The sequence below is a fragment of the Magallana gigas genome, chromosome 8 (assembly GCF_963853765.1).
Source record: "Magallana gigas chromosome 8, xbMagGiga1.1, whole genome shotgun sequence".
In the NCBI taxonomy this organism is placed as follows: domain Eukaryota; kingdom Metazoa; phylum Mollusca; class Bivalvia; order Ostreida; family Ostreidae; genus Magallana; species Magallana gigas.
Window position 1 is genome coordinate 39,166,554 of NC_088860.1, and position 126,318 is coordinate 39,292,871.

The following is a 126,318-nucleotide window of genomic DNA, read 5'->3' on the forward strand; positions in this document are numbered from 1 at the left end:
TTTCATTGATCATTAGAAATGCATTCATAAAGCATTGTAAATAATAAAAACAGAAAAATAAAATTTGACCAAAATCGTCACCATGCCCCTTTAAAAAGTCAACAAGAATACATAAAAAACAATCCTTATTGGTTCTCTGAAATTGTATATAATAATACAAAAAATATAACAAGATTAACCACGTTAACTATTTACAAACTTAACTAAGGTTGCTGAAGGAAAGATCATGTCCTTCCTCTTTCTTAACTTGTATCACACTGATGTTGCACACACACACACTAATATTTTACATATATCCGGAAGCGTTTATAACAAAAAGAAATCGCGTAGCTACTTCCATTCTTAAATCAGAATATAAATTATGTAAGTCTACTTAGTAAAAACTATAATCAAAACAATTTTACTTGTGGTAGAAAATCAAATGAGTTACGTTGTAACACATCTCTAAAAGTCCTATTAAGTAATGTTGGACCTCTCTACCTTTTGTGGTCTCGCTCTAATGCTGTTAAAGACTTCGTTAACCCTCTTATAATACGTACATTATCGTGGGTATTAAATGCAGAGCCATTCTGGTTGCATGTTATACTCATTGTATGTTCTGTATCCTTTTGTATTGTAAAAAATGAAATAGATAAAACATAGTCATGATCATATTTGTTATACAAAATATACAAGCACAGTTAAATGTACTTTATAAGATGTTTACTTGTCACACATATATACTTACAGATTGTCCTTACAGATAAACTAACTAACACATAGTTCAAAATAAAATTTAAGTTTTATTTCCGAAAATGTCTTGGAAAAAATATTTTCTTCGAACATGTACCCTGAGTGCACACTCAATATACAATTCTAGTTTTGCTTTTTAAAATATTTTCTAAGTACACACGATCTGCCGACTCCAATTTTGCCATGTATTATTTGTTTACTGTCCGTCTTGCCGAAATGTGTCCTTTTCTAAGGTCTTCACAGAATTTAATCAGTTGCCGCTGCGCTGCTTTAAACGCCGACGTCGTCAATTTATTGTGTGTTAGCTCTTCAACGTGCCACAAAAAGCCCTATAAAATCTTTAAAAGTGTTCTTATACCCAAAACATTTTCTGTCAGAATAAAAGAATTATTAACAATTTTAAATGCGTTTTTACGTAAGTTTGCGAAGTTCTTTTTATTGAAAAGGTACTTTTCATCTCAATATTCATTTCAGTATGTTGATTTTAATTTTTCGTTTTTGACATTGCACCGCGTGTCGAATTTATGATATAGCATGCTTTTCGCTCATTTAATCTTACATGTAAACAATATTTACAAAATTTGTTTGCAAGTTATTTGAACCCTTTGTTGCACAGGTTTCATCACTTTGTGTCTTCGATTAACTGAATGACGCCGCTTGTCTACGCAAGTTTGGGGCAACCTTCGTATACTGCAGTTTGTCTACATGTTGTATTCTATTTTCTTTATTCTACCTGTTCTACACTCAGCCACAAACAGGTTGTCTCTTGAGTCTACGCATAAACCCCATGGATATCGTAAATCGCAATTGTCAATGTAGCGGAGGAACTGTCCGTCCTGATTCAGAATGTGGATATACTTGTTGTTGGAGTCGGCTATCAGGATCCGACCCTGGCTGTCTGTTGTGATGCCACGTGGATCAAATTGCTTCTTAGTAGTAGAAGGAGGACCAGTGTAGGAAAACCGAAGTTTCCCGGCTTTACTGACTATCACAACAGCCCGGGCCCCATTGTCAGATACACATACATCTAGATTACAGTTTTCACTGATGTATTTAATGACATCATATGAATAAAGAGGTTGTCCTTTGTCATTGTATTGAATAGTTTGCTTCTGTAAGGAGCCAGAGTAACGCACAACTTTTGTTTCTTTATTATCATCAGCGACCGTGACAATCAAAAGTTCACCAGAGGAAGTACTACATACACCCAGAGGTCTCCACCCTTGTAGTCTGATCACTGTTTGTATCTGTGTATTCTTCACTACGTTCACAGTGCTATCAATGTAGTCAGTATAAACTAGATCCCCACTCTTTGTCACTGCTATGTCATCTGCTATGTTTCCTGACTCGGTCTGGAATAACTTCACTTGTTCTCCCTGATGGTTGTATAGTTTTATCATGCTGTTATTACCACACGTCCAAATCTCTGCATCATTGAAACAATTTACGCCGTATAATCTTGTATAATCTGTTTTTATATCTGTAATGACTTGGGGTACATCCATCAATGACCGGTCTGGGGGAGAGGACTCGGGTCCCTGGGCCAGTATGCTGTAGTCTTGTTCCTCTGTTTTGCAAGATAGTTCTGACAGAGAACCAAACTGTTCAATTAACTGTTCTCTGTGAATTTCTTTAGGCATGAAGTTTGGGAACAACACTTTAAGTTTGGGAGGCAATCTTCTGAATTCAGCATTCCTGGATTTGTACTCGGAGACAAGGTAGACATCTTTGGAGTTCATTAACTTCTTTAGTTCATCAATGCTCTGTGTGATTTCAGCAATGGTGCGTGTGACTTCATCTTCCTGTTTATTAAGGACATCCAGGTGTCTAGATTCCATTGTCTCCACATTAGATATCAGATTTTTGATAATGATGTCTATTTCCATGTGCCAGATATCTCCTTGTTTGTGAAGAGAAGTTGCCAATTCGTCGGAGTTTTTATTTAGATCGGCTTTCTGAACTGGGATACAAGATATTATCTCTTGATATTTAGGATAAGTAATTTTTTCTAATTCTTGCAAATCTCTCTGTAAATCTTGCTTTTTGTTTTCAAATGTTTCTGAAATGTCAATTTGTTTATGTCCTAAATGTTGACCAGACGAAATACATTGTACACAAATGGGGATGTCACATTGTTCACAGTGGAGTTCACATTGTTTGGTGGGGTGTTTCCTACACTTGGGATAGTTCAAAGTATTTAAGTATTGTTTAAGTGACACAACCTTATGAACGTTAGAAGAATCAGATAAATGTTTCTCTACGCAGTCTTTACACAGATGTATATGACAAATTTCACAGCACATTGGGGCTATAGAAGTATGACACAGGGTGCAGCATACAACATCTTGGAGACTGTGCCTAGGGTCCATGGTCAGGGAAACCTTTCTCTAGTAACTTTAGAAAATTAATTAAAAAGGGGGAAAACATAAATGTATATACAGTAAAATTCGTTTGCTAGAACACGGATATAGCGAAATCTCGGATATAGCGAAGTTTTTTTTTGAGTCCCCGGTGAAATTCTTTATAACGAATTAACGGATATAATGAACTGATTTTGAGTCCAGTAGAGGTGAATGATAACGAAATTTGACACCTTTATAACGAAATTCTTCACAGTTTAAAAAAGTTCGCACTATCATTTAACTATCATTTAACAAGGCAGTTTGAATCAATTTATTTTCATTAATTTTTTTTTAATTCACAATCCGATAATTAAAGCTATCTTTATTTTAAGCCTTAATAAGCAAAAATTATTTTCTAATTAAAGAAAACATGTATATGGTGAATGCGCTATAAATGTTATTACAAATATACGGGTATAACGAATTACGAATATAACGAAGTAATTCCATTGGTCCCTTGGACTTCGCTGTAACCGAGTTTTACTGTAAACAATAAATAGATAGCTTAAATAATTCTGTAACATATAATTAATAAATTTAGTTGATTGAATTATTTAATTTAAAGTATGAATATTTAATGTTTCAAGGCTATAATAAATACATTTTAAAATCTCAAGTTCGTTTAATGGTAGTTTAACTTACTAAGTGTCCATCTATTGATGAATAACATCGCTTCACAATTCAACATGGCGGGTTCCACGTATTAATTGTTCCTGGTTAAATATATCACATGACTGATTTAAATTTCCGGTGTTCCCTTGAATGAATACAGTTATGTGTACCTGCAGTATGTAATATTTAAATCATTCAGATACACAGTAGGTCTGACATTTGTTGAACTGGTACGATCTTAATTTATCCAATATTTCGCAATGTTTAGGTGAAAGGTGAATACTCTTTATGTATGATGTATGTATGATGTAGTATACTTGAACGAAAACACTGTTTAAGTGTTCCATACATCTTCAGTTCTTTTTTTTTACCCCAGATAACTCGATTATTTACTTACTCAATGCAGTAATGCACAGTAACGATTCCCTATCTAGCCTACAATGTTATATCCAAAGACAAAATCGTCCTGGTATGTTGCTTTTGTGCGTAATACTATGCGTTAAACCTAAATGCCAGTAGTCTACAGCAAAAAGAAGTAGTAGATTAAAGCATGAAATGCATATTGGCTTAATGTATACGTTTACTCAGAATGAAAAAAAATTCCACTGATGATAATGAAAAACCATCTATTGTGTGTTGCAGACCTTTCATGGTAGTGTTATTTTTCACTTTCCAAAAAATAGGTCATTACCTACTTTTTGAGTTAATGGCCACTGAATATTTTTTGAAAATTCAAGAAAAATCCCATTTCATTATCTTAATTAGGGACATGCATAAATGTATGCGAATAATAATATGGCATAATTCATATGTATTAAAATGTATTCTCAATTTGAAAGTTAATATTCCAGTATTCTATTCTTCCTGGAATCTAAGAGAGGATGAAGAATATTTGGGGATATAGGCTATCCTCTGAAGTATAAACTAATGACCTTATTCTTCAACCTATCAACACCTGCTAAGGAATGCTATATAAAATGTGGATTAGGAATGTAGTGTGCCAAGCATATGGTGTTTAAAAAAAAGTAAATTATTTGCACGTATGATCTTAATTGTACAACTGCATGACAGTAGTAATGAATACTAAATGTTCATATTAATCTTTATATAGGTGTTTTCACAGCAGTTGATGGTACTATTTTTGAAGCAGAGAAATGTCCCATAGTCACAGAGACATGCTTTAAGTTGCATAAGAAGACCATTTACAAGGGGGTGCCTTTTCGACACGGTAGTTCTGTAGCCGTCATGCATAATAATAGCGTCTACTAAGAAGCAGCTCCACGTAGAGCAAGCTGAGACAGCACTTGGTATCTGGGTTCAAGGACTAATAATGCTGCCACCAATATGAAAGAAATATCAATTATCTTATACGAATCCATTAATTTGGGTTTATTTTAAACCTTGTTATGTAGCATTTATTATTGATAACATCTTATTCTCATATGTTTTAACCATGCATCAAATTAATGTATTACATGTATGCCCTAAATGGATCATAACTCTATATTAATTCAATAAAACAAATAATCAAACAACAATTCTCTATTGTTGATTTATAAATTATTTTACCTATAAGTTAGAAACTCAAATTCAACCTCTGGGAAATAAATGTAAAAAGCTCTGTTTTGCCCCTTTGTACACATATCCTTATTATAACCCAATTTGAAAAATGTACTAGGATTAACAGAGAAATGTGGCACATACACAAAACAGTAAATCAAAGTTTCAAAATTATGTATAATTTTGTTTTAATGTTTAAGTATATATGTAATTAACAGGATTTCTAGTATGTTTCGCACGAGCTTTTTCTCTTTTTTTCGCGTCTGATGCAACAACTAGAATTAGTTTTCCCCTCTGATTACGTTACACGATGATAAGTACGCATCAGCTATTACTTCCATCTCTGACTTGTCCAATTTGGCTTTCGGGGCTTTTTCTCATCCATTTAAGTATGCAGTTCACTATCGCAGACGACAAACAGAAAAACCGAAAGTACTTGCATGTAACACGCATGTGTAGCTTCAATAAGTACGGTTACTTTACTTCTTCGTTTTGAAGAGGTATATTAGTAAACTACGAAAAATGTTTTCGTGTAAATTCACGTTTAGTTAGGACCTTTAGTTAAACACAATCTACGCACATGTAAATTCGAACGTAAAGTGTACGTTTACGTCTTAGTCTTATACAAAATTTACGAACTTTAGTTAAACTTGACCAAGATTCGAGCTGGTTATTGTAAAAATACTATGACTACTCTATACAGGTCACCCATTATCATTTTAAATGACACTGTTATCGTGCATATTTGCACTGTAAACATGGATAAACATATACTTAAATCATATATCATAGTGTTTGGATTAAATAGTATTGTAGTTATATATGACATTTTGCAAAAATACTAGAACTAAAGATACTAATTCATCAAAACAATTCCACAAAGAGAGAAATGGTGGGTAAATTTTCCTTCTTCGATGTAGAATAAAGGGGGTGTGCGGCATTCTTGTACAATTAAGAATAAACATTTTTTTAAATTGGCTTGTTCTACCCCAAACTGGCCAATCTGTTGTCTAATGATGCAAAAGAAATAAATATGGGAGTCTCTAGCTGCGCAGTTCTTAGTGATTAAAAAGTCATTATTCTGCTCTTGTATGCGTAATTTGCATACAAAACAGCATGTAGAACCACATGTTTATTGTTTTTTTTTCTCTTATCAGTATTGGCCGCACATACCCCTAAAGAAATGTTGCATGTCAATTTTAAATAGTTTGCTCCAGAATTCAAATATCTAAGTTTGATCGAAATTAATCCCAAAAACACGCAAACTTGATATTTATACACTACTTGCATATCATTTATAAACATGTGTAAAATAACAGTCTTAAGGTGGTATGGGACATCTGTCGATATTAATGTGGATTAAAGTACATTATAATTGAAATACTTTGACCGGTTTAAAATTTTCAAATTTTACAATATCTAAGCAAAAAATAGCTTTTAAAAATATTTTGAAAGGTAAAAATTGTAAAACCCACAGTGGGATTCGAACTCATGAGTTACAGATTCGTAGTAAACCCTCTAACTCACTGCGCTACGCTGTTAGATGACAATATTGGGAAAGAAACTACTTATATAACTGCACTTAATTTTATTGTTTATTTCGATAAACAATACGTCACAACATGAAAGTGTCCCATACCACCTTAAGGAAGGAGTCTTTTTGTTCTCAGAACTACTTCTTATTTTAAGAAGTTCATGAAATTTTGACACAATGAAACCAATTATATAACCAAATGATTCTTTCAGTTTAATTAAATTTGACTACCTTATTTTTGCATCAAGGTCAAGTCAAGGTCACTACCTTTTTCCTCAACTTAAAGGATGATAAAAATAAATATAGTTATCTGCAGTTATGTAGACATCTGTTTAAGATATGAAGCTTCTTTTCTTCAACAAAATGGTAGAATATGAGAATGTCTATCAGGTTATACTACTAAATTGGTTAAATATTTAAACTAAAAATTAATTATGGTTAGCCCACATTTCCTCTATTTTGTTTTAAATTTTGCAGATATTTTGATTATTTTTCATTCTTCCAATATTAAGACATTTTTTGTTTTACATATAATGAAGACCTGATATAAAGATATACATTGACATAAACGCTTATATATGATGAGAGAAAAAACTCAATCCTAGTGATTTTCCCCTACAAATCTATTTAAAAAGTGACTAAAATTACAATTTAATATGCAAATCATATTTTAAAAAAATATTCTGAAACCGAAGTATCATTAGTTCACATTAGTTGAAAAAAAATCCAACATTAATGTACTTGTTTGAAAACTGCTAAATAGTCTCATGAATCTACAGCAATTCTGATTTGCAAAAACGTGATATTTTCCTATGCCAATTTAACGCCAAAAATATAGTCCTTGTAAGATTCTAAAATTTGAATACTAATTCGATGCCAAGTTTTATGTAAAAAAGATAGACAAAACTGATATTCTGATTTCCATTTATCTTGATTTAATGAACATTTAAACAAATTTACTTTTGACGAGTCAAAAACTAGAAAAGACTCCTTCCTTGATAAAATTTCAGAAAACTTAATCTAGTTCCGTAAACATTAACAGTGGATAAATAAATTCAAAGGTCTAAGAAATCAATTGAGTAATTCTTTATGTTATCTATATTAACGCATTTAGGTTATTAAGATATTTTCTAAGATTATGCTAATAGCCACTTACTGATTTTAGCTAATAATATTGTCATTTCATGTAAAAGATATGACTAGAAAAAATGGAAATAGGCGTTTGATGGCTGCCACAAATAGCCCTAGAGTAACATCTAGGATTATTCAAAATGTTTTAATTAAGAACACAGAGAAAACAACTCGTTGATGGTTGTCAATTTATTTTGAGAATGTCCAGTTTTTGCAATTCAAAAATTGTTTTTGTACCTACATGTAATTTTTTTATTTTTCCAGAAAAAATATTTCCTTTCCTTTCAATACCTGTTAATTATTAATTTTCGTCTGATCATCAATATCAATAAGCATTGGCCAGTTTTCTTCTTAATATTTGTAAAAATTACCCCGCGATATTCATTTCTAGTAAGTATCTTATTTATTAAGTGAGACTCAGGGGTAAGTGCGCTGTAATCTTCATTAAAGGCAAGAGTAACTGTATAGATAGAGGAAATGTAGGTCCAGAAATCACATGCCTATTTAAAAATACTTACCAATATTTTATCAGGTGACTGAATATATGTTAAGCAACTAGTGTTGTTTTTCCAAACATTGATGATTAAAATTATATTACACATTAATGTTATCAAAACATTTAATTTCCTAATTATATGAAACTAAATGAATTTGTTTTTTTTCATTATCCTTGATTTCAATGATCACTAATTTTACTGTATTCTTAAAATGATAAGAATTGAATGGCGCTCATATCTACATTTTAAGAACATACATGTACCATATTTTACAAATAAAAAATTAAATATACAAAATGTCAAAGTTAAGAAATAGACTTGATAAGTACTGATCTTCGTATATTTATATTCCTGCACGAGATATAATTTGATTGAGGTCTTCAATGTGTAATGAAGAGACATTGAACAATTTTTGAATCTTTTTGAATTAGTTAAATATGTACATGTATTGCTAGATAAAAATGAAAATGAAATAAACCAAATTCACATGTCATTTTGCATCTTTTTTTGAAGAAATTGATGAAAGGAAGAAAATCTTAATTTTGTCAAAATATCTGCGAAGTTTGATTAATTTCATATTTTGATAAAGAAAAATTTATGCATATATTTTTACCAAAGAATCAGCATGCATTTCAAGTTTTTTTTTCAAAATCTGGAGAATAATATCACGCTTTGTCCGTAGAATTCAATGTAAAATCCATGGTGCATGCGCAATTCATTGGACAATGGTCAACTTTTTTTAAAATTCCTTTAGTTTATTATTGTTTTTGATAACACCTTTAGAATGATATCATGATTAAGAATATTGAACCATGTATTCATTAGGTACAAAATGTGATCGTTGCACATTTATTATCTTAATAATCTCTTTGAAGTAAGTTCTCAAAATCATGGATTTCACTGGTAAATTGATTTTTATAATTGAATCGTTATTTATCGTAGTTTGTAATTTTAAGAAAAATAGTTAAACAGTTGATAGTTAAAGGTTATCTGCTATATAATGATTCTTTTTAGTAGTGCATCTATTTTTCCAATTGCACTCTCGCTTTACAAACTTTAAAAGTCGCTTTCCATTTGCCTTTTGTGGATATTAATATTTTTTTACAAATGTGCACTGGACATGAAAACATGCCTGTTAGTAATTTGAACGTTTATCTTGTACAAAAGCTTTGTATAGACCCTCGTTTATCAAACTTATGCTTACCTAACGAGTCGATGACAGTCGTGTTTGTTGAACAAACAAACGACCAAGGTTGGTCACCTTTAATTTGTATAATACAAAAAAGGAAAACCTTAACGGATGAAATTCAGAAGTTTCCAGATGTTTACTTTGTGTTTGTTAAGAAAGAAACTTTAACATGCCGTTTTGATTGTTTAGATTTGTAACGGGATGAGCGGAGGCTACTCCAAACAACAACAAGACATCTTAAATTTAACAAAATTTAATAACAAAAAAAATAAGAGAAAGAAAGAAAAGATAGAAATATAAACACTAAACCACACAAACACTCACACAACTTTCACTCAACAAGAAAAAATATGATGTTTATACAAATGACCAAAAATAAATTAGAAGAGTGTCCGAATCTCCGGGGCTGTAGTCCTGGACCAACTACGGACAACCACAACTAGAGTAGTTTCGTCACTACAATCATCATCATCACCACTATCGTCAACATCATCAACTACAACACCATAATCATCACCGACGTCACCATGAACGACATCATCTACATCATCTTCATCGACATGACCATCATCATCGTCGTCGTCATCATAACATCATCGTCGTCATCAACATCACCATCACATCGTCATCGACTTCACCATGAACGACATCATCTACACCATCATCATCATAATCGACATGACCATCATCATCGTCGTCGTCATCATCACCAACATCACATCGTCTTCGACATCACCATCACACCGTCATCTTCTCAACATCAACAATATGACACACGGTCAGCTATCCGTGTCCGCGTCAAATGCTGAACTTGTGAAACTAAAACATGCCACACAGGCTTCTAACACGATACCCCCTTCACACACTAAGCACGTCTTTATTGCTGGACAGCTCGGCCGGGTATAACTTAGCGCCTATTGTTAGCGTCGGCCAAGCACGTTGCAAAGAATTATGGGAAAAATAAAATCGGGTGTGTTCGATATGAACAGTGATTGTCACAAGATTTCATAAGATAGCATTACTCTTGACACGTGCAACCGTAAACAAAATATTTTGGAATTTTACGAAAAAAATCGACATAAAGGTTTAAGAAGGACAGGTTACATGTACATACATTAAAAGCAATGCAGTTTAAAAACACCGAGTATATACTGATTTAGAAATTTGAAATATATACTTAAAATACAAGAGACCTTAGATTATGGCTGAAAAATAAATGTATAACAATAATGGGTACTATTCCGTACTAATATAAGATCACATAAATGGAGAATCAAATAACAAGTGATGAAACCAATTAGTGCTTAGTCCATTTCGGCCTTCCCTACACCAGCAAAATAATGTGTACACCGTTTTAACTACTCGGCTTTTGCTTGGTTATATTACTCTTTTAAATAGGTAAATCAACTTAAACAATAAGTGTATCGACTATACAAAATTGTGATAACAGCAATTTTATTAAGTTTATGTAATTTGCTGATTGAAAGTCTATTTCAACAATTTCAAATGGTACATAGATATCACTATTTGAACACCAACGGATAGAACAATATCTCCAAATTAAATAAATTTGAGGTAATATATTCCATTCAATTCAAGTACTGGTGTTTATGATAAAACAAAATAGCATTGGGCTGAAATACAACGGAAGAGAGTCTTCAATTAATCTGGTAAGGAGTGTCGGCACAAACGAAAATACTTCTAAGATTATGAAGAAAATATGTTCGGTGTGGAGCTATTTCAGAAACACATATCCTTTCATAATTGTCCTTAAAAATAGCTTATTTATTTATTTCTTTTATAATTATTATTTTGTGGTATATTTGATACTTTTAAGTGTATACCCTTGACTTTCAACTTTATTTAAGATAAGACCGCAGTACTTTAGTCAGAGGAGTATGTCATGTATCATGAAAGCTGACGGGACTTTTTATCCATTCCATGCATTTTTACTTCAATAATTTCTTATTCAGCTTACCATCTGCCTTTTTAGTGTCATTTTTTGACATTTGAAATTGTTCAAGGTCAAATACGATTTTTAAACAATTACTTATAAGTATTGTTTACAAGCGAAAAAATTAAATAACAAGTCTTTGCTTAGAGTTACAGTTCTTACTGATAGGACAATGATAAAGTGATAACATGCACCAGTACTAAATCATTTCTAATTTAACGAATCAATAAGGTGACCTAGATTTTTGGTTATTTAAATGCCGCCGTATGTTTGCTTTTTTACAAGGACAAGTTTGTTCCTGACATTTAAATCAAACAAATTATCTTGAATAGGTAGGACATTTACCAAACTTTGTATCAATAAAGCCCGTTCCATATATGTCCCTGAATCGTGAGAAGTTTTGGAGTTAATGGACGAATATTCAAGAAGTGAGATCTGTTTCAAATTCCTTTTCACTTATTGTGTATAGATTATCTCGATTTAACTTTTCATATTGTGAAATCTTACAAGTATAACTACATGACATAAATTGAATCTCATCTTAGGTTCTTATCTATTTTTCCACAAAGTAAGGCTAATTAATAAGTGTATATTAACTTTTATTTAGGAAAAAACCTACAGCAAGCTAATGTGGAGGTTTCCTAACCATGAATCGTCCATGCAGCGCCCCAGATGTTGTACAATGTTCCATGTGTCAAACGTCCGTCGCCCCAATGTACTGTGAAGTTTGTATTACACATCTGTGTAAAGAATGCGAAGAAGCACATTTATCTGATTCGTCCAAGGTTCATAAAGTTGTGTCCTTTAAACAACACTGGCGCTCTCTGGACTACCCTAATTGTAGAAAACATTTAACAAAACAATGTGATCTCCTCTGTGAACAGTGTGGCATTCATATCTGCATAAAGTGTATTTCCACCGGAAAACATTTAGGACATAAACTAGTTGATATTTACCAAGTTTTTGAAAGCAAAAAACAGTTGTTACAAAAAGATTTGCAAGAAATCGAAAATTCTCTTTATCCTACACACAAACAAATTGCATCCAACATTCCAGTTCAGAAAACTGATCTAAAGAACAACTCTCAGAAACTTACAACAACCATCAACAAACAAGGAGAAATCTGGCACAGAGAAATAGACACAATTGTCAGAAACCTAAAATTTGATGTGGGAGAAATAGAATTCAAACATCTGGTCATCCTAAGTAAGCTGGAAGATGAAAATAGACGCACCATTTCTAAAATCACACAGACCATTGATAAACTAAAGAAGTTACTGAACTCCAAAGATGTATGTCTTGTCTCTGAGTACAAATCCACGAATGCTGAATTCAGAAGATTGCCTCCTAAACTCAAAGTGTCCTTACCAAACTTTAGGCCTCAAGAAATCCACAAAGATCAGCTGATTGAACAATTTGGTTATCTGTCAGCATCATCTTTAACAACTGAGGAACAAGACTACAGCGTGACGAACAAGGGAGTGGAATCTCCTTCACAAGACCGGTCACTGATGGATGTACCCCAGGTCATCACAGCTATAGACACAGGATATGAATATATATACGGTGTGACCTGTCTGAACGATACAGAAGTATGGACGCGTGGTAATAACAACATAATGAAACTTTACAACCTGAAGGGAAAACTTATGAAGTCAATCCAAACCAAGTCAGGAAACATGCCAGAGGACATTAAAGTAACTAAACATGGGGATCTAGTATATACTGATTTCGGTTATAGAACTGTAAATGTAGTGAAAAATTCACAGATACAGACAGTGATCACACTACAGGAGTGGGGACCTCTCAGTGTCTGTAGTACTTCTTCAGGTGACCTCCTGATTGTTATGGACAGTGATAATCATAAACAAACAAAAGTTGTACGTTACTCTGGTTCCACAGAGAAACAAAGTATTCAGTTCAGTGACGAAGGACAACCTCTCTATTCATCTGATGGATTTAAATACATCACAGAGAACAGGAACCTAGATATCTGTGTGTCAGACAATAGTGCCCATGCAGTAGTGGTGGTCAATCAGGCCGGGAAACTCCGGTTTACCTACACTGGTCCTTGTTATACTACCGAAGAACCATTTGATCCACGCGGCATCACAACAGACAGCCAGAGTCGGATTTTGATAGCAGATTATTACAACCACTGTATCCACATCCTGGATCTGGACGGTCAGTTCCTCCGCTACATTAAAAATTGTGATACACAGCTTCCGTGGGGTTTATGTGTTGACACCAGAGGCAATCTCTCTGTGTGTGTATGTTGCAAAGGTGAAGTTAAGAAAATTCAATATCACTTGTAAATCACGTAGCTGTAAAAATTATAAGCAAAGTGAAATAAATGCAAATCACAAACTGCATGTAAAACCAAACTGTTTACATGGCCTCTCAGTATTATCTGTTTCATGGTTTGTATACTTTTCCTATAATGGTTATACGTGGTCAGTGAAATTCCATATAGGGGGAGAATGAAGAAGTAATAATGAAAAATAATAAATGATAATAAAACGTTCTATATAAAAAAGTAACAAGTTTCAATTTCGGCACAATTATTATGATACTCAACGATTGATACCATAATGTTAAAAAGGGGAAGTTTTGTGTACTGAATGTGTATACATGTATATTACAAATGTACATAGTCTCCGCATGACTGCTGTTAGGTTAAAATTTCCTTACAAACCAGCAGGAGACAAGATGTATAATTAATAGGGAAGTATGTGCCCCTGTTTTATTTTCTACCCTTTTGTCTTCGTTGTTCGTTGTCAGCGGGTGACTTTAATATTAGGCAATTTCCGATTACTCATATCATCTTTTTTTTTTGCACAAAAATATAACGGCGAATTCTAGGCAGGGCAAAAGTGTTTGCATTTTAGAAGAGCGAAAAAAATTATACTGGTTGAAAATTACCGCGAATACAGTATATGTATGTATTAGATGAAAATGACATCTTGGGAGTTTTATTTCATTTAAGCATGCATATTGCATATAAACAAATTGTCAGGAAGTAAAAATTTGCTTATGTATTTAGACATGGCATGTTAAAAGTGCATGCATGTTTTAATAGTATTTACATGCAATTAAAAATTAAGATGCACGTTAAAATATTCGACAGTATTTACATGTATGTATTTAAAGATATATAAAACAATATGACTGTATGTAATGGGTTTTTTAATTCTTTCATACATTATAGAAAAAATATTTTATTTATATAAAATCAAGCTACATACGACTGGGTTTTTCGTAAGATGAATAAAAGATTAAACAAATTAATGATAAATATACCGGGCATACGCAGTTCAGGTTAATGCACAGGTGCTTGAAGAGAGGGCCGACCCCCCCCCCCCCCCCTTCATCCCCAATCCCCAGGTATCTAGACCCCGAGACTTTACTCATTTTTTTTCTTTAAATTATCCTTTTATGACATATTTATCATCTAATGTATACATTCATTGCAAAAAATTACTTAAAACAATTATTTTGAAAAACCAATCATACCCCCTCTATATATAATACAACAAGGCTGTTAAAATCGTCTGCCAGCCGACAGGTACTGTCGATGATGTGCTTTCAAACTACATCTACCGGTAAAAACGCTGACCTCATGTCGTAGCCCGATAATTCCCATTACTGAATATCTGCATGTCATGTCCATGTAAATAAATTTATTGGGTAAATTGGGTCACTTTTCACCGACAAGTTGCAAGTTTTTGAACCGATCCATCCAATTAAGTATTTTAATTTTGATAAAACAGTAACTAATAAGTAAGTAAGTAACCATAGTAACTCGAAACTTTTCAATTGTTGTGATATAATTTGTTACTAAAAGTCAATTTCATCAAATTCATATTGAAGAGAGTAATCGCATTTAATAAAAACAAAAACAAAATGTGTTATTATACTTTCATGTTAAATACTGAAATCTGGTTAGTTTAGACGCAGTTGATAATCCGTTCTATTACCCTCAGCGTTAGCAACGCACTTAGCAACGGGTATCACAACGAATTGTTACATGCGCGTAAAGTATGCGCATACGGTTTGCCGTAGAATTCACGTCATTTCTATATAAAAGCAATATAAAAATTCTCTAAAATTAAGACATTCAGTATAATAAAATAAATATTGCCTGTTTTGGAGGATAAAAGTTGAAATTGACAACCCTCCGGGTGTCAATTTCAACTGTTACCCTCCCAAACAGGCACTATTTATATAATATCACCTATCCAAAGAAATAAATTTGAGACAAATAAATCTGAAATAATGCCGTATCCCCAAATAGTACAGGGGTGAATTGTACATGCCATCACACTATTGGATAGCACCTAGAGACGATTCCTCTATGGTGTCTAAATCATCAGCTTAGGACACCTACATCTGAACAATGGAGCTTCACTATGGGAATGATTTCCTTGGAGGAGGAGTGTTGGAAGGAAGAAAAAAGTCTGCATCCATCATCAATTCAATGTCTAAAGGTTGATACTGCTTTGCATATAACAGCTTTCCTTTCATGAAATAAAGTATACCTGCGTCTTTAAACTTTAGTAATTGAATCGGTTGTATCTTCTAATTTATAAGTGGAAGCAATTGTCGTGCGCAAGAATTTTTACCGATAGGATAATATCATATGATATGATATGTAATTGGATAATTAGATAACATATTATGTATGAACTCTTCGTACAGCAGATAGTCTTAATTTGCTTCTCGCTCCTGACTTCGTAAGCCCAACCCCATGCTTATAGTTCGGTACAGTCCGGTGTAACGAAGAATATTGACCCGGGTTGAAAATTGACCCGGGGGTCATTTTTCAACGTTGAATATTGACCCGGGGGGTCATTTTTCAACGTTGAAAATTGAGACCAAAATCGTGAAATTTATACCCGGGGTCATTTTTCAACGGTATGAGAAAGATTTTTCTAAACTCTGATGACCTCGACCCGTTGAAAATTGATCCTGTTGAGAATTGACCCAAACCTCAGAGTTTTGATCTAAACTGGAATTAACTCTACACGGTTTAAATGTACAATAATGCACATATTTGAAAGTTTCAGTTTTAAAATGTACATACTGTCCGATACATATGCGGACGTGGCTAATTTCTTTTAGGCTGGTATGTCCAATTAATCATTTAGTTTTTAGATTGAAAATATGATATCCATTTATTATTACAATACTATGTATAAAAGCTAAGAAAATGACCGTTTGTTTCGGAATGGAGTAGGCGAGTAGGGCTAGAATACTTTTTGACATAGATGACATGGTTTTCATTCCCTCATGTGACAGAGTTTAAAGTTTAAACTTGTCACAATCTCTGATAAATATATCTAACAAACATATTCCCCGTTATCGTCACCTTTAAGGCAGTTCAACAGAGCTCTATTCGACAGTCACCTGACGTTGTATATTTTTTTAATAATTGAAAATATAACCTTTATACTGCTTCATTGGGTAAAGGGTATCTATATTTATATCAAGACAAAGGATATAATGTCAGATACATATGCTTAATTTGAAGAAGTCGGAATATTTTACTGACAAAATAATAAATGATTGGTTGTCATATTTTTATCCTTTTTCATCTATACTGTTTTTTTATACGTATAAATACAGCATATACATATTTACACATGTTTTTAATTTTTTACGACTTAAAAATAATTTTTCATAAACTTGTCTGATTAACTTTATTGAAACACCATCCAATTTTCTGCATATACAGTCATGGTTCTTCTTAAAAATGCAATTTATTTCTATTATTTTGAGTTTTCAATTCTATTATTTACCTGTAAATTAGAAACACAGGCAACTGACGTAATATATTTTCTCAAAATTAAAAACATATACCCTCTACAGCAAAAATGTTATCAATTTAAAAAAAGTAGGTTTGCATCTAAATATACAGTCGGAGGATGGTTGATCTAATTATATTAATGATATATACATGAAAAGGTATGCGAAAAGTACACAACTGATAGATATGTTGTTTGGAGCAGCTGTATCAAGGAAAAATCCGAATTGCTTAAACATGTACAAATTGAAGCAACCAGGACAGTGACAGGAATCAGAGTTAATTCTTCTAAAATAATTTTATATAGTGAGCTTAATATGGAAACCTTGCAATCTCGAAGGGATAAACATAAACTAATTATATTCTACAAGAATATAAATGGTTTAGCACCACAAGATATGTTAGATTGAATTCAATCATATTTTCTTACTGAACATGCATATAATCATAGATCGAATTAGCTTTTTTACTATCTACCACTATATACTTATTACAATAGCTTTGCTCCGTCTACATGTAAATTATGGAATAATCTTCATGCAGAAAAGAAAATTTCATCAACTTCATCTTTCTTTTAAGTCAAAACTTAAAAAACAAAATATACCTAGAGCTTACAAACCTTTCAGTTAAGACAATAGGATATATTATTTTACGTCAATTACGGAATAAAGCTAAAGTAAAGCTTACTTATTTAAGGATTTTTTTATTTGATGTGAGTCGATGTTTATACTGTGGGTCTGAATCTGAAGGAAATGTGATTTTTTTTTTCCTGGATATCCAAGATACAGTCAACAAAAAGACGGACTTTTTAAACAACTTATTGACGTTAGTGTACCATTTTATATGAACTATATACTTTATGGTAGTTCTGATTTTTCATATAGATAAAATTGTAAAATTGTTTCCCATGTTTATACTTATATTAGATCTCCAAAACGTTTTTGATTCTCTTAAGGTACACTGTTTAAACCTATTTAAGTATTATACCTGTATATTTACTTAATATACAGTTCCCTTTTATTTACTGTTCTTTTCAAATGGGCTGGATCATGAAAATCTCATTCTTATGTTTGTATCTCTGCAGGTATAAATGAAGGTGATATGTTTGTTAATATAGGTGTGAGTCAACATGTCTACCAACAATATGTCACACAATCATATATGATAAATATTCAGATAATTATTTAATATTCAAGTACCTCATGTCTTATATACACATAATATAACACATTTAACACGTTTAAATTAAATTAATAATGTAGGTGGCTGTGATAGGAAGGTTAATCATCTACTCCAACGCTGCTGTATGATCTTCTACTACTTATTACTAATCAAAAAATGCAATTTACCAATTTACTGACGAAAACAATTACTGTTAGTATTTATGATAAATGTTTGTGATCAAAGCAATTTAGAAACTTTAAAGCAAAATTCTATTGTCATCCTGTACAAAAATTAGGTTGCTAACTTGCTACAGATTCCATGAAGCAGAATTGTTAATGCCTATATAGAAAAATTAGCGATTTGATAATATTTAGTTACATCAAAAGTTATTCTAACGCAACAAATAAAACACCAAAAATCGGCTTTCAAGATATAGTTACTACAGCATTGTTCATGAAAGAGTACAATCATGTTAGCATATCATCATTTTGTAAACTGTTATTGGCTGGATGGGCGTGAATACAAAATTCAGTGACTGAGTGGGTGCAAACACAAAAATCTCAATATGACATACTGTTACTTTTTTTTATTTACACCCACTCAGAAAATTTACAATGAACAATATCAAAGTTTCAATTTACTGGGTGAACGTAAAACCAAAATTAAATAATATGACGTATTGTAGTTTTTTAAAATTATTTGTATGTGTACACTTCTCCAGCAAATTAAAAAAAAGAGATTTACTGAATTGAATATTTTAACGTGTAACCATGTATACTAATATTATTAGAAAACAAATATTTCTTTAAAAATATATAGATATCAGACACAGCAATTATACGACAAAAGTTTATTGTGAATAAAATAGTTATTACATGTACATATTTAAAGGGATACTATGTAAATTCAAAAAATAATTATTTAAGTCTCATTTTAATCCCCCCCCCCCCCCCCCGTTGAAACATGTGACCATGTTAATCTAAAGAATAAATATATAAAAACTGATAATTTTTAATTAAATAAACTCAAGTTATAATATTGATTCGTTATTTTGTGCTTCTTTGCTGTTGAATTTTGAACCGGTTTCATGATCAAAATTCCACGATGCGGGTCAATTTTCAACGGATTAGGGTCTTTATTCAACACCTTTGGTCTCAATATTCAACGTGGAAAAATGACCCCCGGGTCAATTTTCAACCCGGGTCAAAATTCTTCGTTACACCGGCACAGCAATATTCAGTTATATAGATTCTGATCCTAGAAAATTTACCGCTTATATTAGGTGAAACTTATCCAGCTTCCAAGGCTCCGTTTTCAGTTTCCAATGCTACCAGTTCGGTAAAGTCCTTTCTCTTCTGTCGTTTTATTCCAAAGCTTTGTTGTTTTTTCCACAGGGGAAGAAGTTTATATGAAGGATTTTTGTTTTGCAGTTATTTATTTCGTTGAGTCATTTCCTTTAGACCACTACTTATTTTTACACTCGTGTAGAATTTTTTTAAGGATTTAAAATGATGTATTTCTAACTTTAATGACTTTTTCATCTGGTTTTTGTCATGATTCACGGAAATGTCTTTTAACTGCATGTTTCACATCTAACATAGCATGTACTTTACAAAACATTTTATTTACAACAATTCTTTTACATAAAACCTAGTATAATACTACATTTGTAGAGTGTAAATTTTAATAAAAATGTGACTTACCTCCCGATTTGTTCTCAATTACATGCACGGTTAACTCTGTTCTCCATCTGCATAGGATCAGAAGACAGTGGTATTTATAAAGCTGCACAAGCTTAATTTATTCTCTTTCAAAAGCTGACGAAAAGACCTCAACCATGTGATGCATGTCCTTGTTGAATTAAGTAAAATCCACATTTTACTTGCTAGTCACTCCCTCATTGTTTTGTACATTTTTGTCTTTGGGTCCCTCTTAAACGTAGGCATTTTCTTGATTTTTTTTTCCTTCTCTGTGCCTAAATATTTCAAGAGGTCGATCAATGTTGTTAAAGGCTGAAAGGACTGTTAGAACTCTGATACTATTATCCTAATAAATGATTATTCGAAACCTACATGTATTGCATAATTATTTTGTTTTTGCTTTGTTTTGGTTTAGTTTTTTTTTCATTTTTTTTTTATTTTGAGACTGTTCTCAAATTATGTAGTAGATTTCAACATAAAGATAATTGTGCATTTCATTTGTATTATACAATAGGTTTTATTAAAAACTTTTAATATTTTTAAATTTTTATTCATTTAAAAGTTATTGTTCTTTGTGATTATAGACTAATTAAAAATGCGGTATGATTTATATTCAATATAGGTATGAATTAAAATTCACCCATTAATATCAACGTCGATTTCAATATCGTAAATATACAGAGAAATCATTTAGTTACATATAAATCAATATAGGATTATGATCACCCATTTTAACAGGCATATAGCTGTCCATTTAAAGAAGAAAAAACGGTCTAAAATTGACTACGACTATTGAGTCCTCTTAAGGTTATTATCTATACCTCAATATTAATTGATACGTGGTTTTGTATGTCCTTAATTAATTAAAATGAAGTTACATGTTAATGTACAATTATGATTTTTTCTACACTGGAATAAAACATACTAGTATACTATATACAGGTAAATATTCGCCCCCATTTTATTTTTGCCCCTTTCGCCCTCGTCATCGGGCGAATTCATCCAATGTCTAAAATTATCTCTCCGTAATAAAAAAAACGTATCTGAAGAATTTAAGTAGGGGCAATTTAATCCACTCTTCTTTTTCAAAGGAACGTGTGCGCCATTACACCTTTTCAAAGAGAATTAGTTCATGGTTATGAAATGATAAAATATTTACTGTTTTAATTATATATTTAAAGCTACAAGTCATGCTATGAAAAATAATAAAGTTTATAGCTAACGTAACATTATATATATATATATATATATATATATATATATATATATATATATATATATATATATATATATATATATATATATATATATATATACACACACACACACACACTGACTTCCATTGATAAAATATGTCATTTCAATGATGCTAGCTAGGTGACCTACTTTTTTCACTGATTAGTCCTACAGTTTATCTGACTATGTCAAAGTACAAGTTTTTACCCGACATTTAAATCAATCACGTGATCTCTTGCACAGGTAGCCGGTCCAGGAACAATAAACACCTGGAGCCCGCCATGTTGTAGGATGGTAAATTTTTGGAATTTATTGAGGGATAAAATGTGTAAGTTCTGCTTCACTTTACACTTTTTTCATTGGAAAGCTGTAATTTACTTTTTGTAATCAGTTGACATAAAATAAACTTGTTTAAGTAAATGGTCCATTAAAAAATATAATTATTTGTGATAATATTTGAATTTATCTCATTTTAGGCTAATATTTATCTATTTTGATAATACAATTTAAAGAATACATGTAATTTACTTTTTAGATTAATACCCCCCCCCCCCCAGGATTAGGTGAAGAGGTTCCCTAACCATGGACCCCTGGAACAGTGCCCAGGATGTTGTACGCTGCACCCTGTGTCAGGACTCTGTGGCCCCCATGTACTGTGAAGTTTGTCATATACATCTGTGTAAAGACTGTGTAGAGAACCATTTATTTGATTCCTCGAAAGTTCATAAAGTGGTGTCGCTAAAACAATATTCATCCACTCTGAGTTATCCCATATGTAGAAAACACCCCACCAAACAATGTGAACTTCACTGTGAACAATGTGACATTCCTATTTGTGTACAATGTATTTCTGGAGAACATTTAGGACATAAACCAGTTGACATTTCTAAAATCTTTGAAAACAAAAAAGCAGTTTTACAGAGAGAGTTACAAGAATTAGAGAAATCCATTTATGCTAAATACAAAGAGATTGCATCCAACATCCCAGTGCAAAAAGCTGATCTGGGTAATAACTCCCGGAAATTGACAACAGCAATTGACAAACAAGGAGAAGTCTGGCACAGAGAAATAGACACCATTATCACAAACCTGAAATCTAACGTGGAGGAAATGGAATCCAAACACCTGGTCATCATAAATAAACAGGAAGATGAAATCACACACACCATTTCTGAAATCACACAGACCGTTGCTGAACTGAAGAAATTACAGAACTCCAAAGATGTCTGCCTTGTCTCTGGGTACAAATCCAAGAATGCTGAATTCAGAAGATTGCCTCCTAAACTGAAAGTGTCCTTACCAAAGTTTAGGCCTCAGGAAATCCACACAGATCAGCTGATGGAACAGTTTGGTTCTCTGTCAGCATTATCTTTTACAACAGAGAAACAAGACTACAACATGCCACCCCAGGGAGCAGAGTCCTCTCCCCCAGACCGGTCACTGATGGATGAACCCCGGGTCATCACAGCTATAGACACAGGGTATAAATATCTATACAGTGTGACGTGTCTGAATGATACAGAAGTATGGACACAAGGTAGTGACAACATGATGAAACTCTTCAACCTGCAGGGAGAACTAGTGGGGTCCATCCAACCTAAGTCAGGGAACATTCCACAGGATATAGCAGTGACAAGGAGTGGGGATCTAGTTTATACTGATTCCAAAGATAGCTCTGTGAACATAGTGAAGAATTCACAGATACAGACAGTGATCAGACTTCAGGGGTGGAGACCTCGCGGTGTCTGTAGTACCTCCTCTGGTGACCTCCTGGTTGTCATGGACAGTGATGATGAACAAACAAAAGTTGTGCGTTACTCTGGCTCCACAGAGAAACAAAGTTTTCAGTTCAATGACAAAGGACAACCTCTCTATTCATCTGGAGGAGATATCAGTGAGAACAGGAACCTAGATATATGTGTGTCAGACTATAAAGCCCGTGCAGTAGTGGTGGTCAATCAGGCCGGGAAACTCCGGTTTACCTACACTGGTCCTCCCTCTACTACCAAGAGACCATTTAATCCATTCAGCATCACAACAGACAGCCAGGGTCGGATCCTGACAGCAGACTGGAACAACAACTGTGTCCACATCCTGGATCAGGACGGACAGTTCCTCCGCAACATTGACAACTGTCATTTACAGTATCCATGGGGTTTATGTGTGGACTCCAGAGACAACCTCTTTGTGGCCGAGTATGTTACGGGTAAAGTGAAGAAAATACAATATTACATGTAAATCACATAGAACTGTATGAGTTACATGTAAACAAATATTACAAAGTATATATATTAAATACTGTGTGTATAAAATATAATCTGTTCATATTACACCTCTTCATTGGGATTATAAGAGAAGAAAACACATTGTGTTATTGAATTATGTTTTCCTTAAAACTGACTGACCAATTATATATATGTTAAATGAAAACAGACTGTCAAACAAATAAAGACAATTGATCGCATGTCATTCAAGTATCCATGTTTGAATAATTTATAATGTAAATACAAATTGTTAATTAAAACTGGCTGTGTTTATATATTTCAAATAATGTAATTAAAGATATTGTGAACAGTATTTATCATTACTTGCTTGGAAAGCAAATATGTTTATGTTATGAAAACAATGCACGTGGGAGCTTTTTTATTGTTTTAAATATCAAATAAAGATGAATAAACATGTAAGGCCAAACGCAATGATATGTAATTTCTCAGGCATCGCTGCATCAGCTCAAAATGCTGCTGCAATTTTGATAATGGAAATGACTTATTTTTCAATCTACAAATGCAGTTAAAATATAAAGTTTAGAGTTAATTCCCCTTACAGATTATACCATACCATGAGCTCATACCATCTATAAATGTGTATATCTTTCATCAAGACTGACTCAAATGCCAATTGGAAGCCTCCGGAAACCATTTACTAGAATTGCTTTTTGTTCATTTGGCATTGGAAATAAACTTATTTGTGCAAGCTCGGATCCAGAGGGAGTCGGAAAATTTCATTGGAAAATTCGGAATCTTAAATTCACATTAGCCCCCCTCCCTTCCCCAGGCAAACGAAATCCCCCTGGGACCCCCCCCCCCCCCCCCCCCCCCCCGAAAAAAGAAGCCGGTGCTGACAGAGAGGAGTACGAATTCCAATCCACGTCATTATTTCTAAATAAATTGTCTCTCTAATTTTTGTCATATCTGATGCTGCAAACCTTTTTTACACCTGAAGCAATCTTTAGTTGTTCAAGCAATTATATTGATTCATAACTTTTATTCATTTTGAAGCGGGTTTATACTGGAAATAGTTTTCATGCAATTTATCTTTTTCATCCGTACTTTTCTTTCTTTTTTATTTTTTTTAACAGAAATGGGAAGCAGTAACCAAAAATACATATTGTTGCAAAGATAACCATGTATATTTAAAATGTTCCAGTTAACTGAACAACATATTAACATTACAGTTCATATAGTTATAAGAAAACGGAAATAGACGTAAAGCTACGAAAAACATGGCTGTTCACATTTAAGGCTGCATGTGTAACGAAATTCAATTGCAATGCCCCTGTCTCCACTGAAAGCCCCCCCCCCCCTCCCTATTTGAGAAGAATAATTTATTAATTAAGATGAATAAAAATTGGCCAAATTTGTATATGTCGAACGGTTGTCAAATATTGCTGAAGTGTACATGTATTTCAAATCAAGATAGAAAACGCCTAACAGATAGTCAGATGACTACTGTGTTCCGTCCAACATTTATATATATACATGTAGCACTAGCTGTATCTCAATTGCTGTAGCAAAGATAATAATTTTAAAATTTCCTCGCATTTGAAGGCCGCGTTTCGAAATCCGTAACTAACCCCCCCCCCCTCCGCACCCCCTCCGTGTTTACTGGTTATAGGTCACGTTGTGACCCGGATATGTTTTGGTGGATCTTTATATAATTTCTATGATTTCATTGAGGAAAAAGGGTAAAAGACATTCATGTATGCTTTCCCAATTCAGAATATGAAAAAGCCGAAAACAGTCCATACATTAAAGTTTTGGGGGTCTATGCATTTATACATTGTATTTTATGTAATTCCATGAGTGTTTTCACTTTATCTCGAGCGATTTGAATGGCATATCAGTTTTTTAAAGCAATCATTACTATACCTTCAGTGTAAATATTACCTCAACAGACATCTGACATAAATGTATTAAATTTAAACGCATATACGTAGTTGCTCACTCTTAAAAACAATATGCTTTTCTTAAATTGAATTTAGAAAAACTATGAGGCAGATACATGTAGATGTACAAGTAACTGAAAATCAGATTAGGGAGTGTGTATGCGCATACAAATGCTAATTGGTTATGTTGAGATCTGCCTTTTAAAAAAAACAGCAACAAAAATGGAGAGAAAGTGAGAGTAAACCAATACATGTATATGTGTACTGTGCGTTACGCAGCGTGATTAAGGTTGTGGTGATCACAGCTAGAAATCCAATTTTCTCCCCATGAAATATCAACATTTGTCGCCTAAAACAACACACGCATTGACATTCTGACATGTAATCTCTCTCTCTCTCTCTCTCTCTCTCTCTCTCTCTCTCTCTCCTTTAAAACGATCGGGCTCGGAATGATGAAAATACATACTAACACAAGTGGATTCACCGATTGTGGGTATTTTACAGAAATTTACTAACTGTCATTTCTTGAGAAAAGAAATGGCCGGTAAAATGGAAGTGGACGGCCCTGGTGGGGGTGTGATGGCGTCAACATCTTGTCCAGGCAGTGTGTCTGTTTCACTTCATCCCCTGGTCATTATGAACATTTCTGAGCACTGGACGCGAGTGAGGGCTCAGGAAGGCAAACCAACCCAAGGTACTTGTATATCTTCTTAATGCAATGTGACAGTTAATTTGTTGAAACAGGGAAATATATATGTCCCTGGTTAAAGGTTATTTCTAATTTGCGTCATGTGTCTTATTTTAACTCTGAAGTCTGTATATACCTTCATATTCACTGCTATGTTCTTCTCCAGGTATGAACCGATCGACCAATTCACTCGTTTTTAAAACAATGTCAAAATATGAGCAAAAATAGGGGAGATAGATAGTGTAATAGCAAAGAAGGGATCTAAAAAGATGCCATTGATTCCATCTTAGGGTGGCAATTTAAATTATATCTGTTAAATGTTGAAGTACCCATGGCATGATGGGAAGACTGAGAGGGTCGCAACTAATTTTTATCGATGAGTTTCAAGCAAAAATTCCAGCTGCTCTGACAGTTTTTAATATATAATCAAATTAAGATGGCAGCGATGTGTACCTTGTGTATTATTAGGTAAAGGGTAACTATATTTTGTGAGAAAAATATATAACGTCAGGTGTCTGTGTAAAAACATTTTACTGGGTGAACACTTGGAATATTAAATCAGTTTAGTAATTATCAGTGTGTTGAGAAATTTATTTAATTTTCACCAACCATAGACCCCGATAACCAGGCTCTGCTCTCTTGTAGGGCAAATTGATATGCTTTGCCATAGTTTTAGAAGGTAGACAATTTTAACACGAGCTTGGACTTTGGAAAGTTATGTTCAACAACAATTTGACATAGGCCTGTCTTCTTTTATTGTAGGCCATTCAGCCATGGCTCTTTGAAATCAACAAGAATTGCCTGGCTTATGAGCTAAAAATACGCATCTGTGTATATTTCACCAGTGTCATTTTTAACTTGTTTCGATGCAAAAAATTAGTTACTAGTTACATCTTACTGAAAGTCCAAGGTTTGGTTAAAATGGTTCTAAATGAGGTAAATGAACAGTTTCCTTTACATCATATTTTACCAAATAATGTCATTTGCCCTTCAAAAGAGTAGTACCACACCATGAAGAAGTCTTTTACACTCTGAGTTTAATCTGGTCATCAATTCATATTAATTATCATTATCCCAGATTTTCAAATGGCTTTTCCTGAAGCAGAGCAGAGATTGTTTTACTAAATCATTGTCATTTATACCAGAGTTTTGAGAGTTTGAAGTGAGGTTCCCAGGAATCAATGACAGATTGACAGAACCCTTTTCCCCCATTATACTTTATACGATAATATACCCCCTTTAGCTCATTTTGTTTCAAACATGTAATGCACATGTAATAGTAACACTAAAGTACTTATACTTTTATTGCAGTTTTGGGAGCAGTGATTGGTAAACAGAAAGGCAGAAAAATTGAGGTGATGAACTCATTCGAACTGCTGTTTGATCTCATTGAAGGGGAGATAATTGTCAACATGGAGTATTATAATACAAAGGAAGAGCAGTGTAGGTTACAAGTTTATTAAATATTAGTAAATCAGTTCATCCAGGGCCATACATTAATCAGTATACATGTACAAGTCAATAATGTTAATATTAATTGAGTAAATATTTAATAGAAATAAGTACACCATATATGAAATTGTACCATTAAGCTACTGAACATCCTTTCATCAGTATATATCAACAAGTAGAAATAATTGAGTACAGTAGGTCAAATCTACCTACAAGTATATCATATGTGACGCTTATAAGATCTTTAATTAGCAGAGTATGGTATGTTTTGAAAGTGAAAGATCTTTGTTTTACAGTTAAACAGGTGTTTAGTGACCTGGATTTCCTGGGATGGTACTCTACAGGGGACACGCCCACTTCCTCTGACATAAAAATCCACAAACAGGTGAGAGGTCACTAGAAACAGCAACTATATAAAAATTATTACTGTTATGAATGAAGTTATTTGATGTAAATTGCTAGTTATATCTGACATGTAATCTCTCTCTCTCTCTCTCTCTCTCTCTCTCTCTCTCTCTCTCTCTCTCTCTCTCTTGTAGTTCTCTACCTTATGTCTGATTTCTCATTTTCCTAATTTTCAGATCTGTCAAATTAACGAGAGTCCAATTTTTGTGAGATTGAATCCTTTGGCCAGACAATCTGATGTAAGTAGAACTTTCTGTCTATTCAATAAATGATTTTAAAACATAAATTACTCAAGAACAAATTACAATAACACATTTTACAGTGACTAAACCATTCAGAGTTGAAACGATTTAGGGTCACCTTATTTGGATTTTGACAGGGTTATATGTGTACACCTATCATTTCATCTTTTAGAGTTTTACCCTAGCAGTCAGACATAATGAATGTACCAGCATCGCTCTTGATTACTTTTAACTTTGTCCGGCTGGTTCCAAGTGGCCAAGGAATGTTATATACTTTAAGACAGTTATTTTACTATTGACTTATTTTTTTTACAGCTCCCTGTTACAATTTTTGAGTCGGTGATTGACCTGGTCAACAACGAGGTGAGTCCTCCATTCATTGTATAATGTACACAGGGTTGTTTTTGCCCCGTCTTGAATTCTCCTAGACACATTTTTGTTTAAAAAGAGATAGTTTGAGACATTGGTATTCGCTCACACCCATCCTAAATTTGCCTTCTCACGGGACTGGTAATGATGATGAACATGGCGAACATAAAACAGGGCAGATCTTTCCCTGTATACAGTGACTCTCCTCAGAAAATGATTTTAATGAAACATCTTGATTGTGGGTACCCAAAATGTGTTATTTTCCATTTTACTGGAGTCTTGTTTTTTTTTTGTCAGGCCACCATGTTGTTTGTGGAGTTACAGTACACACTGGCTACAGAGGAAGCTGAGAGGATAGGAGTGGATCACGTGGCACGTATGTCCACCTCGGACGCAGGAGAGGGCTCCTCAGGTAACCTTCATTTCATATATCGTTACAGTCAATGTTTTACAACAGGGGCTTTCAGTAAATTTTGGGCACAAGTTTTTCCTGTTTCAAATGCCATGTTTACCAGTAAATGTACCAGTTTTGTATTAAATCAAACACCATAGTAATGAAGAAATAGGTTTAAAAATTTCATGAGTGCGACACCTGAAGCACTCGTATGGAGGACAAACAAAATTATAGAAAAACACAACCAAAGGCACAGATTTTATTCCCCATTTATAGACCAGACACATAATCATGAAACAGTTTAGATTTCTATAATTACATAGAGATACTACATTGGTTAGCTATGTACTGTAATCTTATTTTCTCACAGTTGCTGAGCACTTGATAGCACAGCACAGTTCAATCAAAATGTTACACAGTCGGGTGAAGTTAATTCTGGAGTACATTAAAGCAGTGCAGTCTGGTAAGTAAGAACAATAACTCTATTTTTTAAACAGCAACCATTGATAAATGATTTTATTTTATTTGTCTTATCAAAGAAATTTTGTACATTTCACTTTCTTTTTATTCATGTTCTTGTATTTTTAACATTTTTAATTATTTGATGAAACAATGAGATTGACTGAAAGACCTTACAATGTTTGTGGCACCTTTCAGGTGAGGTTCCCAAGAACCATGACATTCTGCGCGAGGCCTACAGTCTCTGTTACAGATTACCTGTCCTCAACACACCAAAGTTTAAAGAGGATTTCTATAATGTAAGTCACACACATGGATCTCACATGTGGATAAAACAAACTAATGTTTGTTTTTGAGGAGCCCCTCTCCCCAAATAGTTCTGCTATATAGATTTATTTTATTGCCAAATTTAAAAGAAAAACAATTGTCTTTTTTAATTCTGAATCAAAACGTGGTACATGTTATTTAGGTCTTCCCCTTTGGCAGAAAAATTCAAGAATTATATTCATTTTCACAAATTTTTTCTAATTTGATAATTTTTTCCTTGAATTAAAAAAACAGCAAAAAATTCATATAGAATAATTAAGAGCGTTAGCAAGTCTTTTAGCTGGGAAATAAATTTTTAAAAGAGAAACTCAATTTATCCTATTGTGTATTGAGTCTGCTTGTAAATTGAAGATTAAAACAAGAACAGTAACTCTGTCATTCTTGTAGCCTCTTTTTGATTTAATGATAGACAAACCTGTTTATTTTCTAGCAATGTAATGATGTCTGTCTGATGGCGTACCTGGGGACAATAACCAAGGGATGTAACACAATCAATCAGGTCTGTGCACAAATCTTCTGTAATTAAATTTTTCAAAGGATCACTTTATAACATATGAAACTGACTCAGTCTCATTGGATTCTTCTTCAAATTGAGTGACGGTTCTCAGATTTGTATTACCAGTAAAAAAATGAAGATGAGAAGGTGATTTTACTTACCGGTATATCTTGCTTCATGCAAATACATTTGAAGCATTTTGGCTATTGGCCAAATAGACAAAAATGGTTAAAATGTATTTGCATTAAGCATAGAAAATATGTAGTAAATGTAACAAAAACTTTCTGAAGTGTCTAATATCATTTTTCTTCCTAAAAGAGATGGCTGGAAATGTTTGTTAGTTTAGATTGATGTTTTCAACATGACGAAGTATATATTCGTTGGGTTTAATTTGTACAATCAATCAGCTCTTACATGTGCATAATTTCCTTTCTCACATACGTATTTCCTCTGTTTCAGTTTGTGAACAAATTCAATGTGATGTACGACAGACAGGGAATGGGACGGAGAATGAGGGGGCTGTTTTTCTGAGGACTGGATACCAGTTTTAAGGCTGATGAACCAGTTTAATTAACGGCTTCAATTATAATTAACTCATAAAGAGGCTGTGTACAATGTACATTGTATGTGAAGTGCTATGGAGAGAAAGAGAGAGAGAAAGTGTGAGTGGGTGTGGCATGTGCCAGTGAGACTTTTATTAAATATATTAACATTACATGTTATTTAATGTTTTTATTAAGTGATAGATGAATTTAGCATTGATATAAATTATATACACCTGTCAGATGGTTGAAGTTTAATTGCACAAAAGTTCTACCGATGGGATTTAGTACATTTGAACAATAAAATGCTCTTTTTGGTGATTCATGTGGGATACGAAGGTAGCGACATTGCTGAAAAATACATCACCCACGTTAACCTTGCGTTGGCAACCTATGTAACAAGTTTCATCATCCATCCTTAAATAGTATATAGCCAATATCTTGCCTACAATAGTATATAGCCAATATCTTGCCTACAATAGTATATAGCCAATATCTTGCCTACAAGATGTGATAACTTTAACCTTAAACTTGAGTGTTCGTTAATGTTTGATGGAAGTTTTTCTCTTGTCATTTGTTCGTAGAATGAGAACTTTTTGCGATCTTGAAGTCAATTATATTATCGGATACTTATTTTCGTGGATTGCTGATTTTGATTTATTTGGGGTTTTTTTCAGGGGGGGGGGGAGAAGGAGGGGTCAGACCCCGAGTCCCCCCCCCCCCCCAGATCCGGAGGGGGGGTACATGAATGCGAGTACTCACAGACTTGAAGCCAGTACAATTTTAATTACACTTTTTTTGCTTTCCCATCCAAGACCCTTCTACCAAGTTGACAAATTAGAATACTAGTATAAGCCGATTTAGGGAATCCCCCTGCCAAAACAGGAGTTAAAAAAAGGAATGATAATTACATAACAGCACCGTACAAGTTGATAAGAGTCCTTGAGTTGCCATTAATCTGGTATCAACCAAAGTTTCGTCCGATCCCAAGCCCGTCAAGGGCTCCTGCCTATAATTGAATAAGATAGGCCCGTTTGCGCGTTTACCTGTCAACTGGTTAATGGAGGGCCGTTAGAAATTCATTGGTAGTTCGTTTGTTGAATTATGGACTCGTATTTCAAGCTGTCGACTAGATTTACACAGGAATTAAGAACGCTCTTCACTTCTCAGTAGGAAAATTAAATCGTCAAAAGGTGTTTTTTTTAATGATATTTTCACTTCAAGCCCTCTGCAAATAAACTGTTGGAAATGGAATTTTTAGGGTTGAAAAAAAAAAAGGTTTTCAAAAAAGATACGTTTTTTCACCCACTTTATGAACGTGTGTGGTTTCAATGAAATATGAACTTCTAAAAAAGTGATACAAAGTCAGTTTGATTATAATGACATTGCCAAGATAAATATATGTGCTGAGAAATTCAAAATTGTATAGTCCATCATTCAACTAGCTGTGCAAACCAGTCTCTCTCTCTCTCTCTCTCTCTCTCTCTCTCTCTCTCTCTCTCTCTCTCTCTCTCTCTCTCTCTCTCTCATAACCAACTATGCCCTGATTGACAAGTTTTATGCCTGTATCCAGACTACACACAAATGTTTCACACTACATGTTCAAGTTGTAAAGTGGTTCCCTTCAAGATTCTCGACTCCTTTCTAACACACCTGATCCTTCTATTCGACACCTGTTCTAAAACCCGGGCATCTGAAAACATAAAAGTTGAAGTGGTCCGCTCGGTGGTAAAGATACTTCAGTCTCCTGACGCGAATCATTACCACCGGCAAAAAACGGATTTTATATCTTCTCTACAGCGAAGATAACACAAAAAACGAATAAAAAATTAATATATCCAAGGGAAAAAATCAACGACCCCACGGCGGTTGGGCCGCGGGGTTAGATGTTCGGGGCTCAAGTTTGCGGGTTTAAAGATTTCTCGGAACATTAATAACATCAAGTCATGCATTTTTTGTTTTCATACGCGTCCGATCCGAATCGTTAAAGTTTTTTGTTGCCATGAAAGTGTGAAATAGTGAAATTCAAGTAATATTCGAGATGTGTAATTTTTTTTTAAAATTAAGTCCAAGTATGCAAAGATTATCTCGTTAACCGAAGTTTATCTATCTCCCGAGGTGCAGAGGTATATCTTCTATCTGTAGGAATTAAAGAATCAAAGTATAATTTTACTTCAAAACGTTCATTTCTCCATATTAAACTCGTGGTTTAGGAAAAACAAACTTATATACTACTGATTCACGTCATGGGAGAATTTTTCATTTACAATTACCAACATCATATATCATGTCGTTTTTAACAAAGAATTGTATCGCCGTGTGATTAGCATGTATATATATACCCACCTGATAATTCGCGTCATCAATGTCGGGTTTAGCGCCTCCTATATTCTTACTGTGTGAACTCATTAGGCCTACTGAGTCCTCAATCAGTAAAGACCCCCTTTGTCCAGTCCTATTCTACAAACTTCCAAATCATTACTATTTCAGAACGTTTTTACATGAATTAATGCGCTTTAAGGCATTAAAGTCATCTAAAATGCTCAACTTTGCACCGTCAAATATTTGGTATATATTTTGATTTCTATCAGTCGTAAATCTCATGAACTTGTTAGTTCATCGCTCGCATCTCTAATATTTGTACACATTATCATCTTCATCTTAATTATCATCATCGCCATCGTAACCATGACCTGTTAGTTCATCAAACAGTTTTCAAAAAATTAATAAAATGTTATGGCAAAATGTCTTATCTACAAATTCGAAGATTCACAGTGTATGCATATATCCTACAAAAAATCAAAATTCAGTCTACATGGATCATTACAAATTATGTCGGACTCAAAACGCCAGGAGAGATTAACTCTAACTTTTTTTCATCGCAATCTTATTATTATCCATTGATGCTTTGTTATGAGTAGTCTCGATATATAACCCTTTATATTTCTGATTACGTAGTCACGTATATAGTAGATATGGGCATCTCTTTGATAAGTGGCTGATTGGGTAATTAATTACTGTTTCAGGCAGTAGTTGCGATCGTTCAATCATGTTACGCAATTGTATGATTTAAGAAATGAATGTGATCATTTTTCTTTAATCGACGTATCACAGGGAAAATGATCAAAAAACTCCATCATTAATAACAGATATTATCACAAAGTTGATGTTTAAAAGTAACGGTTTGATATTGAATTTAGGGTCCTTGGAATAAGGGGGGGGGGGGGGGGTTCTGTCCCACCGTCATTTGGTTTGCATGTAAAGCCAAATAATCTTAAGAATTTTAAGAAAATTAATTGATGGCCATTTTAACCCCTCACCCCAAAAATGTCTTCTCTAGGCAGTCGTGTAACTTAATTTATATTAGGACAAAATTGATTTGGTTTCTGACGGTGTTCAAACGGTATAGCTGACATGTACATGTATATATTCAAAGTGCATGAAAAAAGATTTCAACAAGGAAGTACGAATTGAAGAGTTTTTGAAATAAATAAAAAGGGGGGGGGTCTATGACAATTCATCAAAAGACACTCGTCGAAAAAAAAATCTGTTGACTTTCGGTGAGTTAACGCATTCGATAACTTGACGCACTCGATGAGTTGACGCATTCGATGAGTTGACTCATTCAATGAATTATCTTTCGACGTGGTGTCCGGTACCGGAAAAACGGTACTTCTTTTTTCTTCTTCAAAGGAACGTTCGCTTATCGCAGACTACTTATATATTTAAACATCCGCTATCAAAATGAAGCCCAAAGAATTTGCTTTTACCCATATAAAATAATGTAAGTATCATTTGTAACAAATATCATCTTATTAAATCAATCATTTTTGGTCAGGGTTTGGCGTATGTAATTTGAAAATACCATGTCCGAGGCATGTTATGTCAGCATTAACTTTGACAAGTCGTTACTTCAGGCCCATACTTAGCCTAAACTGGTACAATGTATACCCAATTTCATATGGATGGAGTAAGACAACGAATAATAATCACAGTATATGTAATCCAAGTGCTATGTTCACCCAACAACCATCTATTTGCAGCAGGATTTGAACCAGAGTTCTCTCGGTGAATGGCCGAACGCCTATGACTAAGCAAACTATACATATTTTACTACGATTTGTAGACAGGTTCAACAACTTACATGTATACATATTAATATTTTATATATTAGGAATATCATATCTTGTTGGCATCTGTACGATGCGTTCAATAATGTATAAAGCTGAAGTACCCTGTGAAAAGCCAAGTGGTTTTTTTTCATTAAAAAAAATTACTGATAAACATTTTAATTTTTCTTAAAAATACCCACCCACCCCACCTCATGCGCATATCTTTTATATCAAATCCAAATTCCTTTAAGGACATAGATCCTCCAGATTGTAATGTCACTTTAAATTCTTTTGCAAACCAGCTGCAGTCGAGAAATATAAAATTCAATAAAAGTTTATTTTCTTTAAACTTTCTTAATAGAAAGTGCTAGTCCCACTCAAACCAAATCCACCTCCATAACTAACATCAATCATAATGATATCACTTTCACCAAATTCAATTACTAGCATTAAAAAAAATAGTATATTTTGGGGGTTTTAACACACTCTTATACCCCAACTATACCCCTAATTTTTCTAACCTCAATTTGATTCCAGCAAGGTCATGCAGGTAATGTGCCTAATTATGTAGACTACCTACTTTACACGTTTCGAAATTATAAGCCTATTCCCGTTCTGATTTTTTGTTGAGGAGGGAGAAAGGTTGGTACAATTGACCATTCCTTGATGAAAGCTCTCTTACCACCCCTACTGCGTTCAATATACCCTAATTCCCATTCGGCGCACCTCGGCCGATTCCGGTATCCTACATCATTAGATGAGGTACGAATCTGCCGAGGTGTGCCGAATGCCCTAATTCCGACTGCTTATAAACGTGCCAATTTGATGCATGCGCGGATCGAGAATTTTTTTTCCAGAAGGGGGGGGGGGGGGGGCGAAGGATAATTAATTGATTAATTGTGTTTGCCAGTGGGGAGGGGGGTCCGAGGCATATTTGCGATAAATTTACTATGTAATTTTAATAGATATTAACTTTCCCGGGGGGGGGGGGGGGGGCTTAGGTCGGGACCCCTCCGACCCTCCCTCCGGATCCGCGCATGTGATGTATTCCTCCTGCATTTGATATCAGCCTTCCCGGAAATTCTAAAATATGCCGGGCCTACTAAAAAGCATCTAGAAATTTTCCCCACTTGAGGGTCTCTTTGGTTAATTTACTAGCTTTCAAGAGAGTCCCCTAACCGATCCCCCTCCCCCCTCTGCTCATGTTAAATCCCCCTCATTCAGTTTATGCACCTTTACATTTCCCATCGGCACCGCCTTGGTCTTCACCCACTGCCATTGTTGTACGGTAACCCCGAATGATAACCCTCACTTACGGGGAAAGCATAAAGAGCTAAACACGGCCATCAAAACTCTGATAATTCTACCTGATTAATTGACACCTACATCCGAAAGTTATTCCTTCGTGAATGCGTGATTTTTTCATAGCGCCTCAGTATCTGGCGCAACGCACTATATTCTACCTAAACAACCATTAATTCGAGATAGATATACCTTAACAAAAATTGGAAATGCGGAATCTATAGGAGATGCCGTGAGAGAAAGAAGACAACAAAAAAAAAGAGAAGATTTTGGATAAAGATAGAGAGAAGTGAGATATTTGATGGTGAAAAAGATAAATTCATACTTGTTCAATCCGAAGGATGAAATTTTGGAAGAGATTGCATCAAGAATGAAGTGGTTAAAACGCAGTAAAGCGTCAAGTGGCTAGAGGAAATCTTTCTTTTCTTTTTTTCTTGAAGGAACTGGCTGTTATTAGTTCCCGGATTTTAAATGAGTAAAGGGATGTCAAGTAAAAGAAATGGCTAGAATGCAAAAAGGGAATTTCAAAACGACTGGAATTTTTCCGACAGAAAATGGAACAAAACCCAAAGTGCGCAATTGGATTTAAAGCCTTAGAGTGATTTTTGTTATGTGTAGTCTAATTTCTAAACTAATATTATTGTTTCCTTCTCAATCAAGAAACGGAACAGAAATAGAACTATTTCAGACTTTCTCTTTTTTTATTCTCTCTTCAACACAATCCTATACCCGAAGAACTTGACCCGAACACCTTTGAAGAAATTTGGACTAGAATATCAGAAATGAGCCCGTCAGTTGCTACTAATCCATTCTCGGGTACGAAGAGACTGTGTTTGGGAGAGAATTCCATTGTTTAGAGAAATGAAACTTATCGCGAGTGGGACCAGTGGTGTTCCAGTGAATGACATCTGAAAACCTTTCGAGCGCGTTCAGTGCAAGTTTGTAAAATTTATCTACGAAACGGGATTAACAGGTTTAGCGCGTTGACGGTCGTTGATTAATCAATCAATTTTGTTTAGATGCTGCATTGACAGTTGACGTGAAGGATGTATAACAACCAAAGATAAACGCCATTTTGGTTTCTGCTGTTTTTTGGTTGTCGTAGCATTATTCCTTTTTTTACACAGACTTTTTTTTCTGAAAAAAAAAATTCATAGATAACACTTGTTTGTGAGCATTTCAAACAGTGCAAGACATGCATATAAGTAAAATGTAAATATAGAGGGCTTTTTTTACTGGTTTTTTCAATGTCCTTCAACCAATCCTGCAGATGACTTAATATGATAAAAAGTCCGCTTGGTTGGAGAGCCTGTTGCGCGTGGACTAGCTGTGTTGCGCTTGTGTTGCTGTTGCTCTGTGGTGCTCAAATGGTGGACTCTAAGCGGAGAGAGAATAGGTGTATGAAACACTACTTCGTCCATACAATCGAACACCCGACAAAGAACTGTGAGAAGAAGGTAAGAAACAAAACATTGCCATGTAGCATGTGGTATAGTCATCTGGATGAAAATGTTTTCTTGTTTGTTTGCTTGTTTTTTTTTTTTGGGGGGGGGGGGGGCTTTATTTTTTTTAAGGAAAATGGGTGGGGAAGGTGTTAGACGTTTTCTTTTTTTCAGAAAAGATGGGTTTAGCGTAAAGCCTTTGCACTTTTCTTTTTGGTTGTGGTAAAATACATCAATGTGTACGTGTTTAGTTATACGCTCATGTAGATAAGAACTTTTTAGAAAATACATAAATATTAAAATGAAAACACCAAATATTTGTACAGGTGCATGGGAAGTGCATGGATTTTTATATAGCAAATCATTTCTGTCAGCCGCGTCCTTTTTCTTATATTGATTTATGAGAATCAAACTTTTTTCAGACTGATAAAAAAAATTCATATTCGAAAGCTAATATAGATAAAATTAATTAATAGATACGAAGCACTCACCAAACCCACCTTAACCAAAGAATATTTTTTTAGTGTCGTCGGGAAAATAATCTGAATTTTATTTATACATAACCCTTCCTGTAAGGTGCCTTGCTGGTTGTAAAACCCTTCGTAAGCTAACCCCCGTTGCTGTAGCAACTTCACAGCATCTCTTCGGTACTCCTTTTGATCTACCGCTATATATACATTCAATGGCGCTCCGTATCATCATTCAATACGCCCGTGTTATAGAGACTGTGAAATGTCGTGTCCTCTGTGGCCAAACAACGATGTTTTGGCGGACCCTTAAACAAACTATAACCACGTTGTTCGTGATGTAGCAAAGTAAATATTTTTAGACAAATGATTAAATTTTGGCCAAGTGGAATTACATCGTTATGTGGTTTTTATAAGTGCAAGCTATGGGTGATGCTAGCATTAAATTTAAAAAAAAAATGATCTATATAACATCAGTTGTGTGCTATAAAGGTTCTTGTCGTATATCCATTGGGAGGGTGGGGGGTGGGTGATGAGGGAAGGTTGCAGTCATTTTGCTGGGCAGTGGCGAGTGGGAAACTTATAGGCCTATTACTGTTGCTTTGAAAAAGCAGCCTACGATTTAGGGCTTGGTGCTAATTTGAAGTTTTACAAATAATTGACGCATTTAAGCAATGCATTGTGAATATCTATTTCATACTCAATGTGCTGTTTGAATGGCAGTCATAGAAGTACACTTATATCTATTGATTAAGATTCTGCAGATTGTTGTTTGTTAACTGTTAAACAAAGTTTATTGATTGAGAAATTCACGAACCAAAACGTTTTCATAAAAAAAGTCCATCAAAATATACATATACCGGTACACACAAAAGTGGACCATGCATTGTCCAACCAATCCTTTTCCTAAAAAGACACGAAGATATATGTACATCAAATACCAATAAAATACTTAGAAGTGTTGGATTGATTTAGAATAATTTTCTTTCCGTTTACAGCATCTTCCCAAGTCAAGGCCAAGGATTTGTGATCAGTAGCGAAGCGGATCAGTAACTCGATGAGATTACTGTATCATAGGCCCATTTTTATTTTTACAGCTCCCTATATTATTTAATACACAAGTACTAAAAAGCACCTTGGACATAAAGTTTTGATATAATATTTTTTGTTTCTCGTCTAGCACATTCTCCTGGCACGGTGTAAGGGATTCTGCTCCAAGTCCAAGACCGAGCCGCGGGTCACATTCAGCCCCGTACTGTACCGACCCTTTAACTACCACTGTAAGTGTTGCCGGGACTCACTGTCCATCATGAAGGCCGTCAGTTTGAACTGTGAGGGGGACAAGCCGGTGTTCGCCACCTACCGGTATATTCTCAAATGCAAGTGCAGGAACTGTAATTTTCGAAGGTGGTAATTTTGTTTTTAACATTTGAATTATTATGAAATGTGTTGAGACTTTCCCTCGTTGTGCACTTAGAATGTATATATATATATATAATGTGCTGGGGAAAAAATGGGTAGACTATATATCGAGTGCGCATATACAACGTTCTATGACGTCAGAAAATGACATTCCAGTGCATTGTGATGTCATAATAAGACAAGTGCGAGAATGGATCTATAATTTATGTTCTTTTGGAATTTGGAACATTTATAATTGTGAGCGAGAACGTAAGAAAAATTATTGTGCAATCTCATTCAAGGAAACGCTAGTTACTGAATGACGAAAAGACTTAGTTCTACTATTCAGCTGTTCATGTAGCATTCATCTATGAACAAAAAATAATATAGTACTTCTTTATGCATATTTATACACCAGATACATCACTGTGTGGTGCTTTTTTTTTTTACTTTGTCAATATTTAACTGGTTATTGATTAAAACAAAACAATTTTACTCTTGATGCATTTCTTTCTCATATTAATTAAATGATTCATCGAATTCAAGTTCACATTTGAATTGAAAAAGTAGCTACATTCGTTAAAATAATCATTTAGATCAACATATTTAAAGAATGCATACTGTGTGATTCCATGTACCGCTAACTAAAATTATCGAATGCGATGTATAGTATGATCTTATGTAAACTGATGGAAAAAAAACCGGTTTATAAAATTGCGTTACACTAATCTAATTGTGTGTTTTTTATAGTCTGATATATATTAGATACTCTTCATGGGTCAACTTATATCGACATTAATATATTAACACGTGATGATGAAGATGGTGAAGAAGATGATGATGATGATGAGACAACAAATATCCAAGCTTTTTAGAGAAAAGATGTATCTGCATAAAAACATCGCTTAACACTCCATGACATCTTCTAGGGTCACCTTATTATAATAGTTATAACGATATTTATTTTAATATATGAACACGTGATGATGATGATGATGATGATGATGAGACAACATATATCCAAGCTTTTTCAGACTAATATACGCATCAATCATTGACTGAAACCAAATTAAAAACTGCTCCAGTAACAAAAAAAAGATATCTGCATAAAAACATCCCCTAAAATTCCATGGCATCTACAAGGACACTTTGCTGCCAGTCAGGTATAATTGCACGAGTCGTCTGGCAACAGGTAGCACTAATCACCCACTATGCCAGGATAGCACTAATCACCCACTATGCCAGACTTCACACAGCCAGACAATAAATGTCGACTCACAATTTGGCAGAAGTGCCCCCTCTTGATATTACTTCGCGTGTCAAAATCACCTTCCGTGATAAAGAATCCCCCTCTCAAAAAAAATCATTGACATTATCTGGCGAAAGTCAGTTCGGAAGCTGATGGAACGTTTTATGATCCTGAAAGAATTGTTCACCGTAAAATTTTTGTTTGATTCTTGTACAAAAAGGAGAGTAATGAAAAGAAAGTTTTTGTATATAAAAAAAATTATATATTCGCCGGGTTCCATAGAACTGTATATATGTTTTGGGGCGCTATTCACTCGTTTTTATACCTCCTCTGATAATCTGTTTCTTTTTTTATAATTTTTTTCTTCTCCATATCTGATAATGATTTTTGAAACGAGGCATGATAAAAATTTCTGCAAAAATTTGTTTACAAAGTGTCAGCAATTTGTCATTTTCCTTATGGTGTTTTTCAAGTTGGGTATGAAAAGGTGCATAAACTATTGAAGATAATGAGAAACGATATATGCTCAAGATAATTCATTGTTGGGTTGCCATCTCATCTGCCGGCGTACTTGGAACTGGCATCAAGGAATTTAATAGTACATGTAAAATTAAACAAACAAATGGCGATACTCTCTTCTACTTGAACATAATTATCTACAGATTAAAAGGCTAATTTTTTGTTCATACTGTTTGAAACAAAATTTCATTCAATATAGCAACAAGTGAAAAGCTGTCAATGTGACAGCAAACCGGGTTTTCTTTTATGTAAACTGTATCCATAATCCATGTCAACCCTTATCCAGTGAAATGGAGTACCCTACATGTATATGCAACATTTTGCCAAAAAATGACTAAGTTCAAAAGCTAGTAATTTTTTCATAAATTATCGGAAAATCAAAATCCTAGCAATATGCACACCTCTGATATATGTACAATTGATCTGCAAAAGAACAACTTCCTATCTTGAGAACTGTAGGAGGAGTTATCCGTACAATGAGGGTACCCAATATGCAATATTTTGCCAAAAAATGACTAAGTTCAAAAGCTGGTATTTTTTCGATTAATTATCGGAAAATCAAAATCCTAGCAATATGCACACCTCTGATATATGTACAATTGATCTGCAAAAGAACAACTTCCTATCTTGAGAACTGTAGGAGGAGTTATCCGTACAATGAAGGTACCCTATATGCAGTATTTTGCCAAAAAATGACTTCAAAAGCTGGTATTTTTTCGATAAATTATCGGAAATCAAAATCCTAGCAATATGCACACCTCTGATATATGTACAATTGATCTGCAAAAGAACAACTTCCTATCCTGAGAACTGTAGGAGGAGTTATCCGTACAATGAAGGTACCCTATATGCAATATTTTGCCAAAAATGACTAAGTTCAAAAGCTGGTATTTTTTCGATAAATTATCGGAAATCAAAATCCTAGCAATATGCACACCTCTGATATATGTACAATTGATCTGCAAAAGAACAACTTCCTATCTTGAAAACTGTAGGAGGAGTTACCCGTACAATGAGGGTACCCTTTTGGCAGCCGCCCGCCCGCCCGCCATTTTCACCATTTTAATAACCGGATTTTTCCGTTGGAAAACCCGGTTAAAAACTGATATATTTTTGACGTTTTCATGTCAATAAATGTCCTCATGTGAGCGGACAAATTGAATATCAGGCGAGCAGACAAATTGAATAACGCGCGTTTTCGTTATCTCGAACTAGATGGAACTGTTTAAAAATTTCGAGATATCCAAGTTTTCGAGATATTGGGGGGGGGGATACTTAAAAATAAGTGGTTGGGACTTACAAATCACTTCGACATATCCATCATATTCGAGACATCAGTGTTAAAGATATCGAAGTTCAACTGTATAAGGTTTTCACCTTTACTTGTCCAATTAGCATGTAATACAAATAAATCCGTTTATCATGTTTAAACCATGTTTTATTCATATATAGCATTAAATATACTGTGAATGATATTAATAGAAATAAAATTTAACAAGAGATGTTTATTAAACACTTATGCCGCCCTCCCTTGGTAACATCCGCGAAGAAAATGAACAGAAACTGCAAATAATCCAAAATTTTTTCTATGTCCAAAGAAGATTACTGATGAAAATTGCACAATCATACCCAAAATTAAATTTGACATAGATATTATTATGATAAATCTGTATAGGCTTCCAAATTTCATTTCAGTAAGTGCAACCTCTGCAAAGAAAAACCGAAACTGCAAATAATTGGAACTTTTCTACATTCAAGGGGCATAACTCTGTCAAAAATTGCTCAATCGTACCCATAATCGAAATTGACATAGATATTATTATTCTTACGATAAATCTGTATTTCATTTCAATATGTGCAACCTCTGTAAAAAAAATGAATGGAAACTGTTGGTGGACCAACCGACCAACACAGAGACAAACGGACAGCAGCAAAGCAATATACCCTCCCTTCTTTGAAGAGGGGCATAAAGTTAAGCCTGCTTAATTTAACTTATACATGTATACCAATAATCTGTCTCCCGAGCATCATTTCACAGTACCAAAACACAAGTTAAATATCAGTTGTTGAAAAATACAACAAAATTAAATTAAAGTTTCAACAGTTTGATATATACACAAAGGAAAGAATGTATAAGTAAATGAAAATATGAAAGAGAATAACATTGCATGTAATACATGTACATAAATACTGTATAGACATGTACTATTTTATGGATATGTATTGAATTTACAGTATACAGAAATCTCAATTACTGTATACAACAGCTTTACTAAACAGTATGTACGAGACAAACATTCAGTCTCAGGGTATTCTCCTCTCATCATAACACTGTACACAGAACCCTCCGATAATTGAAACACCATTCAAACATCACATTACTGTAAATCCTGTACAACTATGTTATCAGCTCTCTAACAAAAGAGGCTGAAAAGTACACTATCAATGTACAACTCTTAAGTCAAATAAGGTTGATAAGCACTATCTTCATATTTATTTTTTCTCCTTTACAACCGGATCTTCATCAAGAAGGATTATCATAGTCGTCCTCCATTTTGCGTTTGAGCGGATTCATCGATTGGTTAGTGATAAGAGAGGTGGTGGTACTCTGAAGCGGCTGGAATTGAATCGTATGCTGTGGACCTGCGTGGCTACTTGAGGTGGACACCACCTGGTGGAACGTGCGGTTCTGATTCAGAGAGTTTAAGGACGTCCCTACAATTACATTCACATTGAACATGCAGTAGTTTAGTTAAATAAATAGAGTTGCACTTAAAATGCTGTGCTGCTAATACTATACATGTACTTCCAAATAAAAGGTTTAATATTTGCCTCAATCTAGAATACATTAATTTCAAGTAACTTCAAACTATTTATGCCAAGATGTGCCAATAACACATTTTAATACTTGTTCTACCATTAAATACTATTTTTATGATTTCAAAGTCATCAAGTAACTTATCAAAATTTCTTATTGATCATCTAACCAATCAACAATGCTACAGTGATTGTACATGTACTACAGTTTGTTGGGTTTTTTTTCAACAAACACCAAAAAATATATTTGTCTCCTGAAATATAACCTATCTGAAATGAATCATCTTTGAAATTAAGATGTCAAAACACCCACCTGTAGAAATCCTGATGGCTGGCTTAGCAGTCATGGTCTGCTGACCTGATGGTTTGGTTACTATGGTAACAGCTGGGACACCCATCCCTGGTTTGCTGACCACTGTGAGATGAGGACCCCCAGCGCCAAGTTTCCCTGAAATAATAAATCCTCCTGAGTAAGACACAACGGAAAGGGGTATAACTGACAAATACACAGAAAGGTAAATTTGAACTTCTAGAAAGCTGGATGGTTACGGCCATTTTTAGACTGTACTGGTCTCCTTAAGGTGGTATGGGACATTTCCATATTGTGATGTATTGTTTATCAAAATAAGCAATAAAACTAAGTATAATATATAAGAAGTTTCTTTCCTAATTATTTCATCTATCTGTATCAGCGTAGCGCAGTGGTTTAAAGAGTTCACTACGAATCTTTAAGTCATGAGTTCGAATCCTGCGGGGGTTTTTACAATTTTTACCTCCCCAAATATTTTTAAAGCTATTTTTTTGGTTAAATATTGTAAAATTTAAAAATTCTAAATCAGTGAAAGTATTTCAATTATAATGTACTTTAATCCACATTAATATCGACATATGTCCCATACTACCTTAAAGAAGAAGATGGATGGTTGCGGCCATTTAAAGAAGAAGAGCTCTGCGTTAGGACACAATAAATTTAAATTTAGATACAAGTAATTTTTTTAATTACTTAATAACAGTTTATAGCTAAACAAATCATATCTTATAATTTAAGGTACATCTTGTGGGTAAGTTGACCATCCAGCCTCCTTAAGGGGGTGAATTGCATTCAGATAAAGCTTGAGGGAGATGCAAACAGGAGTAAAAATGGCATTCCATACAAATTGAGAATATTTACCAGCCAAAAAACCTGTCAGGAAAGAAAAAGAAAGTTGAAATCCAACATTATCGTTTATATGTTACATCTCTTAATTAAAAAGTACATTTATAAACATGATTTTCATCCATAACAGTTTTCCATACATCTTTTTTAAACTGTCATAGGCTTTTGCTTTATATGTCATTTACCTTTTAACAAAATGACATTCAATTCATGCAGTTTTGATTCCAAATAACATAATTCTAAAAATATTAAGTAACTTGTTTCCCCTTCTTTCCATTTGCAATGTCATCACTCAATTATCAAAAAGACAGATGCTAAAATGTGAATATTGAATATTTTTTGCTGTATTCCATTCTATCTTCTAATTTGCGAAAGTCTTAATGATTTAAGGTAGTTCAGTATAATGATTAACTGACCTTCTTTAATAGAATTGCATAATGCATTTATTTTAGCATAATATTGTGTTCATAATTAAAACAATTCTTATTATTACCTAATCAAAGGAATTTTGTTGTGTTATTATAAATTAAAAATTTTCTTCTATTTTGTATGTGGATTCAGATTTGAAAGTGATCTATTGAACTACCGGTCAATAGACTGCGATCTATTTGACTGCCAGTCAATAGACTGCAATCTATTGGACCGGCAACGTATCCGGTAACGTATTTTAGAAAAAGTAAAATTGCTACAAGATTAAAAGATAACTCTATTATATTTTTTTTTACAATTGTTCTTAAAATTTATCTTCATGGTATGAAAACCTTCTGTAATTTATAATTGTGAACACAAAATACTTAAAACAGAATTAGGTAATAAAACAATTATTTAATGCCTGAACAGTTGATAGACCCGAATATTTATCCCTTGATGCAGGGAACAGCTCAGTATGATCTATTGCCCTCGGCTGTTGGCCTCGGGCAATAGATCATACTGAGCTGTTCCCTGCACCATGGGAAAAATATTCGGGTCTATCGACTGCTCAAGCATTAAATAATTGTATATTGTTGCATTTTTTATTAATGAGAAAGAAAATGATTTCTTTTTTTTTGTTTATGGTCTGTTTGTTTGGAAAGGGGGGGGGTTCTAGTTTCTAAATTTTTTTTTGGAAGGGGATGGATTTTGTGTGTTGTTTTGTGTTTTTATTTTTTTTTAGAGAGGGTGTGTGTTAATACATACCTGGTGTCATGGACATCTGACTTAAGTTGATTCTCTGCTGAAACTGAGGAAGTCCTATCTGTATTCTAGCTTGGTGCTTAAAAACAGATCAAATTAATACTCATATCATAAACTTCCTGCATTTTAATTGCATTTCAATTTGAATCAGGAATGGAAAGACCAGCAGATGGACAAATAACTTTAAGGTTCTTGAAAAATTTCAGTGAAAAATTAGCCCTCAATAACGTAACCACCAGTATCTCTTATTGCTGGTAAAATCGGTAGAAATTAATAAAAAGAAAGAGACATTGAGGTGAGACCAGGAATACCCTTTTAAATTTTGTTTCAGATCCATGTTAAGGGTTTAAGGTAGCTCACTATCTCAAGGTTTATACTTTTTATGACATAATGCAACTGGATGGCAATGAATGATCTGTAAAATTTTAAGTATCAATTTATTTAAATGAATATCATGGCTCCACGGTTAAATTATCAGGCTTGTGAACATTATGAGGTCAAATCCGCCTGAGGCTTTGGAATTTTAATTTTAAAGAATCATATTTTCCTTAAAAAAAATTGCTATCTTAGCCATCATGCTATACATCCTAATAAAGTAGTTTACCATTGATTTGAGGATTGAACTATTTGAACATAATAGGAGCCCCCTCATCAGTGCAATAGGTGATCTTACCTTTTTGACAGCTTTGTGGCTGCTCATTCTATAGTTGGGGGCGGACAGACAGTACCTGTCCGGTGGGAGACGCAGTCCTGTGTAAGGCTTGATCAGGGGCATCACCTGACTGTTCTTGTGTTTTGAAATTTCCATTAAAAGCTTTAAAAAAAACAGAACAGAAATGAAACCTTTAATTTTTCCTGTATTTTAATTTTTTTTTCTTCGTAAAACTGTTCTCTTATCCTTAGACTCCTAAGCCTTTTTTTTTTTAATTATTTGTAAACATCACATTGCATAAGAATAAGGAAGGAAATGGTTGTAATTTGAGGTATTCAGACAAATTTTTAAATAAATTGAGTACAACCAAAACCTTTTTTTATGCTATGATTTCAATCAATTGCTTTCACTTTCAGTATTTAACTTCATATACAAGTTCAAACATACGTCTCTTGGGGGAGGACTGGTAAAAGAGTGGTCCATTCGACATTGAACGGCCAGCTTGATGTCCTCAGCATCCAGACTCTTCTTGTTGGCATGGTTACAGTAAACTTTCGCATCCTCCAACACGTCCGTGACATAACCTGTCAATAATTTGCAAGGATAGGACTACTGTAGAATTTGTAAAACTGTTAATATACAGTTTAGTGGTCAATAGTTACAATGGTCACATGTAAGAAAGTTCTGAAGAATTTCGTATGTATGACACGTTTATTTATCAGATAAATGGATGAGAGTAGTGGCTCTTATTTTCATTCATTTCTACATGTGACAAAATTAGACATTGTAACGTATATCACTCTTAAAAAATAAAATGAATATAAAGCTGACTTGTCAATAAAATCATATAACGTTATCTTTCATACTGAAGAAATTACAATCCAATGCATAGCGTTTCATCTATGCGCTCAATTTCAATATCATACTGATGCTACAATTGTCTTACGATAAACAAACTCCAACATGACATTCACAACTCTAGGTTCATATTCTGTAACACCCATTTCTTTCAAAATTGCGCCCATAACTTGAGCATCTCGCGGCGAACTTTTCACAGGGGACGCCATTTTTTGTTGACGAGTTGAATATAGGGGGAAATCTCGATCCCGATGTTAAAAGAGAGAGAGAGAGAGAGAGAGAGAGAGAGAGAGAGAGAGAGAGAGAGAGAGAGAGAGAGAGAGAGAGAGAGAGAGAGAGAGAGAGAGAGAGAGACTGATTTACATATTGTTGAATGAAGGACTAAAACTTTGAATTTCTTAATACATTTATTTATCTTGGCGATGCCATTAATTACATAATTTAAATTGACTTTGTGTTATCACTTCTTTGGAAGTTCATATATCCTTGAGAAACAGAGACAGACAGACATACTCAGAGAGAGAGAGAGAGGAAGAGAGAGAGAGAGGGAGAGAGAGAGAGAGAGAGAGAGAGAGAGGGGGGATTTGAAAAGAGAGAGAGAGATATGAAAAGAGAGAGAGAGAAAGAGAGAGAGAGAGAGTGTGTGTGTGTGTGTGTTATAAACTAATATTGTAATTTACATGACCCACATACGCATCTACATGTAGTTTAAGATAACACTAAATTACCCCCTATTCACAGTCCCTCCCCCATCTAGCATAGTAAAATGATTTACAAATGTCATGTTAAAAAAATCAAATTAAACACAACCATACAACAGTGACATAATTTCTGCATGCGCGTCGACACACATTACACATAAATCACACTTGAGCGACATCGTTCAGTTGTGACGATAACTTTCAACTCCCCCTTAATGTTGTGAAATTTAATGAACATGGACGCGCTCCCACTTGTTTGTGTCGCAAGACTCTTCTAAGGTAAGAAAGGATTTACTGGTCTTTCGTAATTGTCGTTTTCGTTTTTGTAATCCCAGGCTTGTTAATTCTGTGTACTTTGTGATAACACAGAGGAACATATGCAGGTCGTACTATAGGTTTGTTATTTTTAAAACGATCTACATTGTCAACAACTTCACAAGAAATCTATAGCACGTGTTAGGTCCTCGAATACGAAAACCAACGTTTACTGAATTTGACACTGTAAATGATAATGAAATATATATACATGTATTTTAAAAAGCCGGTTATAATTAAATAGGTCAACTCGCGGTCATTTCCGACGCACACTGTAAATTCATAACAAACGTTCATCTGGAAGTGGTTATACTCTTTTGGTTTCTTTACGGATCATCGACCCGTGGATATTCTTCATAAACTTGGGGGTAGATTTAAATATACCCACACAATCACAGACAGTATTGGCCGTGGTTCAGTGGATATCAAACATTAATTAATTAGACAGGGCGGTCAGTAGATAACTGCCGCGTTGATCATCGCGTTGTGTCAGTTATAGTACCGCGATGGATTCTAATGATATCGTCGTGTGACTTTATTTTACAGGAGTCGACGATCAGTCCGCCCTTACAGGTGTATAACTTGCTGTCTACCTGTATATCATGGCGCACAGGTGTTTAACCTTGTTTACTGTGATCGTAATCAGCTGTTTTTATGAAGGTAAGACTGATTTTATTTTCTGTCGGTCTCTTCCTCTCTCGTTCTGTTCATGTATCGTAATTTGTTCTGTCTTTCTAAATTTTGCTGTCTTTCTCTGTGATTGTTTTTTTCCCTTCTCTGTTGTTTTGTCCATTTCTCTTGATCTGTGTCCGTCTGTCCATCCATCATCTGTTTGTTCATCTCTCTCTCTCTCTCTCTCTCTCTCTCTCTCTCTCTCTCTCTCTCTCTTAGGTTATCAAAATTTTTAAAAAAAATTTAAGTTCAATAAAGTCTTCAAACTTTAGTGACTTTTAAATTGCATAGATTCACCCTTCGCTAAGTATATCAAAATAAAGAATCAAAGTTCAACAAAGTTGTCAAACTTCAGTGACTTGTACATTGTATAGATTTAATAGATTGTAGAGCTTAGGCAGATAATTTACAAATTGTCTGGCACATATTTCATATCTAATGCTGTCTTTTTATACAATGAACCATGTAGATTGGGCTCTATCTTTAAAATTCAAATTGATTTTCCAGCGCACGAAAAATGTTTAGCACACATATAGCTTGTACGTTAGACAATGCATGTAGATTTAGTAAATTCAAATTGAATTTTCCATGTGTGTGCTGAAAGAAAATTTAGCATACCGGTATTGGAAACGAATTAATTGAATGATTTCTTTTAACACAGCAATCATTGATGAATTTAAATTATGAGATTCGGAAGAGTGCTTAAAAACAAATTTTCTCTTGTGAACGTATAATTAAGTTAAACTATATTTTTTATGCAAAATACTAGTATTTCGAAAGATAATCTGGCATGCAGTATAAATATGTTATATACATTGCATGAAAGGCTGTAATTAAATTGGTATGATAATTTGAATTTTAGAATTAAAATAAACTTTATGAAAAACTTCCAACCATATTTGAGCATATTGTCTAACATTGGAAAAGGGTTGCTGTGAATCACTCCTCTAAATGACCCGTAAAAACAACAAATACGCAATATTTTCATAGTAGTTTATGTCTAATGTTTATACGTACGTACATGGTACGCGATAGGCTAGTATCAACTCCATCTGAAAGCTAAAAACTCTAGCCAAAACATGTCAATAGGAACTGAGCGATTAAAAGTCAGATATCGGCGCTATATGGACACTTGTTATGACCACGGGGAAAATATTCAGTCCTGAGTGACACCGAAAATCAAATTGAAATAAATTACGTTTTGTTACCGCAAAAAAGCGATAATTAGACAAAAGCATCGCCTTGAATTTGAGCCTTTAACCATGTTAACGTCGTTTCGATAAGAATATAAATTAGTGCATTATACAAAGTTGCCACACATAATGGAATGTCTAAATTGTGAGGCAAAAATGTCTGTACATTTCGCCTACATTTCCCTTCTTTTGTCTGGGGTTTTTTTTTTTTTTGGTCATGGAGGTGTTTATATCTTTTCATGCACGGATTCAGATTTTTTCGTGGAGGGGGTCCAAGGGATAATGAGGGGGCCCGATTCTTATTTTTGATAATCATACTAAAAAGTGTGTGATTTAAAATTAAAAACGTTTGGAATTTCCAGGGGAGGGGGCCCTAGCTCACCCGATCCCTTCTTGATCCCCGCTTTCCTTTATTTTAAGGCTTAAATGCGTTTCACACTGAGATAAAGATGACTATTCATCCCTCTCATTGCTGCAGAAAACATATTATAGCTACATGTCATTTTTGTCAAACATCCATCATATTTTGTGCAATGTTATTTAAAATGTAATTTTATTATGTAAACATTACTTATACCGTAATTGGCAGCAAAATTATTTTGAGTTTTTGTTTGTTCTTTACCTTTTTTTATTGGGGGGGGGGGGGTGCATGGCTTCTTTATATTGCTGATCTTACAAAATATACTATAAAAAAGGTCACAAAAAAGTTTTTGGGACTTTGCCGTGGAAAATTAAGTGATATTATAATTATTTTCTGACAATTTTCTTTAGTCCTATTAAAATTAATAAATCGTTTTTCAGTTAGTTTATCCCTCATCATTATGACTCCGGTTTATTATTTATTTTGATCAAGTGAAATTTTAAAATCAATAAATAATTTTCAGGAAATTCACATTAACGACCAGCAAATGATTTCTGTATAAACTGAACGTTCTGCATTTTAAGGTGGTATGGGACACTGCCATGCATGTTGTGACGTATTGTTTATCGAAATAAACAGTAAAATAAATTAAAGTGTAATTATGTAAGAAGTTTCTTTCCCATTATTGTCACCTACATGTAACAGCGTAGCGCAGTGGGTTAGAGGGTTTACTACGAACCTAGCTGTAAGTCATGAGTTCGAATCCCGCTTGGGCCTTTACGATTTTTACCTCTCCAAATATTTTTAAAAGCTATTTTTGGTTAATAATTGTAAAATTTGAAAACTCTAACCGGTGAAAGTATTTCAATTATAATGTACTTTAATCCATATTAATATCGACAGACGTCCCATACCACCTTAAAGCTAAAGCATCGTACATTAAAACAAATTATGACAATCTCACCCCCCCCCCCCTCCAAAAAAAGTAGAAAAAGAATAATAGTCTCCTAAAACAAATATGAAATTATGTGCTATATAAGAGTTTCGAAAGTATTTTTAAACTAAAAAAAAACCCGAGATATGAATACTATAGTAAGATATGCGAGACACTGCAAAATATTAAAACATTGTTTTTCGATTTTCCCTCTGTTCCTGTTGCTACGTCAGCCGGCGGTGTTGTGGAGGTCCAGAAGTTGCCCGGATGGAGCCCGTGGTCCGGCTGGACGTCGTGCTCGGTGACCTGTGGCTATGGAGACTCGTTTCGTCAAGCCCACTGGTTAGACAAGGACGGGCAGCGAGTAAACGAGACGGCCAGGGAACACATGGGCTGTTACATTCCCAAATCATGTCCAGGTATGTGTAAATGTGGGCTGTTACATTCAAGAATCATGTTCCGGTATGTGCAATTAAATATGGGCTGTTATATTCCCAAATCATGTCCAGGTTTGTGTAAATATGGGCTGTTACATTCCAAAAACCTGTTCCGGTATGTGTAAATATGGGCTGTTACACTCCCAAATCCTGTTCCGGTATGTGTAAATATGGGCTGTTACATTCCAAAATCCTGTTCCGGTATGTGTAAATATGGGCTGTTACATTCCCAAATCATGTCCAGGTATGTGTAAATGTGGGCTGTTACATTTCCAAATCCTGTTCCGTAATGTGTAAATATGGGCTGTTACATTTTCCAAATCCTGTTCCGGTATGTGTAAACATGGACTGTTACATTCCCCAAATCCTGTTCCGTAATAATTATATTCCCAAATCTTGTCCAGGTATATGTGTTAACTTGGGCTGTTACATTTACAAATCCTGTTCCGGTATGTGTAAATATGGGCTGTTACATTCCCAAATCCTGTCCAGGAATGTTTAAACTTGGACTGTTACATTTCTATAAATATTTCACTGATATGTAATATAGACTGCATGCTATATATTGCTTTAAATTTTGTCCTAAAATGTGTTGACATGGATTGTTGAAGTTTTTATGAAATCCGTATGATCTGTTACATTCCTAAATCCTGTATTAGTACGTAAACACAGCCCGGGCTGTTACATCCTTAAATCCTGTGACATGGTATGTTAAAATGGACTGTGACCTTTATAAATCCTGTCCCGATAGGTACATGATATTAAACATCAGGGACGTAGCATCGGGGTTTAGGATTTTGAAGAATTCGGGAATAGGGAATTTTGCATTTTTTGAGGGGGGCTGGTATTTTTTTTTTTTTTTTGCATGTCAAGATTTTTTGGATGAGGTTGGTCCCCCACTTTCTAAAACGATGCTACGAACTGAACATGAATTCGAACTATTGTGGAATTGTTACGCCGCTGTATTATATCCTAACCTCTCTCCCGCCCATATATAAATGTACACATTAAAAACTCTAAATGAAGACGTGGGTGCATATACTATGTTCCTTGCTAGTGCAATCAGTGGCGGTAAGTGGATCATCAGGTAAGGATGGTGCAGGTGTTTATTAGTACATACCAGTACTGATGTATTCAGTGCTTCGCGGTTTATAAAGCGTAAACTGTCCCAAACCATTTTATATCGTATAAAACAAATAAATATTGAATTCATTGCTTATAATTTAATTTTTTACTCTTGTAGATAAAAACGGTCATTTGACCATTAAAATGAGGTAAAAGTGTACTAAATTCAAACATAACGTCAGGCTATTGATACGTTTTTGACGTTAGTCTTACTATGACGTAGGCAACATTCTTTATACGATATAAAATAGTTTTTTAGCCAATCAGATAGCGCGTTACAATCAGAATTGAATTATTAGTACATACCAGTACTGATGTATTACATCATATACATTAGTACTAGTATGTTAGTATAGTGCTCTGCTGCTTACAGTGAACGGTAACTGGACTATATGGTCGGGGTGGTACTGGTGTTCCTCTGTCTGTGGTCCCGGGCGTCAGGAGAGGTATCGCTACTGTGTCAACCCCAAACCAGCCAATGGAGGACTCCCGTGCTCAGGGCTAGCCAATGAGAGCAGAGCGTGTGAAGTACAGCCGTGCCCAAGTGAGTATAACGATGGAAATGGGGTTAACATGGTTAAAATGGAGACGACGAGCTTCTGACATAATTCTTTTGGAAGATATATTATTTAATATCGAATCAGAGACATAAATAACATGTTTTTTATGTCATTTCGATATGTATAAGTATTGAATCAGATTTTAAAATAAAAGTTGAAACGTGATTATGTGGTTATATTTTTTAATTCGAAAAAATATTAATCAGACACTTTTATCTTTTCAGCCATTCCTCCCAGTTTTCGTATATCGGACTGTGCAGATGAGGACTTCATGTGTGACAGTGGGCTGCAGTGCGTTCCGGCTGCGCAAAGATGTGATAGAACATTACATTGCCATGACGGAAGTGACGAAGTGAAATGTCGATATGTCAGAAATCAAGGCAAGAAATCGCTCTAAAAATATCAATTAAGATTGATAACAATAGATTACTAGTAATTGAAATTGTTTAAATTAACTATGAAATCGGTGATTTTATTTGAAATAAAAATTTAATTTTAAAACAAAATATTTCAGTTTTTCTTGTTTTAAATGAAATGTTTCGTATTTGATTACCCATTGTTAATGATGCATGATAAATTAATTTAAATATGAATATCATGAATATGAGAAATATATACAATTATATACACGTAACCTACATTGATCTTTTTTCTCTTGTAGGTGCCATCCTTCATTTATCTACAAGGATACTTTGTCTCATTCTATTAAGTTATATTTTTGTTACAACTTAGCTAAAGTTGTTCTGTCTCATGCTCTGAGAGAGAGAGAGAGAGAGAGAGAGAGAGAGAGAGAGAGAGAGAGAGAGAGAGAGAGAGAGAGAGAGAGAGATGTATCAAATGCACTGACCAAGATGTATTCCGTGTAAGTGAAATATCTACGTACATGTACATTTATTACCTATACATTCACAGTCTTGTAGTATCATCTGAAACTGTCGGTAAAAATGACAGAAGAGCACAGCTAGCTTTGTGTAACAAACAATTATACATATGTGAGCTTTCATTTCGGTGAATTTATGTTCATAATAATTCACCATAATATATATCAGTCGCTTTATTTGTGGTACATACGTACCATATATCATTGCGGGAGTATATTTAGGATATTTGATATACATGTATGTGAGTTGGGGTCCATTTCCACAAGTTGTGAGTGCGTGTATAATGGGTACTGCCTTCCCTGAAAATCTTATTTAAAAAAATATGCTGAATTTGGTTGAAAACAATATACTTGTATTTTCTGAATACCGATCAAATGTGTGGGTGTGTGTGTCTGTCTGTACGTGTGCGCCACGAATCATACATACGTATAATGCATTTCAAAATAGTTTTAGTGCAATGCTTTATTCTTACGTTGTTTTTTTTTTTAATTTTTATTTTTTCCTCGATTTTCCTGTTTTCTTAGTCGTCATTTATTCATTTTTTCAATAATATTTTAGTTAAAATCAGATGTTGTTTTAAATAATTTTGACACAAACATTAACTGATAAAGAAGTAAATGCAATTAAGGGTTGTAGTTTTATTCTCGATTTCATCAACAATTCGAGATTTATTATTTACCATGGTGTTTATAAAATATTGTTGATATTTTTGCTGTTTTTTTATTTACTGTTGTTTGTCAGTAAATATATATTTGACATTGGATTATTGTTTTTTCTTGCCTTTTATATTCAAAGCAGTTTATTTCCAAAAAATATCTTGTTTGTTGCATAACTTTAAATTCCTATTCGAATAACCGAATACCGATTTTGTAACCGGTTATTATTGTTCAGTATACTGCCCGGTTAAATGTTAAGGTGCCTCACTACACCTTGAAATAGTTTCTCAAATCGGCAGAAAATTACTTGATTATGATAGAAAGCATGATGGATAAGAAGTTTATATGTCAAATAGGCGAAAAATATGCAATTCTAGATTTAAAAAAAGATATTTTTTAAAAAGGTCATTCAGTAAACATGAACAAAAGCCCCAGGTGGATTCGAACTCATGATCTGCGGTTCACAAGTCTGATACTTTAACCACTGAGCTATGATGATACACATCTGAATCGATTGATACAAACAGTTTAACATAACATTTAGATCGCCAAAAGTATAAGTCTTGGTGTAGTGAAGTACCTTAAGTTGTTTTGTATCTGAATATACATTAATTTTTCTTCTACTTTATAATAATATATATCTTAATGCAAACCTTACAAAATAGAGATTTAAAAACATAAGTTGGAAATTCCAAGATTAAGTTGGAAAGAACTTTGAATTCATGCAATTAAGATACAGTTGAATTTCAAAAATTACATTTTGAATGACCACGATTTATTAATAAGCTGGATTTCAATGATTAAAATTGAAAACGCCATCGTTAATTTTCAACATTTAAGAAGATATTAAATGTTAAATGTGCGTATAAATCTTCAACGCAAAAAATACTGGAAATTCCAATTTCCAACTTGTAAATGCCAAGAATTGAATTGGAATTTTCAAGATATAAAGTTGTAAATTACAACCATTCATATTGTTAGGAATTCCAACTTTAAACTTTAAAGATTTTGTTGTTTTAATCACAATATTGTATATGCCATTATATTTACTTTTACTGGTATATTTTATTCTCTTCCGATGGTGTTACCATGCATTCACCAAATTACGATTTAACTATTTTCAATAAGCTTGTCTTTTTGTATATATACACATTCCGTTAAACTTAAGACTGTCGTCAAGCATATTGATAGTATTTTTGAAAACATCAAGGAATGCTAATTTACAACATGACACACAGTCGAGGGGAAACTACTCGATCGATAGAAGTCTGTGTAAAGTAAAATCAAAGTACTGAAGTACTGTCGGGAGTTGATTTTATTGATTATTATCAATTTTAAAATCAACGATATGTTATGCAAATTAATTTTTATAATATGAATTCTCGAACTTTTCCGACAAGAATTTCGAGAAAACCCCATATGAATCATGTTGTGTAATACTTAAAGATAGAATTAATTCCATCAAACTGTGTATCAGTAATCGAAATGTTTCTAAAAATTGTACACGTCTGGATCCAATCAATATTGAACTCTAGTCTCGCTCAACCAGACGCTCGGCTGTCTCCGTTAATCTCCGACTACCAAGAGAGACTCTCTGCTTGAGAGAGCCGAGCGTCTGGTTGAACGAGACTATATTGAACTCTAGCGTAGGAATACATGCAACTACTAAAAAAACAATTGAATTGTTCGAACTATATAAAATCCGACTATTTTCAAGGTATTTATAGATACTTTTCTTTTGAAAAACAATGGTACAGCATACCGTACACCAAATTTATCTATTATTTTCAAGATCTACGTCTTGTCAGCGGTGATGATTTGTGCTTAGGTCCAAACACTGTTTCACTTTCGGTTTGCAAGAGTAACTGCATAGGAGAGTTGATTAAAATCAACTCCCAAAAAGTCAATGTGGGTAATATGAATATGGAAGGAGCTATTCCCAAAACATACAAACAAATAAAGTATGATTGATGATAGATTTGATCACGCTCCGAAATTATCACCTCATAATATTCAAAGAATGATTCCTTATTACTTATATTTATATTATTTTAAGCCATCGTACGATTAAATTTAAATTTATTTTTTTTCAATTGCCGAGAAAAATATAAAACGTGTCTGCATGTGCTAATAGATAACGTTTTGGGTTGTTTTTAAATTTACATGGATTTCATTTTGTTTAAAAGCAAACAACAACAACATGAAAAAACACCAAAAGGCACAGGATGGCTTAAATATGCAACACAAATATCCATATATTTACAAAGAACCCTGCAATTGGGGCAACTATTTACTTGATATTGTCACCAGCTTTGAACTGCTTGCGAAGATAAAAGGCACTTGGCTACGATTTTAGATCAAAATTTTATTTTCTATTTCTTTTGTAAATAATTGTATACCTGCGCATTTTTAATGATTGACCAAAATTGAAATGTTAGAATTCAAGTTATAAAAGGGAGATACGGAGGTAAGAATTAATTAGAAGTCTTACATATGAATATTTGTTTATAAATAATGTAAAGTGTGGAATTACTTCTTTGACAATTAAAATGACTCGCTGCAACAATAAGGTATATTGATTTAATGTGTTAAAGAGACTTGGACACGATTTAAGACCAAAAATTTTATTTTTATTTTTTATGTATAAAATAGTTTACCGGTGCATTTTAAATGATTGACCAAAATATTGAATGTTAAAGTCAAGTAACAAGCGAGATACAGAAGTAAGAATTGGTTGTTATGTAAACAAAGCTCGAGTCTTATAGTTGTTTACAAATAAGTAATGTAAAGATATACCATTTCCTAGACAAAATGACTTGTAAAAAACAACTTAAACTGAATCAATATCTTCATTAATACTAGTATCAACAAAAGAAAGATACATTTTTAAAATTGAAACTTACACTAATACAACACATATGTAAAAACTTACAATATTCGAGCTTTGTTTACAAAACAAAGAATTATGAACTCTGTATCTTGCTTATAACTTGATATTTAATGTTCAAATTTTGACGTAGCATTAAAAACTTATATATTTATCAGTATAAATATTGAAAATGGGAAAATAAAATTTGAAAATTTTAAGTCAAATTAATCGTGTCGAAGTCCCTTTAACAGATAATATTATCAAACAGGGAAAGCAACATTTGATTGAAACTTATATTAATATAAAACATATGTAAACAACAAGCTAGCCCGAACTTTGTTTAAAATATAAAGAATTTCAAACTCCGTGTCTTGCTTAAATTATAACACAATATTTACATTCAAATTTTGCAAAGTACATGTACTAAAAATACACATATAGTAACCATTCTTTATAAAAATAAAATTTAAAGTCTTGAGCTCAAATCGTTTCTAAGTCCCTTTAAATCTTTTCTTGCATCCTAGGAGCTCATAAAGCCCGGAAAAAAACCTTAAACCCCCTTTCGAAAAAAAATTTATCCCTGGGTCCAAGCATGGGTTTTATTTGTTCATATGAATTTTTTACCGCGTACATGTTCCTTAGGTACTAGTATATTGTTAACTTTGTTAAAAACATTTATATCTTAATTCGTAATTAACTGAGCATTCTTCTCCAAAAGTTGTTGATTCTCTAGCTTTTATTAGTTCAACTCATGGCCGATAAACTGACGGGCTTTTCATACCAAAAATTAAAAATAAAAAGCCTATATGTTAATTTTGTAACACTCGAACCTTGTTTTTTCATATATATGTTTAAAGTACATTGTACTGACAAATGCTTCTTTCTCTACTGTACTATCTGAAAGTTTTAAATATCAATATCTATACAGGTATGCAAGAACATATCTTAACAGCTATAATAATCACCTAATTTTGTTACATTTTCCAAGTGTTAAATACTTTATTTACTATTTTCTATTCAGCAACCTTGTAGCTATAGATGAGCCTTGTTTTCGTATCAAAGAATTGTGAGCTCTGTGTCTCGTTTCTAACTAGTTTACTGGTGTTAAAATTACCTTTAGTAGTTAACCATGCATAATGTACATTGAATACTTTATCAAATTGGGGGGAAAATTTGAATGAAAAAATTGTGACCATGACCCTTTAATATGAAATGTCTTAAGTTTATTAAATAAACATTACAGCGAATCCCTACATAAATTAATCATAACAAATTTGAATCCATTGTCAGTAGGACTTTTATGGATATATTAAATTTTTTTTATTGGTCGGGTTCGTTGTACGTCAGTTATCGGAACTTTTCGGACTTTTCCCTCCAAGTTCTCCGGAACCATTCCTTTTGAGTTTCGCCGTCGCTTACGCGCCATGTCGGAAAGCGATTCTGACGATAGTAGATCCACTTGGGTTCCTTATAGGGACCGGGAAGAGTGGAAAGATGTAACTCCTGTCCCCCAGGACGACGGCCCCGCCCCTGTGGTACAGATTGCATACTCTGACGACTGTAAGTATTCTAGAATAAGACCGAAACATGATATATAGGTCGTCGCTTGGCTGGCCATGTTTGCATTGGTTTGTGTTTATTATGGATGTACATGTAAAGCATGCTCTTTGGCAGTGGGCCAGGTGCCAAGGAAAATTGTCAAAAAAGTCTTCCATAAGTCCTTGTTATAACCTTTCTAGATTGTCAGTTCGGTTTAAGTAAACAATTTTGATTCAGGTTGTAGTAAGATTGCTGTGAACTTGTATGATTGGGGGGGGGGGGGGGGGGGGTCATCATCTGAAATGAAAAATTTCCAAGGAACAAATCACTGATGTCTCGAATGCATTATAATTTTGTTCAATTTTTTTAATAACATATTTTTTTTCAACCAATATTACCAACAACTTTCAATTGATTTACTAGCCATTTTATAATTAATCATTTCCTTCTTTAAACATTGCTTGCTATTCATGCTTATGAAATTGAGTTCTCAGAGTTTATTTTTTTTTCATGATTCAATAACTATACAGCTGGAAAAATATTGATGGTTTTTTGTACAAAAAATTGTATAAATTAATAAATAGATGAATCACTTTTGAAATAATACATTTTATAAGTCTAGTAGGAAAGGAGGAATGGGCATATAAATACATTGAAAATATACAGAGGGACCGGGAATCGAACCTGGGACTCCTGCAGTTCTAGTCAGGAGCTCTACCACTGAGCTACCCAGGTTGATATCCACAGTTCATAATACTACTTTTTAATGAATATATATGATACATGTAGTTAAATATCCAGATCAGTTGTAAAAATCGTTAGCCACAGCATCACTCTTTAGTGTCTTCTGTTGTAGTTCAGGATGTGTATGACTATTTCCGTGCAGTCATTGACAAGGAGGAGATTAGTGATAGAGCCCTGGAATTAACTAAAGATGCAGCACGACTGAATGCAGCCAACTACACAGTGTGGTGAGTATTGCCTCACTGATTGATATTTGTTAATTTATGTTGTGCTACAGAGTTCATTGAAGATATTTGCCGCTTCAGTCAGTGACAAAATTTGCAAGCAAACAGCTTCAAGTCATGCTATATCTTACAGTGTTAGAATTTATCTAATTATTCTCTAATATGTTATAGAATTTATTAGAACAAAAACTGTTGATGCTGTCTTCAAATTCTGTTAGATGATTATAATTGAAAATAGCTATAGCTTATTATGGTTGTATTGATATTGGTCTCTGTGATGTTTTGGAAAGTAGAGAATGATAAACAATTTCAGAAAACATTTTTAAGGATGGCCTCCAGTGAGTGAGCATGTGTGTGTTCAAAATACACATTATCTTATTGTTTGTAAAGATAAGTTTTGAGGAAGTGTAATAGCATAAGAATGAAACAAAATATTGTGTTTTCTCCAAGAACTAACATGCTTAATATGTTTAAAGTCATTTGTAATGATACATTGTAAGTTTTTAAGAAGTGTAATAGTGTTTTACGTACGTTAAAAAAAAACCCACTCACATGATGCCTTGTAAGTTTCAAAAAAACGTAATAGTGTAATACAAAATAACCCCACTCCATTGATTCCAAGAACTGACATTCATGTGCAGGTAAGAAAAGGTCAAAGGTGATCAAAAATTCTCACAGGTGTCATTGCTCAGGGTTGAAGATGGCATGAAGGATAAAGACGATGGGTCACCGACAGGTCGAAAGACTGAGTCTGCATGGTCTGTAAAATCTGAAGACCACAGGTTAAATACATGTAGCAGCTAATTAAAACAAACTTTTACATAGAAATTCATGTAGGAAGAAGAGAACACATTACTCAGAAGGGGCCATATCTGCCTATTATTCTGATTTGCATGTAACAATTTCAGTTTTAATACATGTATCACTGTTTCATGCTGCCTGTATATGTATCAATCCATGTTCAATTTGATCTATATATTAATTATTTCACCTTTTTTCAATTTTTTTCTTCATAAGCACTAATTTTAATATGTCGTTTACAAATTTAATGCATATTATTTTAAAAAACATTAATGCCCCCATTTCTTGGGATTGGCAGATAGTTGGTGGGGGTGGGAGGGGGAAGAAAAAAATCTTGATGAACATCAATGCAATGCCTCATTTGTTGATTGTTTTTTACTATTAAGGTGATAACAAAACACACTTTTCTGAAGTCTTTTGACTGGTGCTAGTACATCAATATGTACATTATCTGATGTTATATAACATGCTGAATGATAGTCATAATTGTTTATACATTGGACAGCAGCATGCAGAGAGGCAGGGCGAGATTATTGTTTATAAAAATCATCAATATATTGGCTGCTTTAAATTCCATTATCATTACTATTGACAAATATCCAATGGAATATGATTCTTGAATAACACCTCCAAATGAATAATTTACTTCTCAAGTCTTTACATCAAATTTAATATTCAAAACTCTGTATGCATTCATATTTCTCACTAGTATGACAAGCTGTTCACAACACTTATTTTGTTGTCTGCCGTACATCAAAATCTTTTTTGGGGGGATTTTTAAGACACCACCATTAGATTTTAAATATAAATTCATCTTGTCAAACGCAGTGCATTGTGATTTATGCTTTATTTAAAATTACAACTGTCATCCATGAGACGGCAATTTAAAGCATCTGTGGTTTATTTTCTGGGAGAGGGGGGGGGGGGGGTTGAGATGGGGTTATCCAAGTTACAATGTACAGTATTTTTGGTCAACCAGTGAATGGGGAATGAAGAAACTTTGACAATGTACAGTATTATCGGTCAACCAGTGAATGGGGAATGAAGAAACTTTGACAATGTACAGTATTATCGGTCAACCAGTGAATGGGGAATGAAGAAACTTTGACAATGTACAGTATTATCGGTCAACCAGTGAATGGGGAATGAAGAAACTTTGACAATGTACAGTATTATCGGTCAACCAGTGAATGGGGAATGAAGAAACTTTGACCACACAACACTAATTTGCTGATGGGAAGTTGGACGTTTGCCTGAAAATTGATTATAATGTTCCATTACCATGAAGACAGCCAATTTTTTTTCATCTTTATTGATTTTTGTTTGTATGGTTTAATGGTAATTGGCCATTTTCATGTTCTTTCTTTGAATTTTTTTTTTTTTGGCTTTTTCCTCAACATGAATATGCATTGTCCTGATTATCTAGCATTCATTGGTCAAAGAATCTGTTTATATGTACCGGTAATATATGTAAATATTGGACTTGTGTCTTGACCTCAAAGAAAGTTAAAAAGTAAAATGCTTTGTCATTCTTTGACGCTGTGTAAAATGGCAATTTGCCATTGAGGTTTGATATGTATGCTAAACATTGGACTGAATATAGTGAAAGACTTTCAGAGTTACAGCAAAAGAAGTTTCCAGTCTTTGAGATTAGCATTTGTTTGGTTTGCTGAATGTAGGGCTTTGTAGATTGAATGTGATCAAATGAACGTGACTGAATTGCCCTAAATTTAGTCCATGAAAGAAGTTTTTTTACATTGTCTCATGTAAAATTGCCTTTACTAGGGTTAAAGATATTGTCATTTTGTAGAAATTCCTGCAATAGAGCATGTCTTTCTTGCTTAGATTCACAGAGATTAAAGATATATTATTAGTAAGTGAATCGGCAATATATAGAATTATCTATTCTGTAATGTAAAGCTTTTTGGTTATTGTATAGAATATTGGATGATTCATTTTCTGTTATGAATGTTGTGGTCTAAGAGACAGGTGATATAAAAAAACTGATCAATTATTGATATAAATGCTGATTGAAACTATGAAACTACAGATAGAATATCTTAGTGAAATTACTGAACACAGAGTGCAGATATAACTTAATAGGGTGTTGCACCTGAAGGCATTGACTTGATCTTGAAGGTCAAATGGTTATACCTGGGCAGGTAAACTAAAGTGAGAGAGAGAGAGAGAGAGAGAGAGAGAGAGAGAGAGAGAGAGAGAGAGAGAGAGAGGGGGGGGGAGAGAGAGAGAGATGTGGTTAGAACCAGTAATCTATGTGATTGCTAAAAATATACATGTAAACAAAGTTTGTGTGTAATTATATGTATTCAGGGCAGCACGAATCCCTTATATTACTGTGTGTGCTATAATCATGTTCTAGCTGGCTCATATATTGAAATAAAATTAATCTGAAGGGAAAGTATCTACAGTCATGTTAATGAAGTAATGTATACAGGTATATTATAAAAAGAGATCATTTTGAAGCTTGAATTTTAGTTTCACAATTTTGATGTTTCTTTACAATTTTAACTACCGCCAAGGAATTTTTATTCGTCAACCAAAATTTGAATTTTATTACAGTCATGTACCCTATACATGTATGTTGTAAACATGGCTCATGCCATGTGTGGTTTTTTTAACACCATTTTTTATTTGACAAACTCTAGCAAACACAAACATTACCGGTATTTAATTATGCTCATGTAAATTAACTTCTTTAGAAAAAAAAAATAGATTAAAAAGAGACTTTAGCAGTGTATAACCACACACTTATGTCAACAAAAAGCATGACAAGAGCCTTGTTTACAAATGAGAGTCCTGCATATGTAATTATTGAATCCATGTATAATTTACCTAGTATGTTGTAGTCCAAGGGCACATATAACAAGTTTCCCATGACATTTTTGCCATCATCTGTTTCTCTCATGAGAGGAGATGCTACACTTGACTATTATCTGTCTGTTCTGACATAGAAAAAATATGAATCACTGTAAGAAAATTAAGATTACCCGGTACTTTGAATACCATTGACTTTCTCTGTGTTGGTGATTGAACAACTTAAATAAGACCTTGGACTTTGGGTAGGATGTAAATATCTTTTTCTTACATCAAAACAAGTTAAAAAAAATTGAGCTGATTTCAAACTTGTGAAATTTACACAGATTTTGTACTCTTAGCTCAAAAGCAAGACAAGTCTTGTTGATTTCAAAGAGCCATGGCTGAGTGGCCAGCAATAAAATAATCAGGCCTACATCACATTGCCGTTTGACACAACTTCTAAAGTCCAACCTCTTGTTCAAATAATTCTTTTTGTGTATTTCCCATATATCAAACATGATGCGTAAAGCAAGTGTGACAGTCAAATGATGACAATTTGTAGATCGAGAAGTACCAGGCACGCTGATTATTTAAAAAATCTTGTTTTCTATTTTTGTAGGCACTACAGAAGAATTCTTCTAAAAGAATTGAAGAAAGATCTTAAGGAAGAGTTGAAGTACATTACCGACATGATCCTCTTGCATCCTAAGAACTACCAAGTATGGTCAGTACTGTGGACTCGCCAACATTTGTTGAATACCAATAAGTGTACCGGTATATCATTGTTTAGCCGATCCACAAAATTCAGTGCTCTTTGAAGCGCAGTTTCTAATAAGGAATGGTGAAGATTCTTGTGTCATCTTTACACAAGAAATTATGTCAGGTGCCCCAAATCCCCCAAAACACCAGCCCTCCTCCCAAAATTTGATAAAATTAACTGAAGAATTTTAAGTAGGCTTTAGAGAGGTAATTATATTCCCTCTACATATTGATCAAGGAAAACACTTATTAGTTAAAATAATAGTAGGTGATTTATAGGAATAAATTGGGATAAACTTACCTACTTACCTCTTCCTTGCTCCTCCTTAGGCAATAGCAAATTGAATGTAATTAAAACAAAACAAGACTTTTCAAATATATGGAATGCACACATATTTAAATCCTTCCAAATGTTATCTCTGCTTTAGTCATTCCTTTTTTAACCTTAAGTCATTGACTATATTGTACAAATCAATTTATTGAAAGCAATGTATCGTAGCTATATAGCTATATAAAGTCCTTGAAAAGATGAATGCAGATTTAGTTAGATGATTGACTGTGAAGTTTCGTCCAACAGGCATCATCGCCAGGTCATTGTGGACTGGCTACGTGATCCAGCCAATGAACTCGAGTTTACAGCCAAGATTCTGAAGAAGGATGCCAAAAACTACCATTGCTGGCAATACAGGTCAGTAATAGTGGTGTAACCATAGGGAACTACCATGATTGGCAATAGTGGTCAGTAATAGTGGTGTAGCTGTAGGAAACTACCACTGCTGGTAGATACAGGTCAGTGGTGTAACCATAGGGACCCACCACTGCTGGTAGATACAGGTCAGTGGTGTAACCATAGGGATCCACCACTGCTGATGTAAACAGGTCAATAACTGTCCTACATAACAGAGTGGTTTTAGTGGTGAAACCACAAGGAACTAGCATTGCTTGTGATACAGGTCAGTTATGTATCCTTAGTGATGAAACCATAAGATACTACCACTGCTGGTTATATAGGCTAGTAAACAGTGTCAAAGTGGTGTATTTATATCAAACTACCACATAATGGTAATACAGATTGAGAATTTAGACCACTAGTGGTAAATTCTATCACTTCTACAGAAATTTTCTTAGCATTCAATCCCTAGTGGTGAAACTGGTAGAAGTTTCGCTTTCTGTTCCTTTAGTTTATGTCTGCTATCGGTACTCTCTTACATTTATTGCATCAGATGAGAAACTATATTCAAACTATTAGGGTTGTATTAATAGCTTGTTGTATGAGATGATCTAAAGATGAGAGATGATCTGAAGATGAAAGAAAGTGTTAAAATTGACATCTTTCATTCAGTTGAGCATCTTGCAGTCATAACTTTAAACTTGACTGAGAATACTTGATTCTTATAGCAAAAATACCTAAAAAGTATTAGTATTTAAACAAACGATTAACTGTGTGTCTATGACAGTAATGCTGCATTATCAGGATATAGTGATTTAATCCCTATTTGACCTGTGTGTGACCTTTTGATTGCAGACAGTGGGTGTTACGGGAGTTCGGGTTGTGGGATCAGGAGTTGGCCTACATTGACACTCTCCTAAAGGAAGACCTGCGGAACAACTCGGCCTGGAATCAGCGGTACTTCGTGGTCAGTAACACCACAGGCTTCACCGAACAGGTGGTCAACCAGGAAGTCGAGTAAGGATTAACAGAGTCTTACTTTCTTAAACTTTTCCTTTAGGGAACTAAAGATTTGCTTACTGTAGATTTGCAACTATTAAATCATGATGGTTTTAATTTCACTATGTTCGCGATTTATCATTTTGCCATGAAATTAAACCCATCGTTAATAATTATAAGTTTTTAAAAAGTGATAATGCTCATATTTCTGATCTATTGGTATTATTGGAGGGTGAAATTAAAACCATCGTGATTGGTACTTTTCGAGAAATCATGAAATTTTAATTCAGTGGAATTAAAATTACTTAAAGTATACATGTATTAACTTAAGGGGGAGAGGAGGGGGCTTCAAATTTTTATTTTTAAAGCTGAAATAAAATGCATTGTACTGTAAAAGAGTTTGATGTTTTTACTCATGTTTGTAGTTTATCATGATTATCTTATTTGATTCTTGTTTAATATGGGCATTATCCAGCTGTATTATCAATCATGAAAATTTGTTTTCTATTTTTTTAAAGATATACCCAGGAGTTTATTAAGAAGGCACCAAACAATGAAAGTGCATGGAACTATTTAAAAGGGTAGGTACACTATTTCCAATATGTACATTTGTATTCTTATTTTCACCATCAGATAATTGAAGGAATAATAACCTGTTTCTGCTGTAGTGTCTCAAAACTGTAAAAAGTGATGTATTATTTCAAAAATATCACTATCAAAAAGCAGTCTTACTTTTGCTTCTGGGTACTTCAAAAGAGAGAAATTGTATAATGCTGAGATGTAATATTTTGGCGTAAAGGATTATTTCAGAGGATTTGAAAGTCAAAATGGTCATTCCTGAGATCTTTGCAAACCTCCAATGGATTTGATTTCATCCTTTTTCTTCCTTTGCCAATCACATCCCTGTTTATAGGATTTTAAGGGTCCCAGTATATTTTCAGGGTGCTGATGGACTTTGAGCTACACAAGTACCCGGGCCTGCTCGACTTTTGCCAGCAGCTGTACGACGAGCGCTACAGGTCGCCATACCTGATCGCGTGCATGATTGACACATATGAGGAGATGCTGGAACAGAACTGTGGAGAACAAAGGGAGGTTCTAGAGAAAGCTGTATCGGTATGTCCATACTGTAGACATGATATAGTACTGTAAATGATGTGGTAAGGCTGTAAATGTTATGGCAGTGTTGTAAATGTGGTACTACTGAAAATATGTCGGCAGAACTGTATATTTGATGATGGTACTGAAAACATGATGGCAGTGTTGCCAACTTGGAGACATTATTGTAAACATGGTGTCAGAGCTGTAAACATGGTTTCAGAGCTGTAGACATATTGGCAGTACTGTAAACATGTTGGCAGTACTGTAAACTTTGTAACATTATTGTGAACATGGTAGCAGTACTGTGAACAGTTTTGTCAACATTCTGGCAGAATTGTAAACATGTTGACTGAACTATAAATATGGTGGCAGTGCTGTAAATGTGATTGCATGTTTTTCCATGACTAAAGATACTAAGTTGCATTACATGTATTTTTGAACAGTAGTGATCATTGATTGCAATGTACATTTTCTGCCTATAAAACTATTTAGTTAAATGTAAAGGAGATCTCAGAAATATGTGTTTCATATTAAAAGCAATAACAAACTAGTAAGGAAATTGACTGCTTATGGTGTTAAATAAGACCACCAATTTTGGATATATATTTGATGGACCATTAATATTGTTATTTTAATGAATTAGATTCTAGTGAATATACTACAATGGGGAACTACAAAATCAAGAATGTTTAATTTGTTATTTTGTAGCTATGTAGATCCTTGGCGGAGGAATACGATACCATCCGGTCAGAATACTGGAACTTCTTATCTCGGATTCTGTCCAGTAAATACGGAAGTGAAAACGCAGCACAGACATCGTCATGACAATAATTCCCCCAGAATTTCGGGGATAATGTCTGACGTATAAAACTGTGACAAAGGACAATAATTTTTTTTTTAAAAAGGCGTCATCATTGTGAGTCTGCATGTAGTCTACTCCTGCTGCCAGCCATTGTACCAGATGTCCTGTAACTGCCCCACTGCTTGTGTTATTGTTCATTTTGTCTAAAACACGCAGGGATTTTCTTAACCACGATATGTAATAGTTTACTAGATGTAAATGTGTATGTTGTAGTAGTATTGAAATAATTTATAAGTGGAACTTAAAAGATGCAATGAAGTCCTTTTTGTACAAGTTTGTTTTATTTGAGAAAAATTTGAGCCTCCTATGGCACATTAAGTTGGACAAGCAGTAGGTGTGCCACTTTTAAGGTGTGATCCTGAATAAACTAGGAAGATAAATATGCCCAAAGTACGTACAAGCCTCTCAAGAATCTCTGATTTTACTGTCAATTTAGTAAATGTGGATTGAGGAGGTGTGGTGCTACCTCAAAAGTTTACCTCCAATTAATCTGGTCATTACATACAGCACACATACCTGAACCTTTTTGCAGGGATACTTTTATAGATTAAGCAAAATTATATTTACGAGTAAAATGTAAATCAAGAACATCTAATTAATTGTAGATTATGTGGTGACCTGCAAAAAAAAAAATGCTGTTTTCAAAATGTTGATACAGTGGATCATGATTTAAGAACAATGGTTGTTTTGTTGTTGTTTTTTTTATTCTGTATTACTTCCATTTTGACAACGTTGTGTTCTTCTTTAATATCAGAGGCTCTTTGTTTCAATGATAACATGAAATGTGATTCAGAATTAGGAAATATATTTGTAGATTTAATAAAACAGGAATGTTCGAGTATAAATCTGTTAAGATTTTGCATTTCCAATTATATTTCAAAGCAGGGCATTATATATAGACATCTCATGTGTGTGCAGATGAATATTCTTGGTTTTTTAGGTTTGGTTTTTTTTGGTACAGTTAAGCCTGGCTTGAACAAACAGGGAAAAAGGAAAGGAAACACAATTTTTAGTGATATAAGTTGTTAAAAGACATATTGCTGATGAAATTTAATATTGTCATTAGACTTGAAGTTGAAGTGTCAAATTACAAAACTGTTCAAATTATAGACAGGTTTAGCGGTAAAAGTAAAATGTACTAGTAATAGACAATTTGTGTGACTTTTCTTTTTGAAACTGTAATCATGTAATTGTATACATTCCACCATGCCCCACTATCCCCCTTTTGGAACCCCTCGGGTATCTTTGAATGAACCCAAGGAGTTCCAATTTTTACAACCCTTCCTTGATTGACAATATGTAATGGCTTTGATAACAAGCAGCCCAGCAGATACAATTAATACCAATCAGAAGCATTGTGTGTTAACCTTTAAGAGAATCCATTTTTAGCACATTTGAAATAAAATGTGAAGAAAATACCCAGCATTGTGTTGAGTTAGTTATTTTTTAAAATAATGGTCAGAAGTGTAAAAAAAAAAATACTGCAGTATGAAGAAGAATCAAAGAAGTTTTTCTTGTTACAAAATTTAAGTTTTTTCGTAGTTTTATATGAAGCATTTCCATTTTGATGCATATTGTTTTAAAATATAAACATAAACAGGTATAGCGTCGTTTCCCGTTATTTTGCCTTAATTCACTTGTCTTTAAACAATTTTTAAGAAGGATCTTTTTCGGAAATAGATTTAAAGGTATAGGTACCTGTCACATTAGAATTTCCTTTTAACTGTTTAAGCTGAACACTTCTTGTAAATTCCGGTAGGCACCGTCATACAGGTACTTCATGTATAGTATATAAACCCTCTGATTTCGTTCACAAATGTTGTTGGTCGCTTTCTGCTAGGAGAGTGGGTAACTCTAGAGGTCGTGGGTTCAAGCCTTGGCCGGGGCAGAGGTGGAGGTCCAATAAAAGTGAATTTCCTTGTGCCTTATTTATATCTACATGTATTTACTTCATTATGGGCTTGTATATGTCAATTTGAGAGTTATTGCAATGTCTGTGCTTATTATTCTTCTCTTCGAGAAGTGGACAGGCATAGCCTACATCCATGTGGATGTAGGCTATGCCTGTCCACTTCTCAAAAGAGAATATGCTTATTATATGAATATATGTCAAGTCGCAGGCAATTTTTATGTCAAGTTTTCACTCTTTTTATTACAAAATAACAGACAGGAATTATGAATTCTAGGACTAGAATATGACCTTGAACTTGCCAAATGTCCTTGGGTCAAACTCATGACTCACTTTCATGTCAAAAGCAATATTTGCAAAAGTAGGAACTTCCACTGTTCTTCATAAGAATGGTAGAGCAGACACAAATTATGAAGGTTTTCTGGGACAGTGACCTAATCTTGCCCAAATGACCTTAATTGGGTCAAGAACATGACACACTCTCAGGTCAGAAGCAATCTTTTTGAGAAATAAAAACTTCCAATGGAAGTTCCATGTTTCTTTATAAAAAGATATTGGATAGACACAAATTACGAACTTTTCTTTCCGGTGACATTGAACTGTTTGCCCTTGTTGTGAAGTTAATTAAAAAAAAATTCTTTTTAAAATATGATGTAAATTGTTTACAAAGTACATGCAAGATTGTGTTTATCAATTTGAGGCATTTTTCCTTCCAAATTGTCAGTTTTAAAGTTGGCGTTTGTACTTAAAATGCTGGAAATTCTAACATTTATTTTAAATTTAATTTTTAAAGATATGTATATTGAAGAAGGTCAAGTATGAAGTTGGAAATTTCAAGATAATTGTAAATTATAAACTTAAGGTAAAAAATCCAAATTGAAATTGGATACCAACTGAAAATAAAAGTTTTCTGCTGAAAACTTTCTAAATTTTGTGGGAAGATTTAGACACCAATACGCTACCATATACGAGTGATCGATTTTTCCGGGTATGAGTTGCCTCCCTGTACCGTCAATCGACGTCACCCGAAGCCAAAAAACCAAAGGCATCGGTAGTCTCGTCAAGAAAGCAAATCTTCAGTTATGCCGTTTTAGAGATGATAAAGATAGGATGTAAGTAAAGAATTTTTGGATGTCTTTGTATGATAAATAAAGTTTTGTCGAATATACTGTAAGAAATACATAAACTGTAAAATATATTTTCTACTTTCGTTTTGAAGCATGGCTTATAATGCAGTGAAAAAAAAATAATTAAGAAATATTTTTTTTCAATTATAAGATGCCTTTAAAACAGAATTCCCAAGAAGGATTTGAAATATATTGTTTACTGCATTGTTTCAATTGTGTGTGTGTGTGTGTGGGGGGGGGGGGGGTAAATTGATCCTTACTTTGCTAACTTTTGCTAATCTTTTGTTTATGATTGCCGGAATTAAGATGTTTTTTTCTGCTACACCATTATTTACAGACATTTTTTCTTTGGTTTTATTTTTTTGCATATGGAAGTAAAAGTAATTTATATGTTTTGTTAATTTAAAATGTTAAAATCAAAAGAAGTCTATATATTGTACACTTTCTAAGGCCTGTTCAGTAGGACAAATGTTCGCAAGTTGTCACAATGGGTAGCAATTGCAAGTCAGAAGTCTGCTGGTCAGGCCTCTAGATGTCGGAAAATGGAAATCAATTAATTCTTTACCACAATTACATGCAGGTTTAATTATATTACTGTCAGACTGAGTATTTTGTACAGTCTTGTAGAAAGAAAGGCTATTTCAAACTACCATTTATTATGTGACGGTTAGCTAGGCCCCGCTGTCACCAACTTTCCTCAAGTCAATACTTGGCCTCAAGTATGAGTTTTGATATCAAATTAATGCAATTTTCATTGCAATAATTTGAGTTGAGGACTGATCGAGTTGAGTGATGTTAACATTTAAATGACTACAGCTAAGGCCATACCATTTCTAATACTGGCACCAGATAGCTCAATTGGTAGAGCACCTGACTAGAGATTCAGGGGGCCCGGTTAGAATCCTGGTCTGGTCCATCATATTATTTCTCCCCGTTACATTTGATGCTTATAATGCAAACCCCTGGAACTGACAGGTACACTCCTGTCATGGAAAGAGTGTGGGGTGATCTTTAGGAAAATGATCATCTAAGGGGGAAAAATGTGAAGTATTCCTATTCCATTCCGTTACAAATAACTCTTTTTTATGGTTATTATTAGAATCTATATACTGAACACTGCATTCCATTTTTTTTAAAATAATAGCAAGGTCTTTTTTTAAACATGCACAAGTGTATATTTATCTCTTTAGCTCAATTGACAAATTAGACCAAAGATTAATTGACGGAGACTTCTCATTCTCTCTGTACTAGCTAATTAAAGTACAACTAGCTAGTACATAAAGCTACTCAGGTCACTAATACAGCATATTTTCATACTATGAAAATTATAATTATCTTTTAAAAGTGATCAGAAATAACACTGTGATTCACTTTTTGGATCGCATTCCTTGTATTTTATCCAATTTCAAGTTTTAAAAACTTAAATCAGTGTATATATTATTACATGTACTAGCTGTTTTCAAGTTAGGAACAGTAATCTAAGACTCACCACGAAGGTTAACGCCAAGGAGAAATGCCTTAAATAGGTTTTAATAATATTTATCAAGGTGAAGGTCAAATCAATACTTATATAATTAATGGTCAATGGTTTAACCATATAGAATTTATAAGTTCTTGTCATATAATTATGTGGAATTTTATATTTTTGTAGAGTCCATATTTGCAAACTGCATTATCATTTCTACAAGACTTAGAGATGTATGCTGCTCGAGTTTGCAAGGATTGTGGGGCGGACTGCGTCTTCTTCTGCGAGACATGTGGGAAGGACCTGTGTTCTGTCCATAAGGGCGTACACATGGTAGACCTAGACAATGCCAATCACTTTGTTATCCTCTACAGGGAAAGGAATGGATACTTTATCAAGGACGAATATTGTGAGAAACACCCAGAGTTGGCGTGCAAGTTGTGGTGCGACGATTGTGATGAGCCCTTTTGCGATGAGTGTTGGAAGGAAAAGAAAAAAGATCATGAGATGCATGCTATGATGGAAGTATTTGAAGCTTATAAGAAATATAAAGAGGAGTTTAAGCCAAAGATTGCACAGCTCCGATCAGAGGTGTTGCCGTACAACCGGGCCATATTGGCTGGAATTGAGCCAGATATTCCTGAATGCGAGGCGCAAATTGCAGAATTGAAAGAGAAAATGAGAGATAAGGCAGAGAGGCTGAAGAAGTATATTGATAAATGTGTTAAGAAGAAATGTCCTAAGCGACTCAAGAGACTGGAAAATAAGATTATTGGTCAACTAAACCAGCAATGCATAGATTTGCAAGAGCACATTGATTACCTGAGAGAGCTGGTCTACAGATATGAGCATTCTGCCAATAAACCTGCAGAATTCTTGCTTTTTCTGAAGGACCACCCCCTAGACAAAGTACCCGACATTCCCGAGAGCTGTAAAGAGCTTCCAGAGATGACCTTCAACACAGAAGTAACGAAAGAAGACGTACTCAAATTACTCGGGGAAATCACAGTTGAGGAGACTGGAATCCGAAAGCCAGAATACAGATTCACGCTGGAACGTTTGAGGGTGGTTAAACATTTGAAGACGGTTCCTGTCACTGGTGTAAAATCTGCATGCCATATGTCCTGTAAATCAGCCACAGAGTTTTGGATCAGTGATAAAGTAAATCTTGTACTGATTGACCAGACAGGAAAAAAGCTGTCTGATGTTAAAGATAAGCTTGATAAAGAATGTGGGGTCCATGCCGTCACCAAGGATGGAGATCTCATCTACATTGACAAGAAATCCAATATTAGAAAATTGTTGAAAGACAAGAAAGATAAGCCATCAACTCTGATCAATAGTAAGGAAAGTTGGGAGACCCTGAGTGTCTTCTGCTCTTTTGAAAGCGACGACATTTTGGTTGGAATGATAATCCATAACATTAACCGGGCTATGGTGGTCCGTTACAGCAGCGACGGAAAGGAGAAGCACTTCATCGAGTGCGAACACTATACCACCCCTCTGTTTGTCACTGAAAACCATAATCAGGATGTGGTGGTCTCCAATCACGATCGGAACAGCAGCTCGGTAGTGGTAACCAATGGTGGCGGAGAGTACCGCTTTTCTTTCAATGGCCCTCCAAAAGAACCAGGATTCAAACCAAGAAGTATCTGCGTGGATGGATTGTCTAACATCCTGGTATATGATGATAACTCCAAGTCCATAGTGATGATTGATGTAGATGGCCATTACTTGGAAATTTTCCAGGTGCAGCAAAATTTGATCCAGTCACCTAGGTGTGTCAGTTACAGCATTGACAACCACACAGTCTTTGTTTATTCATCCTCCAACAGCCACGTGGTTGTTAGTCGCCACATTAACAGACAGGAGTACCTGGGAAGTAAGTCCAAACAACAAAATTATGTATTGGTTCTCAGGCAAATATAGTAATTGGCAAAGGGGAATAACTCCATTTTTCATATTTTAACTTTAACCAAAATTGAATTATTCCCCTTTTCAACAAGGCAAGAAAGTTAATAACGATATTTAATGTTGCAGTGCTTTAACTTATGTGGCGTTACTTTGGAACCAATACATTTATATTTGTAACAAATACGATTCAGTATGTTACTATAATGATGATCCAGTAATGTAATAGCAATAAAGATATTGTTTTATTTGCAACTCTTCTCTATTATAAATTAAATGTTTTCCAAAGACAGCATATTTGAGAATCTATGGCAGTAGAAGTTTTTTTCTTATTAATATTGAAATTGTTTTACTTTCCCACTTGTCATTTTAAAGTCAATCACATAATGAAGTGGAATCTACAATGTTATAAGTTTTTATATCTGTGATGAATTTTTTCCAAATATGTCGCTGAAATTCCCCGATTTTCACGACACGGGCCCTAGCTGGCTCTTCATCATCAATGAAAGTTATGAATTTACATGTTAACACTTTCAGAGCCCACAATAGATCCCGATGCTGATAAAAAGAAAAAGAAGAAGAAAAAGAAGAAGAAGAAAGAGGAAACTAAAGAAAAGAAAAAGGAAGATGCTTAACAGAAGGAGAGGTTAAAGGTGAAAGGTCAAACAGCTTCACTAGATTAAGAAGGATCGGGGTTTGGACTTAATTATGAATATAAGGAGACTAACACAGTCGTAAGAACAATGAAGTTTTGGCTGCTGATTTTTGAAGCGTTTTTTTTGTAGATTGTAGGGATGGTAATGAAAGAATATTAAGGCTCATTATCTTGATTACAGCATGTTTAAAAAGCTGGTTACATTCAAGGCAGCAAAGCTATCTTTAACATCAATTGTAACAGTGGATTTTTTTAGCAAGACTAATTAAATCTTGAAATGTTGATTTACATAGAATAATCTTTATATAGTATTATAAAGGAGTAAATGTAAGTAATTTTATGATGCATATTTTAAATATACCTTAATTTGTAGTTCCAATGCAGAATCAAATGTTTTTGCAATAACTAATACCGGTATTAACTATATATTATACCGGTATATTCAGCAGTCTTAGAATAAATTTTATACAAAATATCATCCTCTCTGAAAAGTTTGTTGATCGTATCTACTTTTTCCCTGGCTGGGAAACTGCTTTGATTCTTTTACCTTGAAGATCTCTGCACAATTTATACCTGTACACAGATAATCATTGTTGAATGTTGAGTTTTAGTTGACTTTTTTTGCTTTGAAGGATGATCTCGAGTCACCTGGATTAGCATGATCAAAATAAAAAGAATTTTTGTATATATCCCATGGTTTCCATCTTTAAAAGTTGAGAAATTGGATTAACTGTTACTTTAAAGTTAAAAAAACAAAAAAAAATGTTTTTGGTTAATTAGCTATAGTATCATTGAGATACATATTTTTATATTTTTTATCGGGTATCAAATGGAATTTTGAGGTCAATACTCCAGCTGACATTAATGTAATAGATTGATGCAAATACTATTATGGCCTCATTTGGTTTTGCCATTTTTCATTTTTTGAATATAATATTCCTTGTGTACAAGTTTGATAGCATATTATATCATTGATCATTTGATGGTCGATGCTTTTTTGGGTTTCGAATTAATAGAAAGAGCATTTTATTTGATCTTGTCAATAACTGATGAAACCTGCTCTAACAAATATATATAGTTTATTACCATGATGATTTTTAATTAATTAAATGTTGTAATGCAGGGAGTTTTGAATTACATTTGTGGATAACAATGTTCCAAATTTCCAATTTATAAGCCATAATTATAATCAAAAGATGGTGTTAAATTGTGATATATATATATATTTGTTTGTTGCTTATATCTAATACATTACTGACTATATGATTATTTCGACAAAATGAACATTTTTTTTTTTAAATTTTAAAGACTTTTTTTTGCAGTTTAGCCCTTATTGTGTCTGTTGCTCACTTATTGAAAGACAAGTTGGAATATTTTTTAGTTTTGCTATTTAAGATGCTTCAGTTTTGGTATTTTTTTTTACCCTAATTGAGTGCAAGTGCTATAATGTGTCATAATTGTTTCATGATGAATGGAAGACTAGAAATTATTGTATTGTTAGGTGTTTGTTGTAAATTTTTTTTTTTATCATTTTTATTTTTAAAGTTTGTATGCAACTGTCATATTTTGTTATTTTATTCAGACTATTTTAGTATCATTTTTCATCAGCTAATATTACATAAAAATATGTATGTACTAACTCAATGAATGGTAACCCAATTATTTGCATGTCGTGCGTGCAGCAGCATTGCATACATGTAATAAAAGTGTGGTGAACCAGACATCTTGTATGTGAAACAGTTTTGTATGAATTAAAAGGTTTTTATAACAGTTTAATATCATGATGAACATTATCATTTCTTCATTTCTACAAATGAAATTAGTTTGCTAAAAACAGTGGTTGCGTCAATTACATATAATATGTAGTTGGCTTTAAAAAGTACCAAACTTAAAATAGTACATTGATTATATCTACCGGTAAACCATATATCAAAGCAATAATTTGCTTTGGTAAAATAATGTCACGTATACAATAGCTAGTGCAGTGGTAATCATAATAATTCAAACTCTTTTGTGCTGCTTCTTGTCTGTCAGTTCAGATACTGTGGTTTCATCAATATTCGTTGAATACCAATGTTCGTGGATTTCGTTGTTAAGTTGATCCACGAAATTAAATGTTCATTGAAATGCAATTTCTATTACTATTTAGTATTGACAGGGTCATTGGCCACGAATTTACGTATCCTTGAAACTGTGATTTTCACTATATCCACGAAAATTGATACCCTTGAATATTAATGAAACCACAGTAATAAGTAAATAAATATACAGTATACGAGTCATTCTCAAAATCCGCCAAAATTTTGGTCACGGGTCAATAAAAAATTATATCAAGGAAAAATAATATAAATTTGTACATTAATATATACCACACAATATTCTGCGGTTAGCAAAACACTTTAATTCTTTTTGCATGACATGTTTAAAGAAAATTTGCCTTTTTTAATGTCCAAATTAGCATGATTTGCCAAGTCACACACTCTTTTTGTTGCACTTTCATGTGGTTTATAAATATATCCAGTACATTTTGCTCTCATTTTTTTAAATGTATGCTTTACACAATTCTTAAGAAATACATTTCAAACAATAAAAGTTTTATAAATGTACTTGTTTTATGAAATATCAAGACTTTAATGTGTGTCACAAGAGTTTTCGTCTCTCCTGTTATGTTAATGTAAAAACAGAAAATAGAAATATTTAGAATGACCCTTTTTGGATTCAATACTTTTCATCAGCCTTAGTTTCATTTTCATGAAGCAAAGTTGTTGACGCCATTTTTTTGAAGTTCGTTGGTTTGAGGAAAATGTCCCAAATGTAAGTATGATTTACTCAGTAGAAAAAAAAAACTAGTCCTTACTGTTACATTGAAAATTGACTTAAACATGAATGTAAAATGTTTTAACTTTTCTTACAAAATAACTTAACAATTTTGTTTCAAACTACTGCATCATCAACAGTGTATGGTAGACAGGAAGGGAAACAAACAACCATATATAGATTAATTGTCTATCCTGTTATTGTCCATCCTGTTACATGTAAATTTGTAACAGGAAAGACATTTTTATATAAAAATGAGGATTTTAAGACATTTTCATTATTTATATAGCAATAACTTTTCATAAAATATTCAATAAAGTAGTATGTACAATAAATTAACCTTAAGTAAGGATTTTTGTTTTAATAGTTTATGTTATTACATAAGAAGTGATTTTGTAACAGGACAGATATATCATTGTTACAGTACGTACAAATGTCCATAATAACAGAAGAACTATGAATATTTGTTCACTTGTCAGATCAAAACATTTTTCATATCATTTTTTGTGAACAATCACTTCATATTCTGTTTTTTATTACTTACAAATAAATTTTGTTAGTTAATGATGTCAATATACATTTTTGTAACAGGAAAGACATGGACTGTTACAGGATAGACAATTAATGATTGTTTTTTTCTTTAAACATCATGCTGATTATTATATACAATCCATAATAAAGATATATGTTTTTTAATTATATCTCAGTTGTTTACAAATCAATTCAGCATCTAGTGATTATGTATAAATATATTAAGGCATTTTAATTCAGTGTAACAGGAAGGACAATAAATTGTTTCTCAAGCAACATAATTTTTCCACCTTTTAATCAAAATATTTGATCTGCAGTTAAGTAAACTATTTTTATTTTTAAAGAATTATATCAATTTCGTTGAAAAATGAAAGTTGTCTTTTGGTATAGGTAAAAATGGGGATGTCCAATGCTGACAGACAGAGAAAATACAGGCAGAAGAGAGATGCCTCATTCCAGAGCCAGAAAAGTTAGATGGGAGTACCCACTACAAAATCATTGACAACATCTGGAAAAAAGTAACAGAAAAGTGAGACAGCCTACGGTCCATAGTCATACATAAAGCTTACAAATGCTTTAAGTACTCTGTTAAATGTAATCTTTTTATTTCACTCTACATTGTCCTTCCTGTTACTTCATTTTCTTTAAAAGTTGATATTTTCTAAGGCAAATATTATTATAGGAAAAGTTTGTTTCTCTTGTATTTTACATAGTAATCAGAAATAAATCTGTTATTTAATTTAAATATCAACATCAAGTTCCACTACTGACCAGATTGTGTTATTAGGAGTCTCTCCTGTTACAGTTGTAAACATTTTTCAATTTTTATTCTATATTTTTCAATAAATTTTACTTCTTCACAAATGTCATTATATATTAGGAACACCTTAGTAAATTTTCAAGATTTTTTTATGTTCAGTGTTTAACCAAATGAAGATTTTGATCTGAATGTACACAAGAAGTCCCTCCTGTTGCTTATTTTGTTCTTTCCTGTTACACTTTTTACTGTAAAGATTATAAAACTTTTATCATAGTATTTAATGGTATTGTTTAAGGTTCATCTATATTTTAACAGCATATTAATTGACTCCAAACTGTGAGATTGATGCTAAGTTTACTATCAATCAACTTTAAATCAGAATTATGATTTTGTAACAGGAGAGACTTGTTTAATACAACGTACTGTCTTTCCTGTTGCGAGACTCAGTCTTTCCTGTTACAGCACCATAAATATAAAAATATGTTGCATGTGTATATTTCTTTTAGGTTTGGGTCTACACATATGCTTAAAGTTTTATATCTGATCAAATATAAGCACTTTGAGCTTTATACTTATCTTTTTATTCTGTAAAATTGTGAAAATAACAAACAAAATGTTTACCTGTTTGAACATTTTCTATTATATTATTGTAATTTGTATTTTGCTTCTGTTTCATTGAAAAAATGTTAGTGGTTCTTTATTTGTCATGCTTTCACAACATTGTCTGAAGAAATTTTGGAATATTTTTTTGCTTCAATTTATTAAAATTTGTATTTTCATATGTGTAACAGGAAGGACAACATTTAAGTATGACCAGTTCTTTGATCGTGTTTTACTCAGAAATCAAATAATCTCTAGGTGGGAGTTAAGTGTTTTTGTATTCTTCAGATATGTGTTTATTGTTACAATTGAATAAAATTATTTTTCAACACAAGAGAATTCTTGATTTTTCTTCAATTTTATTTCTGCGTTTTTTGATAATGACTCATACAGTTTTTGATTAAAACACCTCAGTTAATAGAAACCTTAACTGCATTAAGATGTCAAATACCTCAATTTATGAGTCACAATGCAAATCAATTTAAAAGGAAGGTTATTCCAACTTTTAAGGTGCCTCACTACACCTTGAAATAGTTTCTCAAATCATTAGGTCACCAGATTATGAAAGACAGGATGATGCAAACGGCAAAAAAATGTGCAACTTAGGATACTGGTAGAAAATTAGATTTTCTAAAAGAAAATCATGAACAAAAACCCCATGCAGATCTGCGGTTCACAAGCTTGATACTCTAACCACTGAGCTATGATGATACTGTAGTATGTTTCTTATCATACGCAAGCATCAATTTTTTGTTATAATTTTGTATAGTTCAAAACAATTTGAAAAATAAAAGCAAGATTTTAAAATCCGCAAGGGTTGCTTCTCATGATTTAACACGGATATTAATTCCTCCCGCTTAATCAGGAATCTACAATATTCAACCAAACTGACTGATACAAACAATTTAACAAAACATATAACAATCACCATCTTGTGACATGTTTTAAAAAGTATAAGTCTTGACGTAGTGACATACCTTAAAGTCAATTGTTTATGACCGGTTACAGTATGGGACTCTATTTGGCATGATTCTGTTGACAATAAGCACAGAAAGTGTACCCTTTTAAAATGTGTACATGCAAGCATGTTATCATGAAATACTTTGACCACAAGGCTATTGGTACTTTGCGGAACGGAACGGAACGGAACGGAACCAGTTAAGAGGCCCCAAAAGGGGAAACAAGATTTTTTTTAAACGTCATTATTTCAATTTAACTTATCGTAAATGGAAGATTGTTTTACAAATTTTGCTGTTTTAATGAACTGTGTATTACATAAAATATGCTACTCATTGCTCTATAAGTCAATACACGCTTCTTTCCCGAGAAAACCTAAAGTCACTAGTTGTTTTATGATGTTTGATTGACACTGTAAATATAAAGTTGAGGTTTAAACCAAACTCAATTAATCTGTGTGTGTAACGTCGATGAAAATTACTTAAGTAATCTTTCTTCTGAATATATTTCTTCTGATTCCGTTCCGTTCCGCAAAATACCATTACCCGTGTGGATATTGGTATTTAACGGAACGGAACGGAATCTTTCAAACTTTTTAAATAAAGGAAAACATCATAACAAATACTAGCTGTTTGTTTATTTCTATGTTCTTTTGAGATAAATGAAGCAAATCATTTCATCAATTCAAACATCGTGCATATGTGCATATCACTCCTGTGTTGTGTACAGCTATAACTTTTATTTCATCTATGATACTACATTACTTACACGGATGAAATTACTAGTTTGTTCACCAAGCTAGCAATAACGCAATGTGCATCCCATATTACGTAGAATTCTAAAATATAACGAGCACATTCGCAAGGAAAAAGTTTAATATTCATCACTTACCTTCCGTCTGAACAATTTTCTTCTGGTTCCGTTCCGTTCCGCAAAATACCATTACCCGTGTGGATATTGGTATTTAACGGAACGGAACGGAATCTTTCAAACTTTTTAAATAATGGAAAATGTTATAACAACTACTCACCGTTCCTTGAATTTTTTATCAGATTCTTTAAAGATGAATGAGTCTATCAATCAAATCAATTCAGTCATCTTGTGTATTTGCTGATTATTAATTTTAGCGTTTGTCTGCGTGTGCTGCATACAACAACAACTCTGTTTTCATTTTTTTTTATCAATTTCATATCATTGTCACGGCATAACTAACTAGTTGGTTAATTAAGCTAGCAAAAACACAATGCTTATATCAAGTAGAATTCATATCATACCAAGATCATTCGCAGCGCAGGGATAATATCGATAAAAATACTTGATAGTCTTATTTGAAATAAATTTGAATGAATGATGATATAACAAATGTTGTTACCATACTTATAAATAATTTTCTTCTGGTTCCGTTCCGTTCCGCAAAATACCATTACCCGTGTGGATATTGGTATTTAACGGAACGGAACGGAACCGTTTGAAAAATTTTGAAATATAAAATATATCATAACAACTACTAGCTGTTTGTTTATTTCTATGTTATTTTGAGATAAATGAAGCAAACCAACAAATCATTTCATCAATTCAAACATCGTGCATATGTGCATATCACTCCTGTGTTGTATACAGCTATAACTTTTATTTCATCTATGATACTACATTACTTACACGGATGATATTACTAGTTTGTTCATCAAGCTAGCAATAACGCAATGTGTATCCCATATTACGTAGATTTCTAAAATATAACGAGCACATTCGCAAGGAAAAAGTTTAATATTCATCACTTACCTTACGTCTGAACAATTTTCTTCTGGTTCCGTTCCGTTCCGCAAAATACCATTACCCGTGTGGATATTGGTATTTAACGGAACGGAACGGAATCTTTCAAACTTTTTAAATAAAGGAAAATATCATAACAACTACTCACCGTTCCTTGAATTTTGAGATAAATGAAGCAAACCAACAAATCATTTCATCAATTCAAACATCGTGCATATGTGCATATCACTCCTGTGTTGTGTACAGCTATAACTTTTATTTCATCTATGATACTACATTACTTACACGGATGATATTACTAGTTTGTTCATCAAGCTAGCAATAACGCAATGTGTATCCCATATTACGTAGATTTCTAAAATATAACGAGCACATTCGCAAGGAAAAAGTTTAATATTCATTACTTACCTTCCGTCTGAACAATTTTCTTCTGGTTCCGTTCCGTTCCGCAAAATACCATTACCCGTGTGGATATTGGTATTTAACGGAACGGATCGGAATTTTTCAAAATTTTTAAAATGTGAAACATATTTTTACAAAGGCAACATTTATTCATTATATAATAAATCATTCAATTTTTTTTAAGGAAGAATGAGCTAGTTGGTTAATCAAGCTAGCGAAAGACAATGTTTACATCAAGTCGAAGTTTATATCAAATCCATTTGCAGGGTTATAATCATTTTTAAAAATAAATACTTGATAGCCTTATGAGTGGGCTGACTTATCAAGTTGGGATTAAACTTCAATTGCTCTTCCGTAAATTAAAATTCTGGGAAGGAATTAGACAGTCCTTGTTAGAGAAACTCGAAGATTCTAGGTCAAACTGGATACTGCAAAACTCGGTTATAATGAAGTCACTGAGACCTAAGAAATTACTTCGTTATATCCGTAATTCGTTATAACCGTATAAGAAATTCATTAGATTTACATAGCTGGGGATCCAAGATGACTTCGCTATATCCGTGAATTCTCAATATCCGTGTTCGTACTAAACGAGTTTTACTGTATATATCTTGAAAGACTGCCCATAAGTATCGTCTGCATTCACGGGCCGGGGTCTTCGGAATCAGCTTAGTGAGATTGGAGAGAAAATGCATTGGCAGTAGTTTGCGACAGGACCATGAAATTCAGAGTGCAATCTTGCAAATTACAATTTTAAGTAATAAGTAGATTTGCAATCGTACAATGTAAGGACTTTGCTATAATATATAAGCTTCTCTCCGCACATATGCAAACAGACATGAAAATAAGAGTGCAAACTAAAAATACACTTGCCTATTATCATTCTTCTGAAAACTACATAACCCGTATTTTAATAGATTGTGTATTCACGTTTGACCTAAAATAATATTCCGCTGGCTGACTTTCTTAACTTTCTTTTTAAAAAGCTAACCTATAGCTTGTTTGTTATACATTGAAATGAATAATGATATAACAAATGTTGTTACGAAACTTTTGAATAATTTTCTTACGATTCCGTTCCGTTCCGCAAAATACCATTACCCGTGTGGATATTGGTATTTAACGGAACGGAACGGAATCTTAAAAAAAAAAAAATAATGGAAAATATCAAAACATCATTTTAGGATATAAGAAGCAAGCTAACAAACCATTTCATTAATATAAAATTATAAATATCTTGTGTGCTTATCTTGTGTACAACGTTAACTTTTATTTCTGTTATGTCTTGTGCATATCTTATTTTGATTACTACATGTATTTTGTACGAAAGATTTTGTGTACGACTTGTTTGTTTATGGGTGGAGTACTGCGCCATATTTACTACAGTTTTTTGTAAGCCTTGAATTCCACTGTGTAAGTGTTTTGACTGTTATAATTAGGTATTATTAATCTTCTAGTGATGTAATTTACCTCTGTCTTTATTGTCAACTATGCTTAGATTTGCATATTCTTGTTACCGATGGATTTTAGTTTACCATGTGCTTCAAGTATGGTGCGCCATTTCGTCGACAAACATGATAATTACGTACTGTCAGTTTAATAAAGTCAATTGATTACGGTTTTAACTCATTATTTTCTATTCAATTAATGAATTTATTTATAGAATATATTTAAGATATGTTGCATTACTTAATTCTATGTGAAAGCTTTATTGGATTGTTTTTCTATGGAAACCAATACGTGTCATTTTTATTTGTATTTTGTTTATTACAGATTCTTATCGCATTGCAGTTATCTGTCAATTAAAATCTTTAATGCTTACTTTATGTCACATTTTGCACGAGAATACTTTAATCACAGGGGCTTGGTTGTTGGATAGTGAATTTCCTAATTATTTGTTCCCGAAGAAAAAATTGATTAAAATTGGTAATCTTATGTGTATTTTTGTGTATTGCAATAAATAAATTCACCGAAACCCCCCGTTTCAATCATGTTAAAAAAGTTTATTCAATGTACATTAAAAAAAGTAAAGGGACGACACTCGCCGTTTTGGATTTATAGGGGGTCCTCATTTCAAGCTATGTTTTAAACAAGTTCTTCCGTTTCTCCAACGATTTCTGACGATATATAGGTTGTAAAATGTTAAAATTACTTATTCCTATCGTCTGACTACATCTGTACGCTGCATAATAAACACATCTTTCCGAAATGTACTAGATACTTGCCAAACTTATCGAAAGCAACGGAAGTTTACTTTTGAGTGACGTAAATTCTCCATATAATCACTGAGATGTTCCGAAAATGTATGATAAATCCAGAGAGAGCAAAAATTCCGCGAAAAGATATTCCTCTTGGTTTATCCAATGCTTTCGGATCTCCTCAGTGATTACATGGAGAGTTTGCATCAACTTCCGTTGCTTTCGATAAGTTTGGCGAGTATCTAGTACATTTCGGAACGATGTGTTTATTATGCAGAAAATATATAATTGTTTTCCCTTGGACTAAAATGTTACACTTTCATTGGTTTAAACATAGCACGTGCACATATCTCTATATTTGTTCGGTGAGAAATAATACTAGTATTAGGCAATATGGCCGTCATTGGCCGACGCTTCGTTACTCATTTCGACATTTCATTGAATTCAATACTTAAACCGCATGCCGTAAGTTCTTAATGTATTTGGAGTAGTTGCCCTTTGAAATTCATTAAAATTAGAGTAGTTGCCCTTAGAATATTGACGTCACATTGTTTTGTCTGGAGGAGAACAGAATGGCAGCGCCGATATTTGATCAAATCTCTGCAGAGGAAAGGGAGAAAACATTTGAAATTGAATAGGAACAAAACATTGTAAGTAAACATGGGTGAAGCAAAGATTTTTAAAGAGTATTTGAAAGGTGAGATTGAAAATTTTGAAGAGTTTAAATGAGTTAAATTGCACGAGATGTTAGACATCTTGTACATGGCTTTGCGTAGATCATCGCTATTTGTGAATAAACATGTCGCTTGATAGTCCTTGGGAAAACAAAACACTTATAGGTTAGTTACTGACTCACTACGGAAATATATTGGGTTGATCAATCTCATAGATGGCGAGGCGTAGTGAGTCAGTAACTATAACCTAATAAGTAATAGTATGACGTGCCATAAGGGTAATCAGTTGTCGTTGTGATTCAAGTCTGTATGTTGATCTAGCGTTGGTGTGTGATTTGTGCTTTGAATTCATTTGTCTTTATATGTATATTTTAGTTTCTACCGTCGATGAGAGATTTATTGGCCAATAAATACATTTCCGAATATTTTGTTTTATTATAATTCTATGTTAATTTTTGAAAGCAAGTTTTCGAGATTGTTTGTGCATATATACGTCTGTCTGTCGGTGTATACACTTGTCTGTACATGTGCTTTTTTATCTTCGGTATGTGACTGTGTCTATATTATACTTATATTCTAAATCTCAAATGAAGTGAATATATGATGTATATGCACTGTAAAACTAAATACTAGTATATAAGATGTGAATAACTTGTACATGAAAGTTCGAATAAAATTTTTTTTTTACTGAAATCTGATTGGTTTAGACGCAGTTGATAATCCGTTATATTACCCTCAGCATTAGCAACTCCCTTGGCAACGGGTAACACACAAATTGTTACATACGCGTACGGTTTGCTGTATAATTCTCGTCATTTCTATGTAGAAGCAGTAAAATGTTCTCTAAAATTAAAACATTCAGTATAAAAAAATTAATAGTCCTGTTTTGGAGGGTAACAGTTGAAATTGACACAATTGAAAGTATTAGATAGGCGTACATGGTAACATCCATTTTTATAAAACTTGATATAAATACAACACAATCTATGATCTGTTGAGATCTGACATAGACTTCATTAAAGCCAACGATATATCCTAAACTATACCACGAAAAACGACACACAAGGCTGTTTAGTCTATCCTTATTTAAATGGGAAGCAACTCCATTTTGTATAAAATTCTAACATCCGGTAATGTTAATGCATTCATGTTTTTTCCGAGCCTGTCGGGAAGGCCCGAGAAGTTGCAATTAGACTACACTGATTAGTAACACAAACTTACAAGCGGAATACAGAGACACATGATTAAGCACATTTAATCAACATTATGATAATCTGTCTCTTGCTGTATCATGGATATGAAAATTCAGTGACATGCAATCCATTTAATGTGCACATTTTATTTTTAACATATAAAGCATGTAAATGTATATTTAGCCATGATCAGTGGCAGTTAATTTCTATTATAAAACTGATCGTACGAACAAAGCCCTGAGATGGCTTTAAAAAAAAGGAAAAGATTCCGTTCCGTTCCATTAAATACCAATATCCACACGGGTATTGGTATTTTGCGGAACGGAACGGAATCATGAGAAAATTATTAATAAGTATGGAATCCATATTCTTATATTAATATCTATTTTAATGTATTACAAATAAAGCCATCAATTATTTTTGGAAATAATGTTATCCCTCAGAATATGTTTGATATAATATAAAATTCTACTGGATGTAAACATTGTGTATTTTTAATTTGATAAACAAACTCGTTAAATCTCCCGTAAACTCCCGTAACAAATACATGTTCGTTATAGATTGAATAAATGCCGTGCTTGTTATGATATTTTCCATTATTTAAAAAGTTTGAAAGATTCCGTTCCGTTCCGTTAAATACCAATATCCACACGGGTAATGGTATTTTGCGGAACGGAACGGAACCAGAAGAAAATTGTTCAGACGGAAGGTAAGTGATGAATATTAAACTTTTTCCTTGCGAATGTGCTCGTTATATTTTAGAAATCTACGTAATATGGGATACACATTGCGTTATTGCTAGCTTGATGAACAAACTAGTAATATCATCCGTGTAAGTAATGTAGTATCATAGATGAAATAAAAGTTATAGCTGTATACAACACAGGAGTGATATGCACATATGCACGATGTTTGAATTGATGAAATGATTTGTTGGTTTGCTTCATTTATCTCAAAATAACATAGAAATAAACAAACAGCTAGTAGTTGTTATGATATATTTTATATTTCAAAATTTTTAAACGGTTCCGTTCCGTTCCGTTAAATACCAATATCCACACGGGTAATGGTATTTTGCGGAACGGAACGGAACCAGAAGAAAATTATTTATAAGTATGGTAACAACATTTGTTATATCATCAATTATTCGAATTTATTTCAAATAAGACTATCAAGTATTTTTATCGATATTATCCCTGCGCTGCGAATGATCTTGGTATTATATGAATTCTACTTGATATAAGCATTGTGTTTTTGCTAGCTTAATTAACCAACTAGTTAGTTCTGCCGTGACAATGATATGAAATTGATAAACAAAAAATGAAAACAAAGTTGTTGTTGTATGCAGCACACGCACACAAACGCTGAAATTAATAATCAGCAAATACACCGTGGGAAGATGACTGAATTGATTTGATTGATAGACTCATTCATCTTTAAAGAATCTGATAAAAAAAATCAAAAAACGGTGAGAAGTTGTTATGATATTTTCCATTATTTAAAAAGTTTGAAAGATTCCGTTCCGTTCCGTTAAATACCAATATCCACACGGGTAATGGTATTTTGCGGAACGGAACGGAACCAGAAGAAAATTGTTCAGACGGAAGGTAAGTGATAAATATTAAACTTTTTCCTTGCGAATGTGCTCGTTATATTTTAGAAATCTACGTAATATGGGATACACATTGCGTTATTGCTAGCTTGATGAACAAACTAGTAATATCATCCGTGTAAGTAATGTAGTATCATAGATGAAATAAAAGTTATAGCTGTATACAACACAGGAGTGATATGCACATATGCACGATGTTTGAATTGATGAAATGATTTGTTGGTTTGCTTCATTTATCTCAAAATAACATAGAAATAAACAAACAGCTAGTAGTTGTTATGATATATTTTATATTTCAAAATTTTTAAACGGTTCCGTTCCGTTCCGTTAAATACCAATATCCACACGGGTAATGGTATTTTGCGGAACGGAACGGAACCAGAAGAAAATTATTTATAAGTATGGTAACAACATTTGTTATATCATCAATTATTCAAATTTATTTCAAATAAGACCATCAAGTATTTTTATCGATATTATCCCTGCGCTGCGAATGATCTTGGTATTATATGAATTCTACTTGATATAAGCATTGTGTTTTTGCTAGCTTAATTAACCAACTAGTTAGTTCTGCCGTGACAATGATATGAAATTGATAAACAAAAAATGAAAACAAAGTTGTTGTTGTATGCAGCACACGCACACAAACGCTGAAATTAATAATCAGCAAATACACCGTGGGAAGATGACTGAATTGATTTGATTGATAGACTCATTCATCTTTAAAGAATCTGATAAAAAAAATCAAGGAACGGTGAGAAGTTGTTATGATATTTTCCATTATTTAAAAAGTTTGAAAGATTCCGTTCCGTTCCGTTAAATACCAATATCCACACGGGTAATGGTATTTTGCGGAACGGAACGGAACCAGAAGAAAATTGTTCAGACGGAAGGTAAGTGATGAATATTAAACTTTTTCCTTGCGAATGTGCTCGTTATATTTTAGAAATCTACGTAATATGGGATACACATTGCGTTATTGCTAGCTTGATGAACAAACTAGTAATATCATCCGTGTAAGTAATGTAGTATCATAGATGAAATAAAAGTTATAGCTGTATACAACACAGGAGTGATATGCACATATGCACGATGTTTGAATTGATGAAATGATTTGTTGGTTTGCTTCATTTATCTCAAAATAACATAGAAATAAACAAACAGCTAGTAGTTGTTATGATATATTTTATATTTCAAAATTTTTAAATGGTTCCGTTCCGTTCCGTTAAATACCAATATCCACACGGGTAATGGTATTTTGCGGAACGGAACGGAATCAGAAGAAATATATTCAGGAGAAAGATTACTTAAGTAATTTTCATCGACGTTACACACACAGATTAATTGAGTTTGGTTTAAACCTCAACTTTATATTTACAGTGTCAATCAAACATCATAAAACAACTAGTGACTTTAGGTTTTCTTGGGAAAGAAGCGTGTATTGACTTATAGAGCAATGAGTAGCATATTATATGTAATACACAATTCATTAAAACAACAAAATGTGTAAAACAATCTTCCATTTACGATAAGTTAAATTGAAATAATGACGTTTAAAATAAATCTTGTTTCCCCTTTTGGGGCCTCTTAACTGGTTCCGTTCCGTTCCGTTCCGCAAAGTACCAATAGCCGACCACAATGAACAAACTTTTCCTCGTTAATTACCTCATCCAGACCCAAGTTTAGCAAGTCAACCAACTTCAACATGTTTTAATTCTTGTGTACCATATAATGACCATTGTTTTTCAACATATATCAAATAGGTAGCTACACTATGGAAAGACACTTTGATAGGTTACACAGTTATACTCGAAAAGGTTAGCTCAGGGTAAAAAAACACATGTAATCATTTAATGATTTTTTATTAAAAATATTTCAATACGAACTCATCAGTTCCAAACATTTTAATGAAATACAAACAAATTACTTATTTCACAACATGCGGCCAATGAATTCCCACTGCTTTGATTTGGAACAGTATGGAGTCTTTTTTGTGAAATGTTGTATCCACAGCGATGAGATGAATATATGACCATTATGATTGTTGTTGACAACACATAATATATGTACATGATATTTTGCAATGGTTTTGAGCCATGAACACAAGATTTTTATTCTAGGTCAAAAATCAGACCATTTTTTAACTATCATTCTAGTACATGTATTTGTGCTTGAAGAAACGGTCATTTTTGAACAGCTTCTTTAGGTACAATTGTATCAGGATACAGTGACTTTTATTTTGTTCCTCTTCATCCTATACATTTGACAAGCAAATTATTTATTATCCATGCAGATCATAAAAGACCTTGACGTTCACCTGCCAACAATGATCTCACTTAATAGCTCTGAAGCATTCACTATGTACTTGTGCGTAATGATCCAAACTGGAACTGTCTATACATGTTGAAACATTATCTTGTACAACGTCTGTCCTTTCAATCGATGGCCGTCATATAACACCGCTGTCATTTCATCCCATGACCATCATACGGGGAGCAATGCTCATGGACATCAGCTCCTGGAAGAGGAGCTTGCAGGCATACGGAATACGGATCTGGGAGATCTGCAATAAATATTGCATCGACTTTAATCAAAACAACTAGGCATCAATTTAATAACATGGCGCAACTCATTCTCAGTGTACTTATACCAATTATGCCAGTAAATGAAATTCAGTTTTGGCTACAAAAGCAGAGTCTAAGAACATTCTCTTTTTAAAAGCCTAAAAAAAACATTGCTGACCACTTAATCATTATGGTCTTAGCTCTACTTAGTGTCAGTTACCTGTGTCTTGTTTTTGCAGCCTCTGCATTCAAAGGTCTGGTTGCGGAGGTTGGCTATGGCTATGAGGCCGCAGAAGTTGCACACATGGACTCTGTACGGATCGGACGCCTCAAAGAGACGCTCTCGCAGGAACTGGGCAGCACCGTGAGCTATCTGACAATCTCGCTCCATCTCACCGAAACGTAAACCACCATCTCTGTAAAAATATAGGAAAATACTATGTTTTACTGATTTCCAAAATAGAGAAGTCAGAGAGAGAGAGAGAGAGATAGAGACACAATATTTTTAATTGAATAGAAAACTGTCAATATACATTAATTATAACTATCGAAGAACTTTATATTGTTAAAATTAAGTTTGATTATTTCTATTTCAAACTTATTTTAATTGGAAAAACAAATTCTCTATTTTTCTAGCATGTCAAGCCCTATTGTTTTTCCTATCTCTATTTTTTTGTCTGGTCTGTTCATCCCCCCTTTCGATAGCCTATCCGACCCCCCCTTTCCCTTCCCCCTGTACCTAGCCCTGCCCTCCATGGGCTGTCTGTTGAGGATCTGTAGAGGCCCTCTGGCTCTAGAGTGGATTTTGTCGTCCACCATATGCTTCAGTCGCTGGTAGTAGGTGGGGCCCAGGAAAATCTGGGCGTTCAGCTTCCTGCCCGTGAATCCATTGAACAGCACCTAATGTGAAGGAAAACTAATTCAGTTACAAATGTTCTATCAAAATTATTCAAAACATATGAGCTCAAATTTTTAAGATACTTATTGAAATATTCAGTAGCATAGTTTATTTTTCAAAATTTTAAGTTAAAGCTGAACACCGCTCGTAAATAGGAACCGTCACACAGGTACCTGGTATATAAACCCTTCGATTTCGTTACACCCGATTGCACATCTGAAACTCGTGGCCGACGTGTAGTGTTCCTTTCGTTGTCTTTGGATTTTTATGCATTTAATTGTTATTTATGTGCATATTATGTCTGTAAATAATGCAATGACCAGTTCATTTGATGTTAGTACTCTCCTGATTTGAAAAAGTGCGTAAAACTTGACAATTTCATCGCGACCGAGTAACATGGCGTGGCAAGATGTACGTCCACACAGGTGAGACCTCTACAGCGATATACTTGGAACTGTTAAGAGGTCTATGGCTTATAAAGGGGTGTAGGAAGAGCGGTGCTGAAAGAGAAATATGGCGGACAGTGCCTATTTACGAGCGGTGTTCAGCTTTAACCTATGTATTAATCTAACTTGGTCTTAAATAAATAAAACACATCTAAAGCAAATACTTGAATATCTTTGAAAAAATAATTTAACATATTTCTTAAAGGAAAAAAAGAGCTAATTAATACATGTATTAGCCAGTTTATTTTCAGTTGATTAATTATCAGCTTTTTCAAAACATACTGATTTCTGCATAATGATCAATATGATCCTTTTATATTTAAGAATCGACCAACATAAGAAGTTTATCCGTTGAACCAAAATAACCAGATATCCTGCATAAAGGTTCATTCTACTGCAGTTGAATAAACAATAATGCTGATTCAATCACACAATTTATAATATGTACAATAAATCCTGTATGAAGCTTCTGTTAGTGTAGGTAAATAAGTAATATTGCTGATTACACCACACACACCTCGTTTCCTCGCTGATGATATCCGTACTGATGGAGCAGGTTGGAGACTTTCTGTACGTTGACGGCGTCATTAAAGGGCGTGGCATCTCCAATCTCGCCCTTGTTGGCGGCCACTTTTCCCTGGAGACACTCGATCAAGTGACCGATGGTCATACGACTGGGGACAGCGTGGGGGTTGATAATGATGTCTGGGGTGATCCCCTCACAGGTAAAGGGCATGTCCTGTAATCACAGTTTAAGGTCGTTATAACATTGTTACTTGTATATACTGGTATTCTTTAAAATGGTAACATTTTTTCAAGTTCTCAGATTTGAAGTCATCAAGAATCTTTCAAAACGGTCAACTGATAAACTCTCCAAGAAATTTTGTCTCATTAATGTTATAACTGTAGATCTTATGATCTATTCACATTGTTAAACATCAGAAATTAACTACGGTATTCCAAAATCATTCACTTTCACATTATATCTCCAAACCCTTCCCCTTGTATACTGTGAATGTAGAACAACAACGATCCCCTGGCACAGTACCTCTTGTCTGTAGGTGATACCACAGGTTCCTTTCTGTCCGTGGCGACTAGCGAACTTGTCGCCGATCTGCGGCGTCTTGACGGTCCTGACACGGATCTTACAGAACTTGTAGCCCTCTTGGTTCAGTGTAATCATCACCTGGTCAATAATACCTGTCTCGCTCCGCCGCATGAACACGCTCGCGTCACGCTTGGTGAACCTTTTGGTGGTACCCTCCAGCTGTGTGAGAGAGAAAATGTCCAATGGGTCAGATGTTATTTCATTAAACTTCAATTTCATATGTGAAAATGCCATTACAAAATATTTGTTCTTCATACTATTCAAGCTTTGTTGTGATATCAAGATGTGTGCTATACAACATTTAATCTTTTTAATTGCGCAGAAGGTCAGTTTTTAATATTCTGTAAATTATCCTTTCCAATGCATGCATGCCGGAATATATTTCCCCAGTTAACAACTTATTTGGATTTAGCAGGGGTTATTTTTGAACATTCAGTCAAAAGATAATATCAATGCAAATCCCAGTACATGCATGCTTCCAACGGTTCACCGTCTATATTGTTCTGACATTCACCTCATCTTCGTTGGCGGGGAGTGTGAGAGTCTTCCCAATCAGAACGTCGTCTCCCGACACTCTGATTCCAGGGGAGATAATTCCGTCCTCGTCCAGTTTATCATACACAGCCTGTCTCATGCCTACAACAGAGTGACCACCAGTTAGCAAGCTCAAATATCAATACATATAATTTTTCATCAATAAATCACAGACATTTCTCAGATAATTGCTTGATACTGGCATCAATTAATTTAATACTTAGTACTCAATATGTTTAAAATCAAACATAGGGCAAACAAAATCAAGTTTGGAGATGGGCATACTAAGTTTTGCTACTTTGGTCACAAATACCAAAGTTCATTAACATCTTGGTAACAACATTAACATTTGATCCTTTAAAGTAGTCCGAGTATCGCACTACGTCATAATACGGATTTTACAATATTGGTTCGACTTTTACAAAGCGTTTTTGATACCCGGTATTGATTTTGCTCCACAATCGCTGTTGTAAACAATGGCTATAATAAGCAATTAGAACGGTAATATATGTATTCTATGAGAGATAGAAATGATTAATGTTGAGAAACTCGATTCTGTTAATGTAAAATGAAAAACGAAGTTTCTGATTAACCAGGATCTCAGGTATGCTTATATTTTCTTTGTTTTGCCCCCCCCCCCCCCCCCCCCCCCCCCCGAATTTTTCTTTTTCTTTTACTAAAACCGGTTTAAATTTAGAGACAGAAGCTATTTCTAATTTAATCAATCGTTAATTAATTAATGTTTAAATGATATCTAACATTGTTAACAGATCTAGGCAGAAAACTGTAGCAAAATGTGTTTTTTACGGATATTTTCGTCAGGGTCTACTTGGTTTAGAGCTTATAGCGTGAAAAGTAATCCGTCAACATTGAATTTTTTTTACCAAATCTTTTTTCTAAGATGTCAATCTATAGAATAAACACCATGAATTTAAGTTTGAGTCCATAAAATAGTAAAAAAATTACCAAACGCGATACTAGCATTGCATTTTTTGTATTCTATTTTGATACATCAGGTCCATAAAGCGTACTTATTTACAAAAATTTGCGCAAAATTATTGATGAGATATGGCTTAAATAAATATTTATACTCTATTTTGTATGTTCAGTTCTAATTTTCCCAAAATTGGTAATTATTTTTAGGAAAAACGGACGTCTGGCAAATTTCATAATTGTCAATAATTTTCGCAAGGGGGTACACCCGTCTGAGAGGTGATAACAAACAAACTAGCATGTAAACATACATATTTTCTTTTCTATATGTATTGCTAGAATGTATATTTATCATTTAAAGCTAAGCTTTTAATGATTGAGCCCATTTAGTGCCGAGTATAGGACTACCTTAAAGCAGCTTTAACCATTTTTTATGACACAAGATACTATTGTACCATCTGTATGTTACCCGAGACATCGTGATAAAGGCCATACCTTGGACATTCTCTCGAGTTGGTTTCTCAAATATTTCCTCTTGGTCCAATCCTTTCTTTGATTCTGAGTCTTTGTAAGATCGGAAGAAAAAGGACCTACAAAAGAATTGCCACTGATGAGAAAACGGCACTTCAAAATGTTAGAAAGAATACAGTACATACATTCATCTGGAAACTGTTCACCTAAAGTCCATTCATTGCGGTTTACGATTCATTTTCTTGTTGAGTTTTATCGTTACATGTAAATGACCCTGACCTGAAGAAGCCCCTCTCGATGGCTGAAGCATTGATGATCACCGAATCTTCCTGGTTGTATCCTGTGTAGGACGCGATGGCCACAATCGAGTTAATACCTGTAAACCAGACACATTCAGTACACACTCAATTCACAATAATTAGCCAATCAAATAATCAATACAGAAATAACAGATATCTACACAGGAGACCCCATAACTCAGCAAACATCAAAGTATCCTATCAAATAACAGTGAACATGGACGGGATGATCCAACAAAAGTTTATCTATACTGATATATATCAAATTTGCTTAACAAATAATCGACAAAAACAATCAAATAACAAAATGGACAGGATAATCAGGCAACCCATGTTGACAACTCAGATTCAGTCAATAACATAACTGAGGAAGGAGAAGGGATAATCGAGTGAAAGCTGACCTGCGGGGAGCTCCCTGAATCGCAGGTACTCCATTGAGCGGGTGGTGACCAGGGGTTTCTGTGGGTAGAGCAGGCCGTGAGCCAGGGTGTCCATACGCACGTGGAAGTTGGTGATGTACACCCCCATAGCTTGTTTACCCATAGCAGACTGGTAGGTGTTACGGGGTGACTGAAAGAGTGAACGGAAAAGAGATGAGTAAATGTGTATTAGGAGAAGCATTTCAATTAACAGTGTGAACTACATTCTAGCTTTGTACAGTATGCACAGACAAATTAAACCAACAACACACTTACCGGTACATGAAAATTTTGTTTTCCTCTAATAAATATTTTGCAGAAAACTATTTCACACACTATGCCTCTAAACTTCTCTAACACATAGACATGCCTTCCTAGTTTTTACAAACATCTCAGGTTTATTAAAATTACCTTCTTTTGCAGCCAAAAAAATCAATGCCCACCTTATATCCTCATAATAAAACTAATAAAGAAGTCAAAACTGACACTCTTAACTACAGGGGAGATTACCTGGTTATGATCGGGGAATGGAATGATGGAGGCACACACACCCAGGATCATGGCAGGGTGGATCTCACAGTGGGTGTAGGTGGAGCAGTACTGGACATCCTTATCTGAGAGGTCGTCCGGGGTCATGGCCAGCATGATGGATTCCTCCTCCAGGGGGTCAATGTATTCAACCACCCCACTGGCTACCAAGTCCTGCCAACTGTGACACAGAACAGAACCATACAATGACTTCATGTAACATGAAACAAAGTGATACAGGGACTCGTAATAGTATATAATACCAAACAAAACATACAGGATTCAGTATTACACATGATAGAGGATGTGCAGGGACAAAATGTCAGTATACGATATGGAACGAAGCCAAACATTACTAGAACTCAGTTTATAATACTGAAAAAACAATTCAAGGACTCTATATAACCAAGTGCAAAGCAAATCAACAACTCAGTATATGTGACCAGCCATGACATTTTTGGTCCAAATGAGGAATTTTTCAAAATTGAGATTTTTGCTTATTCTTACACCTTATATGTCCAAATTTAATATTATGAAATTTTACTCTCCTATACAAGCTAGTTTTTGAGATATGACGTCACAAAGATTGCTCGAGTATCTAGGGATTTGTGCTTATTGTGCATTTCTGTATATAATTTCTGCATCTGTTTGATTACATGTAACACATATAAAGTTACATGTAAAACACCTTTTAAAATGCATTCTTAGTTGTTTGGAAGTCTTTAAGTTAGTTATATCATGCATTTACCCATATAAACCAGTTGTAACCAGATAATTCAGTACAGTATGCAGTATATTAATATTATTGTTAGCATTCTATGAAACAACTGGTCATAGTAAAATGAATATCATTGGAAAAAGAAATTCAGGTTTTAAAAATGCCAGGTTTTCACTTAAACCTCTTTTAAAAATATATCAAGAAATAAAACTTTGTAACAATTATATATCATGTTTTAATCAATCAATCAATCAATTAAACAATCATTCATTCAATCAATCAATCAATCATTCGTCCATCCATCCATCCTTCCATTCAATTATCCAATCATCAATCAATATTGTAAAAAATATGAAAAGAAGTTGAACAAACACAATCTTTAAGTGAAATTGAAATATCATCACAATTTACATGGATTTACATGTAGCTTAATTTATATTCTACATGTTGTTTTGTTGTGTCCAGTCAGTTTACATTTGCTGCATTTCCTGGCCAGTGACGGTAAGTCTATCTTGATGAGGGGTTTTGGCACAGTTGGCTTTGGACAGCTTTCCTTGTTAACACAATAGGGAGCAACCTCATTGAATAGGTACCACTGTCTGTGTGCATCAAGCCCTGATGGAAGAATCACTAATGGGAGAACAGTAGGGTCAACTGCTGCACCAGCTTTGAGGATGTTGACTGACACTTCCTGACTTGTTGCATACTCCCTCACAAACACAATACCTGGATGACCTTTGTCCATTCTGAAACATTCAAAGCAATTCCTACAATTACCCACACATTAGGTGATAGAAAAAAAAAACATTGGGTACAAATCATAAAATGACATATATTATGTACTTTATTATATTGTTATACTTTCATGTTAAATACTGAAATCTGATTGGTTTAGACGCAGTTCATAATCTGTTCTATTACCCTCAGCGTTAGCAACGCACTTAGCAACGGGTAACATTACGAATTGTTGCATGCGCGAAAATCATGCGCGTACGGTTCGCCTTAGAATTCACGTCATTCCTATCTAAAAGCAGTGATGTTTTCTTTAAAATTAAGACATTCAGTATAACAAAATAAATAGTGCCTGTTTGGGAGGATAACAGTTGAAATTGACACCCCTCGAAAACCATTGTCAACCTCAGCTTCGCGTCGGTTGACAATGGTTTTCTCGGGGTGTCAATTTCAACTGTTACCCTCCCAAACAGGCACTATTTATATATTATTATATTATATACTTTAGATCAATCAATTTATAAAATTACCTAAAATGATGATATGATTTCAAACTTGGTATTGGTTTACAGATCCTCTTGAAGAAGGTTGCCCAGTCATAAAAGAAGAGAGGAGCAACAGGATCATCCACCAACTGCGGGACATTGTGGCCATTCCTGGAGGATTTCCAGACGCTTGCAGCAATTTCGGCTAAGGTTTCAACATTCGAGTGCCTCCATTTGACTTTCCATAACCCAAAATGCCAATCTGGGTTAAACTTGGTGTGGCCAGATTCCATCATAGAAAATTCCACTGACTCATGGAGACCTATCATCACTCTCCACATACCATATCTATTGCAAAAAATATCATAAGCATGCAAAATCATTCTAGGTATAGAGGACACTTAATGCATTGTTATAAACTACAAACTGAAAATTTTCTTTCCAAGTTAAAGGTTTCTGATCTATTCATTTGACCCTTACCATTGAATGGGGGGGGGGGGGGGGGGGGGGCTTATGATAAGTTTTATTGACATTATCAAATACAGTACGTGCATATATATTAAATGGAAACTTAAACCAAACTTATATTTGACACAAAACTTAACTAGTTTAAGTTTTTTTTATTTACATTTCTCTATGAGATATTTACCCGATGACTGTGTTATTTTTGTTTTGCCCACTGCAATTATCCATGTGAAGCTTCACATCTGTTTCACCAAGACCATGGTACATGAAATGGTGATGCAGCATACTGGTCACAGTGTTTGCGCCTTTATTAGAGTGCTGAGCTTCATCCACAAGTTAAAATATTTGGGTGCCTAAAAGTATAAACATTACATTCAATTTATAAAAAATAAAAGTAATTATTTCACTATGTAATTTGCAATAATTCAAATCACAAAAGTACACCTCGCCAGATATATTTTATCTCATAATACATAATTATGTATTCTCATAGTGAGTATATTCAAAGATAATTGATAAGAATCTTAGTCATGTACCTGATCCCTCACAGCAGATGCCAAAGCATTGACATTTTCTAGGTGTTTTAAAAAACAATGGCCCAACTTGTTGTGCATAGTGAGGATAATGCACTTGTTGTGCATAGTCAAAGCTATAATGAAACTCAGATTGCAATGTGCAGGGTGGCTGGCCTAAGAAAAAGAAACAAAATATTAAAACTTATTTTTTTGCAGAACTAAACTCATTAGGCAATGTTTCAATAACAAATATAAAAAATTGAGTTAATTTATTTGTAGAGTTTAAATAAACATATTACACTTCAACATTAATCATTGTATTTAGCTTATATTTTAGTTAAAATAAATTTTTAATTTATTATTATACATACATAGTGATATTGACTAATTCTTAATTCATGTATATATTTTACAAATATGATTTAGGGATTTCACACATACATTTCATTATGCATGATCCTACTTTAGAATGAATATGCAATACCTCTTATTTTTTGCTCTGGAGCGAGTTGGGCAAATGTTGATTTGGCCTCAGCACACTGATCCCTGTAATGATCCCTCTGTTCTTTGACATGTCCAACGTGCTCTTGATATTTTGATAAAATATCCTCTTTTTCCTCTTCGTTCAAATTGCCGCTGCATGAAAGAGTTGACGAAAAGGACTGGCAAGTGTGACAGAGGTCTGTGGCAGGCTTCATGATCAAAATATGGGGGCACTGCTCGAGCCATACTGTTTTGAATTGTGATAAACATATCTTTCTCAATGACATCTCATCAGCAAGTGTCAAATATTCCTGGTGAACTTCTGCTTTGGTTTTGTCAGAGGGCAGTAAAATAGTTTTCTCATTTCTGAAATTTGGTAGCCTGCCAGGTAGGGGAAGTCCATATTTGTTGGCATAACTAATAAGAAACTGTTTGACTCTCTTCACATCCTCCATTGTTAAGGCATGTTTAGGGGATTTACCTTTGTTGCCATGAATTCTAGCACCAAACCCATCGTGATCAAGGGATCTAGCAATGGAATCAATTGTTTTCCTACTTATCCCATGGGCGAAAGCAAATGTCTCTCTACACACCTGGATTCCACTAAAATGATAAACTTGTCTCACCCTTTCCCTTTCCTTTGTCTTGTGTTTCTTGGCAGATGTTTCTGAGGAATTATTCCTATGATGGAAGAGCTGCACCTTTATCAGCATATCTAGTTCTGATTTGTCTGTCTCTAAACATATATTTCTGTAATCATTGAGCACATTTCTGTCAATAACGGAGCTACAAGGCTTACCATAGAGTCTACTACATCCACACGTGTTTCCATAGAAATCATACACACACTGTGCCTCTCTTTTGTCATAATCAGAAATTTCAAAGTCATTATCATCGTTGTTATTCAGATCATTACACACATCTTCACTATCACTGTCACTTTCATCAGAAACACTAGTTACCGCTGAGCACTCGGCGCCGACATCAAATTCCACATTTCCGAAAAACAAATCATTCACATGCGACAGTTCGTCGTTAAAATCGTCGTCCTGGTCTATAATTGATGGGGGGATCGTACTAGCACTCGAAAACACGCTGCTTTGACTCATGATGACATTACGAACACATTTCACGGTGGACAAAATAACGAGCAGAAGATAGTTTACATTGACAGCGGAAGTTACGTTTATGAAAAGGGAGATAACATTGACAGCTACTTTCGCTTTCATTTCATTGTATTTAAGCAATATAATCGGTCTAAAAAGGCATTAATTACATCTCGATATGCGATGGTTTTATTTCACATGGCAAAAATTTAGAAACAGCATACTATTTATAATTCTAACAATTTGTTTCTTTTCCGGCGAAAAATAAAAAGGGGGTAAAAAATCGGCGGCTTGTTAAAAACGTGCGATGTTTATGACGTCAATTCTTTGTTTTGCAAATGCCGCATTTGGACCCAAAGTCTCATGACGCGTCACATATAACAAAGTGATACTAGGAGTAAAAATTCAGTATTTATCCTGCAACTACCCCTTGCATTGACATAATAAAGGTAACCCATATAAACCACAGTTATATTTGGTCAATGCCCCAATATAGTCTCATGCATTTAACAGATGTTCAAATGCATTGTTACTTCATCTTTCTTGCTTTGTTTATGCCATGGCATCATGTTTTCAATTGCAGATATGCAGAGACATTTGTCGAATAAAATTGGTTTGAGCCGCAAAAATGTGATTATGTTGCAGGATAAACAAAATACAAGATAACTGTCTTGAAATATAAGCGATACCTGGGCTCAGATCAAAAACGTGATGAAGGCTCGTCTTCTGTCACGTTTTCTTACCCTCGCCCAAATATAGCTTATATTTCAACAAAACATAACAGCAACTCAATATCAGAATATAAAATGGAACAACAACAATGTAGGGACTTAATGTCAGTAGATGACAAGGAGATAAATTACTATATAAAAAAGCTACATGTTAGACAATAGCCCCTTCAATGTTTTGTTCATAGTCAACAACCTGCAAGTGGATAGGCTTGACATGAAGAACACCAATGACAACATTACCGTCTGCGTCTAGAACATTTTATCAGGTGTCATTTAGTACCACAAAATCATATTGTAAATTTATCAGATAACATCATTCATCTATAAAAACTAAATTATCACATAATCAAATACTGTATACAGGAAAATATTCGCCCCTGTTTATTTTTTGCCCCTTACGTCCTCGTTGTTAGTGGGTGTATTTAAGACAGGGCAAATTCAAACTTCTCAAATTATTTCTCTTCAAGCACGACCCTGTATGGGGCAAAGCTGTAAGCAAGTTTAGAAGGGCAAAAAATTTCATGGGGCGAAAATAACCTGTATACAATAGTGAACCTCCCCCATCTAATATAAATTTTAAAGAAGTCTGGATGCAGCTTCAATGTGCTGATGAAGGCATGCACACAGGTGGGACAAGAACACCTGAATAAAGCCCACCTGTAGTTGTTGTATTCTCGCTGCTTTAACTGTTTAATGTGACTCTGTTTCAGTAGCAGTTTCTGGTTTTCTACAATCAGCAGTGGACGGCAAATTCTGCCAGCATCGGTATAGATACGAATTTCTCTGTCTCTTATATCTCTGATCATTGACACCTTAGAAAAAACAATTATACGCACAAAATTTTCATGTATATTCAAAATGTTTACAGTTTTTTCATCTGTCTTAAATTCTATAACGTACCTCTGAGACAATGATGTCCATTTCACGTCGCAGTTTACGGAGAGTGTTCATAAGCTGTTCAGGGTCTCGATGAATTCCTACCCAACAACCATTCACAAATATTTTTGTGGCACTACAAAAAGAGAAACCATACTTTAAATCAACAACAAAACATATCTAGGCAATTTCATTTCACTATGTGGGGGTGGGGTGAGGGGGTGATGTTTGAGGTCAACCGAGACATACTCTTGAATGGCTGACGGGGACACCTCCTCTAGGTTTTCCATGCTCCACTCCTCCAAGAACTCCAGAATGGGGGACGGCTGAGAACCGACAGATATATAGGCCATCAATGCCAAGTTCTTCACCAGCCCTACAGCACTTCCCTACATAGTACATAAGAAAGTGAAAGTAAACCTACACAATAGTGAAAGTAAAGCTCAACACAAAGAACATTTTCTATTTAATTGAATCATCAAAACATCACACTTAAAAGTTTAATATTACAACAAAGATATAAAATTTGAAATCAATGATAATTTTGGTTTAAAAACAACAAAATTTTTACCCAAAGGAAACATGTGCTTCTACAGTATCACAAAAAATAACATCCATATTATTTAAAACCACTGATATATCTTCACTCTTTACCAGACCTCTTACCTCTGGGGTTTCTGCGGGACATATCATGCCCCACTGAGTGTTGTGAAGCTGACGCGGTCGAGCGAGCTTTCCGTCTCGACCTATCGGTGAGTTCAATCTTCTCAGATGTGATAGTGTTGAAGCAAATGTCAACCTGTTCAACACCTGAAATGAAGCATTTCCTCGTTAAGAAGATTTCTATCCATGATACAAACAAAACATCACTATATTACAAGAAAGGTTCATTCATTTGTAGTCAGCAATTTAAAAATCGTGGCAAAAGATTGGTTTCAGAATGTACCCGTTTGCAAATAAACTTTGACACTATAACAAGTAAATGGCAATTTTTCAAACATGAGGAAAACAAATTATTCCATATTATCAAATACCTTAATTATATAAACTGAACAATTTGAATGTATATTAAAATGTAAATACACTTTCATCATAATCAATCCCCTTCATTTTTGTGCAATGTTTCTCCAGTCCTAAATCTCTTTCACTTCTCACATGTCTCTTCATCTCTATTAGCAAAACACATTTACAAGAGCATTCTTCTGTCTTAACCCCCCCCCCCTTTCCTGTTTACCTCTCCATCCCCATTCTTTTAACCTGTCCATCACCCCTTACCTGTGACACCCCTGCCCGGGCCTGATGGGCCTTTTTCTGGTCCCCCCAGTTGCCTGTGGCCAGGGAGTACTTGAGTCCGTCCGTGATGATCCTGGTCTTGATGGCCAGCTCCAGGTTGAAGTCTTTCCCTCTGTCAATGAACTTCTGGGCATACAGCCTAACCTCCTTCATCAAGTTACGGAATAACCTAGGATTATTAACAACAATTTCTCTCTTAGCAAAGAACCACAACTTACACTATTTAACATTTTATGATTTGGACCTGGAAAGATTATATGGCCATTTTTTCCTTCAATTTTTGCTTCTTATTTACCATCCAAACATCTCTGTATTTATAAATTTTTTGGGGCATGTTCAAACATGATTAACTTAAACTTAAAACTTAAATTTATTTTAGTTGATTAAAGTTGCTTCCTATTCCATGTAAATATCTTGAAATAAAAATTAAATGCTATAAATCACAATCTGTTCTGTAAAGCTAACTACCTTTTCATTTTGGCCTATAAAATCTTAACAATTCTTGTCCAGATGAATAACAATTTTGAGGACACAGATGACATAGACAAGATAGACTCTGTCATATCTTACCCTCTGAATAAGAAGGCCAAGAGAGGACCAGCTAAATCCAGGCGCTTGTTGCCATAATGATCTCTGTCGTCCACTTCTCTTCGACCAATAGCAGCCAGTAGTAATCGATGCACCATGTATCTATACATGTGTCGTACAGACAAGATTACATTGACGAGAATAAACCTTAGAACATCTGCTACAACCCCAAATGTAATTCCCGTTTGATTTTGTAATTCAGTAATATTGTTGTCTTTTACACCGTGTCTACTTACTTTTTCTTAAAAATCTCATTCAGTACAAACAAGGATCGTTGACATTTGAATGTCCAATAAAAAAATTAACCCTTTCATTTGTCTTTTCATTCTGTAATTCATTTACACCCCCCTTTACCCAAAAGGGCGTTGTGTCTTACCCTAAGAAGTAAGCCTTCTTGGTCTCACAGAAATCACTCACTCCCACGTGAGGCAACATTTCCTTCTGCAGGATCTCCCTGGCATATTTGATTCGCTTCTCCTTGGTCACACCTGGCCGAGCCCCTCTCGACCCAATAAAGTTTAAGGCCACATTTTGCTCCTGAATCACAAAGGCTTCATCAAGAGAGGGTTTCACCTGAAAAAAAGTTAAAATAATATAATGTGGCACAAACACATAAAAAAAAAAAATATTATGTGACACACACACACAAACATAAATAACCCCCCACAATTCAATATGTAATGAAAAAGATAGAGATAAAAGCTAGCATCTTTGTCGTTCTAATTTCCGAAAATTAATTTATTACAATTTTTTTTTTTTAATTGCCATCATAATCCTCCATACAATTAGTGGTAATATAATGAAGTTAATTTCTTTCTTGCATGCTTATTTCTCCCCTTACTTCTATCTTGTTTTTTTATGAATAAATGTAATTTCCCAAACATCCTCTTTTTCCCCCTTTCAAAAACAACAAAATACATAAATGAATAATCTTTTACCATTTCCATCATTTCTGGATCATCAAAATCGTAAATGATGTGCTCCAAGATGTCTCTGTCTGACACGAAGCCAAGGGCTCTGAACACAATGATGATGGGGATCTCCTGCTTGATGTATGGAAGAATGCCGATGATCCTCTGTCCGATGGCGCTCTTCTTGGCTCCCTGTAAAACGAGGTCAATTCCTGACCTTAAATACAGTCATAATGCATATAAAAATCAACAGTGACGTATTTTTACGATAACTCAGACACAACTTACACCCCTCTCCCCTGATTGTTATTCTAAATACCCCACCATCTCAATACATACACAACTTGCTCACCCCTCTCCTCTACAGGCACAAATCTTATCCCCCCCCCCACCCCTTCCCCTTGATACTCTACCCACCTTTCCAACTTATAGACTACTCACCCCTCCCCCTCTGGCCATCATGTTGACCCACAGGGTACTGGTCGGTCTTGAGGAATGCTCCAGACATGACCTGATCTCTGTTTTGAAGGCATATTTAGAGTCCTTTTGTTGAAAGACATAAACTACAAGAAATGAAATGGCTTATTATGTTAAAATCATACTTTTCAAAAATTCTTATTTGAACACAATATTACAAAACTTAATTAAAGGTGTACCTTATTTCTTACTTTACATCTGCATGCAATCAAAATACTAAGACCTATACAAGATAATAAAGTTTAAGCCAAAAAAATCACATGGCTTTCTTAATCTTTACCTGTATTTGTAGCCATCTTCTCCTGCGCAATGAGAACTTTCTCTGACCCGTTTATAATGAAATACCCTCCAGGGTCCAAAGGGCACTCGTTTAACTCTGTCAAATCACGGTCCATTAGGTTGTATAATAAACAGTATGTCGACCGAAGCATGATGGGTATTTTTCCAATGAAGGTCTTTTGATGCTGCGTTTCAACTGGGTCCTCGCCTTCTTTTACCACTGTCTTTGTGATGTCCACATAGAGAGGAGCTGAGTACCTGTAAAATCCAATTCCCTTTTTTTCACATTTTAAATACATTTGTATACAAGGAAAGCTGAGTATCTGTAAAGTCCAATTCTCTCATCATATTTTAAACATACAGGGGTCCTTGAGCCCACTACTGCAAAATCTGCCTCTCTGTTATCATATTCTAAACATGTATACAAGGGGAGCCGAGTATTTGTGAAGTCCAATTCCCTACCGTTAAATTTTACATACAGAGGAGAACATTATCAGTAAAATCCAAATGTTTAGCTACTAATTTATTACAAGGGCACCGCTAAGCGGAGCATCCCTTTGTGACATGACTTGTTGTAGGGAAAAATGCATTATTTAGGAAAATACATGTAAATTTATCAGATCAAAATAAATATGACACAAGTATTTCTTAAAACCACTTTGAATTCATCATTATTTATTTCATCCCAATCCCCAAGCTTTGTGGTGTAAAAAATTAGGGAGGGGTTACATTTATGTGGTTGCACAGTATTCCTATTCCTAGCAGAAACACAACACATATGCTTTAAAGTTTAATAATTTAGATTCATTTAATGACATTCATTTTAATACAAGCATACATAAATGATCCGTATACATTTTGAAACGTAGCTGAAGATCTAGCAATCTGTAGTCTGCTCTGATGGACCATTCTAGTTGCTTGTCATATGTCAAACCATAGTAGTATACATTCAGCTATTATTAATATGAAACAAGCATTCTGAGAGTATTGCATAAGAGCTGACACACATACATGCATACGTACATATATACAGACACACACACACATACACGCACAGCAGTGATGCTATATCCCCCTTGCAACAAGTTGCTCGAAGGGATGAAAGGCTTCTAAAACTTGCAGACTGCGATTAACGTTTGCATGAAGTGGAAAAACAACCAAACCAAATTCATACATGTTGACTATGCTATTCTCATAGTAAGATGAATTCTCATCTCCAATACATCCACTGTGTCTTTAAATAACCTTTTTAAATCCTATACTGTTCATCGTTAAACTAATTATCCTCTTTAAAAATTACTTCCTCTCCAACCGCCCTCCGATACCCCCACCCACCTGTGTAGTAATATTAATTTACCTCTTCTCTCCATAAATATACACTCAATTTGTAAATGTGTCTGAATACTAGTTATATATTTAAAGTGCAATGGGACTTTAAAGTAGCGGTGTCACCAATGATGTGACGTCACAAAATAATTCTGAAAATATTGGACTTCGACGTGGCAGGTTATGATACTTATGCGTAGAACCTCAAACTTTGATATGACCATCAGACTTTGGAGTCTTACATATATAAAATAATAGCTACCATATATATATACTATAAGAGATTTACGTGAGATTTCGGAGTCTGGCCTCGTTTGGCATCATGGGACTGGGAGCTCCGTCTTTTTCCCAATGCGTGGGCTTGGACAGGTAAATTTGTTCAAATTTCAACAGGTATCTTGGCTACAATGAAAATTGTACAGATAAAGTAGGTTTTAATTCAAACAACCTCTGGAACATAGGACCATGAAAACCTAATAATATCCGTTGAGCAATGGTAAATATATTTTGTGTCTATGAGCTATAAATTCAGACAATCTAGTGTTTTATAAAAGAAAAGAAAGAAATTAATTTCTTTTAACTCTTTTCATAATAGTTTTCAAATGAATAAAATATTTTTAAATCATCCCACCAACATACTCTCTGAAATATGACAGATACTGACATGACTGACACACTGTCAGATTATACCTCATATCAATAGTTAACCATAATTTACATGTATATCATAACCTACAGCATTAGCTGCAAATATGATTCTATGTAGGATCTTTTTAACCTCAGTTTAAAAGAGAAAGTTATGCTTACTGGTGTTTCAACAATCCCTGATGTATGTTGTGCCTCCGCTTGCAAGTCGATTTGTGGGGAGTCCTCTACAATTCTCTGTACCGACATCTGAATAAACTCGTCGAACGAGTCCAACTGTTGCCGCACCAGACCTTTCTCATCAAAGTATGAGCTGATGACAATCCAACATGCTTCCTGCCAAAGGTCGGCGGTGATTTCATCTCCGTCATCGTCCGCCTCATATACCATCTCTGTGGAGGGGATAAGCAGAATGAGCAATCGGAAATCTTTCTTTAATGCCATAAATAACTTTTATATATTACACAAGGATTAGCATTGGATACATTTTTAATAGTGTTAATAATTTTAAGACACATGTAAATCTGAATAGTCATGACATATATGCACAGGGAAGATCAGAGACATAAATAACAGAGATTGGCAACTGATCAAAATCTCGCTGTCCCTATTGTAAAGTATTCCTAGTTTAAATCAGTATATCTTTCTAGTAAACAATTGTATCGAAATATAAACAGCTAAAACCTATTATTAAAACATTCAAAATATTATATTTTCATGAGTTTACGTCATATAAACAATATTAAAAGAGGAGTTTTAGGAGGCAGTTGGCTACCAGTCGTCCGAGATTTTGCCAATGTTGTACAGTTGGCCAATATTTTTTCTGTATATTAAATTTATTTTTCAACTTTTTGTTTTAAAAATGTCTAAAACCTATATGCACATTTTTCATAAAAACAATATACTTTTGGTTTAAGTTCATTATCTCAGTTTACTAATATGTAGTTCTCAAAGTAAGGTTGGTCCAGTAACATTTTTCAACAACAAAACACGCTAATGGCAGAGTTGCCAATTTCTGTTAGTTCTGTGAAGACACATCATTTATTTTATGCATCATCATTCTTCATATTCAGAAACAACTTTAGTCTCCCAATTTAAAACTGGCCGTCATATCAATGACAGACAGTACATACTTGACATCTTACTTTTTCTCAACAATTTACGTAATTATCTTAATAGAAACTGAGTGAATACGCAAATGCATCAAACTGCTGACAATATAACCTTTCATTGTGAAAACATTACTGCAGTAAATTGTTTATAACGTTTGACAAAGAACTAAACTTTCTGTGTTCTGCAATCGCCCATTACTCATATCTCTTAAATCAAATCGTCCATTCATCATGTAAAAAATATCATCTAATGTTGTGCAACAGAAAACGCCGTGTTATGTGTGTCGATTGACGCGGAATTTCTCAACCGGAAGTTGATATCAAAACAAAAAAAGGTATTTTATTTTTGCTTGAATTGCAAATTTCAATCGTTTTTATGTACACTACCTTCTTCTTGATTATACATTATCGTTCTCTAAATCAGTAGCAACTGATTTCACTTTCGATTACAAAGACTTAACACTGATTCATCTCGATTTAGACCTCAGACATTTATTCCCTCCTCGCCCTCTGCTGCTTTTGGCACTGCAACCTTCGGAACACCTCTAATGTTATATATGTACGATTTGCTTAGCCAGTCGTAACTACTCGGCCATTTATGTTATTTTTAGACTGGTTCGCTGTCACTGATTACGAGCGCGCCTCGTACAATCAATAGCGGCAGCGTATGGAATCAAGGGCAGGCTATCCAGTCTATGTTATTTTTCGCCAGCGGAAATGGCCGAGTAGTTACGATTGCCATTTCCGCTTGCGAGTTATTTTTCGATAGCGGAAATGGCCGAGTAGTTACGATTGTTTTAGTTGGCGTATATCTTTCCTGAAAGAACTAAAGTTAAAAATAGATTGTACTATGAAGGTAACGGTGGTTTCGCTCCGATCACTTGTTCGCGCTGAGAGGTTTCGCGCCGAGTGGTTTCGCCCCCTTTCAATATATTTTTTGAATATTAGTAACGATCAAGGATTACCTGGATTTATCGATCTAAGCAAACCCCAAATAATTGCTAACATCGTGTTTGTGAACTATTAATTCTTCTACATATATATGGTCATTATAAACAGTATACAAAGTACGACATTGATAATATCTATGCATTGGTCAAATGGACATAAAAAAAATATAATATAGCTTGCAAAATAGAAAATATTCAATGTCCGATTGAAAATATAATTAATAATACATTAATTTAACATGTATATGCAAGCATCTTATGGAATTTTATGCATTAATTTATTTATTTATTTTGATTCATTTTATAATCTATCATATCAATATAATATAATATTATAGAAATATATATTGCATTATATTTTAGGTACTCACCAACTTATGGCAGTAGAGGCAACATTCACGAACCATTTCTTCGCTATACTCTTTCGGAAAAAAAAACGCGCTAACGAATTCTTGAGATCCTCAGTCATCATTTAGTTCTCCAAATTAGATCGCAATCAAAGCTATTTATTTAACGGTTTTATTGATGATGGATTAATTGCCGACTAATTAAACTGCTCAGGCGATGTTCGTGCATGTGTATAAATTTATCGTCTAATTAAACTAAATTACTTTCTAAAACATTTAATTTACCACTTATGTACAGTATAGATAGAAATAATTTAAATTACATATTTAAAAACAAAAGCAACAAGCAGTGTGTATTGTAGTGTTTATTTATACAATGCGGGCGAATCCACTCGGGGCGAACATGTATTCGGAGCGAAACAAGCGATCGGAGCGAAACCACCCGAATATCTGGGGTAAATCCTAGACTGGTTAAAAGCCTAGGGTGAATCCCCTATTTTGCTTATTAGGAACTCCTCGGACGTATCTCACATTGAGCTTGCGAGACATTCGAGGTGTTCCCACAGATTATATAAGATTTTTACAATTGTGTATATAGACGACTTTAAAAACTTACTAGGCTAACTGAAAAGTATGCATTAGATCTACGGAATTTATTATGTCAGCTTTATTACCTATAAGTAAGTAATATTGATACCTATATATTTTATTTCAATTCTTATTGTTCAATTCGATACAATAAAATTGTTCTTGCATTTCAATTGATTATAATAAACTGAAGCGTTACGATATCCGAGTACAGGCGCAGATCGGTGGGAGAAAGGCTCCACATTCACAAAACCATCTGATTTCTCAATTCCCAATTCCACAAATATTTATCCTGGATATTTTTTTATTATTAATTTTTTATATTTTTATTTGTGTGTGTGTGTGTGGGGGGGGGGGGGGGTGTTAGATACATTGAAAACGGGAATGTCAAAACCATCAATTATCCCATATTTTCCTATACGGTTTTTGTCTTTACATGTACCAAAACCCAGAAACCCAACAAGGATAGATCGGTTCTATAAATTCAAAATTATTGCATTAATGCAGTAAACCAACTGACATACTCTTTTAAGTATGCAGAGGCGTCCGGAAGCAAATTAAAGTGTGTGTGTGTGGTGGGGGGGGGGGTCACCAAAATCTTGAACCACCCCCCCCCCCCTAAAAAGTTTGCCAATCCTCAAAATCATAATGCAGGGGTTGGGGGATTGGGGTGGGTAACCGAAGTGCATTGTTAAAGTAAGATGTAAAAATTTTTAATATTGAAGTAGTTTTAGACTGCGTTCAGGTTATTTTTTACCACATTAAAACACTTAATGATGAATTGGAAAATACTATGCTTGATATATACTAATATGCTTATCTTTGAGGGAAAAAAGTGTTCGGGGGGGGGGGGGGGGGGGGGTTATGATTATGAAAATGGAAATCCGAAATTCTTCGATGAAAAATTAATAAATTTTTTTAAGTGAATCTCCCAGCCGGAAAAATGAGTAACGGCAACTTTGTCACTTATTCCAATTTTATCGAAGCTGAATTTCGTACATTATATAAAAGTCGCAAAGAATCTTTTCACTATATTTCTTTTTTTTTTGGGGGGGGGGGGGGGGGGCGATCTCAGCCCATCTACGTCTAGGTTTAATTTTGTGGGTTTGTGAAACCCTGTTCAATAGTAAATTATTGATATTATTACGATAAGATAACTTGTAAATGTCTAGTATTTACTTTTACGGAGTAAAGCATGACATTCCACAGACAGATCAGAGGTATAATTTTTAATATGTTTATAAATATATGATTGTGTATGGATTACAGATACATATTGTGGGCTGTATATAATGTCTGAATAAATACTATTAACGTACTGTTTTGAGGAGAAAGTGCGTTTATAACTCTTCATTCAGTAATCATTAATGCCTCCCTTTACTGTATACCCATGAACATGTGACAGTGTGACGACAATGTGTATTCACTGTATATGTGTAAATTTTGTATCTCTTATAGTAACCCACAATGCATTGCAACTCATTCATGATTAAACCAGTCGGTAATATTAAACAGGTCACATTGTTGTCTCGTAATCCTTTATTGAATGAAAATCGCATTGAAAGACAACCAGCTAAAAACTGCAATAAATGTGGATCATCCCTATAACATATCTATTCAAAGATCATTTCCAAGGACTTAAAAATCTGTACGATTCGATTTGAGATCGATCATTTACCTTGGAAAACCCAACTTTCTGTTTGGGGAATGGTGAACAATAGTCTCGTTCAACCAGACGCTCGGCTGTTTCCGTATATCTCCGACAAGCAGAGATTTACAGAGACAGCCGAGTGTCTGGTTGAACGAGACTAGGTGAAAAACGGCCTTTTTACCCACTTACTAATACGCCTTCAAATGTTATATTTTCACGATATTCTACTTGATTTTGATTTATTTTTTCCTTTCTATTTATCCTTACCTAAAAATCCATCAAATCAGGTCATTGATTTTTTCAAAACACAATTGTTTACTGGGACTACTTGCGTTAACACTGATCACAGGGTTAAATAGTAAATCTGACCTTACAGACAGCTTGAATCTGTGTACCATTCAGATAGAGAACCTGTTGGAAAGCCCCGATAAGATACGGACTCAAGATAATCTACTTGTAGGGACATAGAATCCTTTGATTTTCATTATCCCCTAGCATGCAAATCCACATTTAGTTTGGTTTAATTTATGGTAAACACACGTCTCGTTCTTTACACACTTTTTTCTCTTTTAAACGTCTAGTTATCTGAACGCATGTTTGAAATCTTTGAGATATAAACATTTTAATAATGATCAAGGAGGCTCGACACCTCATAAAATTAATAAATGGATTTTTAATTGGTTTTCATTTAAAATATGATTTTATAATAAATGACCAATTTAAGCTTTAGTTTATTTTTGTATGATTTTGTTTTTGTATTATTTTTTTTCAAACTGGAAAATTTATTTGGCTGCAAACAATAAAATGTAGAGCTTGTGAAATGGTCTCATTGAGTGCATAATGTAATGCTTCTCCGCGTAATTGTCCTCTTATTAAATATCGTTTTATATATTTTGCTATAGAACATGTCATGGAGAGTAATATTTATTTATTTTTTTTTAATTTTCCAAATAAATATATTTATGAAAATTAAAGTCGTTCCAACTTTTACAATACATTTGACGAATAAGGAAAATCTACTGTAAACGTACTACATTTCGCTGTGTATTCTATTTAGTGCTTTTGGCGGAATGCGGCTTCCGCTAAATCAAGTACATCGCTAAATGCCATTCAAATATGCACACGAATATTTAAATTTAAGAATACGCTGATTCAAATCCACGCTAACTTGTTCAAATTTATTTCCCGCCAAATATCGTACACGCCAAATATAATACGTTTACAGCATTTACCTTCGCCACTATTCCGCCAAAAATATAGTCATTTTAGATTAAGTTTTGTTAATTATTTTTATGCCAAGTTGTACAGTTGTAAAAGAGCTAGTAGATATAAATGATCAAATTCCTAACATAGCAGATAATTGACCGATACTAGGATTCGAATATTTTTTAATATTTTGATAAATCAGAAACCGGAAAAAAAATCTTTTCTTCAATTCAAACTAAAAAAAACCCCCAAAAAATGGATCCATATCAACCATGGATATACCCGATTTCTGAATAGCCCTATTGTGGACTTATTACTGACAGAAATATTATCAATGCCTAAAATTACTGATTGTTACTGCATTTAAAAATCCTTTTTATCATGTTAGCCTCTGGGGTTTCTCAGCAGTTTCAACATGGAGTTGATGAGGAAATGATAAATATCATTAACAGTATCATCACAATACTGACAGGTATATTTGATTTTTTAAATTTATATTACAAATTACGATTTACTAATAAAAACCGGTATTTGTTAAAATGGTAGATATCTAAGTCATAATATTAAGAACCAGCATGAAAAATTACTAAATGAATCTTAGCATAACCATCTTTCATTTAATTAATTAAGAATTAAGTTGAATGGTCTGATATTTCAGGTTTTCCTCCAGTAAATGCAGAGCATGTTTATCACCTGCTGCAGCATATCTATACTTTTCCTCACCCCTACCGCACAATAAGAGAGCATACAGGAGGTACTTTTCCAATCCCTCTAACAGTCGCAGCAAGTCTTCCAGGTTCGTTTCGTAACTTTTATTTACGTGCTAGTATGGTACTTGATTCCCGAAAACAAGTCGCTGCGATCTTGTTACTTGGAGAATAACGCCTAAATAAAGTAATTACCGATAAATGTGGAGTTACAGTATTTGCTAAGATTTTGCAAATGAAATAGCGCGTACAAACAAATATTGAATTATTTACATGTAACTAATTATTTTAGGCAACTTTATATTTGTTCAGTTTAAATTTTAGATGCAGAAATGTAACTTGAATTGAAAATATACTTTTTTAATTTAAGAATAACAAAGTTAACTGAGAAAGAGGTTATAAACTAAAATTCTGTGATACACATGACGAAAAAGGAAGCAAGTTACATTCACTACTTCAATAATTTTTTTTAGGTTGGGAAAACGTTGCTCCTCAGCAAATGAATTTTATGCATGCCGTTTTCAATCACATCCTTGAACAGGATCAAAAGTTGGTCCGCGATCTATTCTATAGACAACTCGGTAAGTTAATGCAGTGAGTATATCAACATTTAGATAAAAAAGAATTTGATTTGTTTCCCGATTTTATGTGCTCCTTTCTTTAAATCTGATGCGCTTTTAATTTCCATCAATTTATGAACTTAGGCTGTCTCTTAACTTTAACCTTTCTATGATTTATCAGAAAGTTGTGTTTTTACTTTAAACAAAATACAAGTTTTTTTACAAAGTTTTTATTTTCTGCAGAATCACTTGGTTGCTGTTGATATGCTTTGTTACAACGCACTTTAAAAATAACGCTTTTTTAAAATTCTTTTTCAAAGTGCGTTGATTTTGGGACCAAGTCAACGCCTTTTAACAAAAAAAACAAAACAAAACAAATCACTTTTTCAAAGTGCGTTGTTATCGTCAATATTAACGCACTTTTAAACAAAAATTGTTCAAAATAATTGATTATTTTATGTACAATAAATGATTGTTTTTACCTTGTTTAGCTTAAGGTGGAATGTCCCTCTGATAAGAGGGATAACTGCTGTAGAAATATTCTCATTTTGTCTCTGATAACTCACAATTTTTAAGGCATGTAGCAACAAGTGAGTCGGTACTGGGTCCTTTTTTTTTGCAGGAATGTGACATTTATTTAAATTTACTTTTACCGGGGTGGGGGGGGGGAGGTTAGAAAAGTTTTGCAAAAAATGACAAAAAACTGATCATTTTGATCAAATTTTTATAAAGTGATATCTTTACCCCTCCCTTTCTCACATCCCCCAATGCATTGTCGTTTTTATTTTTTAAATATATGAAGTAGTGCAGTACGTGTTTTAGGGCAGGGAATCTTTAGTTCTTTAGTATTTTTTTTATTTCTCTCTTTATAGCTCATTCAGAAACTTAAGGAAAATGAATAATATTATTATAATTGGGAAAAACATACTAAAACAATTGCAAACTCTAGACTTATTTACCATCATTTGAAACTGAGATTTCTACTGTTGAAAACTAAATGAGGTTTTACTATTCTGAAAGATTAGATATGGTAAAACAAAATTAAAAACAGAACAATATCACATTTTATTGAGAGTATACCAATTACTGGATCATTCATTTGATCCCCTTTTTGTGTTGGAACAAAATTCTCTGGTTTACATTTTTAATTCTAAAATTTTTGAGGAACTATGGTACATGTAATGGCTGATTAAAGCAGCATTCATTAAAAACCTATACAACAAAGTGCCATTCTGAACCAAAAAGCAGCGCTTTACTATGTTTTGAAAGCTGATATGACATTGTATGTAACTGTATTTTATTTTTTTTTAATTTTATGCTTTGAAGGTAAAACTTTAGTTTATATAATCACTATGTCTATTTTTTTTTCAAATCATTATTACACACATTATCAATTTTGGAGAAATCTAGCAGCGCTTTATCACTTTAACTGCGTTTCTATGGAATATCTTGGTAATGAATTTGATGAAAATCAAAACGATTTTTTAAGAAAGAAATTCTAGTACATGTATATGGTAAAATTGATAGCAGAGCTATATTACACATTAATGGGATATATTTTAAAAACTAATCCATTATCAGCTAACTTGATAAGCGATTTCTCGATTAGAATATTTTCTTTTCGCACAAGCCTACGTAGTTTGACAATTTACACATAAAGAACAACTCGGGAGATTTAAATTATCCCAATATTACATAAACTGCATCGCTTAGCAACTGCATTTTCCTTTTTAGTTTATGCAATAAATTTACTTCTTATCCGGTACATTGGGTTATGCGAGAAAATGTACCCACACTCTAATTCTTATTTTTAAGTTTATAATAATTTAAAGTTTTTGTATGTACATGCAATTTATTTTTTTATAATTGATATAAAAAATTAAAAATGAAATGAAAATGAAATTAAAAATCATATGATCTATTGCCCTCGGCCGTTGGCCTTGGGCAATAGATCCTACTGAGCTGTTCCCTGCACCTCGGGAAAAATATTCTGGTCTATTGACTGCTCAAGCATTAAATAATTATATACTAGTTAGTATCAACAAATCATTATACTATCAACAAATTAGAATTAAGTTCAATTTCAGAGTTTATACATATTTTTCAAAGTGAACTTAGTGTCTCCATACTAAAAGGAGTTGATATACCTTCATAACGCACTTTGAAAATAGTTCAAAGTGGGTTAACTTGGTCTCAAATTTAGCGCACTTTGAAAACTGCGTAAGTTTTTAAAAGGGCGTTGCCAAACAGCTTATTAAGGGTTTAACAAATAAATTATGGAAAGTAAATCATACAGTAATGGCAATGTATTAACTGTGTCAAACTACAGACACAGTTTGAAACAGAATGCTTATAATATCATTCTTGATTTTACTAGTCATTTAATGAAAAAACTACTTCATTTAAAAATCAAATGATGTTTCAATAGAGTTTTCTATAATTTTCTACAATACACAGCTGGCTTTAATGTATGTTATATTACACCAGTAATACATGTTTAGAATTTTAAACAGATAATGTTGTTAAAACAAATCTTTTTCTTTTGAATGGACTTTAGAAGGGAAACTATTAAGGAAAAAAAGTGTAAATCAAAACTTGGAATATTATATGGTGATGTAATAAAACTTTTATTTTGCAGGTCGTGCCCCCACAGTGCAAGAATTCGCCCAGTTCCTTTTGAACTTCGAAGGTAATGAGCTGGTTGAGTCCCCTCGCAAGACTTTAGGTATTCTGCATGCATATATAATAATTAAACAATTTAACTTTTATCTGCATCAACTTACATGCAATTGATACTACAAGCAAAATGAAGCTTCAAGAAGAATATTTTTGGTAAATTGAGGCGTTCAGAATTGGTGTTAGGATTAGAAATCATAATTTATAGCAAGAACATGTAGTTTACACTGATGATTTAGAGTTGTGCTTTTAAACAACTTAAAAGATTGACTGGCAACGATAGTAACCATTAAATAAAATGTAATTAAAATAAAATATTAGTTAACTGGTAATATGAAATAACCTGATATAAATTAAATTAAAAGAAAAAGGTTCATAACTTGTTAAACTATTTGAAAATCTTTTGTTCATGCCTCCTGGAAACTAATTGTAAATTAAAGTTATTTTTACATCAATATGCAATTATATACAAAAACATTTAACTTAACGTAAAATACTGATTTATTGTTAATTTTTTCATAATAAAGGACAGACATTTTTCGAAAATCAGGAGCTAAGAGTCACCTTAGAACGTCTACAAAGGGATATGGGATGGTTGAGAGAAATTCACAGGTCCTTGGCCAACATAACACAGCTTTTAGGAGATTCAAACACTCGGACTAAGAGAAGAGTTAATGAGTTGGAGACACGATATAGAGACTTACTGAATATTTCAGATGAAGTTCAGCAACAGAATGCTATGCTGCAGCTTGATCAAAATTCATTGCAGAGAGAACTTATCGAATGCCATGTTGAGCTGGAGGATGAAAGAAGGGATAAGCAAATGTACCAACTTAGATGGGAAGAGTTAAAGACGGCTAAAGAACAGACAAACAATCAACAGTTACTGACAGACAAACAACAGTTACTGACAGACAATCAACAGTTACTGACAGACAATCAACAGTTACTGATAGACAATCAACAGTTACTGACAGACAATCAACAATTACTGACAGACAATCAACAGTTAATGACAGACAAACAACAGTTACCGACGTACAAGCAGGCGGTTCAAACCACCGATTTCTCATTATTTCTTCTTCTTCTTTTGCTGCTTCTTGCCTTTCTTTTTATCCTTCTTTTTTAAATTTTGAAAACAAGATCTTGCGTGAGCCGTTATTCTGAGACTTTTTTAAGACGATCGTTGAATTTAAGATGACACTTTTAAAGACGATTTTTCCTCATTCCAATAAGTTGCCTTCGCGGATCTACAGTGAATAATATCTCTGAGAAGCTTTACATGATTTGATTAAGCCAACAAAGTCCAAGTACCGCTGATTGTTTATACATTGCTATTAATTTGTTATCAACATTCGTTTGTTTTAGAATATCATCATTTTAACCCGATGTTATACATATGAATAATGATATGCTATCCCTAAAAATGGACCATTCAATTTGCATGTATATATTAAAAATTATTATTTTTAATTTTGAAGAATAAGCCGACGTGTAGTAATACTCATGTTGTCTTAGATTTTGCATCTTTATTCATTGTTTTAAGTGCATAATCTGTTGAACTCGCATATAATGCATTGCCCTGTTTATTTATTGTTATTTTGCCTTGTTTGGAATAATTGCGTAGAATTGCATAATTTCATTGTGACCAATTAAGAGGGTTTGATGGTAGTGACCATTTATTCTATATTGATCTTCTTTAGAAAAAGAGATGTACGTATACAAATCTATATAAAAATACATAAAAGAACCCAAATTCAAATGGTAAAAATATATACAGGTTTCCTTTACTAGATAAATATTTGTAGTGAAACAAATCATATCTGAAATTTTTTAGGCATATCTGAAGGTGAATTTGCTGACCCTCCAGCCTCCTTAAAAATGCGATATGAGATGTACATAACCTGTTCATCGAAATACTTTGACCTGGTAAAAGGTCTTCGACTTTCAGAGAGAGTGTAGGGATAGCGACGCTGGTGGAGACATGTGGTGAACAATACTTTTACGAATAGTATTCAACTTGAATGTTTTTATACTTTTTTTAAATTCCCCACATCTACTTTTGTCGCCATCTGTTCCTTTTTTCATTTTGCATATTTGTTTGAACCATGTTTATGCTGGACAAAGGACGATAGAAATTCAATATTTGGCATCATATTTTGAAAAAAAAGTAAAATATATTTTTAAGGTAATAACAACTTGTTTCATCATCACTCCATCTTTATAAAAATGGCTAAATTAAGATTTTGTATCATTTGGGCATAAAAATATTTTTTGTTTAAAAATTTGTGGTAAGAGACTTTAATGTATATTCATCATAAAGCTATCCATCTTATGAATGAACTTTATATCATAGATTTTTGTACATTCTACCTTAATCTAGATCTGAACGTTGAGCGAGGGGATTAACTTTAAATGCATCATGACTGTTTATAAAACGTTTCACTGATAATTAAAAACACTAGATTGAAACACGTAAAAAATTGCTGAAGATGTTTTTGTTTTAAAAATCATTAATATATTCATTGGGGTTTTTATGTTTTCTATGTAAACACTGTTCTATATACTAAAAGGTATAAACATTTCTGGTGCTTTTTCACGTCACTTTTTATACATTTATTGAATTGCTTTTTTACTATTAAATTAATGATGAAATGTTATTTCATGTTTCATTTTCTTTTGGAAAATATATGTAGCCCTTTTTAAAGAGAGCTGGACTACATTTTAAAAAGAACTTTCGACAAGGTCGTAAATATTTACTGTCTTGTAAGATGATCTTTAGAGATCAAAATTGACTTAAAACCATTTGTTTACAAATATTTCAACTCCCATAATTATATTTTCCAGCCATGAGAATAATTCATTGATTAGTTGGTAACTAATTAGCATTCATTAATTTGGTCGTTAGTCGTAAGTTCTTTTGTAAATTGCATCCCTGGACGACCGTGACCGTTTTAGTATATATTAAATGTTTAAGATAAAAGAGCTCTGCATAAAGATATAGCAAAATGTTAAAATGTAAAAGCTTTAGTATATGACTTTTGTTCTCTGTTAATTGACAGTTTATGGCTAAACAAACTATTTAGCATATCTAATATAAAAAAAAGGTCTGATGTTACCATGGTGATCACCCAGCCTCCTTAAATTGATATAAGAAATGAATATGCTTATCTGAAAAAAAATTGTAAGTACATTAAAATTTTTTGTAAATAAATCGATAGACATTTCTTTTAAAACTCCACAATTCTTTTCTATGTCACTTATTTATATATTGTAGAATATTTTCCCTCTTTTATGTTTTTTAGATACTTAAACATAATACAAATTATTGTAAGCGGCATATAGAGTACTGACAAAAAGCATCAAGAACAAAAACAGAACTAATTTAACATAATATGATATTTGTATACGATAATAGTTTTTGATATTTTCAATATCAATCTTTATACACCTGGTTAAAGCATATCAATCGAGGACACATGGTTAGATATATTCTTATTTTCATCAGTCTTCTTAAAGGTAATATTTTCCAATATAAAAAGGCTGTATCTATTCAAATACAATAAAGAAATAAATTAAATTGCTGCATAAATATAATACCAGATTAAACTGGGTGAGACAGTTTACGCTTTAGAAACTACAAAACGTTTTATATAATCGTGAACTTTTTTAAACGTGTATACATGTAAACGATTTTAGATATCTAATTATTAAATGTATTATTTTTCATAATATGTCCTATCATTAAGAGCAGGCGGCTGCCAAAAGGATACCCTATTGTACGGATAACTCCTCCTACAGTTTTCAAGATAGGAAGTTGTTCTTTTGCAGATCAATTGTACACATATCAGAGCTGTGCATATTTCTTGGATTTTGATTTTTTTTTAAATACGAGCTAATGAACCTTCTCATTCTCTCGCAGATTATTGCATGTAGGGTACCCCTATTGTACGGATAACGCCTCCTACATTTTTCAATATTTCTATGGATGGATTGTGTTAATCAATTTAGGGTTGACAAATGGATTATAAATACTATTCACACAAAAGAAAACTTGGTTTGCAGTCACATTGACTGTTTTTCTCTCGTTTAGACAATGAAATAGTGCGTTTCAAACAAATTTGTAATCCAATTCCACACGTAAAACTTGATATTGTAAGTTGATATCGCTGATATATAAGACCGCACATGTTAAAACTGTGGTATGAAATGAATATCTGAGTTTAAATTTTCATTTTTTTTAGCTAAAAAAATCCTCAGCATAATCACACACCAACAAGTTATTTAGATAAAATATCTTAATAATGAAAGGAAGGCATTTTTTTTTTTTACATAAAATTAAAGGTTCGTTAAAAAACTTGGAAAACAAACCGACTATTTTTAACGAAGATATAACAAATATCGATTTATAAAAATGATTTATTAATCCCGCTTAAAAGATAAACAAATATTTTCTTTCCATCATTAAGGATTGTATTTCTATCATTTATTTGATTCGATTCAATTTTTGTTTCACCTATATCTTTATTTGTATTTACAATTTTATATGATAAACATATTATCAAGTCACATACAAACAAACACAACTTGTGCTCATCGTCATTTATTTAATATGTTTTGCCAAAAACTGCGGCGTCCGATTGTTTATCATATTTTGAACGATTTATAAAGAGGTGTTATTTCAAATACTTTTATTGATTATTAACTGAAGTAGGAAACGTTTCTACTAGTAAAATATTAATGTAAGATGTATGTTGATATAAGCATTTGTACCTAGTATACCCCTTGACAGGTTTAAACGGGTGGGTAACGGGTGAAAACAGATTGATGATATTTATTTACTGGTTTATTACACAGGTGACTTTTATTTTTTGTGCAACTCCTACAAGATATTTAAATTGACTGTGAATGTTTCATAAGAAGAAACATTTATATCTTTAATAGTAAAGAATTGAACCAAGAATCTTGTAAAATTGCTTCTTGTACATTAAAAAACCCGCCCTTTGAATATTAAATAACATGTATTTCCTATTTTGAAAGTCAGGTTTATAAGATAGTTTTCGATAAAAATTCAGCGCTAAACATTTATTGTCACGAAAATTCGTCAATGTGTTTATACATACATCTTAGCTTATCATTGCAAATATACACCGTGCAAATACACCCGTGCGCTAACTTCCAGTAGAATCCGTGCATAGCGTTTTTACGTTTTCTACTTAGAGTCGCATCCCATCTCTATCGCAGCTCATTACCTTTATGATGTCATCAATATGGCTGCAGGTGCAGGTTTGAGAAGAGAAGTATGTTCCCTTACCACAGGGAGCTGTGTAGAGTCTATCGTCTTCACAGCGATAAAATATTTTGCAAAATTTCGAATCCGAATAAAACTTGCCCTAAGTCTCTTTAGAACAGTCAGAACTACAACCTGTACAAAAAAAAAAAGACAAAGAAAAAGATAAACGATCAAATATTACAAAATCATTCTTTATAACACATGAAATATGATTACTGGTATCTAAAATCGATTTCAATAAATGATAATTTCTTGATAAAAACAAGCTGGTGAAGATTTTTATTTTTTTGGGTTCAATAGTTTGGTAGCAAATGAATGTGATCAATAAAAAAAAAGCTCATGTGATTTTTTTTTATAACCGTTTAGCAAATGCTATGTTTTAAGTATGTGTATTTGTGTTATAGACGATATGATAGCACGCAGTAGACAATATGATGCCATGCAGAAAACAATAAGATGACACACAGTAGGAAAAAAATTGAAAATTAACAATATCAATTCCAGACAACTTGTATCAAAACGTTGATTGTTGGCTATAATACTTTCAACTAACTAAAAAGGTAAAATTAAAAAAAAAGTTATCTTGACCAATAAATGGTCAGAATATTTGTTATATTGATTTTTATTATCTTTTTGTAGTATAAATCACGTGGGGGACGAATCTAAAAAAAATGACAAATTTTGGAATGAACAAAGGACTATGTGCGGTATGGTCAAATATCTGCCCCCGATTTCAACCAATTTTTAAATAGTATCGTATAAAAATAAAATCTTCACAAATTATTGTATAGAGGATGCCTATAACTTTAATAATGATTTTAGTCATCATTGCTCATTCGATGTGTATCTATGACGTCACCTAAATGGCCCAATTCCCGCAAATTTGCAAACAAATGAAAATATTCTCATTTTTGCTCTATATTTTGCATTCGGAAGGATAGAGCGCAGGTCTGCTCAAGTGCGATTTTAACATATGTTTTTCTTCAGATAGTTATACACATTATACTAAAATATGGTACTTGAGCAAGCCTGCGCTCGATGTTTCCCAGTCGAAAAACCTTCGGAAAACACCCATATTTTGCTACAAAACATCAATTTATCAAAATAATGCAATATTCATGACGTCATTTCTACATTATGACGTCACTGTGGTGATAACCTTTTACACCTTTATTTCCAATATGATTTTAACTATCTTTCACCTTATTTTAAAGCTCTTTCTAAAACTTTGATTTTGGGGGGCAAAAATTGCATAAACCCGCACTTAGTCCTTTATAGTATAAGGAAAACTGACATCATAACGTGAGGAATTTTTCAATAATTATTTATACTTAAAGGTGAAAAGGACCATATTCATACCAACTAATTTAAAACTCTAAAATATTCTACAAAG

The 126,318-nt window shown here is 33.7% G+C and overlaps 11 protein-coding genes and 1 long non-coding RNA gene across 16 annotated transcripts; 7 read left to right on the forward strand and 5 right to left on the reverse strand.

The window, feature by feature from the left end:
• Positions 1–1,338: 1,338 nt before the first annotated feature.
• On the reverse strand, positions 1,339–3,842 carry LOC136270902 (E3 ubiquitin-protein ligase TRIM71-like). The gene is made up of 2 exons (XM_066069824.1): positions 3,777–3,842; positions 1,339–3,126 (listed from the first exon to the last, which is right to left on the reverse strand). Exon 2 carries the CDS (start codon positions 3,099–3,101, stop codon positions 1,434–1,436), a length of 1,668 nt encoding a protein of 555 aa, XP_065925896.1. The 5' UTR covers positions 3,102–3,126; positions 3,777–3,842; the 3' UTR covers positions 1,339–1,433.
• An 8,019-nt stretch (positions 3,843–11,861) lies between these two features.
• LOC105343110 (E3 ubiquitin-protein ligase TRIM71-like) lies at positions 11,862–14,065 on the forward strand. The gene is made up of 2 exons (XM_011450311.4): positions 11,862–12,039; positions 12,219–14,065. Exon 2 carries the CDS (start codon positions 12,259–12,261, stop codon positions 13,924–13,926), a length of 1,668 nt encoding a protein of 555 aa, XP_011448613.3. The 5' UTR covers positions 11,862–12,039; positions 12,219–12,258; the 3' UTR covers positions 13,927–14,065.
• Positions 14,066–22,096: 8,031 nt separating this feature from the next.
• Positions 22,097–23,752, forward strand: LOC117689955 (tripartite motif-containing protein 2-like). The gene has a single exon (XM_034472518.2). It carries the CDS (start codon positions 22,097–22,099, stop codon positions 23,750–23,752), a length of 1,656 nt encoding a protein of 551 aa, XP_034328409.2.
• Positions 23,753–26,128: 2,376 nt separating this feature from the next.
• Positions 26,129–31,226, forward strand: LOC105343109 (COP9 signalosome complex subunit 6). Its single transcript, XM_011450310.4, has 10 exons — positions 26,129–26,373; positions 27,679–27,810; positions 28,116–28,204; positions 28,401–28,463; positions 28,782–28,829; positions 29,133–29,247; positions 29,600–29,692; positions 29,887–29,987; positions 30,446–30,514; positions 30,971–31,226. The coding sequence occupies exons 1-10, from the start codon at positions 26,217–26,219 to the stop codon at positions 31,040–31,042; spliced, it is 939 nt and encodes a 312-aa protein (XP_011448612.1). The 5' UTR covers positions 26,129–26,216; the 3' UTR covers positions 31,043–31,226.
• A 12,678-nt stretch (positions 31,227–43,904) lies between these two features.
• LOC105343107 (transcription initiation factor TFIID subunit 9B) lies at positions 43,905–48,446 on the reverse strand. Of its 2 annotated transcripts, XM_011450307.4 has the most exons (7): positions 48,290–48,446; positions 47,791–47,927; positions 47,365–47,505; positions 46,695–46,770; positions 45,534–45,545; positions 44,676–44,810; positions 43,905–44,260 (listed from the first exon to the last, which is right to left on the reverse strand). In XM_011450307.4, the coding sequence occupies exons 1-7, from the start codon at positions 48,408–48,410 to the stop codon at positions 44,070–44,072; spliced, it is 813 nt and encodes a 270-aa protein (XP_011448609.3). In that variant the 5' UTR covers positions 48,411–48,446; the 3' UTR covers positions 43,905–44,069. The 2 variants fall into 2 exon arrangements, with proteins under 2 accessions (XP_011448609.3, XP_011448610.3); XM_011450308.4 differs by lacking the exon at positions 45,534–45,545 and having other exon boundaries at positions 48,290–48,445.
• A 577-nt stretch (positions 48,447–49,023) lies between these two features.
• On the forward strand, positions 49,024–55,329 carry LOC105343105 (thrombospondin-1). Of its 2 annotated transcripts, none has more exons than XM_034474443.2 (6): positions 49,024–49,181; positions 49,764–49,877; positions 52,611–52,796; positions 54,313–54,483; positions 54,724–54,879; positions 55,161–55,329. In XM_034474443.2, exons 2-6 carry the CDS (start codon positions 49,820–49,822, stop codon positions 55,229–55,231), a joined length of 642 nt encoding a protein of 213 aa, XP_034330334.2. In that variant the 5' UTR covers positions 49,024–49,181; positions 49,764–49,819; the 3' UTR covers positions 55,232–55,329. The 2 variants fall into 2 exon arrangements, with proteins under 2 accessions (XP_034330334.2, XP_034330335.2); XM_034474444.2 differs by lacking the exon at positions 49,024–49,181 and adding an exon at positions 49,274–49,297.
• A 4,917-nt stretch (positions 55,330–60,246) lies between these two features.
• Positions 60,247–69,448, forward strand: LOC105343103 (protein farnesyltransferase/geranylgeranyltransferase type-1 subunit alpha). The gene is made up of 8 exons (XM_066068949.1): positions 60,247–60,465; positions 61,301–61,415; positions 65,650–65,754; positions 66,367–66,477; positions 67,315–67,476; positions 67,977–68,039; positions 68,400–68,574; positions 69,268–69,448. The coding sequence occupies exons 1-8, from the start codon at positions 60,330–60,332 to the stop codon at positions 69,382–69,384; spliced, it is 984 nt and encodes a 327-aa protein (XP_065925021.1). The 5' UTR covers positions 60,247–60,329; the 3' UTR covers positions 69,385–69,448.
• LOC136270644 (uncharacterized) lies at positions 62,024–65,172 on the reverse strand. The gene is made up of 2 exons (XR_010708494.1): positions 65,067–65,172; positions 62,024–62,181 (listed from the first exon to the last, which is right to left on the reverse strand). It is a non-coding gene; the product is annotated as an uncharacterized lncRNA (long non-coding RNA).
• A 2,874-nt stretch (positions 69,449–72,322) lies between the features above and the next one.
• On the forward strand, positions 72,323–76,606 carry LOC117685576 (uncharacterized). The gene is made up of 3 exons (XM_066068948.1): positions 72,323–72,442; positions 74,109–75,804; positions 76,371–76,606. Exons 2-3 carry the CDS (start codon positions 74,154–74,156, stop codon positions 76,466–76,468), a joined length of 1,749 nt encoding a protein of 582 aa, XP_065925020.1. The 5' UTR covers positions 72,323–72,442; positions 74,109–74,153; the 3' UTR covers positions 76,469–76,606.
• A 15,244-nt stretch (positions 76,607–91,850) lies between these two features.
• Positions 91,851–111,494, reverse strand: LOC105343101 (DNA-directed RNA polymerase II subunit RPB2). Its single transcript, XM_066068950.1, has 23 exons — positions 111,335–111,494; positions 109,998–110,227; positions 109,480–109,592; positions 107,866–108,122; positions 107,550–107,671; positions 107,136–107,300; positions 106,574–106,770; positions 106,180–106,299; positions 105,592–105,778; positions 104,983–105,126; positions 104,566–104,705; positions 104,341–104,452; positions 104,098–104,252; positions 98,188–98,386; positions 97,660–97,828; positions 97,239–97,335; positions 96,984–97,078; positions 95,536–95,657; positions 94,962–95,180; positions 94,431–94,652; positions 93,309–93,469; positions 92,790–92,985; positions 91,851–92,568 (listed from the first exon to the last, which is right to left on the reverse strand). Exons 1-23 carry the CDS (start codon positions 111,351–111,353, stop codon positions 92,476–92,478), a joined length of 3,534 nt encoding a protein of 1,177 aa, XP_065925022.1. The 5' UTR covers positions 111,354–111,494; the 3' UTR covers positions 91,851–92,475.
• On the reverse strand, positions 99,075–102,899 carry LOC117685791 (uncharacterized). 2 transcript variants are annotated; one of them, XR_010708495.1, is made up of 5 exons: positions 101,605–102,899; positions 101,142–101,294; positions 100,790–100,958; positions 100,186–100,488; positions 99,079–99,669 (listed from the first exon to the last, which is right to left on the reverse strand). XR_010708495.1 is itself a non-coding variant. In XM_066068951.1 (3 exons), exons 1-3 carry the CDS (start codon positions 100,888–100,890, stop codon positions 99,357–99,359), a joined length of 717 nt encoding a protein of 238 aa, XP_065925023.1. In that variant the 5' UTR covers positions 100,891–100,942; the 3' UTR covers positions 99,075–99,356. The 2 variants fall into 2 exon arrangements, 1 of the variants encoding a protein (XP_065925023.1); XM_066068951.1 differs by lacking the exons at positions 101,142–101,294; positions 101,605–102,899 and having other exon boundaries at positions 99,075–99,669; positions 100,790–100,942.
• A 4,528-nt stretch (positions 111,495–116,022) lies between the features above and the next one.
• Positions 116,023–122,177, forward strand: LOC117685581 (uncharacterized). Of its 2 annotated transcripts, none has more exons than XM_066069404.1 (5): positions 116,023–116,161; positions 116,348–116,485; positions 116,870–116,977; positions 119,595–119,681; positions 120,160–122,177. In XM_066069404.1, the coding sequence occupies exons 1-5, from the start codon at positions 116,071–116,073 to the stop codon at positions 120,759–120,761; spliced, it is 1,026 nt and encodes a 341-aa protein (XP_065925476.1). In that variant the 5' UTR covers positions 116,023–116,070; the 3' UTR covers positions 120,762–122,177. The 2 variants fall into 2 exon arrangements, with proteins under 2 accessions (XP_065925476.1, XP_065925477.1); XM_066069405.1 differs by having other exon boundaries at positions 119,595–119,645.
• Positions 122,178–126,318: the final 4,141 nt, after the last annotated feature.

Bases quoted from the DNA above. Each gene is read 5' to 3' on its own strand.
- LOC136270902 (XM_066069824.1), bottom strand. From the start codon at position 3,101: ATGGACCCTAGGCACAGTCTCCAAGATGTTGTATGCTGCACCCTGTGT.
- LOC105343110 (XM_011450311.4), top strand. From the start codon at position 12,259: ATGAATCGTCCATGCAGCGCCCCAGATGTTGTACAATGTTCCATGTGT.
- LOC117689955 (XM_034472518.2), top strand. From the start codon at position 22,097: ATGGACCCCTGGAACAGTGCCCAGGATGTTGTACGCTGCACCCTGTGT.
- LOC105343109 (XM_011450310.4), top strand. From the start codon at position 26,217: ATGGCCGGTAAAATGGAAGTGGACGGCCCTGGTGGGGGTGTGATGGCG. The intron at 28,464-28,781 runs GTAAGTAGAACT...TTTTTTTTACAG, and splicing joins CTTTGGCCAGACAATCTGAT to CTCCCTGTTACAATTTTTGA. The intron at 29,693-29,886 runs GTAAGTAAGAAC...GGCACCTTTCAG, and splicing joins CATTAAAGCAGTGCAGTCTG to GTGAGGTTCCCAAGAACCAT.
- LOC105343107 (XM_011450307.4), bottom strand. From the start codon at position 48,410: ATGGCGTCCCCTGTGAAAAGTTCGCCGCGAGATGCTCAAGTTATGGGC. The intron at 47,928-48,289 runs GTAAGACAATTG...AATTATTGACAG, and splicing joins CATGTTGGAGTTTGTTTATC to GTTATGTCACGGACGTGTTG. The intron at 44,261-44,675 runs GTGGGTGTTTTG...ATGTAATTGTAG, and splicing joins AGCCATCAGGATTTCTACAG to GGACGTCCTTAAACTCTCTG.
- LOC105343105 (XM_034474443.2), top strand. From the start codon at position 49,820: ATGGCGCACAGGTGTTTAACCTTGTTTACTGTGATCGTAATCAGCTGT. The intron at 52,797-54,312 runs GTATGTGTAAAT...TGCTGCTTACAG, and splicing joins CATTCCCAAATCATGTCCAG to TGAACGGTAACTGGACTATA. The intron at 54,880-55,160 runs GCAAGAAATCGC...TTTCTCTTGTAG, and splicing joins TCGATATGTCAGAAATCAAG to GTGCCATCCTTCATTTATCT.
- LOC105343103 (XM_066068949.1), top strand. From the start codon at position 60,330: ATGTCGGAAAGCGATTCTGACGATAGTAGATCCACTTGGGTTCCTTAT. The intron at 68,040-68,399 runs GTAGGTACACTA...GTATATTTTCAG, and splicing joins GCATGGAACTATTTAAAAGG to GGTGCTGATGGACTTTGAGC. The intron at 68,575-69,267 runs GTATGTCCATAC...GTTATTTTGTAG, and splicing joins TTCTAGAGAAAGCTGTATCG to CTATGTAGATCCTTGGCGGA.
- LOC117685576 (XM_066068948.1), top strand. From the start codon at position 74,154: ATGTATGCTGCTCGAGTTTGCAAGGATTGTGGGGCGGACTGCGTCTTC. The intron at 75,805-76,370 runs GTAAGTCCAAAC...TAACACTTTCAG, and splicing joins CAGACAGGAGTACCTGGGAA to AGCCCACAATAGATCCCGAT.
- LOC117685791 (XM_066068951.1), bottom strand. From the start codon at position 100,890: ATGCTGCATCACCATTTCATGTACCATGGTCTTGGTGAAACAGATGTG. The intron at 100,489-100,789 runs GTAAATATCTCA...TTTTTGCAATAG, and splicing joins AAAAATAACACAGTCATCGG to ATATGGTATGTGGAGAGTGA. The intron at 99,670-100,185 runs GTAATTTTATAA...TGAATGTTTCAG, and splicing joins AAATCATATCATCATTTTAG to AATGGACAAAGGTCATCCAG.
- LOC105343101 (XM_066068950.1), bottom strand. The intron at 105,779-106,179 runs GTAAGATATGAC...TAATAATCCTAG, and splicing joins TTGGCCTTCTTATTCAGAGG to GTTATTCCGTAACTTGATGA. The intron at 104,453-104,565 runs GTATGTCTCGGT...CTCTTTTTGTAG, and splicing joins TCCCCGTCAGCCATTCAAGA to TGCCACAAAAATATTTGTGA.
- LOC117685581 (XM_066069404.1), top strand. From the start codon at position 116,071: ATGTTAGCCTCTGGGGTTTCTCAGCAGTTTCAACATGGAGTTGATGAG. The intron at 116,486-116,869 runs GTTCGTTTCGTA...AATTTTTTTTAG, and splicing joins AGTCGCAGCAAGTCTTCCAG to GTTGGGAAAACGTTGCTCCT. The intron at 119,682-120,159 runs GTATTCTGCATG...TTCATAATAAAG, and splicing joins GTCCCCTCGCAAGACTTTAG to GACAGACATTTTTCGAAAAT.